Here is a 141,393-nt window from a genome sequence, read left to right on the forward strand (position 1 = left end):
TGGTGCTTGCACACTATCATACTCTGGTGCCGGAACAACCGTATCAATATTGCTGATGCAGATGAGCCAACAGTAGCTACAGCTCAAGCTCCTCCATCACCGCCACCAGCCACAAACATCCAACTTTCTGTTTCAGGCTCACTTGACGACGCGGTCTAAGGTTATTAGCTTTGAACTTATACTAGTACTTTTGAAATTTTATGATTTTTCATATACAATATGTATAAAAGATATAAATGATCAGTTGAACCTATAAGTTATGCATGCACTATATGCATCCATTTAAGGAGAAAATTTGTATTTAGCAAATTCATTTAAGGAGGTAGCTGCAATATTGATTATTGACAGTAAGAAATTTTTCTGCAATATTTGTTCTTGACAGTAAGAAAATTTTCTTGCAATATTAGTTCTTGACAGTCAGAAAATTTTCTAACAATATTGGTTCTTGACAGTAAGAAATTTTCGAGCAATATTGGTTCTTGACAGTAAGAAATTTTCTAGTAATATTGGTTCTTGAGAGTAAGAAATTTTCTTGCAATATTGGTTCTTGAGAATATTGGTTCTTGATAGTGAGAAAATTTTCTAAATATTGGTTCTTGACAGTAAGAAATTTTCTAGCAATATTGGTTCTTGACAGTAAGAAAATTTTCTAGCAATATTGGTTCTTGACAGTAAGAAAATTTTCTAGCAATATTGGTTCTTGAGAGTAAGAAAATTTTCTAGCAATATTAGTTCTGGACAGTAAGAAATTTTCTAGCAATATTGATTCTGGACAGTAAGAAGATTTTCTAGCAATATTGATTTTGGACAGTAAGAAGATTTTCTAGCAATATTGATTTTGGACAGTAAGAAGATTTTGTCGCCATATTGGTTATTGATAATAAGAAATTTTTCTGCTTATGATTCTTGGAAGAAATAGAAAGTGTAGCTTCTCTGTAATAGTAAAAAAGTTGATTCTGTATTGCTCAACAGATCTTTTGATTTTTGGCCGAACACCAAATCTCCTAAAAATAAAATTAAAAAAAGGCGTTTTCGAGAGAAAAAGTACTTTTGTTTCACAAAAAAACTTGGCCAAAGATCAGGTTATTAATCGGCTCGGCGAATATGTGTGGCCTAGAGGAGCTACCTGCAATTTTGTTTATTGACGAGGCTGAAAAAATTGTACTAGAAAGGAATGTAAGAAGAATGAAAAAAATGAAAAAAGGAACAAAATTAGGTGGATGGATGATGCATTATCTGTTTTTCTAGTTAGTAATTATTATTGTTCCATTAATGGTTTTCGTATACATGTTCGATCGGGAAAGCAGATCGGTTACATGCGATATATATTATAAGTCTCAAGTAATTAATTTTTATAGAAGAGTATACTTCTTTCACTTGACATCCATATTATTTGCAATTTTCGGCAATATTAGATTTGTACTTCAATTAATGATATTATTGAATTTTTCTTTTCAAAGTTACCCCTTCTGAATTGAATTATTTTGTGGCACAGGGATAAAGAAGCATCTATGAAGCTGCGTACATCAGCATATTAAGTGAAAGACATGTCGTTTATTCTATTATTGTATCATGTATATGTAGTTTATGTGCCGAGGGTCAAATAAAATAGTCTTTCTGCCTTCCAAGGGAAGAGTAAGGTCTGCGTACAATTTATCCTCTCCAGACCCCACTTTGTGGGATTTCATTGGGTATGTTGTTGCTGCTGCCGCCGTGATATATGAGTTTATGTAATAGACATTTGAATTTTCCAAATAAATAATTCATCTATGTTTCGAGTGTGATAGAACTTTCCAGTGAAATTCATGGTTATGGCACTAGGCATAGTTGACCGCTAAACACCCATACATATCTCTTAATTAGTTACAGTATAAATCTATATTGAGATTTTGTGGATAAGATTCTATAATCAGGATAGGTCTCCAATGCATCAGTTTTCCTCTACCTGGTAACAAGCTCTGATGATGAGGTTATAAAACAAGCATAAGGTGCATGTTCACAAACCATTAACAAGTGCATCTTAATACCTTCTATGGAATATCATTACGGAAGCTAATTAGTATCTACCAGTCAGAATGTCATTGTTTAGTAAGGCCTAAGGGCGCAATGGAAGCAAGATAAGGCTATGCCAAGAACTGTGGATAGAGCACGGCGCTCTCAAAGAATAAATTCCAGATTTGCATACTTGGAATTGCAAGAAGATGCCACAAATGCACAATTTCTTCGTCCGAACCAACTGTTTGTCGTGTGCATGGACTTTAAAGATTGCTATATTTAACTGCATTCCATATCTTTCTGTCTCTCAAAGAATGATTATGAATGCATTACTTATCTTTTTGTCTCTGAAGAGTTTTTCCTTCTGTTTAAGTTTATCATCCTTGACACCCAACTGATTTGGATGTTTACCACTTGAAAATTCATATTGCTATACAGACACTTAATAATTTTAAATCACAAGTTTCAGTTGATAATCCCTCCCAAAAGAACTTTTGCTGGCACTTAGAAGATTTAAAATGCGCATTTGGTTTAGTAAATCTTATCTAAGTGACTACTATAATGCACGGCCTCGTTCCCAGAAGCTGAAATATCTGAATTTAATGCTGTTTATTTTTCATTGTCGAGGTCTTTGCTATCATTGACATTTGTTTGAACCATTCCGAGTTGGGTTGATAGGAAATTTTCATAATTGGTAGTATGCCTTTTTATTCTTATTTTTTATATGATTGGTGGTGTATGTATCAACTTCCGCGAGTCAAGTGGTGAAAATAAAAATGTAGTGACTTGAATTTGAACTTGAAACCTTAAGGTGAATTTAAAACCCCTTAACCAGTGAGTCAACCTCTAATCTTATGTTCAAGGATTTAAAATCTATATATGTATATGAAAATTCAAAAAATTATTTTGTATATATAAGGTAATTTTTTGCCGAGGGGTTTTGGATGAACACCTTCACATCACCCCCTCCTAGATCTACCCCTGCCGATTACATGCTCTCCCACGAGTACGTATAGATGGGTAACTCTGAGGCGGACAGGAAGAACTTACCTAAGGCCTTTCTGTACTTCTTTTCTTTCTGAGTTGCTGAAAATCATTAACATTAGGGCTGCCTACCCCAGCTTTTGAAGGAAAAATCCAGCTGCACATTATAAGAATTTGAGAATCACTCACTTATCAGTCTACCACAATGACCAACTTCAAGAAGAAAACCTATTGCAATATTTCAAAGTGGAGTTTTTCTGGCAGAATAGAGTTTGCTAAATGTTCGTCTAGCTGAGCTTAATAGTAGACGTACACGAAGGTTTATAATCGAGCAAATCAATAATGAGCCATTACAACAACTAAACCTCAATCCCAAAGTCGGGGCCGGTTAAATATGAATCATCCTCACTAACCATATTTCTCCATTTAAACTCATCTCATGCCAAAAGACTTCCAAATAATGAGCTACAATAAGCAAATTAAATTACAATGATGCACAACATCAACAAGGGAACTTAGCATTTGTGCAGTGGTAACAACAATACACAACCCCACTGCCCTCGAAAAGAATAACAAATCATGAAAATGTTGAACTTAAAAAAAGTTGAGCTAAAATAATACTTAGTTTCTTAGTCGAACTGCAACTCTCAAGTATAAGACTACTTCTGTAGGCAATTCAGCTTTGGCAATCCATATCAGGTATCCGGAACTCTCGAGTGAAAGACAAAACTTGGGAATGTAGTCGTTATGTCCCTGTTTATGTGACAACGACATTTAGGTCAATCCATACTAAAAGTATGCCACGGATAGAATCACAATATGCCAAACATGATGCTAAATGAAGTGATGTCATTATTCCAAGTGCCACTTACTTAAGATACTGAAGGGTCATATTCTTCAGAAGTGAAGGATGGTGCCGGACCAAATTTCTCCACTCTTCCTTATCAATCTTCCCGTCATGTTTAGTATCAGCTTCTTCAAAAGTCTGCTCGAAAAAACATTACATTTGTTAAGCAGTAAAAAAGGCAAATCCTGCAATGCTACCATCCAGCTCCTCCATGAGAAAGAATAGATATTGAATGATCAGAAACAGACACAATAGTGGCCGATAAACTAGCAAATCCCCTATATTTCCATAGATACAGTCAGACCACTCTATAACAGCCAACCTCTATAACAACATTTCACTATAACAACCATGTTTCTGCGGAACCAATCTTTCATGTTATGTTATGTTATATGTTCTCTATAACAACATTTCACTGTAGCAACCAAAAATATCTAGGAACAAATGATGTTGTTATAGAGAGTTTTGACTGTACTATACCATTTTGTCGCACAATGCATGGGATACTTGAAAGAAGAGACCCCAAACTCAGAAGTTAAATGGGTTCTCAACTGCTTTGGGTTCTCAACTGCTTTCTTACAGACACAATCGAGGCATCAAACACAGGTGGTATCTAGTACATGGAAGCAGCAAAATATAAATGGCTTGAAAGAAGAGACCCCAAACTCAGAAGTTAAATGGGTTCTCAACTGCTTTCTTACAGACACTATCGAGGCATCAAACACAGGCGATATCTAGTACATGCAACAACAACAACGACGTACCCAGTGAATCCCACAATGTGGGTCTGGGGAGGGTAGAGTGTACGCCGACCTTACCCCTACCTTAGGTAGGGAGGTGTTTCCGGAAGACCCTCAGCTCAAGAAAAAGCATAGGACAAGTTAGATACGGGTAAACAATTCAAAGCAATTATGAAAATGAAAACAACGAAAGTGAATAAGCCATGATAAACCATTCTGTGCAAACAGATACTCGCAGAAATCAAGAGACAAGAAACTAAAGATCAACATAACTACTCGCGAGAAAGGATAAACGCGACTACCTACTAGCCTTCTACCCTGATCTGAGTCCTTCATACCCTCCTATCTAATCACCTCTCTTCAATACTTCTTTGGCCTGGGTGCCAAGCTTCACTTCCACGTCAGCCTCATGCACTATATCGCTGAACTTGCACTGCAAGTACTCTGTCTTGGTCCTATTCAACTTGAACCCTTTAGACTCAAGAGTTTGTCTCCAAACCTCTAGCTTAGCATTAACTCCGCTGCGAGTCTCGTCAATCAGGACTATGCCATCCGCGAATAACATACACCATGGCACCTCACCTTGAATTTGCCGCGTCAATCCATCCATCACCAAGAAAAATAAAAATGGGCTAAGAGCTGATCCCTGGTGCAACCCCATCATAACTGGAAAGTGCTCTGAGTCTCCTCCCATAGTCCTTACCCTGGTCTTGGCCCCATCACACATGTCCTTGATCGCCCTAATGTACGCCACAGGTACACCTCTAGCCTCCAAGGATCTCCATAAAACCTCTCTCGGCAGCAAAATACTAGGTGGTATCTAGTACATAGAAGCAGCAAAATATAAATGGCTCCATTCTTATATGTATATATTCATAACCATGGTGTAGAGGCCAACTTGCACGTACCTCAACTAATTCCACGGGATACCTGCGACCTCTCACCATCAACAGGTACCAGGTAGCTCTGTCCACTAAAGCTAGGACATATGGGAAGAAATCACCTAGTGTTTTTTGTCTCTGCTTGAATTTGAACCTAAAACCTTATGGTTCTCAACCCACTTAATTGACTACTAGGCCACACACTTGGGTACCTTAGTTCCCGGATATATTCTCACTTTAAATCAATGAATTGTGTCATGTTACGGTGACCACCGGGGATCAGATGTTGCTACTTTTCCCCATAGCTCTAAGCAACCGAGATACTGCCCTTGAAGAAGATAGAATCTAGATGGGCCAAAACTTTAATGACATGGACAGCAAGCCAATTAATCAAGGGAAAGTAGTAGGTTCATGTGTCACTTATTAATTAAGTAGTTATAAATAGGAAAACCGCTCCTTCAAATAAAAGAAAGACAAAAAATAGTATTTAGTTGTAGGTTGGTGCAATACCTTGTCGATTATGCTCTCAATAATCTCATCTGAAAGGTTCATACCAGTCTCAGCAAGGGTAGCAACCACCATTTGCTTCACCTGCGTAATAGAAGTCATATCCTTTATGTCATGCTAAAAATAAGATGGATAAGAAAAATTGCAAATAAACGTAACATTTTCCATAAACAGAGAAGCTGAAACTGTGCCATTTAAAAATCGGAGAACAGAGCATGAATAAGTCGAACACATTTAGGGTGTGTTTGGTATGAAGGAAGAATGTTTTCCAATTTTCCCATGTTTTCTCGGTCAGCATTTTTGGGAAAAATATTTTCTCTAGGAAAATAAGTTCCTTAAAAATAAGGAAAATGAATTCCCTAGCGGAAGTAGGGAAATCAAGTTCCACAAGTGACACTTCACGTTAATTGTCTCCTTCCCACCTCCAACACGCCTTACCCCACCCCCACGCACTTATTTTCCAAGAAAACATTTTCCTTCATACCAAACACACCCTAAAAAGACTCGTGTTTACATGCACAATTAACCACTTCATTATTATGAAAGCTTTACCTCTTGCCTCTCGATGAAGCCTTGTTGCTTGAGATCATATAGCTGAAAAGAAACTACAAAAGTAACCTATCATTAGAAGCTGATATGCACAAAATGAAGGTAATTGTAATTATTCATGTAAGCAAGTAACATACATTCAGTCTTATCGTCGATAGGGGCATTTGGATGGAAAACAGAGAGTGCACGCGCAAACTCCTCAAAACCCAAGAGTCCATTGTGCTTTGTGTCAAACAAGTCAAACACCTGCAACAAAACATGTCAGAATAAAAAGAAATGTAGATAATAAAAATTGGGATCATTGCACTTTTGGTCAATGCAAAACTACATAGTGGAACAATTAATAATTCCTGTAAATTTGTGAAATTCACAAGCAAAGGATCAGAAGTGCAAATTTCAACTAATTAAACGTTAAATGTGTTTTGTCAGATATTACAAGGACTAAAAGGGACCAAAAATGCTATTAACCCATTAATATTTGTTGTATCATGCAGTCAACCGCATAAAATAACAAACATGAGTCATACACTCAACCACGATGCAACAAGTAAAATTCGTACTCAGAATATTAAACGAAATCCTTGCAATAGCCGACCCATCTCAAAAAATTTATAGTGTGGCTTCAACTGTGTGGCAATAACAACAATGTCACAGCTGATTTCAGTTATAGGAAACATCATATTTACTGTATCCAATTCCATTAAACCTTGATAATATGAAAAGGTTAATGTATATAGGGAGAACTCACCCTGTCAGCAAACAAGCTCTCTTTTTTGTTTGTCTTGAATAGTGCCAATTGAAACTCTTCCTGTGACATAGTGAGAGTTCAAATTCAAAAGCAAAGCTGATACAAACTTATTAAACATCTATGCTAGAAGAGTAAGTAAAAGAGTTTTGACTATAAACAATCATGTATCCTATGTTGCTCGAACTCACAAAAAATGCTGCCGTACCATGTCGGATCATCCAAAAACACATTACCTTGGGAGGATCCGACACGCCACGTCGGGATTTTTGAAGAGTCCGAACAACATATCCCAAACTTAGACACACCAGCCTCCAAAAGTTATAATCTTATTAGAAATGCAAGATCAGACCTTGTTGATCAGCCCATCATCGATCACAGCGCTGCTAATCTTCTCAAAAAGCTCATAAAGAGCTTCGATCTCACTGACGCTAACTGCAACAAGAAGGAAATTGTACAAGTCCAATTAGAGCATTTATGCAAGCAAGGATGTCATACAACACACAGAAATATGATCAGAATATAATCAAGGAATTTATATTCCAAATCTTTTACGTATTGACTAGTGTCGTTGAAGGTCCATTGAGGTGCACTTAAACTTTGAAGCGAGGTGCTGTATAAGTGGATCGCTTCCCTTGCTTAAGCAGCACTTTAGTGCATGCATCGAGGTGCAGTTCAACAGATACGGACTCAGTTTTGGATAAGGCAGGACTAAACAAGGAATATATTTGGTAAAGTCATATATAAATTATTATAGAAATTATGGATAGGTATATGAAACTAGAATTGTAGGGAAGACTTGTCACTGATCTGAATAACACTGAAAATTATAACTATGCATTTAAAAAGTAAGTTTATTATATAGCTCTACTTCATATACTACATCTAATTCCTGTTCTCTCAATTCCTCTCGGATCATATAATTGTTGTTTTTGCTTAATGTATACTTCCACTACATATTTAATTTTTTTGTTCCTCTATGCCTTTCTTCATTGAAGTGCATGCTTTAACTACACTTTGTGCTTATGTTGGTTTCTCTTCCGCCTTTAACAGCATTGGCATTGACAAACATTGAAGAGAAGAAAACATAATGAATGGGAAAATAGAAAAAGTTATAATTGTAATGATCCTCAAAATGAAAATCATATTTCCCACATGAGGCAATCATTGAATAAGACAAATCTAGAACCAGACAAACATCGCTTTTGGTTCATCCTCCATGATTTCATTGTATGTTCTACAAATAGCGGATAAACATAAAAACAGATGTGGTCAGATAGCATACAAACTGTCTCTCGTGCAAGAATCTCAGGATCTTCAAGGCCCGTTGATTGCCTATCACAACACTTCAACAGGGAAGCACCTAAATGTTTGATCCCCTCTAAGAAATTCGACATGGTATTTCCCCTACTTCAAAGTTCTCCATAGCTGTTCAACCAAAAAGAAAAAAATCAGGTTTGTACGAGGAGGTGAAGAGGCCAATTTAATTGGGTCTTCTATTCATAAGGAAAAAAAAGAAACTATTGAAAGCTATGTTGCTCGGACTCTTCAAAAATTGTCAACGGGTGCGTGTCGGATCCTCCAAAGTAGTGCATTTTTGGACGATCCGACAAGAATGTGCCAGCGTTTTTGGAGAGTCCGAGCAACATAGTGTGAAAGCAGCCAAACATAGAAGAACAAACCTCGCGACCATTATTTGCTATTTTGCCTGTGTGAATGCAAAATTCCAAAAGTTTTTGAAATTTACCAACTTTGGAGCTATGCACCTAACAAGGAGGAACCCATGTTAATACACACTTAAAAAATCATTCAACACCTCCGCTCACTAATAAAAAAAATCAAGAGAAAAAGCCCTATAATTCTGTCACCCGATGCAAAACATATCAAGAAGAGAAGCCATAGACTCTATTCTCTTCTTATGCAATTTATATTCTGCGACATCATCACAAGTAAAAGCTGGAGTTTCATCTGTGTTATAGACACCTTTAGTCTTGTAGCATCAGCCTAAGAAATAGCAAGAAAATTGTACTTCTAGATGTGAGCAACAACAGAAAGCAACAATGGTTCGCTTTTCTTCGAAGTCCTCAAAATGATAACTACAAAATTTCAAAAGGGCATATGTTTCCTTCTATAAGTAACTATTGCTCATAGGAAGAGTTAACACCTCCAAGTATATACCCAGCCCCAATATAAAAACGATTCGAGTACTCCATAGCTTATGCCAACTTGTTGATTAGTTGCAAAATAAGAAGGGGAGAACATTATATCTTACACAATCATCATTAGATAGTTGGTGATAACTGATAACTAGCAAAATAAAATTTGAATGAAGTGATTCCAAATTTTCTTTTCACCCACTGCAGGTTTCATTGGCAATGATATGAATCATGATGATCAAGATCCAAGTTATGCAGCTTAAGTGAATTTTAATTTGAACAATGCCCAATCAACAGAAAACACCTACTAGAAAACCAATTTTGTAGAATTAACATACAACAAAGTCATCGAAAGGTAACAAGTAAACCCAACAACAACAACATACCTAGTAAAATCCCACCAAGTGAGGTCTGGGGAGGGTAGAGTGTACGTAGACCTTACCCCTACCTTTTGACCGGTAGGGAGGCTGTTTCCGATAGACTCCCCGCTCAACTAAATTGATCAGTCAACTATGCTTCAATCCCAAATTATTCGGAATCAATTATATGATCCTCAATATCCATTCCACTCTATTCAGGTCAATTTGGTTCCAAGTACACTAATACAAGAAAATATCTTGAAGAGCTTAGATAAACAGGAAAATCAGAAAAGGGGCACATTCAAAGACACAATCTTTTTACTTTTTTTTTTTTTTTAATATATATATCAGACAATCTTTATACTTGTATTTCAGGTCAATTTGGCTCCAAGTAAACTGATACCAGAAAATATCTCGGAGACCTTAGCTAAACTGGAAATCAGGAAAAGAGCACATCTAAAGACACAATTTTTATAATTTTTGTTAATCAGCCAATCTTTATACTTGTATTTCAGGTCAATTTAGTTCCAGGTAAACTGACCGTGCAAAATATATAACAGGAAAAATCAGAAAAATGACACATTTAAAGATACAATCATTATACTTCTTTTTATCAGGCAATCTTTATACTTGTATTTCAGGTCAATTTGGTTCCGAGTAAACTGATAGTGAAAACATCAGAAAAAGGCACATTTAAAGACACAATCTTTATACTTGTTTTTTTAATCAGACAAACTTTATACTTGTATATCAGGTCAATTTGGTCCCAAGTAAACTGATACTGGAAAATATCTTGGAGAGCTTAGCTAAAGGGGGAAAGTCAGAAAAAGGGCACATTTAAAGAACACAATCTTTATACTTCTTTTTTATCAGACAATCTTTATACTTGTATTTCAGGTCAATTTGGTACTGAGTAAACTGCTACTGGAAAATATCTTGAAGAGTTTAGCTAAACAGGAAAAATCACAAAAAAGGCACAATTAAAGACACAATCTTTATACACTTTATTTTATCAGCAAATTTTTATACTTGAATTTCAGGTCAATTTAGTTCTGAGTAAACTGATACGGGAAAATATCTTGGAGAGCTTAGCTAATCATGATAAACCAGAAAAGGGCACATTTAAAGACACAATCTTCATACTTTTTTTTATCAGACAATCTTTATACTTTTTGTAGGCTATGTTGCTCAGACGCTTCAGATATGTCCACGGGTGCATGTAGGATTCTCCAAAAGTAGTACATTTTTTGAGAATCCGGCAAGGGTATGGTAACATTTTTGGAGAGTCCGAGCAACATAGGTTTCAGGTCAATTTGGTTCCCAGTAAACTGACCTCAGCTAAAAGGGAAAAAACAGTAAAAGGGCATATTTAAAGACACAATCTTTGTACCTTTGGTTTTTATTATTATCAACCTTTATACTTGTATTTCATGTCAATTTGATTCCCAGTAAACTGATAGTGGATAATATCTTGAAAAGCTTAGCTAAACTGGAAAATCAGAAAACTGGAATATCTAAAAAACACACTTTTTTTACAATCTTTATCACACTTTTTTTACAGTCTTTATACTTTTATTTCATTACATAGATTAAATCAAGAATTCAATAGATGATCAAAACCACTAATTCAACATCAATGATTATTGCAAATGGATCTGTTAATAGCATACAGCATAAAGAATCAGAATACTATAAATAAACATAGGATTTGCTGACATGTAAAGTAGAAGAAGAAAAAGAAAAAGTTACCCTTTTTGAATTTAGACAGAAAAATGGATGAAATTCAGATGAATAAGGCTCAACCAACAGATACAAAGAACTAAAGGGGTCTACTTCTTTATCTTTAAACTGTAAAAGTTCTGTTGATTTTGTTCTTTGTTGTCTTTATACTGTAAATTTTCTGGTAGCTCTGTGAATTTTATGTCAATATCATTGGAGTAATAATTTAATACCATGAATTTTTTTGGTGGCCAAGTGCCTAGACATGTGTTTGCCAGTTGTCGAAAGTAGCAACTCCCATTTGTATTCTAGTTTAGAGCATTTGTATTCTAGTTTAGAGCCGGATGGCTTTATTCCTATAAGCTGCTCAGCTTATAAGCTTAAAAAAATAAATTGCGGGTATTTTAACTATTTTTTTTGGCTTATAGGCTGAAAAGTAGTTTAACTTATTTTTTTGACTTATAAGTTATTTTCAGCTTATAAGCTACTTTAGATAAGCTAAGTCAAACGGGCTCAATTATTTTTTTAAGCTTATTGTAAGCATAAAATGACTTTAAGCTGGCCAGCCAAACACTCAAAAAAACTGAAAACAACTTATAAGTCAATCCAAACAGGCTCTTATAAGACATCGTGCCCCTCGTTTTCTCCAGATTAAGAGTTTGTTCCTATAAGCTGTTTTTAGCTTTTTTGAGTGTTTGGCTGACCAATTTAAAGTCATTTTGTGTTTAAAATAAGCTCAAAAAATAACTGGCCCGTTTGACTTAACTTATCTAAAGCACATAAGCAAAAAAAAAAACAAGTTGACCTATCTCTTTTTTTTTTTTTTACTTATAAGCTATTTTTTTAAAGCCCATCCAAACATGCTCTAATACAATGTATTAGTTCACTTGAGCCAACTTTCGTTGGTGCCACAAAGACCAAATAATTCAGGCCCATTCCAAAAGGCCCACAGCCCAACCCGCAAGGGAAAGCATTGGGCTTTTGGCCCATAACTACAAGTTCTGCTTCAACTCTTAGCTGCGGGTTTACTTCTTTTTTCCCTCGTTGATTGATTAGATTTACATTGAGCCTGTTTGGAAAGCCATTTACGTTGAGCTGCTTTAGATAAGCTAAGCTAAACGGGCCCAATTATTTGTTAACCTTATTTAAGTACAAAATAGTTTTAAGCTGACCAGCCAAACATTTAAAAAAACTGAAAATAGCTTATAAGGAACTTATAAGCCAATCCAAACAGGCTCATTATCTTCTTCTTCATCCGAATCTTAATTACCCATTTACATTCTTCTGCCCCTATATTTACATTCTCTTCTTCTTCATCCGAATCTTAAATCTGTGAGTATCGAATCAACGGGGAGGAGAAAAGAGCGTAAACTCGCATCGTAAAATTGGGCTATATTATAAATAGAAGTCCTAAAATTTTCTATCTGGACTTAAATTTTTCTAGGTGCGACAAAGCACAAATTATTCAGGTCCATTCCAAAAGGCCCACATTCCAACCCACAAAGAAATCATTGTGGGCTTTTGGCCCATAATTACATTCTCCTCTTCTTCTTCATCCGAATATATAGGGTTTTTTGCTTGAAAGTGAAAAATTATAAGTATCAATTTTAATCTTCGAATCCTAAATAATTAAACCTTAAATCAGTGGATTATTGATTTAATCAAATATTAATGGGGCGAAGAAAAGAGCGTAAACTTGCAGCTAAAATTGGCGCTGGTCGTAGAGTTAAACTCGATCTCTTCGCGGAACCCTCTGGTAATTCATTTAATTATTGCTTAATTAATTACTGCATAGTTTATTACTTCACTTATCTGTTTAATTTGGGAAAATTATGCTCTATGTCTACTAGGAGAAAATATTTACACGATTTAGCCCATATTTTTGAGTTTGTTATCTGGTTTAGTCCATATCTATTTCTCATGTACATATTGATGCAGATTCAAATTACTGAATATTCGTTAATTTATGCTTCGTTAGGTTTTTGAAGGTCAAAAATTATACTCCCTCCGTTTCAATTTATATGAACCCGTTATAATTGAAAAGGACATTTAAGAAAGAGGGAAGACTTTTGAAACTTGTGGTTCAAAATAAGCTTTGAAAATTTGTGTGGCCGTAAATCATTCATAAAGTGAATTTGTTTCCAAATTAGGAAAGAAGTCATTCATTTTGGCACGGACTAAAAAGGAAATAGGTTCAAACAAATTGAAACAGAGAGAGTATATTTTATTGGCTAATAAATGAGCTATGTGAAGCATAAATAGTGTAATTTCGATGAATAATTAATGGAAACAGAAGATTCTCATCCATTTAGTTTGACGCGTAGTTGATTGATTCTATTTTGGATAGTAAAGAGGATAATATATTAAGAGCCTGTTTGGATTGGCTTGTTTTAGGTGCTTTTAAGCTAAAATAACTTTTAAGCACTTTTGTAGTATTTGGGTATGATATAAAAGCACTTTTTGTTAAGGCCAACAACAATAACAAAAACATACCCAGTGTAATTCCACAAGTGGGGTTTGGAGGGTAGGATGTAGGCAGACCTTACCCCTACCTTTGTGGGGGTATAGAGGCTGTTTCCGATAGACTCTCGGCTCAAAAGAAAAGTAATTGATGCACAGAATGTAAGAAAGAAAAGGAGACAAGAGAATAGCAAATGTACAAAACAAATGTAATAACAGGTATCAATACACACTTGCGCGAAAGAAACTACACGACTACCTAAATCATACGACTAAGAATACGCTAATACTTGATTATCTACTAACCATCTACCTTAATCCTCGACTTCCATACCTTCCTATCCAAGGTCATGTCCTCAGTAGATTGGACCTATGCCATAAGTTAGGAACCTATGGCTTATGCTTATAAGCCATAAGTTATAAGCCCATCCAAACAGCCTCTAAGACATGCGCTTTAAGTTTTGAGTTTTTTCAATTTGTGCTGCAAGTTTGTGTTTAATGATCTGGCAAAACTTTTTTGCTATCCTTTGGATATATTGATGGACAAATTTGTCAGTGTTGAATTAACTACACTCGTAAGTTCTTTGTATTACTCCTACTTATTAAGCGTTTCTCGTGTGAGATTAAGAGTCAGTTCCAATTTCTATTCGCTATTGCAGTTGTCTCTCTGTTACTTAGTTATTTGTATTTGAGCTTAGCTGGATTAACTTAATTAGACTTGATTACTTGTCAGGTCATTATGGGAAGTTAATGTCACCTTTTCAAATTATTGTTCAAAAAAAGGAGTTTCTATATACTGTTTCAACTGTTGTGTACTTGTATCCGCTTTAGCTACTCCTGTAGGATAATTGTTTCACGTGTCAAGTTTAATGTCTACACGGTTTTCCTGAGGATGTGGTTTCTTTTTTTGTACTTTGTGCTACTTACATGATATGGATAAACGTTTGAAGGAAAATTATGCTGCATCTACTGTACTACCGAATGATCACTTTGTGCTTCTTTTTTAATATAGAAAAAGTTTTTTCTTAACAATGGATGTTCAATGTTGACATTTAAGCAATTTGATACACTTTGTAGGAGATTTAGGTGGCTCCTCTGTCCAAGATGAAGTTGGAGGGGAAGAAGAATCCAAGTCCCCTGCGGAGTTACCTAATTCACCATCGTCTTCAGGTGGGTTCCGTCAGTTTTCTTCAAAAGGACTCATCTTTGTAGAGAAGACATGATGTGACCAATAATGTTGGTGGAAATTATTGATTTACTTTGTACAAGACATCTTGTTTGTACCACAAAAGTTTATGTTTTCAGACTGTAGCCTGCTGTGGTATTGGGAACTTTCAATTGGTCATCAGTTACTGTCAGCCCCTGCCACAGTCAATTATTGAATTACGTCTTACCTATCATGCCCTTTTTTGGCGGCATCAAAGGCGTTCCGATTCAAGAAGTGCATTTCCTCTCCTCGGTTCGTATGTTTCTGTCTTTATTTGCTTTTATGACTTTCTGACAGTTGATGATGTGCTTACAGGTGGTGGTGAACTACATGTATCCTAAATTCAGCAGTCTTCTTCTTCTAATGATGTTATAATTGTTTCCCTAAATTGTATACTGGCTTTGTTAAAATATATATTGGGTGTTTTTATCACTTGGCTTGAACTTCTCTGACATTTCCTCTTTGGCCCTCAGGTCAACAACCGGAGAATCCTCTTATGCTGCTTGGGCAATATAGTGACGACGAAGTGGATGATGAATCAGTTGAAGGACTTAAACGTGCTGCTTCAGAGGATTCTTCCCTTGATCATGAAGACAAGGTGAGCTGTAGCTATTTTATTCATTTGCTGTCGGCCACATAATTTGTAGGTTGACAATGATATGAAGGTGAATTATAACCTTAAATCAAAAGAAAGGTTCTCTGTTTGTGTATTCATTATGAACTTCCTCAGTTTGACTCCCACTTATTTACACTGTGCTTCAACTGGTGACTTTTTATCCAGCTCTTAGCTCCTCTTACTACTCTGCAAATACCACTTCCAATACATCTGTGATTATGATCCCTCCTAAAGTTCCAATTACTGACACTATTGAAACGCAAATTATGCTGTTTTTATTAGATGCTTTCTTTGAAAGTTTGTTGTTTTGGTTATGCTAATAATTATATTCTTTTGGGTTACTGATTAAGTTACCATTCTTTGTTAGCCTGACATTGCCTCCACTTCCAGTACATTTTGATTTCTATTCAGCTTCACTTTGTAGATGGGAGAAGTGACTTTCATGCAGTTGATCTAATAGTTTTGTTTTTGTGTCCATTTCTCTCAGGGAAAGCGAGCTGGGGACGAGGAAAATAATGTTAATGGGGAAATTGGTTCTACTGTTATGGAAGTTGAAGAGAAAGCTATTGACAGTAGCTCTGATCTACCAAGTCCTTCAGATAGACCTGCAGAAGATAGTTCTAAAGAAAACAATGCTTCTGACTCAGTTGATTTACATGCACAGTTGAGTGTGTTGGAGCAAATTACTGCTCCTGCAACTTTGGATGCACAGACTCTAGGAGATGCAAGTGCAGAATGGAAGATGGTGTTGCACGAAGAGAGTAATCAGTACTATTATTGGAACACAGTAACAGGAGAGACTTCGTGGGAAGTGCCTCAGATATTGGGTCATGCAGCTGAACCGAGGTTAGAAGAGAAAGTTACTACTGAAACTGAATGCATAGGCAGCGGCACCTCTGAGAACTTAGAATCCTCTGCAAAAATGGATATGGACATTAGACAGACTGGCGTCAACTATAGCGACATCAATGAATACAGACAGCCAATAGATGACAACTTACAAGATAAGAAAGGAGACAATGATGAGGACCAGAGCGGCACAATAAATGACTCTGAACAAATTGATTCACAATGCAATGAAACATCTTCCCCTGGTGGATCTCTTTCTTCAGGACAATCAGATCATGCTTCTGTGGGTCATGTGAATGGGTCAGGTGAAGATCCCACAAAGTATAGGGATGCAGATTATGTTCCAGAAGATGAAAATAGGGATGCAGATTTTGTTCCAGAAGATGAAACTGAGGCAGACTTTTCCTCTGACCTGATAAAACACTGTGAACGCTTGCTAGAGCAATTGGAGACCATGAAAGGGTATGCTGCTGAGGTTTTTATGTACTTCTCCTTGGATCTTTAATCCTAAGTCCTAACTCTCATTTTTCTTATTGCATGTCTGAAAAGTTTCTAAGCGGATCTTTCCACCTCTCCCTTTCTTGTGCTCCTTCCCTTGTTCGTTTTTACTGATCTATTTCCTGTTCAACAGGCCCGAATTTTACGTGCAGCATGATCGAATTTCAAAATATGCATTGGAACTTGAGATTAGGCTGGCTGATATTAGGTCCTTGGCCTGTAATGGGCTGTCATTGCTTCCCTTCTGGGTGCACTCTGAGAGGAAGATAAAACTGCTAGATTCAGAAATTAATCAACTTTGTGGGCTATTCTTGTCTGGACAACAGAATGATGTTGAGGCTTGTCATGAATCCCACAGTGGCAGTGATCATATCCAGGATGCAAATGAAGAGAGGCCAAGTCATCCTTCCACTGGGTATGCTGGATTTAACTTGGTTATTTTAAATGTGAAGTACATGATAATTTCTCTCTTCTTATAATGATAATGATGCTGCTTCTTGTCTAACCTACTTGCACATTCTTTCAGTGATGCAAGTGAGGAAGGTGGGGCCACTGGTGTCACTGTGAAGGAAGATTTAACTCCTCAAACAGTGCTTCATCCGACTGAAGAAGTAGACATGGATGTGGATATGGAAGTTGAAGATACAGAACCTTCAAGCAGCTTAACTGTGGGGGATGCACTGCATGCCCCAAATCATGCCCCTGTGGACGGACCAAGTCTGTCAGTGCAACAGACAAAATTGGAGTCCTCGATCCTGGATCAAACACCTAGCATTCCTCCTCCACCTGATGAAGACTGGATTCCTCCTCCACCTCCTGATAATGAACCTTTTCCGCCACCACCACCTGATGAACCTCTAGATCACACACATGCTCTTCCTTCAGATATGGAATCAGTTCAACCTTTTACTTACAACTTAGCTTATCCTGATTCAACATTCGAATACTATGGGCAAACTAATCCTGAAGTTGCTAGTAGTTTATATGCAACCTCTGACGGTCAGATAGCTGTTACTCATCACCCATTATATTATCAAATCCCAAATGCATTTGGTGCTGCTCCTGTGGCGATCAACCATGTTGACCCCAGTGCATACTATGGCCATCAGGATGGAGTACTGCAGCCTGTCTCTGTAGTCTGTGGTACAGAGTCTTCTGGCCTTCCATCTATACCAGTTCATGAAAATGTTGCCCCTGATGCAATTCCATCCTTAGATGTCAACGGGGGGTCACGATCTGATTTATCAGCGAAATCTAAGGCTGATGTACCTGTTAATTTGGAGAATGAAAAGACGTCTTTTGATGTTCCTGGTACACAATCCTCTTTGCTAGCTACAGGAACCGCATCAGCAATGGAGGGTGTTGGTGCGTCTTCAACATCTGTTATCACTGGCGCTGTTGCCACTGCTTCAACTGCCCCCTCAAAGGTTAAATCGAAAGGTAAGTTGGGCAATCTTAAATTTGTGTGTGCTTGGTTGTAAGTTGCAATTCTTGTATTTTTAGTATGTCATTAATATGCAGAGGCATTTTCTGCTGCATATTAATGTGGAACCCTTCCTCATGCTTACTAAAGGAGTTTCTCCAATAGATACGAAGCTTACCATTCTGATTTTGTGTTCTTTTTCTCTTCAGTTTTGCGTAAAAAGCGGACTGTGGGTGTGGCGTCCACATTAAGGTCTAATAAGAAAGTGTCGAGCTTGGTTGACAAGGTAACTGCCTTCACTTGGTGCTTCCCTTCCCAGGTCCTGGAAGATTGCCATAGTTTTTCTTAAAGGATTCTCATAATGCTTATTCATTTCATTAGTGGAAAGCTGCCAAAGAGGAGCTGCATGCAGAGGAGGAAGAAGAACGTGAAAGTGCTCTTGAGAAGTTGGAGAAGAAACGCCAACGAGAAATAGAGGTCTGCTAATGCTATATGCAGTTTTGTGTTTGATTAGACATAGCCTCTTGTATATCTAACTTTGTGTTGATTGTAGGAATGGCGTGCTCAGCAAATTGCAAGTGGGGAGGCCAAAGCTAATGCTAATTTTCAGCCACTTGGTGGTGATTGGTATCACTTCTGATCATTTAGTTTTCACTGCACTATATCCTCTCTTAAGAAAATATCTATGTCTATTTATGTCCTGTCCGTTCTTGAAATAGTGGACTTGTCTTGATCCTCCCTTCTTTCCCTGGCCTTACTGATCTTTGGGGAGTTGGGTTTTTCTTAAAAAGAACCTCCCCTTGCTGTGTGCATTGTTTCAGCATGTATTTATTGCTTGAATCATATGGATGCACGCTCAAAGAAGTGAGGCTAACTCATGCAATTGTGCAAGCAGTGTCATATTCATTAAAAATAGTAAATTATAGTTCCTCTATATTTGTCTTGACTATATCGATGATATATGCAGGCGAGAGCGTGTGAAACGAAAAAGAGCAGAAAAAATGAAGGAGGTTGAAAAGCAACCATGTGAAGAAAATGGGCAGCCTGATCTGGATTTTCTTTCAAGAGGTCTTCCATCTGGATGGCAGGTATCCTTCTGGTTCAGGTGTTTTCTATCTTTACATGGAAGATGGAATTTTGTTTTAGTGTGTAGATAGCACGGAAACAGCCTCTCTACCCCACAAAGGTAGTGGAAAGATCTACGTACATCCTACCCTCCCTAGATCCCACTCGTGGGACTACTACACTTGATATGTTGTTGTTGTTGTGTATGACAACACGATCCAGATGCCCACATTCTCTTCCTCTCCTGAGACGGTGGGACTAATTACGAGTTTTAGCTGATGAATCACCTCCTTGGTCTTGGTCACTACCCAGTGTAATCCCACAATAGTGGGGTCTGGGGAGGGTAAGATGTACGCAGCCTTACCCCTACCTGGGTAGGGAGGCTGTTTCCGATTGACCCTCGGCAACCCTCCTCCTTTATCCGGGCTTGGGACCGGCAATGTGAGCGAGCTCACACAGGCGGAGACAACCTTTTAAGTTGGAAACTCAAAATTGATAGAAAGTTTAACTTGTGCTTGCAGCTTAAACTTGTTAGGTTGTCTGTCAATCAATTTGTTCCTTAAATTCCAGTTAGCCGTTATCTTGGCAAGTGCAGAAATCAGGGTAGATTGCTGAAAGCATCAATAATGCTCCATTTTCTGGATATGCCACGTTTAATGGAACATACTAGTTAAATTACTTCAGATGTTTGCATCGAATACCTTTAACTATGTTCCTTGACATAAGTTGGAGCTATCATTTGGATTTTGCTTGTTCTTATGAGAATCAATCATCATTTCTAATGAGCACTCACCACTCTTATAATAGTCTAGCAAAATCCGCAGTAACATCTCAACTCTCAAGGGAATGTTGCTAATGGAACATGTAGGAATAATAGGTCCCCGTGGCTCCCATGGTGAAAAACTAGCAATGTAGCAGTGAATATATATATTAGCGATTAAGGACCGGCAGTTTTAACCATGTTCCTCAACATAACTTGAATGGTACTGCATCTCACAAGACTTTTGCACATTTTCTGCCATATCCATGTTACTTAATGGTGCTTTTTTTTCCAGGCTTATTGGGATGACTCCTCGAAGCAGGTCTATTATGGAAATGCTGTGACATCAGAGACGGCCTGGAATAGACCGACTAACTGACAAAGATCAATAGGAGTTCCTACTTTACATATTCATTGTAATGCTAATTTTAATTTTGGTTCCACTATTATCAGTTACTCTCTTGTATATATGTAGGGGAGTAGTGATGCGATCGAGTGGTAACTGTTTGAGCTCGATTCGATTTCTTAATGAGTTCTAAGTTTTGTTCCCGCTCAAGTATATGGTGTTTTAGTGGAGAAATGTGCATTTTGGTCCTCCGGATTTATCGGTTATTAAAGAACGTTGCTTTAGTTGGCTGAGCATGAAGCTCGAGTTACTGTGTGTTGAATTCACCATATTACTTGCTAAGTTGAGCTTAGTAGTTGACAAATGAAACGGAAATGGTCAAGCTTGGGTTGTTTGCCTAACAAATCATTTTCTACTATTGCCCTTGTATACTTGTGCACTCTACCTCTGTAATAATGAATACTAATATAATATCATAAGTCCATCAATGCGAATAAGAAGGGGAAAAAAACTATTTATAAATGCAAGAAGTGAATTATTTAACATATGGTCCTTAAATGCTGTTTCAGCCAAACAAATTTGGTACAGCATGACTCACAAGAGCATAGTTTTAGGACATCAAGAAGGCACTAGTTACTGTTTCCAAATCGATCCTTGCAATAACAAATGATCTGTTGCGACTTTTGAGAAAGTCTCAATCGTTATTATTCATTTTGAGGAGAGGCAAAAAGGTAATTAGTTAAATATTCCTCATGATTTATGCTACTAAATAATTTTTTCAATGGGTATGCTAAAACCTTAAACGACATTTGAAATGGACCGAAGGTAATGTTATACGATTTAATCCAAGATCAATCTGGCCGTTTGGTCAGACTAATTAGCAACTGTTTACTTGACATTGAATAAATGAAATAATATAGCTTCCAGGTTTGGAAAATACCAATCATCATCAGCATGTAAAAATAAGCCAATACAATAAAGTAGAGAACAATCCATGAAATATAGACATGTTTTTTCATTGGAAGGAGGACAAATAATTACCAGCAAAGGTTGTGGTAGAGTGGTATTACTCCATCCTTAACTAGAAATCTCGGGTTCGAGCCCCGAATATGGAGTCGTCTTTGCTACGAAGTGCTTTTCCCATAAAGTGGGACAACCCGATGTGAATCCGGATCAATTGGGACCCAAAGCGGGTACCGAGCATCGGGCGGAAAATCGAAAAAAAAGAAGCACAAATAATCCTATAACTTTAAATATTGAAAGTAACTAATTCATCTCCTACTTCTCCCTCTTATATATCTTTGCCAAGAACGACTTTAGAACTGCTTGCACTGCTTTGCTTGGCTGAGCTTCAATAGAGTTGATCAGCTTTTCATATGTCTTCTTCTCATATTCCAGGTACACATCCTACAAATTTCCCCAAAAGCAAAGGCCAAAGTCAGTGGCTTATCTAACTTATTAGCTACGAGCTCAACCACACAGAGTATTTTCGACACGGAACATGGATATATATGCAAAAAGCCACTAAATTTTAACAGATATAACATTCTGAACCCACAATTTCAAAAGTACAATAAGTCCAGTGCTAAGAATGCTAAAGGTTGATCCATCAAGTTTAAAGGTTGGACCTGCTCCTGGCCAAAGTACCATATTGGAGATGACTTTTTACTAAGAAAGAATAGGAATAGAACTTGATGGTTACTTATCAAAGAGAAAGATAAAGGAAATAAGAGAACCTCAAGTTTGAGATCATTGTAAAGTGCTTTAACTTTAGCAACACAAGCAGGATCATCTTTTCCATAGTTCTCCTGCAAACAAAGTTCTTACATTTAACCTCATACTAGTAGTTGCAGAGAATGTAAACAAGGGACGGCGATTTTTTTAGGCTCACATGTAATAACTTCTTTTGCTCCTCATTGCAGTGTTCTAGGGCTTTCACAACCAACCAAGAGCATTTGAAATCTTGAATATCTGTGCCAATCTGATAGCAAGACATATCGTTATAATATCTCTACTTTTTCAAGTTAAATGAGCTATGTGATTAATCTTCAGGATTTTGAAGTGTTAGCATTCTTATAAAACTTACCTTTCCCAGCACCTCTGGATCAGCAAAGCAGTCCAGGTAATCATCCTATAAATTACCAAGGCTTTCGGTCAGAATTTGTAACATGAAAACATATCTGCAGATGGGATCTTAAGTATTTTGGGAAACAAACAAAACTCGAAGGACATTTCAGATAGGCTATCACGTAACTCGTAAGACACATGGTTGTTGGCCACATCCATAAAAAAAAAATACTGTTTCATTCTTTGACCATATGACACACGAATCTTTAGCGTGTCCGCAAGGCGTCTCAGAACATTCAGACTATCATTGAAGGAGAGTGAAATTCAAACCTCTGAAGCAGCTCTTTTACAAGTATAGGAAGTTTCTTAACATACAAGTACAGGGATATCATGTGCAAAAATTGAGAATAGCAACTTTTAACTCTAAAAACAAATGCTAACAATAAAAGGACAGCCCGGTGCACTAAGCTCCCGCTATGCGCGGGGTCCGGGGAAGGGCCGGACCACAAAGGTCTATTGTACGCAGCCTTACCTTGCATTTCTGCAAGAGGCTGTTTCCACGGCTCGAACCCGTGACCTCCTGGTCACATGGCAGCAACTTTACCAGTTACGCCAAGGCTCCCCTTCTAAAAAAAAAATGCTAACAATAAGAATTATTATTCTACTATATTTCTTTTCGTCAATGTTTATGTGCACACCGTGTACTGATAAATGATCAGTTCGGTTTCGAATGTTTTGTATTTTTAAAATAAAAACCAACTTTGTTTTTCTTTTCTTTTCAGAAAACTAAATCAGGTTTCGCAAAGAAAGTTTTCTACATTTTCAATAACAGAAAACAAACTCAAACTCAGTCTTCCAAACCAGTTACTTTTGGGTTAAAAAAGGAGCAAATGCTTCAATGAATAGATGTTTTAGTACTTCATATTTTTTATCACAAGTCACACACATTTCAACTATTACAATCTATCGGCGTTTCCTCTCAGGCAACCAATTCTAAAGTGGATTATTGAGATATGATAGTTAACCTCTCATTCCTACCTTCAGAAGCGTGAAATCAAGCACTCTTGCAGATCTAATCTAACATTTTTTATTGGAATTCAACCTAATTCAAATACATCCAAAACCCAATCCAACAAAAATGTTTTCCAACCATATTTATGAAACTAATTCTTCCAACAACTAAACCAAAACAGAAACCAAACATCTCTTAAAAGTTTATACATTATGCAAAGAATTGGTTTGTGAGATGCGGAAATGCTATCACATAGAACTCATGGTATCTATTCAGAAGATAGAACCTGAATGGATGCACCAGGGGTTAATCATAACTCTTACCTGAACTTGGAAATATATTCCCATTTCGATAAGTATGTTTTTCACATTAACATGATTGTCAAGATTCTCTCCAGCCATAAGAAGTGCACATGCCACCTGAAAATATTGATTAAGTAATTTTGTATATACCTTAAATCAAATGCACATCAATCTCGAGGTAATTCCTATTAATCTGGACAGAGAGTTCATTAAGAGGAACAAGAAGATCAACCACAAACTAAGCATGCACTTAGAACTATTTAAGTCATGGTTATAATTTAGAATCTAGAGAAATAAAACAACAAAAACATTAAGAAATAAATAAAAGGGAAAAGGGCACGGTTAGCTCAGATGGAAATACAAATAAAAGCTTGGTACTATATTTTTTTTTCCGAAAGCTGCAAATAGCCAATTAACTTCAAGATGATTCAGAAATTTGAGATTGTTTTAGAACATCACCCTCAAGTTATAAAAGGGATGTCTTCCACACAAAGCAAATGTTCAGAAAAAGAAATAGACGTGAAGACATTCTCATAATAGAATAGCGACTAACAAGCTGTTAATTCAATTGAAGAAGGAACATCATACTCACTGGGAGATAAAATGAATAATAAGCAGTTTTATATTGGACAATCCGCCGATGACTGCATGAAACCACATCAAGAATGAGTTAAATAGAGCAAATAATACTGAAAGAAGCAAAATGTAAAAGATTTCCGATGAAGTCTCCTTACATAGACAATGAGTATTTTGATAAATCTTTCTCTCCAACAAGTGTGGTAATTAAATCTATCATTTGTCCAGAAGCAGTTTGGAATTCCACCTATAAAAACATGTCGCCAAAGCCAAAGAGAAAAACAAATGTTCAGCATTATAAAAAACTAAATTCAAAGGCATCCTTGCATATAAAAAGTCCCACCTCATTAAACAATTCAAGAAGATCAACATAATAAGGCTTTCCTCTGAAGTGGTTCTTCAGAATTCTTGGGATGTGGTTGCGAAGAAGTATGCCATCATTAGCAGCAATCATGCCTACCTGCAAGAAATATTAAAACAATAATCACTCGCACAATCAAATCACTGTGTAGATATAATTGCCCGACACTTCAAAGAGCAAAATAGTACTCCCTCGATCCCAATTTATGTGAAGGTGTTTGACCACGAAGTTTAAGAATGAAAAGGAATTTTGAAACTTGTGGTCTAGAACAAGCTATAGATATTGGTGTGACTGTAAATCATTTCAGTAAGGGTATAATTGGAAGTTTATAGTAAAATTGTTACTAACTAATAGGAATATGTAATTCTTTTTGGGACTGACTAAAAAGGAAAAAGTGTCACATAAATTGGGCCGGAGGGAGTAGTCTTTTAGCATAACACACACACCTTGGGTAATCTGAACCAGCATGGTTGACCTCGGCGTGTATGAGAGCCATCCATTATATCATCAAGAACAAGGAAATATGCTTGAAGCTGCAGCATACATTCCCACCAACCATACACTCAGAAGAATTAGAACAATAGCAAATGTTTATTGGGGGCTAGAAATCAGGCTCAGGTGTTATGTTGCATACCCATTCAATGCACCAGCCAAGGGAAGACGCTTGAAAGATTTCATCACTGGTTAGTTCTTTCCCCTCTTTCAACAAACTGTAACTATCTATAACAGAGAGCCCCCGATTCAGCTTTCCTGCACAGAGAGTATACAGTACTTAGAACAAAACCCTCTAGCTACGAAAAACTACGAAAGCAGTAGAAACTTTCAGAATTGCTAGAAGTAGAACTTCATTCAAACCTCCAGGTACATTGTAGTCCAACATCTGAAACAATCACGAAAAAGTATATATTAGATGTGTAAGACGAGGACAAAGTGAGTCATTGGACATTGGCTGTAAAGAAAATTCAATAACTCAGGAAAAAGCAAAAATTAACAGAAGTTGGCCTCTGGCTGTAATGAAGGTAGAAACTTGTCATATCAAAATTACTCGAAATGTAATGAAGTTAGAAATTTGTCATATCAAAAGTAATAAACTGACATTCAAAAAGCAGCTAGTTTATGTTGCATGAAGCATCAGGAGATAAAACACACTTGGGACCCACTTACTCTAAATCAAATCATAGATCCGCCTCTGTCACAAAGATATTAACTAATTCCCTATTTATATCTTTGTAAAAACAAAGAACGGATCTGCAAGCATTCTCCACTTCCTCCCCTTGAAAAGCAAAAACACCCAGTAAAACTGCATACCTTACCCCTACCTTGGGGGTAATCCCACGAGTGGGGTCCGGAGAGGGTAGAGTGTATGCAGACCTTACCCCCGTATAGGGAGGCTGTTTCCAAAAGACCTTCGGCTCAGGAGAAAGCATGACAAAAAGGGGTCAGATAAGAAATGCCGAAAGAAAAGAAGCAATGACAAAATACTATAGCCCAAAAGCTAGCTCATAAAGTGAGGATTGCCCAGGACCAAAGAGCAAGTCATCATCCCACCGCATCAACAACATGAATAAATGATAAAAATCAAACCTTTATGTTAAAGAAGGAAATTCTTACAAAAATTAAAAAGAAGATTCTCCCATAAGAATGAAGCATAAAATAACTCTGATTTCCTTTCTTAATAACCATATCAAAAGCATAACCTCAGTAATATAAGAGAACCACATCAAAATGCACTTAAACAGTTCAATCAATCAAGTTTTGTATCCCAAAACTGTATGAATCTTTTGAATCAATTTCTAATCCACTATATGAATCTTTTACGAACCATTTCATCTACAGGGGTCATTTTAAAAAATACTCATATAACCATATTAAAGCATGATTTCTTTACAAAGAAACCACATCAAAATGCACCTACACAGTTCAATCAATCAGCTACACCTCAACCCCAAAACTATATGAATCTTTGGCCCATTTTTCTATCTGGGACATTTTAAAAACTAAATATCAAAATAGGAAAATAAGAAACAGAAAAAAAACATCAAATGCACCTAAAGAGCTCCCAAAACTATATGAATCTTTTATATCAATTTCTAATCCAATATATGAATCTTTAATATCCATTTTTTCTATCATGGTCATTTTAAAAACTAACTATCAAAATGGGAAAAGCAAAAAAGAAAAAAAAAAAAAAACTGTATGAACCATATTAAAGCATGATTTCAGTATAAAAAAAGAGTGACGGATCCAGGATTTTCACTAAGGGGAGATCGGAAAAAAATAACAAAAGCTAAATATAAAAAATAATGTTGTCCCCGGGAATACCATAATAGAACCTAGAATGAGAGACAATTTTGAACACCATATACCTCTTTAGCTAAACGTTTTCATTTGTTCAGGTATTCAAAAGTTAATATATGTAAATATCTATCCTATATATCTACAATGTAATTTTTTGCCGAGAGTTTTCGTGTGAACACTCTCCCCACCCTCTAAATCCGCCCTGTTAAATGAAACCACATCAATATGCACTTAATCAGCTCAATCAATCAAGTTTTGTATCCCAAAACTGTATGAATCTTGAATATCAATTTCTAATCCACTATATGAGTCTTTAATGACCCATTTTATCTATGGGCCATTTTAAAAACTAAATATCAAAATGGGAAAATCACAAAAAAAAATAAAAAAAAATTACCCGTTCAACCCATTGACGAGCATCATCAGTAAACTCAAAATCAGGATCATTAAGAAGCTCAGATTTTAATACTGCATAAACCTCCAAAAACTTCGACTTCAAATCACTCATTTTTGTTTCACAAATGAATTGTTCCTTAGTTCTTGAGAAAGAGGAAACTTGTTGTGTTCTTGGAATGCAATATTGTTGTTGTTGTTGTTGTTCATATATAGAAGAAAAAGAGTGTTGTATTTGGTTGAAAAGTTGGAGAGTGTACTTGTAATTTGTCAGCAGCCTACTTTTTTGATGTAGTAAGTACATAATAGTATTTGTTGAATCGAATCGAATCAACCAGTCAATTATGTATCGATTTCATTTTTTAAGTTAGCCATCAATTGTGGAGGCATAACATAATGAATGCTACGTAAGACTACCTACTTTAAGGTGTTTTTTTTTTTTTTAATGATGATGATGGCATAAAGATGCGCATATGTTGACATAGCGAGAAAAGGCCATAAATAGGCTCTTATATATGGAGTAGGTCTAAAATGGTCTTTTAACTATATACTTACCGATTTTAGTTTTTTAACTATTCAAAAACTTATCAAATTTGATCTCCATCTATTTTTTTATACAAATAGCGTACAAACTCAGAAACCTTCATGAGATTAATCATTAAATCATTCCTCAGACCTATATTTCTCTCCCTGCTTTTTTTTCCTCAAGTTCCTCTTGATAAAAAAAAAAAAAAAAAAAAAACATTCTGGCACTGGTATCGCTCTCGAGTCTCTAAACTTCGAAAAGACAAACTCAGGCACAAAATTTCTGCAACCATTCTTCTTAAACACTACTAAAAAACTGGTAAAACTCGATAGAAAAAACCGACGGAAAGACCGACGAATTCCGTCTGTTTTTTCAATAATTTTTTTAAATCTTTTTTTTTTAAGAAAACCGACGGACTGCGTCGGTTATTTTTTGCACAAAAATGCGCAAAAAAATATAATTATTTTTATATTATTTTCTAAAATAAATCGATGGAGTCCGTCGGTTTTTTTTCCGTCTCCGTTTTTAGAGAGAAAAAAAGTATAAATTAAATCAATGTAAGTATACGAACAAAAAATATCAGTGGTCTAGTGGTAAAGCCCTTTAATGCCGAGGAACATACCCGGTTTCGATTCCAAGTTCCCACATTTCATTCTTCAATTTTCAAAAAAAAAAAAAAAAAAAACAAACCGACGTGAGACCGACGTTTTTTTTTTTTTTTTAACAAAACCGACGGACTGGGTCGGTTTTCCGCCGGTTTTAATCGACGCAGTCCGTCGGTTACGAAATGCGAGAGAGAACTTGAGGAAAAAAGTTGAGGTTAAAGAATGAACTTGAGGAAAAAGAAGCAGGGAGAGAGAAATATAGGTCTGAGGAATGGTTTAACGATTAATCTCACGAAGGTTTATGAGTTTGTACGTTGTTTGTATAAAAAATATAGACGGAGACCAAATTTGATAAGTTTTTGGATAGTTAAAGGACTAAAACCGGTAAGTGTATGTTAAGGGACCATTTTAGACCTAGTCCCATAGATAAGGGACTATTTATGGCCTTTTCTCTTGAGTCTTGACATAGCTACGCCAGACCCGGCATAGATCGCCTTAAAGCAGACTTTTTAGTTATGAGCTTGTTTGGATGGGCTTATGCCTATAAATTGCAAACAACTTATAAGCTAAAAAAATAAGTTGGAGTAGTCTAACTTTTTTTTTTGGCTTATAAGCTGCTTTAGATTAGCTAAGTCAAATGGGCCTAATTATTTTTTTGAGCTTATTTTAAGCACAAAATAACTTTAAGCTGACCAGTCAAACACTCAAAAAAGCTGAAAATAGCTTATAAGCCAATCCAAACGGGCTCTATGTCTTAAGGCTTAGTTATGACTTATGGCAACTTCTGCCGGAGACAACATAGGTTGTCTTAAAATTATGCATTAAGGCAACCTATGTTGCATAAGACAGACTTTTCTCAAAGTTTTGCCTTGCGAAATTATTTTTATTTTTATGCTTGAGTAGGATTCAAACCCAAAACCTCAATATTTTCGACCATCTTTTCAAGCGGAGGACAACACTTAAAAGACAACTAATTTGAAGGACAAAATTAAAAACCACCCCAAAAGAATGCCCAAAAATGATTCTAGATTTGCAAGCAGCCCAAGCCCGGATCAAAAGCCCAAAAAAGCCAATGGCAAATATGTAAATAATAGACTGCGAACCAAATATCTATAATCCATTGAAAGCGGACTCCATAAATTCTTCTCTCTCAATTTCGGGTCGGGTCTCCAAATCTCCAATTCTCTCTGATTCTACCATCGTTCCTCATCTAACGCTAGGTAATTTGATTTTATTTTGTAATTTTACTTCAATTTCCCTTATGAACTGTTATTATAGGGTTTATTAGTGATTAAATTGCTGCAACAATGTTGTTTTTCTAGGGTTTAGATACATGTTTATGTTTATATGAATTATACTTATTTGCTTCTTTTTACACTAGGTTATTTTCGATTTTACTACCAATATTGAGCTGCCTGGACTATAGAAATAAGATTTTGATTCAGTTTTTTTTTTTTGGTTGAGTTTATTAGTATTGTTGTTGTTATCATGATGATGATCACGACATTAGGTAATTTTGATTTTTTTTTTGTGTTATTACTTCGATTTCCCCTCTAAACTGTTATTATAGGGTTTCATCAGTGTTTAAATTGCTGCAACAATGTTGTTTTTTTCTAGGGTTTAGATACATGTTTATGTTTATATATGAATTAGGCTTATTTGCTTCTTTTTACACTAGGTTAATTTCGATTTTTTCATGCGTTTATTTTTTATTTTACTATCAATATTGAGCTGCCTGGACTATAGAAATAAGATTTTGACTCAGTTTTTTTTTTTTTTTTTTGAGTTTTTTAGTATTGTTGTTGTTTTTGTTGTTATAGTGATGGTGATCATGACATTAGGTAATTTTGATTTAATTTTTTGTGTTTTTACTTCGATTTCCCCTCTAAACTGTTATTATAGGGTTTGTTAGTGTTTAAATTGCTGGAACGATGTTGTTTTTCTAGGGTTTCAGTACATGCTTGTGTGTTTATCTGTATAGTTTCCTTCGTTTCATGTTTATTTTCGATTTTACCACCGATATTGAGCTGCCTGGACTATAGAAATAAGATTTTGATTCAGTTGTTTTTGGTTGAGTTTATTAGTATTGTTGTTTTTGTTTTTATCATAATGATGATCACGACATTAGGTAATTTTGATTTAATTTTTTGTGTTTTTACTTCGATTTCCACTTTGAACTATTATAGTTTCCTTCGTTTCATGTTTATTTTCGATTTTTCCACGAATATTGAGCTGCCTGTACTAAAGAAATAAGATTTTGATTTAGGTTTATGAGTTTGTTTGTACTTCTATTGTTGTTTTTTGTTGTTATGGTGATGGTCATCATCAAATCTACAACTTTATAAGATCAATGACATGAATCCTACTGTTCTATTTAACTTCAATTTTCCATGTGAACTATTATAGGGTTCATCAGTGTTTCCATTGCTGCTACGATCTTGTTTTTCTAGGGTTTCAGTTCATGTTTTTATGATTCTACGTATTGTATTAGCTTAATTCTTAGATTTCTATGGTGGCTTCGTTCGTTTCACGTTTGTTTTCGCTTTTACCACCGATTTTGAGCTGCCTGCACTAAAGAAGATTTCTATTCAGGGTCCCAAGTTTATTATTATTAATAATTAGTAGTGGTGGTGTTGTTGTTGTTGTAGTAGTCCTTGTTATTGTTGTGATGATTATCATCAACTCAATTATATTTTGTTTGTTTGTATTTTCACTTCAATTTCCCCTTTGTGAACTATTATAGGGTTCATCTGTGTTTCCACTGCTGCAACTATGTTGTTTTTTCTAGGGTTTCAGTAGATGTTTTTGTGTGTATATAAGTATGGTATTTTTTATTTTATTTTTTGCTTCTTTTACCCTAGCTTAATCCATACTCATATGGCGGTTTCCTTCGTGTCACGTTTGTTTTCGCTTTTACCACCCGTATTAAGCTGCCTGCACCAAGGAAAGAATAATTCGATTCATCTTTAACGCTTCTCAACCAAAAAAAAAAAAAAAAAAAAGAAGAAGAAGAAGTAGTAGTAGATTTTGATTCAGGTTGCGGAGTTTATTAGTGTTGTTGTTGTTGTTGTTTTTTAAATTATTGTGACGATGATCATCAACTCTACCTCAATCGAAAACAGTTTAGGATCAACGGTTCTAGTTGTACCCACTTCCGTTCCAGTTTGGGTTTTGAGTTTCATCATCATCATCACCAATCCTGAATTAGTTGGGGTTGTCTATATGAATACTCTGTAACAAATCCAGGCTATTTGACCCCATGTAGTTCCAATTTTAGTTGATAAATTTACTTTTACTGTTATTATCAACAATGAGTGAGTTAGTCTCGCATTAGTTGGATCAGTAGTCAGCACTATGAGTCATCTCTACCCGTTTGGTACTATTTGGGCCTATTGATTCCAATTTGGGTTTCTGGTAAAAATTACATTTTTTTGGATAGATTTTGTCTTGGAGAGCTAGAAGATATGACGACGGCAGCTAGACCTACTTGGGCACCTGCTAAAGGTGGCAACGAACAAGGTGGAACTCGGATATTTGGTCCATCTCAAAAATATTCTTCAAGAGACATTGCAGCTCATACAACATTAAAGCCCAGGTTAGTATTCTTGTCCCTGTCCTGTCCTTTTATTTTCAAGTTTGTTCGACTTTTAAGGAGCTTTTGTACCATATATTTTCCAATGGGCATGAAGAGACTTTAATAGTAGGTGATGTCTTACCGAGTATAAGAGATATGGGCTTGTGGAAGTTCATTGAATTAGTAATATAGTTTTCCGAAGTCATTTCATTGGGTATGATTTGGTGCTGTTGGACGATAGAACAAATGAATGTGATAATAAATTGGTTAAAATCATGATAAAATTAAAGTTGTTAAAATCAAATTGATGTTCCTATGATGATGTATCTATAACTGAGATACAGGGATAACTGTGTGATTTCACTTTTTTCACAGTTCTTTATCAAGTGATTTTGTTTAACATGTTCCATAGCCAAAGGATTCTAAAATTATTAGCAGAAATATTTGGGAACTTGTCAGAAATTTGGGCTAAGACTTAACTTTGATCTGTTATTCTGTGTTACATATATCTTATCCACACCCCAACAAAGTAAATTAGTTATGACCACCCGATGAAGTGGGTTGGAGTCTTTTCTCCCTTTGTTATCTATTTATTTATTATTTTGGGCGTTGGGGTAGGGGTCATGGATATGTCCAAAATTCAATTGCAGTCTGTGTGTTTTTTAGAAGTAGAATCTCCTTGAGGCAGTTGCACTGGATATTTTCTACTGACTCCTCTTATTATTCTAGTGGTCAAAAGTCTGTTGGAGATTTAAGCCCAAAGCGCAATTAAACAGTGGCCTTAGCAAAGAAAAGTGGCAATGAAGAAAAAATAAAAAATTGAAATGTAATACAAGAAATGGAACTATAAACACAAAAGATAATTATTTGTACAAAAGAATGGCAAAGCTATAATTTGTTTACGTATGTTGTTGAACCCTTAAAGATAAAACCTATCAGGGAAGGTGCACCCACTTTTAGCACCTTAACACCTACACTAAAGCGCCACTTAAGATAGGCAAAGCTCATTACTGATCTTTAGCGAGTTTCCAGGCTGAAGTGCTCTTTAAATGAGCCTTTAACAACCCCGCTCTTTTTTTTAATAGCTGTGGTATCCGGGCCAGCTTTCACGCACCTTGACTAATTCTATAAGGTACCTGTTACCTTCCACCAATACAAGTACCGGGTAAATTTGTCCACCAAGGCTTGGGCAGATGGAATAACCACCTAGTGTTTTCTCTCCGCTGGGAACTGAACCTGAAACCTCATGTTCTCAATCTTCTTCATAAATCTCTAGGGCACAACCTTGGGTGCGAAACTGCTAATGAACCATCTTTTTTGTTAACCCAAAAAAAAACAAAAAACTAATAAACCTCTAACAACACCGCTTTGAAGTTGAGGTAGTTGCCTATTTGGGGACTGGTAATATTGCTCAACCAACTTTGCCGCAGTTGAAGTTCAGGTGGAAAAGGTTGAGCCCTGCACTATGCGAACTAAGCCTGGTATTTAAGTTGAGAACGGTAGACGAGCTGATCCATTATCACTGAGTTTCGGAGGCTGCAATTGGTCCTAAGGATTTTGCCTCAGACAGATTTCTCGGTCATAAAAAATATTGCTTAACCAACCTCTGAGAGTAAGCCAAGTCAAGATTTGTGCATAGATGACAACATTGTAATGTAAAAACGTTCTTCATGTGCTTCCTGTATCAGAAAAATGTTGAGAGTATTCTTCATTTGAGTCTTTTGAAACGTTATGATTCAGAAGTATGATAAGGACCTATTTGCATCTTAAAATTTCCAAAGAAAGGCATGTGCAATTTAAAATCGTTCCACTTTTATTTGAAAGTAAAAGATGTTTGTGATAAAGATTTAAAAGCTAAAAGATATAACATGATGTGTCTGTTTTGGGACCAGCTTGAATGGTCAATACTTAGATTACTTCTACATTGATTGATGAATTTCCTGGAATGTGAAATTGGAATGCTTATTACAAGTTCTAGAGTTTCTCATTGCCTGAATAACTTTTAATTAGTTGTTCTTGAGATGAACTCTTAATTAGTTGTTTTCTAATCTATAAGCTGATTCCAAGTTGTTAATGTCTTTTACTGTTGTCATGCATGGCACAGAAAGGATGGACAAGACACCCAGGATGAGTTGCAGAAGAGGAACCTACGGGATGAGTTGGAGGACCGTGAGCGGAGGCATTTCTCTAAAGATAAGGGTTATAATGGTAATCAAGTCTCGACATCACTCTCTCCTGTTACCCCCCACAACCAAAAAAAAAAAAAGAAAAGAAGAAGAGGGGGGGAGAGAGAGAAAACATACCTACCCGCAGACTTTTTAATTGTAGGCTGACTTTGCTCAATGCCTGATTTTTGTATTGTTATTTGATTGTAGATGACAGAGATCGAAGGAAAGGTAGTCAACTCTTTTTGGAAGGTGAGTTGCTGTTATTTGTTGGACTAGTCTTGGATTGCAGACAAGTTTCTCATGAGCTTTCTCGATTAATTGACGATATTGTTGTTGCAGGATCTAAACGAGAGATTGAAGATCGTATTGTTCCACGGAGTGCTGATGCTGATGATGCTGATGTGAATGTCAAGAGTGATGATGACAGGTTTGTAACTTCTCCTGTATTTGTACAGATAGATTGTTATCCATTTACAACTTAAGGATTAATATTCCCAGAAAAGGGACATCGTTTAATCATCTTTCTTGTACTATAACTAAACTGGTAGAATGTCACGCGCTAAGTAAATATGTACCATTGCTTTTTCAATGTGATTTCTTCTCTTGTTTGTAGAATATGCTGTTAAACTTTATAATAATTGTGAGTCAGGAACTTATAAGTTGTTAATCTGTTTTCCCTGAGATTAGTGATGACGATGACGACGACGACGACGAAGATGATACAGAAGCTCTCTTGGCAGAACTTGAACAGATAAAGAAAGAAAAGGCAGAGGAGAAACTTCGGAAAGTAAGTATAATTAGATGCTCATACTTTATTTACTTGTAACTTTAGCTATTAATTTTGTCGTTCTATAGACTACAATTATTGAGGTTAAGATCATATGGATGGAGAGCGCTCTCTCTTGGATTCTGTAATTTTGCCTGCTGCCATCCAAATATGGCATTATGTGATGGGATTTTATCTAATCCAAAAGAGGAACTACCAATTTCACATTCATGTAAAAAGTCATGCAATGTAGTCTGACTTGTTATTCGCTTTGTAATTGTGTGATTTTGGCAGGAAAGGCAAGAGCAAGAAGAAGAGCTTAAAGCAAAGGAGGCAGAATTATTGAGAGGAAACCCTCTGTTAAATAGCAACCAGCCAACAACTTTCAGTGTGAAGAGAAGGTTATCCACAAGATCTGGCTTTTACAAGATTTTGTAGCTTCTTTTTTTGTTTTTCCTTTTGTCTAATCGAAAATGCTTCTCCTATTGTCAGGTGGGACGATGATGTGGTTTTTAAGAACCAAGCTCGTGGTGAAATGAAGGCAACCAAGCGCTTTATCAATGATACTATCCGCAATGATTTTCACAGGAAGTTTCTTCACAAGTACATGAAGTGAAACACGTCTCTGAAAAATGCTCCAAATGGCCAATATTGTGTGTCCATTCATGCTTAGCATGCAGTGTACCATCAAACTTAATCGAAGCGAATTGAACTGTTTTGTTGTGTTTTGCTTACTGTAGTGTGTATGTATTATCCTGTTAACAACAAGCATTTATGATCCTTAAGTTCTATGTCACGATAAGTACCGTGACATTGCCATATTGACTAATATGCATTTGCTGTGATTAAACCAAATCGCTATTTTTCATCTTTCTATTAGGATCAAAAGTTCCAAATTTGCCTATGCTTACTTTCTAGGATTTCTGGTTTCATATTTCAAATTGTTCACCTCTTAAATTTCAAGAGTTGATTGCACCTATGGCTGGCACTTGTTGGCATTTTCCTCCTGATTTAAATTGATTTAGGGAGAATTGTGCAAATGCCTGGTTTTTAATAAGTTGTCATAGCACTGGTTACTTAAAAGGTACAACCAGCCCCATGTACAATATTATCGATTGAGTTTAAGTTATACATGTTCTGATGGTGTAAAGTTTATTTGTTGTCAGTGACCATAAGAGATCATTTCCTCGTTTATTATTATTTGCACTATCAGGTGCTTTATTAGGTAATTACAGGTAAATTTCTTGATAAGCATTACTTGGTAATTTAGTAAAGATAGTACGTAATTAACTTGCTATTACGGATTAAAATTCATTAGTAGTATAAAAAGATTTAAGATCAGTGTATATGTAACTTAACTCATCTATTTTATCAGTTTGTTGAATCCGCAGTGAAGTGGACGACATAACAAATGACAAGATCTATCGCCCATAACTCTGTGATAGAAAACACTCATAAGGCGTGACTTAATAGTCAATGAAGTGAGAGAGATTTTGCCAGATCAAGCTTCAATTCCCAATGATAAAATGACTAGATGATTTCTTCATATTTACCTAAGCATTAGTGAGCATACATCGTATTTGTGCTGATCGGAAATAGCGAGTACCTGGTGAATTGTTTAAGTTTCAAAAAGGAAAAAAAAATGAAGAAGCTCTTTGATAGAAAGAATTGGCTGAAATGCTTCAATGCGAAGCTGCTAATAATGTATGATGATTTCTTTTCCAGCTAGAACCAAGAAGATGAGTATATGCATGCCATATCAAGAAAATATTAGTAAGAGGGAAATAAGACATTAGAAGCTTGCAAATTGTAGTAACTAACTCTTCACACAAACCACTATTCAGAAAAATGATATACATACATATACATTAACCAAGGAGCTAGCAACTTACATACACAGATTGACAGATCTTGGAGGCATACATAAGAACTCGAGCCAATTTGCTGAAAAAGATGAACTGACAGATGTTGCAGACATACACAAATATCGAGCCAATTTGCAAAGAAAGACGAATTGACGGATTTTGGAGACATAGTGACATACATAAACATCGAGCCAATTTGCAGAGGACACAGACAGTCAATCACAGGGAGAAACAAAGCCAACCATTGATCCGCGAAAAAGACTCAATGCTATTGTAATACTTCGCGATCAAGCTAAGTTGCAGCATTTCTTCCCATGGCTACGAAATACTTTCAGAGGGTGTTGGAAACACGGTTTTTTTTGTACTCATTCCTTCTGTGCTTCCAGTAGAAAATCAACATACAAATCTTTAATTCCAATCACAACTGTAGTTATTAGCGGCCCCATTATCGCTCCCTGCATAACATAATCACGAACAATTAATATCAAGCAACACCACCTTTAAAACGAAAAAAACAACACATTCTCTTTCTAATGCTTTTAGGAAAATCACATGCATTTCTTCAGCTAGCTCCACAGACCTCCACGATTTTACCAGTACCTGCTACCTCTCATCATACATGTATGAGCTATGAGGTATCAGGTAACTCTTCCCACCAAGGGTTAGGCAGATGGGAAGAAATTAATGACCTATGGTTTTTTTTTTCTACTAGGATTTGAACCTTTGTCCCCAAGGTTTTATTCACTGCTAGGCCACACCCCTGGGTGTTGGCACTACATAAAGATTATTGCTACATTCTCTTTTCTCTTCTTCTACTTCGTCTATTATCTTTCATAAGATCCCATAATTCGGAAATACAGATTCGAAATATTCTATTAAACTGCTGCATAAGTTCTTTAGGTAATGCCATTTCATCTGAAGTTAACTGAGCAGACTCTTCCTCTAACGCCATTTACTCGGATCCTAGTTATGCATGAGCAGGTAATTCCACGACTTCATAGGCATGACTTACACTAAGGTTGAGGGACTAAGAATAAAGTTTAACAGGAAGGCAGTGTGTTTTTTTTTCCCCAAAGGGAACATTTTTCTTTCTTTTTGTGGTTTTTTTCGTTCTGTTGGATAACGATATGAGCCTCTTACACTTTTTCTTCGCATGGTCAAGTAGAGAAAAAAAAGAGAGAAGAAAATACAGTCAGACCTCTCAATAACAATCCTCCTCTATAACAATATTTCACTATAACAGACAAGTGTTTCTTGGAACTGGTTTTACATGTTATGTTACATGTTCTCTACAACAGTATTTCGCTATAGCAGCAAAAAAATAACGCCGTTATATAAAGGTTTGACTGTACTTGAAACATATGCTAACAAAGATGCAACTATGCAAGGAAATCTATGATAGCAACTTAAGGGAGAAAGATGTTTGTTATTTACCTCAACTGCTGAAGAACACAATGTCATTCCACCGATAATGCTGAGACCAGTGAGATAAGCACTATAGCCCGGTATATCATCTTGAATTTCGGAAGTACCATAATCCATAAGCACAAGATGAATAACGGATAAGCTAACGGCCAATATATATCGACCTTCAAACACTAACTGTAATGCTGCTGGAAGAGTCGAAAGCCATGTAGGGAAAATCGGAAACAGAGGACTGATAAATGCAAGGATGGTCGACATGTACAAAAAATGTATCGAGTATAATCTGAACAAGAGCCAAGTCAAGCATCCCTGAAAGAACGCAATCTCAGCAGTCGTTAAAATAACTCCAGAAATCGCTTTATCAAGAACTTCAACACATCGAGTCCTTGCAGAATGCGATATCGGAAGCATGCATATTACTTGTTCCGTTGCTCCTCCGGACCCCGATGTGATGAGATAATAAAGTACCCAAAAGAACACCATCGATTGAGACACGAAATTGAAAATTCCTGCAGCTCCTGAAAGTATAGAACTTCCGATCGAGAACATGACCTGCACCGGTGGCAAAGCCAGAAATTTTGCTGAGGGTGTTCAAATTTAATAAGTACTATATATTTACAAAATATTTTTTGACCTATATAGACAATAGTATTATTTTCTATATACAGAGTATAAATTTGACGAAGGATGTTCAACTCATCACCCTTACTGACCTGCACGCTGCTACCTAAAAGTGACGTGCCAGTAACAAGTACCCCTTGCATAACATTTGTTCCTTGAAGGGCAAAGCCTTTTGCCTTTTCAACCAAGTCCTTTCTAGTGATCAGCAATTCCTTGAAAATCGCACCCGCTTCTGCGTACATTTGTGCCCATTCGCGATCCTTAATCCTCCTTTTAACGCTCATGATTTTCTGAGTAAATCGAGAGCGGGATGACAAAGCCGTAGACCGTTCATTATTCACGGGTGTCCTAATAAAATGTTTGATCCCGGAAACAAATTCAGTCATATTGTATTGCTTCGCGTAGCTATCCATCTGGTCAAATACTGTCTCATATAATTGACTAGTATAATTATCCACCATCCCAGGTACATCATTTTCATCCATCCATTGTTTGATGCCAATTTTCTCAGCATAATTACTCTCTTCTACACGGGATTTCAACGCAATAACCGCGTCTTTTCCTTCCAATCCAATTTCATATGAGAAAAAAACCGTACCTGCCAACGAACCAACACTCAACCCGATAATCAGTCCTACCGCCACTATTGTTTTTAATCGTTTCAATATCCCTCTAGTGAAAAAAGCCGATATCGACAGTCTACGGAAACTTTGACTTCTAAAAGACGTTACGGCATTCATAGTAGACTCCACACTGTTTGCAGGAACCATAAATCCCAATGCAAGAAGTACTAGTGATCCAAAGAGACCAATTTCCTCATATGCCATAACAAACACCCAAAATGAAACTAGCCACCGCAACAACATAAAAAACCCGCTTCGATTGCGCTTCAAAGTACTGCCTTTTTGTCTCCTAAGAACAATTCTGAAAATCATTTCCCTAATATCAACAAGGGTTCCAACAAAAACGTGAAATACAGCAATAGGGACAGCCAAAATAGTCTCTGTGAGGCCTAGTTTCAAAGGTTCAGACCAAAATGCAACAAGGGCTTGCTGAATTCCTCTTAAAGGTATTGAACAAAGCACTGCCCACAAAATAGGCCTCAAATATTCTTCAAGCAATTTGCCAACAGCATAAAGAATGAAAATTGTGAATGCAAGACCAGCATGAGCCATTGCTATATAGAGGGCCAAGCGTACCTGCTGAGACATAATATAATTAAGTTATTAAATGTATGCTCTCTCTAACATCTTAAGCATGTAGAGGTCCTAGATTTAAGTCTTACTACAACAAATTATAAAGAAAAGAATTTCAACGTACGTGCCCCATGAAAAAGGAATCAGGCCCTCACGCGAGGGGCATATTGAGACATAATATAATTAAGTTACCTATTGTATTGTATTACTACTTTAATACAGTGTCTGTTTTAGTTGTTATTTAAATTTTATTAGTATCGTATTGTTAAATCTGTTGTTATGTAACGACGAAAAGTGTCGTTTTATGGAACTACCAATTTGGTGTTACTAATCCTATATTACCTTCTACTTTACCTTTTCTTTTCTACCCCTACTGTACCTTTTTTGTTTGTTTGTTTGTTTGTAATATTGTAATTATTTTTCAAATTGCTGGTGTGTAGCAATATGACACGACAAAAGACAATAAGTCTATCCAATCATTATATTCATCAAAACAATACAGTACAATACGATACATTATGAAACAATATATAACAACCGTCCAAACAATTAAATTAAATGACCACAAATTGAAATAGTACCTGAGATTCATCTGATAAGAAGTTTTGATCTTTGGTTTCTGTGTTTTTTGTTGGGGGAGTTTGTGTTGAGCCATTGTTCTTGAATTGTGCATCAGTTTTCATCATTGAAGCAGATTGGAACATTTCTTGCCATGGTGGACTAGAGTTACTTGATTCATTCATGGGGTCAGAGTAACTTACCAGCTCCATTAACAACACACAATCTTTCTCTCTATTTCTCTCTATGTCAAATAAAATCAAATCTTTGACACTTATATTCCAAGAAAGTTTTGGGAAATCTGACAGGGCAAGAATGTGGGATTTTTTTCAGGAGAATAAAGTAATATGCTGACAAAACAAGTTGCAGAGTAAATGAAAGGAAGGAGGCATTTTGATTCCAAGAATGGGAAAGTGTAGTTAAACTTCAGTCACTGACCAGCGACCACAAATGATGTCAACAGTATCTTTTCTTTTTTTGTTTTGTTTTTAAAAAGACGTTACTTAGTATTTTCTTTTAATTTTCTTTTCAATGACATGATTATTTTTCTCAACTTTTTGGAATCAAATATCTCACTTAAATTAAAATGATGAAAGTAATGTTAGTTGGTTCCAGTGGGACCTGCCTTACTTTGTTTGCTGTCAACTTGTCTCCTCATTTTTTTGTCCATGATTCCTTAGTCTTAGGACCCATTTGGCCATAAGAATTATTCACTTTTTTTCCAGAATTTTTCTTTATTTTTTTTCGGAATTAGTGTTTAGCCATGAAAATTTCAAATACAATTTAAAGTTGTATTTGAAATTTGAAAAACAAGAAAAACTTGTTTTTCAAATTTTTCACAATCAAAATAAGTACATTTCAACAAAAAAAAAAAATACAATTTCAAAAACTATGGCCTAACACAACTACAACTCCAACTCCAAAATTTCAAAAAAAAAAAAAAAAAGTTTTTGATTTCCATGGCCAAACGCCTAATTAAAAAATCAAAAAAGGGTTAGAAATGACTCCAATGTATGGAAAATAATTTATATTGCCCTTTTTTCATGTATTGGATCACACTTGCTCTTAACGTTAAATTTTGGATTGAAAATGTTATAGTCAAACAGGTACAAATATAAAGTTGGGGACACCGAAATTTAACTTCAGACCTATTATCTGAAGTTTGAATTTCACGTGCAAATTTCGAACTTTTGAATTTAAAGTAAGGCTTGACAATCCCCAACTTTAGATCTGCAAGGCTAAAATAAGGCTAAAATGAGCTATGCTTTAAATAATGTCTCCAAATGGTGGGCAGTTGCCCTGAAAATATCCGCCGAAACTACAAATAATCCAATATGAGACTTGTAAAAACACTTTTGGCAATTCACACATTGCAACAAACACAAATTATTCTCTGCTTGTTGTAGTAATAGGGATCGAATCAACATACAGGATTCACCAAAACACTTACATAAAGATGATCCTCCATGCGTCAAAGCACAAAACTTACACATTAAGAACTATTTCGGTTACGTAGTACATATAGAAGATTAAATGATCACTTGTTCATACATTGTAGACTATTTTCTTTACACGGTGTATATAAAGCACTAAAATGATCATTTTTTTCATACATTAAGTATTATTTCGGCTATCTCATATATAAACGACTCAAATAATTATTTTTTCAATATATTAAGTACTATTTCAGCTACGTCGTATATATGAAGGACTAAAATAGTCCAATCCCCTATACATTAAGGACCAAATTGATCATTTTCTCCAAATAATCCAGTAGCGTAGTAGGAGTAAAACACTTCCTAACAATTTACACATTGCAACAAACACAAATTTTGCTCTGCTTTGCTATAACGGGGATGGAATCAACATACGAGATTCATCAAAATACATACATCAAGCTGATCCGAAATCACAATAATTAACAACTTACAATATTTAAAAGGCATATAAAAAAAATTCGATAAAAAAAGATGCCACATAAACTGAGACGGAGGGAGTAATTTTCATATATTATTACTAAAAAAGCTCAAACCTTTTTCATATGTTAAGCTCAAAAAAACATATATATGAAGGATTAAAATAACCATTTTTCAGAACTATTTTCATTACGTGATATATACGCAGGACTAAAATAGTCATTTTTCCATACATTAAATACTATTTCGGCTTACGTCCTATATATAAAGGACTAAGATTGTCCAACTAGGGGCGGAGCCGGTAAGGACCAAGGGATGCATCCAAAAACCCTTTCGGCGAGTGAAAATTATTTTTTATGTATATATACTAGATGTTAAACACTTTGACTTCTTCGTTTATCTATTTTTTCATATTTTTGAACCTTCTTAATTAAACTCTTGATTCCGCAGTTGTGTCCAACCCCCAGACGTTAAGTACCATTTTGGTCATTTTCTCCAAAATGACTGTTTCCGGACTGTTCTACCATGACTTTCTCGATTTTGTTATTCCTTGTTTTCATATTGTTTTCGATATGCTTGATCCTATCTGACCTTTTGCCTTGTATTTTTCTCTCTTGAAGGTCTTTCTGAAACAACCGTCCTACCTTTCAAGGTGGAGGTTAGGTCTGCGTACCATCTACCTGTCTGGACCCCACGTGGTGCATTATACTGGACTTGTTGTTGATGTTGTTGGTGGTGGTCATTTTCTCCAAATAATCCAGTGCCACAATTTACACATTGCAACAAACAAATTTTTCTCAGCTTCAGTTGCAATGGTAATGGAATCAACGTACGAGATTAACCAAAACGCATACATCAAGCTAATCCTTCATGCATCTAAGCACAAAACTAACGCCGTTAACGGCGTTCTCATCGGCCGTATCTCCGGCGACGATAACAACGCCGTCGAAATAACGGAATCCGTTCCGTTATTCCATTCACAAATTGGCCTACTTCCTCCACTCGAAATTGCCCTAATTATGGTCCGTATACTAAACTGAAATTTTTTATTTTTTTTTGTTGAATAAATTATGAGCCTGTTTGGATGGACTTAAAAAAAGCAGCTTATAAGCTGGAAATAGCTTATAAACTAAAAAAAAATAAGTTAGCTAGGCTAACTTATTTTTTTGGGCTTATAAGCTACTTTAGATAAGTTAAGCCAAACAGACTCAATTAATTTTTTTAAGCATAAAATGACTTTAAGCAGGCCAGTCAAACACTCAAAAAAGCTGAAAACAACTTATAAGCCAATCCAAACGGGATCTATGTGTATATATTTACATACACATAATATGTGTAAGTTTGTGCTTATAAAAAATTGTATAAATACTGCATTTAATTGGAACAGTATAGAAATTTTTTGTTTGAGTGTATATATAGACGTACTATGAGCTGAGTTAAAATCTCGGATCTGCTCTCATATAATACGTGTGTGTTTGTGTTTATATGTAAATTTGTATAGACATACTATAGCTGAAAATCATTCAACTAGAACTGTATATAAATGTTTTCTTTGAATATATTACGTGTGGATATACACACACTATGAGCTGACTTAAATCTGGATCTGGCTCTGAGCAGTGGCGGAGCCGGGATTTTCGTCAAGATGGTTCAAAATATAAAAAGATAAACATACGAAGAAGCCTAAGGGAGTTTAACATCTACTATATATACATAAAAAATAATTTTAACTTTGTAAAAACAGTGTTTTTTTTCCCCGAGGGGGTTCGGATGAACACCCTCGGCATAGTGTGGCTCCGCCACTGGCTCTGAGAATGTGTATGTGTTTGAGTTTTATGTGGAAATTTGTAAAAATATTGTCTAAGTGAAACGCGAACCGATTGTCACAAAGGAGTGGTGGATATGGTGATACTGAGCACTTGCTGACTGAAAATCATTGATCTGCCTATATATAAATATTGTTTTGATTATCCTACAACTCGATAATTAGTGAGTAAACTTGAAATTCACTGCATTCAATTGGAACAATATATAATTTCCTTAATATATTATGTGTTTCGGAAACAGCCTCCCCAAACCCCACGTTGTGGGATTTCACTGGGTTGTTGTTGTTGTTGTTGTTGTAATATATTATGTGTATATGCATACTCTGAGCTGACTTAGAATCTTCAATCTGCCTCTGAGAATATGTGTGTTTGTGTTTATATGTAAATATTGTATAAGTGAAACTCGAACCAATTGTCACAAGGAAGTGGTGGATATGGCTGAAAATCATTCAACTGTATATATATTTTTTTGTTTGAATATATTATGTGTGTATATTTACATACTATGAGCTGACTTAAAATCTCGAACCTGCCTCTGAGAATATGTTTGTGTTTGTGTTTATATGTAAATTTGTGTATATAAATGAAACTCGAACAATTGTCACGAAGGAGTAGTGAATATGGCTGAAAATCATTTAAATGGAACTGTATATAAATTTTCTGTTTGAATATATTATGTGTATATATTTACACACTATGATCTGACTTATAAAATCTTGGATCTGCCCCTGATAATGTGTGTGTTCGTGATTTTTATGTTAATGAAACTTGAACCAATTGTCACAAAGGAGTAGTGGATATGGTGATAATTCATACTTCTAACTTGCTGAATGAAAATCCCTGATCTGCTTCCAAGTTCTGCGTTTAATTTAGGATTCTGATCCTGTTTTATTTGGACAGATAGAAGAGTATTATTGTGATAAAGGTTTAAGCATTGTTGGTTACTTTCATGCCAATGAGAGATTTGATGATTCCAAGCTGGGAAATGTTGCCAAGAATATTGCAGATCACATCTATCGATATTTCCCTCAAGCTGCTGTACTCCTGGTAACTTTTTGTTGACTGAACATTGTTTTTTCTATGTTAATAGAAAAGTTTGGATCTTTGAATTGTTGTTAGCAAAATGCTTAAGCTGAGAGTTTTACCGTTTCAGTTGGATAACAAGAAGTTTGAAACTTTATCAAAAGAGGGGAAAGACAGGAGTCCAGTAATGCAGGTCAGTATAGAACTTTATGTAGCCATTGGGTTTTTTAATTGAAGCTTAGCGCATGGCTTTTAGCATTTTTCCTCCATCTAATGATTGCTGACGAAGTGCAGAGTCCTCAATCTATTTGGTTTTTGTGGGAGCATTAGTATTATATATGACGAAATATTTTTTATATGGTTAGTCGCTCCCCACCTCTAACACCTGCCAAGGTCAGCAGCGACCTTGATGCAGGGAATATGTAGCCTCATGATAGAATTAGCTGCCGCTCTGAAGTAGGCATAGTCTCACAGAGTTATGCTTGTTTGTTTCTGTTTGATTGCAGTTGGTAATTACTCATTTCCTTGTGCTAGTATTACTTTTGATCATTGCCTAATCCTTCCCCTTAAATTGTTTTTACGGATGATGGACAAGTAACCATTCTGCCATCTATCATGTGTTTTCTGGTGAATAGTTCTAGTTTGCATCAAGGTTCATTATCAAAAATAGTTCTAGTTTGTATGGAGCTGTCAAGGTCTCCCTAGAATGTTTGTTTTGGCTTGTTCTATGTTCTTGCACATACCTGCCATCCTGATGCATTCTCCTTGCAACTAGTTTACTAATTTGTGTTCTCAATGATTAGTACTGGGACACTCTATGGTTTCAAAATAACATGTTCTCCAACTTATATGATAATGCTCTGTGCCCTTGCCATGTTAATATTATCGTTTTTCTCTACATCTCCAAGTTGACATGAACAACAAGAAAACATAGTCGTCTTAGTTTTTGCTCCACGTTGGTTTTGGTCCCCTTATTTGTTGGCAACATATCTGATTGTTCATAATTTTCACATTGTTCATGATAGTTGTTTTTGTCTTGATCATTCACTTGTGTTTCATAAAAAGAAATTGATCATTCACCCGTCTAGCTAGTATACCATTATCCTCTTCTCCGATGTTGTAATTATGATCTACGAAAGTTGGTCCTGCCTCTAAAGCAGTTCCGTTATTGTATGTTTTGCTTCTTGTTCAGCTTTACACCAAGGATGCATCTAGGAGCTGGAAACTAGTGGGTTCAGATAGAAGCAGTCGCTTGAAAATTAAACAGCCATCAGCAAATGTGGTCCTTCTAGATTACATTTCATCAGGGAAATGGAAGGATATTATAGATTTCGATGACCACCTTGATGACATTAGCAAGTAAGAGTTTTATACTATAGATTGATTGAACACGTCAGTGTCCGCATTCTTTCTAAGAGTCACATGTGTTTTTGCTTTTGCTCATCAAATTGGCAGGGACTGGGTGAACACAGAGCTCTTCAATTGAAGTTTTTATATGGAACGGCAATTGGCCTGTTGTTGCCGTCTCTGAAGGAAAGGATTCATCACTTCAAAGTTTGCAAACACGAGAAAAATTCACCATTTCAGTTACGGCATTGTGATCCTATGGAAGGTTGCCTGGGGTTATATTCTCACCAAAAGCGACACATTTGTCAAAAGTGCGCACAGTAGTACCTGTGCATGAAACTACATATTATTTGACCTTGGTGATGACTGATGATGAGGTTTTACTAATCTTCAGCTTCTTTTATAATCAGAAATGATTATGATTTAGTTGTCGTTTTACTATTTTAGTGTAACGAGGAAAATAGTAAATTCTCAAAGTGTTTAGCAAGTCAAAGTGAGAACAGAGAGGCTTCAGTTTTACTGTCTTTGGAATTCTTCACGTTATGCTCTTCTCATAATTACAGGCTTTGGATTATGCTTGTTAGTGATATTGGGAGATTATTCCAAAACGAGATCTTCTTTTTTACTTATATAAAAAGAGGCAACATCATGACGTGATAAAGTCACATGACCTTCCACAATAGAAGCTTCAATCATGCAGTGACAAAATAGCTTTGATTTTGTTTGAATGCAACTGAAGTTAACTAGATTTAAGTGTTTTTCATTTATAGGATTTGGAGAAGTACTGAAAAGAAAACTAACGCAAGAAAAAAGAATTTTTAGCAGCCTATGACTGATACGTTCTTTTAACCTTAATGGAAAAGTGGGGAAAAGAAAAGATTACGTCTGTACAATTATTATTATTGTTATTATTACTATCATCAGCTTCATGATTCAATTATTCCTATTGGTGATCATAGTAATCCATTCATTAGATTGGAGAGGCAAGAGGTCAAACGATATCATGGCATATTGGCATGTCAGTCCTGTGGATGCCAAGTCCCCTTTTTTTTTTTTTCTTTCGTTCCAATGTGAACTAAATGAGTATAAGCTTTGTTGCTCGAACATGACTGGTGCATATCACTTTAGGTGCTACCGTGGCAGCAGGAGTGGTCAGATGATAATAATATTGAGAGGTTCGGAGATGGTAAAGTATACGCAGACCTCACCTCTACCTTGGAAGGTAGGGAGATTGTTTTCAAAAGACCCTCAGCTCAAAAACATAACGAAAAAGGTCAGATAAGGACATGCGATTTAAAGCAGTATGCAAATGAAACTAACGAAAGTGAAAAAGTCATGATAAAGTAGTCTGGAAAAAAAAGAGCAGTAGCTACCATATATAAATAAAATAATGGAAGTACAAGAAATAATAAATAGTAGCAGGAATCAAAGGATAATAAACTATAGAGCAAAACCGCGACTACTAGTACGAAAGGATAAGCGGAATTACCTATTTGCTTTTCTTTCTAATCTGCGTCTTCCATAATCTCCTATCTAATATCGTATCCTCGGTAAGCTGAAAAATATTTTAAATGGTAATAGAAGACCATACCTTTATTTGGCTCATCATGAAGTATAGTCCATATCCAAACATCTAATTGAAAAATGGGTTAACGCACATGAAGCTCCGGCCAAAAAAGGAAGTCAAAACGTGATGAAAGCTCTAGAAACTTAGCTCTAGTCTTCTCTGTTTCTCTTTTTGACCTTTTTTTTTTGGACTATTCATATTCATGTGAATGAAATAAAGAACAGTTAGACTTTCTGTTTGTACAAATTCTTGTTAGTAAATAGACCTTAATGTTTAGCTTAACCTTCCATCAGTCAACTAGAAGTGACTGGTCAATGTTTGGTTTAATAAGTGACCTAGTGAATACGTCTGCATCTACACAGAAAGTCTGAAAATCATTATAATCATACAAAAATGGATACCCAACTTCAAAAATATTGCACCTAATATTATGGACCATAACCACTAGTTTAGTTTTTTTCTTTCTTTTTGGATTTATATCTTACTGTATAATATTTCATCAAAATCTCTCTCTCTCCTTTCTTTGGGAAAAGATTCAAATTTGTTCAAGGCTATATGGAAAATTCAATTTTGCCTTGAGTTACATTTTTCGTCCAATCATATCATATTGTTAGCAAATAATCTCGTATTTATCCTTGTTTTAGTAGATTCATACATATTCAAATTTTCAAGAGCGTTACATCTTTGGTCTATTTTACCGTTAAGAAATCATTTAGCATTTACCTTTGTTATCGACGGAATTCTAGCGTAAATTTTGTGAACCTCTACGCATCCAAATTCTTAGAGAAAAATATCAAAATATATTCTTTAACTTTTGATTATGATTTGTAATTCCTATCAAGTGAAAGCTCCATTAGGAGTTACCGACAAAAAAGAGACTCTTTTTTCTAACTATGAATGGATAATATTAGTCAAAGTTACTCAATATCTTTGACTCTTCTTACTCCCCTTTAAATCAACAGTCAACAGAATTTCTCAATGTTTGGCAGATCTTTATCACCAAAATATTAGGTTTGAAAATTCTCTTTGGATGAAGTGGATAAGTGGGAGGATGGGAAATTTTTCTAATTTACCTACTAGTACTATTTATTTATTTAATTAATTTAATATAATATAATCTGAAACTGAAAGCATGAGAGACAGGTTGGAGACTCTGGTGGCCCATATGTTGATCCAGACTCGTGTTTGGGACAAAATACCAATGAAATAATTGAATATGAAAAGCTTCAAACATACCAACAAAACTTAGTGCTAAGTGATAAGCACTTCTTCACTCTTGATTTCAGGTCTCAAACTTGAATCCTGAGTATGAATTCACATTTGTCAAGGAGCTTTTACCTTTCAAACTTTCAACGTGAGATTTCCTGTTGCGAATTCAAATTTAGTCATATCCAATACAAATACGGAACATCTGTTCGGGTTGAATTTTTTTTTTTTTTTTTTTTTAAATTAACACCCACCCCCTTTAAATTACCAATGAACATAATTGAACATGAAAAGCTTCAACACACCAACAAAACTTGTGCTCAGTGATAAGCACTTCTTCATCCTTAATACGAGGTCTCAAACTTAAATCCTGAATATGAACTCAACGTTTGTCAAGAAGCGTTTACCTTTCAAACTTTCAACGTTAGATTTCCCGACGCGAATCCAAATTTATTCCTATTCAATACAGATACCGAACATCTGTTCGGGCTAAAAATTTTTTTTTTTTTTTAATTTAAACCCCACCCCCTTTTCTCTTCCCCATCCAAATTACCAATCTTCAAACACACCAACAAAATTTGTTCTCAGTAATAAGTACTTCTTCATTCTTAATTTGAGGTCTCAAATTTGAATTCAGAGTATGAACTTGCATTTGTCAAGTAGTGTTTACCTTCAACGTAATATTTTCCAACGCGAATCCAAATTAAGTCACACACATTGAAAATATACCGGACATCACGTTGAAAATAAAAAAAAAAAAAAAAAAAAAAACCCATCCCACACCTTTTTCTCTTCCCCATACAATTGTTAAATGTATTTTGTTTGGTAAAGTCCCCAAAGCTTCTTTATACACTCTCAAAAAAGCACTTGTCTTCTTTCTTCCCTCTCCACACAGTTTTCTTTGGAGGTCCCCTCACTCTCTTTATCTCTGTCAACTGTAGTGCTGCTAATTCCCTCATTGCTAAAAAGTTTTGATCTTTGTGACACTTCAGGTAACCATTCTTTTAAGCTGCTTTTTTATGCACTTTACAAATGGTCCTGTGTGTTTCTTGATGTGTTTTTTTCACTACTTTGTTTTTTAGCATTTTGGGTATTTCTGGGCAAGTTTTTTGATCCTTTTTGTAGGGTTTTCTTGGAACAAGATCTGTATACTTTTTCATTGACCCTTCTATATTGCTTTTTTCCTTGTTTTTCTATGTGGGGTTGTGCTTATATTATGCTATGTGGTGTTTAATGGCTTTTAGATGCTATTGAATGTATGCATTTTTTGATTTGTTGGTTTTTTTTTTTTTTTTTTTTACACTTCATGCTTCTAAGAAAAAAATTTGGGCTTTTGAGGTAAATCACTGAGATTTTAGTTTCCTTAGTCTGCATTTTTTTGATGTTGTATTCTGTTTCACTTCATGGTTTTAACTAAAGATTTGGTCTTTTGAGGTAAATGACTAAGATTTAGTTTTCATAGACCCTTCTACATTGCTTTTTTTCTTGTTTTTCTATGTGGGGTTGTGCTTATATTATGCAATGTGGTGTTTAATGTGTGCATTTTTTGATTTGGTGTTCTGTTTCACTTCATGGTTTTAGCTAAAGATTTGGTCTTTTGAGGTAAATCACTAAGATTTTAGTTTTCATAGACCCTTCTATATTGCTTTTTTTCTTCTTTTTCTATGTGGGGTTGTTCTTATAGTATTATGCTATGTGGTGTTTAATGTGTGCATTTTTTGATTTGGTGTGCTGTTTCACTTCATGGTTTTAGCTAAAGATTTGGCCTTTTGAGGTAAATCACTGAGATTTTAGTTTCCTTAGGCATTTTCTTGCTCTAGTTCTGATTTGGGTCTGCTAAATGAGTTGCTTATTGAATGTGGATTAGGCATTTTCTTGCACTAATTATGTCCTGTTAATTTATTTATTTATTGTGGATTAGGATATTGTGGAGTGTGGACTTTGTTTTTCTATGTGGGGTTGTTCTGGTATTATGCTATGTGGTGTTTAATGGCTTTTAGATGCTTTTGAATGTATGCATTTTTTGATTTGGTGTTTTTTTTTTTTTTTTCACTTCATGCTTCTAAGAAAAAGATTTGGGCTTTTGAGGTAAATCACTGAGCTTTTAGTTTCCTCAGGCATTTTCTTGCACTACTTATGATTTGAGTCTGCTAAAGGAGTTGCTTATTGAATGTGGATTAGGCATTTTCTTGCACTAGTTATGTCCTGTTACTTAATTTATTTAATGTGGCTTAGCATATTGTGGAGTGTGGACTTTGTTTTTCTATGTGGAGTTGTTCTATGTGGTGTTTAATGCCTATTGGATGCTGTTGAATGAATGCATTTTTTGATTTGGTGTTTTTTTCCACTTCATGCTTCTAAGAAAAAGATTTGGGCTTTTGAGGTGAAACATTGAGATTTTAGTTTCCTTAGGCATTTTCTTGCACTACTTATGATTTGGGTCTGCTAAATGAGTTGCTTATTGAATGTGGATTAGGATATTGGAGATTATGAAGTCATCATGTATATCTCTCAGTCTGCATTTTTTGATGTGGTATTCTGTTTCACTTCATGGTTTTAACTAAAGATTTGGTCTTTTGAGGTAAATCACTGAGATTTTAGTTTTCATTGACCCTTCTATGTTGCTTTTTTTCTTGTTTTTCTATGTGGAGTTGTGCCTATATTATGCTATGTGGTGTTTAATGTCTGCATTTTTTTGATTTGGTGCTTTGTTTCACTTCATGGTTTTAGCTAAAGATTTGGCCTTTTGAGGTAAATCACTGAGATTTTAGCTGTCTTAGGCATTTTCTTGCACTACTTATGATTTGGAGTCTGTGTAAGAAATTGCTTATTAAATGTGGATTAGGATATTGTGGACTTTGAAGTCATCATATATATCCCAGTTTGCTTGTCCTGTTACTTTATTTAGATCTATATTGTTTTCTCTCTTAAGTACCTTTTGTTGTTTATTACTACTATATGTTTTCTGTCATTGTATAACAGTTTTGAAGTTATCTTAATTTATTGTACTTTACTTGATCCTATCGATAACCTGGCCTCCAAGTTCACTTTATGTCTCTTGTGTGTCAGTTTCCTACTTCCAATCTGGGAACTTTTATGCTGTTTATGGAGCTTCTGATCATGATCACTCTTGCTGAGTAATGGCTTCGGTCGAGCTGACTGCATTGAGGAATCCGTGTTCTTTTTAATGGCGTCAACACCACCTATCAAGAGTTCACTTGAAAAGGTGAATAAGTCAGCCAGAATTCAAGCAGTAGAACGTAATTCTCAGAAATCAGCACCTTCCCAAGTTTCAAATAGTAGCAAGTCTGAGAGCACAATTTCCAAAGAGCTACATAGCAATGATTCTGCCGACTTATTGGTCGATAAGTTTAATTCGAGCTTATATTTGGGAAACCTGAAACATGCTCCAAATGTAAGCTCAGCTTCAGCCAAAGTAAGCGATGGGGCCAGTAGCCTTGCAAAAACAAGTGCAAGTGGCAAACTTAGTGATCGAGCTGATTTTGTTGAGAGTGGAAAGAGCAGCATCTGTAGGGGAAGCACAAGCACTGATGTAAGTGATGAAAGTAGTTGCAGCACCTTTAGCAGCAGTATTAATAAACCTCATAAAGCTAATGACTCAGGATGGGAAGCAATTCAAGCTATTCGAGCTAAAGACGGAGCGTTAGACTTGAGACATTTCCGGTTGCTAAAAAAGTTAGGAAGTGGTGATATTGGAAGCGTCTATCTGTCGGAGTTATGTGGAACAAAGTGTTATTTTGCCATGAAAGTTATGGATAAAGCATCATTAGCTGGCCGTAAGAAATTGCTGCGTGCTCAAACAGAGAGAGAGATATTGCAGTCCTTGGACCATCCTTTTCTGCCAAGTTTATATACCCATTTTGAGACGGAAAAGTTTTCGTGTCTAGTAATGGAGTTTTGCCCTGGAGGTGACTTGCACACACTTCGTCAGAGGCAGCCAGGGAAGCATTTTTCTGAACAAGCTGTGAAGTATGATTACTTGACCCAAAACCTCTTTATTGATTAATTTATTTTTTAGATAAGTACTTGATTCATAGTCTTAACATGGTTCGCTTTCTTTTCATGGTAGCATTGTTTGCCTGGTTTTGATGTTTCATGGTTTGAAGTGTTAATTGCTTTCGGGGTCATGTTTGCTGGTTAGGAAGTGAATTTTCATATATTAAAACCAGGATAACTAGTACCTTGTTTGGTAGCATTTTAGTTGTTATGTATAAATTTCAGCACACTAAGTTACCAGTTTACAACCCCGCATAATTAAAACATGTATAAACTGTGAGTCAATTTATGTTCTATTTTATGCAGGGTAGAAGATGGAATAACTAATATACCGACTTCTGCCAAAATACCGAAAGGTCCTTAAAAATTTATGTTACATAACTGGTTTATCTTTTGTCTCTGGACCATTTGCATTGCAACGTTACCTCCTGCAGTTTTCTCTTCCTTTATGGTTAGCTTTATTTACTCAGTGGTCTTGAGTTCCTCCTTATCCTTGCGAGATAAAGAGTTCCTCCATATCTTAGGTTCTTAAACCAATATGTGAAGCGGTGGCCGTTTTAGTTAGTATGTCATTTTTTATGTTTCTTTTCTTGTATCCAATAAATTTTGTTTCCTTAGGACCATTGATGCCAAAGCTTTCATGTTACGGAGTGTTCCTTCCAGTCCATATTCCTGCCAATGCTAATTTTGCCTAAATTGATTTACTAGTTAACGGAAGAAAAGAGCTTGTTTTAGATTCTGTTGGTATTACCTTATCAAAACAAAAGCATTCTGTTTGCATTATTTTATGAAGTGTTAATTTTTATCTCAAAATTTCAGGTTTTATGTAGCAGAGATCCTCCTTGCAATGGAATACCTCCACATGCTTGGCATTGTCTATCGCGACCTCAAGCCAGAAAATGTGCTTGTTAGAGAAGATGGACACATAATGCTATCCGATTTTGATCTCTCGCTTCGCTGTTCCGTGAGTCCGACACTCGTCAAGTTATCGTCTCTTGATGTGGACCCACTCCGGAAGAATAATTCCGGTTACTGTTTGCAGCCAGCATGCATCGAGCCGCCCTCGTGTATCCAGCCAGTGTGTGCGGTTCCTACAACATGTTTCGGGCCCCGCTTCTTTTCTAGTAAGTCAAAGAAAGAAAAAAAACCTAAAAATGATACAGGGAACCAAGTTAGTCCGTTACCGGAACTTATGGCTGAGCCTACTGGAGCACGTTCGATGTCTTTCGTTGGGACCCATGAGTATTTAGCACCCGAAATAATCAAAAATGAAGGGCATGGAAGCGCAGTGGACTGGTGGGCTTTCGGGATATTTTTATACGAGTTATTGTTTGGTAAGACGCCTTTCAAGGGGTCCGGAAATCGAGCTACAATTTTGAATGTTGTGAATCAACCCCTTCGGTTTCCAGAATCTCCGGTGGTAAGTTTTTCAGCTAGAGATCTTATACGAGGGTTGCTTGTGAAAGAGCCACAGAATCGATTAGCATACAAAAGAGGAGCTACAGAAATTAAGCAGCATCGTTTCTTCGAAGGCGTAAACTGGGCTTTGATTCGTTGTGCAAGCCCGCCCGAAATCCCAAGGCCAGTTGAATTCGAGAGAATCTCACCACAGCAGCCATCATCGACTAATGAGAAACCCGTAGCCGTACCTGTCCGACACCAGCAAAATTCTGGTAACTATCTTGAATTTGATTTCTTTTAATCATTTTTTTTTCGTTTCTTCTTTTCGTTAGTCAAAGATACGAAGTTGTACAACATTTTGAAGATGTCAAGTGGTTTTTTTTTTCTTGTTTGGTAGTTTGATGATCATATATATTGTTTGTTCTAACTTATTAAACAGTTACACAGTTTGTTGTATGGCAAATGTTTTTAGTGTTGATGCTACCAATTGATAATGTGAATTTGGCAGTTAATAAGCAGTTCTTGTGTACATGTTTAGGTAATGCTACCATTTCTCTTGTTTGATTTCCCAATTTGTTTTTGATGTAATTCATGAACTATCAAAAGTATACACGTTAATATATTGTGTCTCCTAGACAAATGTGTCGTGTTAGTTGGAGCAAGTTATATGAAGTTAGATGTGTCTTAGACGGCAAGATGATTGCAAGGAAATGACTTATGCCCATTAGAGAGGGAAAGCCATTTTCCACCTTTGATGGAAGAAATTTCTTTAGAGAATATTTTTCTCAGAACCAAACACCAAATCCTTTTCTTGAAAACCGAGAAATACCTCAGGGCTCAACGGTCGAAACTCGGCAATTAATGAACATTACTGTTATAGTGAAATGTCGGTTATAGAGGAGGGTTGTTACAGAAAATTCTGACTGTACTATTTATATTTGCGGCAAGGTTCGAACTCAGTGATGTGTTTCTAACTCAGACATCACAAGCAACGCTTTTATCATTAGGCCAATAGTGTATCCTTTATTTAAAGGTATAAAAGCAAAATAGTATTGTTAGAGGAGAACCATTTGTACCATTTATCTTTCTTACATTATGCTTAATGTTACCCTTTTTATACTCTTATTTTGGCGTAAAATAATTGGTCCTCAGAAAAACAAATACTATTATAACTCTACACTAAGATGTAAATATTTGCAATAGAAGAGAAAGACCGTTGCTTGTGATATGTGAGTTAGACGTGACGAGTTCGAACATTGCTGTAAATAATAAGTATAAAAAAAAAAACTGGTATAACTCTTTATGTAAAGATAATTACATTACACTATACTCAAATGTAATACTATTTGCAACAGAAGATAAAGTATAAAGAGAACAGATAATCCGTTGCACGTGGATTGAACACGTGACCTTCAGATCTTCATCTCCTAACTTAGAGTCTATTTGAATGGGCTTAAAAAAAATAAGTTAAAAATAATTTATAAGTAAAAAAAAAAAAAAAGTTGGCCAATAAGTTGGAGTAGCTCAACTTATTGTTTTTGGCTTATAAGCTGCTTTAGATAAGCTAAGTCAAACGGGCCCAATTATTTTTTTAGGCTTATTTTAAGCACAAAATGGCTTATAAACTGGCCAGCCAAACACTAAAAAAAGCTGAAAGCAACTTATAAGTCAATCCAAACGGGCTCTTAGCATATAAATTTCGTTGTATGCGATTTATGCTTTAGCATGACTAACCTTCATCTTAAAATAAATTTAGCACAAATCTTCGTTTGAGTTTAGAGAGATTTATATTGGAAACAACGCGACCACGCGCTAAATCGATTGTTACATAAAATGGATCTTTTCATCATTACATAACGATAAATTTAACAATACAATACAACAAAACTTGAGTAACAATTAAAAAAAAAATCGAATCTAAAGTAACAATACAATACCATATAGGAGTAATAGGTAACAACCATCGAAACAACATGCATTAATCTAATAATCTCCACACAGAAATCAACATATATTGTACAATATAAATAATACTATCCAAGAAATATTTGCTTTCTGAATGAATCAGTGAGCTGTGAAAAAACAAAACAAAAAACAAAAATGCTCATGCGGTGAACGTGGATCGAACACGTGACCTTCAGATCTTCAGTCTGACGCTCTCCCAACTGAGCTATCCCCGCTTGTTGATACGCTCCATGCTACAAATGTTAATCTTTCTATAACTCTGACTAACCATAGGATGATACAAAATATATGTGGATATATAAACTAAAAAGGGAAGCTCCGTGCATGAACACGTTCACTCAAGGTCCAACATGTACTAGTTTTGTTTAACGTGTTATAGAAAATTATTGTTTGTTCTTGTGCCGAGGGTCTACCTCCCAAGGTAGAGGTAGGGTGTGCGTACACTCTACCCTCCCTAGACCCCAGTTTGTTGGATTTCACTGTGTATGTTCTTGTTGTTGTAGAAAATTATTAGGTTACCATTAATAGAATTTACTAATTACAGTTAAATTTTATACTATGTGAATGTAAATATTTTTATGACATTATCAGATCACCCAAATAACGTCTACCTATAAGCCTTCGTAAAATGTAATTGAAAATCAAACAGCTAAAGGTTGCATTGAACGATGAGCCTCTGGTTAGTTTTGCAATTAGTTATGTGAGTATTGATGAAATAGAAGAAGACAGAATGGCTAAATTTGAAGAGTGTATCTCCCTTTTCAATTTGAAGTTGGGTCATTAATTTTTGTCCCTCATATTTGCTTTCTTTAATTTTTGGGAAAATTTTAGAAATATACAAGTTGGTCACTTCCATTGCAAAAAAAATAGTCCAAAACGTATATTACAAAAAATAGCCCAAAATATACAAGCATATACAAACATATACAGATACTTATACCAACATATATCAACATATACAAACATATACAAAGGCAGAGAGAGAGAGAGCGCGCGAGAGAGAGTGAGAGAGAGAAAAGTTTGGGTCATTTTTTGTAAGAATTAAAAAAATGGGTCAATTTTGGTAGCATTGTTGCCCCAATTAACATACAATATAATTTTCTCTTAATTTTTGCCTCTGTTGCTTATTTAATAAAATTATTCACACATGCTTCGCTCGGCATAAGTTCTGTAACATTTTTATATTCGAAAACTGAACTTTTGTCTGGCTCGGTACAAATTTTGTAGGAATTAAGTTATGCGGCATAAGTAGTGTGTATTTTTCAGATTATGTCGAGTGTTGAAAGTTTTGTCTTATTCAACCTTACTTGTGGGATGTTATGATACATATGCCAAAGTTAAACATAAACTTTGCCAAACAAAATTTAAGTTATGCTGTGCTAAAAACACCGAATGACAAAAATTAAAGATCACAAATTTGAGGACCAAAAATTAAAAATCACCCCGAAATAGGGACATTTGTGCGAATGACCCTCCAATTTTGGAAATGGGGCTTGATGTGTCACAGTTAATTTCTTCTAGCACTGAGTCACTTTTGTACTAGAAATCTGCAAAAATGTAACCAAAAAATAAAAATAGAAAATGTAAAACCACAACTGACATTCTTAGGATGTTTTTGCGAAATTTGTCACTTACATTATATTTGGCGTACAAAAGCTTTTGCATGAGCAGGTCAAGTATTATCAAATTTTTCTTTTTGAACAGGAACAATTTTTACAAAAATAAAATTTTTAGGATGTTTGGCAGAGTATGAAACCTAATGTTTGAAAGAAAAAAAAAAACTGAAACTAATGTAATACAAGTACATATAAAAACACTTTCTAGATTTTTATAGCCACTTATTTCCATTTTATTTTATTTGAAATCCAAATATAGAGAAGATGATTTTTTTTCTTTTCATTTTCTCTAAATATTATAGTAGGGATTTCAATATTCTTACAACTAACTGAGTAATGCAGAGAATATTTGAAGACGTATGGGTTAAAAAGAATGTAGTATCAAAATCGCACAAGGAAATGTGACTGATATTGAGGCAAATGTGGAGGGAGATCTCTTAAACTATCCCGAATACTCTATTGTTAATGTTTGTATAAGATGATGCTATGATCTTCATTTTGTTAATGTCTTAATTAATCAGTGAACTATTGGCTAAATCGGATAATTATTTTTCCCTAATTAACACAGAGCGTAAAAATTCCTATTTTTAATGTCTTTATAAGATGATGCTATGATCTTCATTTTGTTAATGTCTTAATTAATCAACGGACTATCACTACGGAAACATATAATGTGATCAAGCTTGGTGCTTTATTTTCTAAAGTCTACTTGTTTTACAACCTTTTTGTTATTTTCTTTTTTTACTTTTAACTTTTGTTTATAAAAATTGCCTTTCAATAGATGATGCAATTAGAAACATAAATCACTTTCTAAAATGAAAATCTAAAAGATAAAATATCTCCTAAACATATGATTGGAAGAGACATACAAAATGAATAATTCTATTAAGAGAACAAAACAATAAGAAAGAAAATAACAGTTAGTGTGTCATTTGATAATTCTAAATTCTATCAGTTGTGTTAAAATTACAGGACATAAAGTAATTTTAGGTATGTGTAAAAATATTAAGTTTGAAAGAAAAGGGCTATCTAGGACATATGTACAGCTACAGGCCTATTATGTATCTTTTTTTAATTATAAATAAGAAATGCTCAAGGGCTAGTGACTCACAGTTCGAAATTTATAAATAAATTTGTCCCGCTATCCTTTTTAATTTAAATACCAGCCTTTTATTTTCGACGGATTCGAACCCGTGAGGTGCATATGTATCATTTGTGTAGAGGTATAAAAGCAAAATACTACTGTTAGCGGAAAACACTTTGTATCATTTTTCTTTCTTACATTATGCTTAACTTCAGAATTTGTACTATTATTTTGATGTAAAAATACTTGGTTCTCATAAAAAGATTGATATCCTACTCTTTATGTAAAGATAACACATTTGTTAACTCAAATCTAAATATTTGGCTATTTGCAACAACAGGGAAAAAAAAATCAAAAATTATGCCGTAATGTAAATATTTGCTATAGAAGAGAAAATAAGAAAATATAAAAAATATGCGGTGAACGTGGATCGAACACGTGACATTCAGATCTTCAGTCTGATGCTCTCCCAACTGAGATATCTCAGCTATCTCTCAATTATGTATGGGCTCTTTTATTGCTTCTTATAAATTGAATTATAATATACGAAAATTTAAATAATGACGGAATTATATTGTGGATCTATTTTTTTTTTTTTTTTGGTTTGGTTTATCAAACTAATAATGAGATATACCAGTATATATAGTAGAGAACCAAAGGCAAAGAAAGGATTTTGAGCTTATTGGTATAGGATTCTAGTTCTTTTGAGTTAATGGGTTTCTAAATTAATTATTTGTACATGTTTAATAGATTTTAAAGATAAATACAGAATTTGCACCACCAACAACAACATACCCAGTGAAATCCCAGTGGGGTCTGCGGAAGGTAGAATGTACGCAAACCTTACCTCTACCATGATAGAGAGGCTATTTCCGGTAGACCCTCGGCAGAAGAACAAGCAATTCAATATAAGACGAAAAAGGAATAACGAACAAACCATGAAAACAGATTAATACAACAGAATTTGCACCAAAGTTACTGAATTTCGCCGAACGAGTAAATTATCCTCCAACTCTACCCCAGTATAGAACATATGGTTTGTTTTACACCAGATAAACTTTTATTTCCATTTTAATGTTGATTTTCTTAAAAACTCCGGGAGAATAGTTTTGGAGAGGGACAAATGTGCCTTTTCTTTGGTTTATCCCCCGAATTAGTAATTCCCAGAATAATTATCCCATATAGATGTGATATTAAAATAATACTTATCACAATAAATAATCCTGAGATTGCTTGTACCAGAATTAGAAATCTAATCAAATAGATGATAAAATAATCCCATATTGTATTCGAAAATTATTATTACTTTTATCATTTTAATCAAGCGATCCGTAATACTGTATGTTGGGGTGTCAAATGGACGGGTTAGGCTGAAATTGACCCAATAAAAATGGGCTGAGATAATAAATGGGTTGGGCTAACATTGGCCCAAAAGTTATTTGGGTTGAATTGGGTTGGGCTGAAATGGACTAAAAATGGGCTGGGTCATGACCGGCCCAACTTGACCCAGTTTTTTTGAAGAGTCTATTTTCTAGAAAAATATTTTCCTGAAAATTATTTTTAAGGATTTTTCGTGGAAAATATTTTGTAAGAAAACAATTTCCGTGGTAAATATTTTTCGAGAAAAACATTTTTCGTGAAAAATATTGAACACACCACAAACTTATAAGATACATGATACAAGAAAAGTGTATATATTAAACAAATAAACTAAATCTCAAGCAATAAACTCAAATATAAGTAAATCTTAAAAATGGGCTAGAATTGAGCTAGTATTGGGTTAAGTTGGAGATTACTTTAAAATGAGTTATGTTAGGTTGAACTGAAATCAGTCAAATATAAAATTATCTTGAGCCCAAACCATAAAAGTTTGGGCGGGTTGGACGGGTCATCACCTTTTGGGCCAAATTTGACACCCCTAACTGTATGCAAAGTTTCTTGGTGCAAGTAATAAGTGAATTATCATTTCATATCATACCTTTTAAGACAACAACGAATATACGATTTAGTAGAGAGAACTAGTGGATTTTTCTCTTGTTTTTCTTCCTTTTAAAATGTTCTTGTTTTGCACGTTTTCAAAGTAGGATCTCAATATAATTATTCCATTTTAGAAACTTTTTCTCCTTTTCACATTTTAGAACCTACTGTTTTTAGGAAAGCAGAAATTCTAATCAAACTAGGATTACGTTAGAGAATTAATATTACACATTTTAGAAATTAAACCTACTAACTTTTAATTGGAAAGGAAGTCCTAGTTCAACCAGGTTTAGGCTAAGGAAATATGCCCTATAAATAAGTTCTTTGGCAGAGCTTGCCAATACAAATTTCATTACGTTCTACTTGTTAATCAGTTCTTTCTTTCTCTTATTAGTCTTAGTATTGGACAAAAAGAAAATGGCAGTATATCTCGTCCCTTCTACTAATCATTGGCAGAATGCTAAGTTTCCCGTTATTGGGAATGCTACTGATTTTTATAACGTCGGATCAGTACCCCGACAGATTGATGCACCCGTCTATATCAGTTGGTCGTTTCCTCCGTCAGGGTTCATTAAGATAAACACAGACGGGAGTTTCATGCCAAACTCAGGGTTAGCGGGTTTTGGAGGTGTTGCAAGGGACGATAAGGGAAGGTGGTTAGGAGGATTCTTCGGGCGACTTGGTGTGATAGCATCGTCGAGTCTTACTGCAGAACTGTGGGCCATACACGGCGGTTTGACCCTAGCTTATAACTACAGGTTGAAGAAGGTCATCATCGAGACTGATTCGAGTGACGCCTTGATGCTGCTCACTGTGGGAGAGGTCGTCGATAGTCACCCCGATCACGCCGTGATAGAGGAGTGTCGACGTCTCCTGTCCGAGCTTGGGATTTCCGTGATGCATACTCTGAGGCAAGGAAATAACTGTGCGGATCACATGTCGAAAATGGGAAGAATGCAGCAAGAAGACCTAGTAGTACTACATCATCCGCCACATTCCATGCACCAACTACTTCTCGCGGACATGGCTCACGTAGCATACCCTAGGTACCCCAAACATGTACGGTAGTCTAGTAAATATAGCACAAAAATATGAAGTTTTAATCATTTGTACGTAATATTGAAGAGAATACAATGATGATTGAAATCCCTTTTAAATGTCCGTATAAGATGAGGTTATGATGTTCATTTAGGTAATGTCTTAATCAGTGGACTATCACTGTTGAAAATATAATGTGATCGTTTTGTTATTCTTCTTCGTAACTTTTTTTTCGTTGCCTTTCAATAACTCACTTAGAAAGATTAACAGCTTCTTAAGCATACAACAAACAAGAAAATAGCAAAATAGTATCCATTTATGCGAAGACAGTGCATATATGCGGCACAAGCAAAATTGCCCAACATTAAGTTATATTTAACATGTTATAGAAAATTATTTAATTTACTTTTTAGGTTACATAATTAAAGTTAAGTATTTGCTTATACTATCAGATTACCCAAAAAGATATCTACATATAAACTTTCTTAAAATATAGTAGGATTTAAATTTTTTAAGATAAACAACTACATTACAATAGACAATACTGATCTGATGGTGTACAATTCTTAAGCCATTGTTATATACTTAAACTCATTCAATATTACCTAAATTTGATGGTAAATTAAAATTATATACTAATATTGCACAGAAGTTTAATTCACAACATAATATATAACCAATTCAAACTATACTACAATAATGTCAATAAAATTCCAATTAAATAGAGAAATTACAACTAAAGCAAACTATAAAAAACATGAACATATATCTAAAACATGAAAAAGTATAAATACTTCTACATGAGCAAATAGAGAAAGACCATAACACCCCCAAGAGCAGTAACAAAATACGAAAAAACAGAAAGTGCCATTGTAGAATTAATCGACGGTGGGCCCAAGAAGTCAGAAGCCCACCTATCTCCGCCATCATCACCACCACCAACGGTCGGTGCCGGTGAAATATCCGGTGCAGCTACTGGTGAAGAAATTTCAGAAGGGTGCATTACACGAATAATGAGTCTCTGGCCAGATTTGCAATTACTTTTGTGGCCACTAATGAAATAGAAGAAGCCAGGATGGCTAAATTTGAAAACTGTGTCTCCGGTTTCATATTTGGAAATTGGGCTTGATGTGTTGCAGTTGAGGTAATCAGCTGGTGTTACTTCTAGTACTGAGTCACTTTTGTACTTAAAATCTGCAAAAATAGAAAGAAAAAAAAAATGTAAAACCACAAATGAAATTTTTACGATTTTTTTGGGTATAGTTTGAAACCTACATTATATGCTATAGCGTAGGCAAGATATTGTACGACCAAATTAATATTTACTTTGTAGTAGTTGTAACTTTAAGCAGTCTTAGCAGTGGCGGAGCCACAGCTACTCAAGGGTGTTCATATGAACACCCTTCGTCGGAAAAAATTGTCGGATGCCTATGTTAAATATAGAACTTTGTGGATATATACTAGTAATGAATAACCTTGATATAGAAACAAAGGATAGTCCAGCGGCTAAGGGTGTGCAAACTCTTGCTCAGGACGCGAGTTCGAATCCCAGCTGTGGCACAATTTTTTTATTTTTGCATTAGAGACATTGTGTTTTTCATGTGTTGTTTGTTTTTTCCCCTCACACATCCCCTGTCCTAAAATATAAACACTCTTGCTGAAAATCCTGGCTCCGCCCCTGAGTCTTAGACGACTGTATATTTACAAATTTATTTAATTTTAGAGAAATATCATTAGTTATATATATGCATATGGAGTATAAAGAAACTTTTTGCCACGAGGATATTTAATAAAGGGTTTCTCCGCCACTGATTACAATTTACATATATTTGTTTATTAGTACGTATCTAATATGCAGGATATGCACCGTGAAGGAGAAACACCTTTAATTTTACTATGGGGTATCACCTATCACAAAAAAGAATCTCATTTTATAAGTGTAAATAATATATATATCTCAAAATATTATGTACACCACACTACTCCAAAATCATTTTGAAATGATAAAGAATATATATATTAATTTGAAAGAAAGGGAAGTCTTAAAATCAACATATTTTCATATCCAAATCACTTCAAAGTCAAATATTGTAGTAATAATCTTGTGCAAAATTTTTTGTACGCAACTGAATATGCATGGACAATTTTACGGTTTTAGTACATTCATCTAACACAGTCATGTTAATGAAAGTAATGAATCCATGGAATATTGTAGCGTCAAACTAATCCTTGTAAACAAATTTTATAAACGGCCAAAAAACAAGAATATTAATGCATGATAATTATGAAACAAATTAAAGATAAATAAATAAATCTTACAAAGGGTATCTCCAATATGAAACCTATTTCTTGCAGCCCATTCATTATAAGTCTCAGACTCGTTACCAATTGGTTTAGTCCAACCAATTTCACCTCCAACTCGAAACTGAAAAGATGACACGAAGATGGTTGCAACAAACATGAACGTAACAACAAATGTATTAAATCGATAGAGAGTACTTCTCGAAAAAACCTCAAAAGAAGCCATAGCTAGAGAGAATAATTGAGCTTAATGGATACTTAAGAGGATGAAATTAATTACTACAAATTGCTAATAGGTTTCTGCTCGAGTGTTTTATGTGTAAATATATAGTGAAATCAATTAGATGGATGATGGCAGTTAATTAGTGAATGGGAGAAGTGGGAATTAGTGGGTTTTGTGGTCAGTTTATGAAGGTTTAACAGTTAACACTACGTGACTTATTGGCGCTTAAGACTAAGTCAAATCTCATAACTAAGGTCTAAAACTGATCAGATGGATAATTAATATTTGGTATGTCATATAAAAAAAATTAATATCGGCAAAACTAATTCATAGTTTGGTGACAACTGACAAGTGAGGGTGTTTAGTTGGTAAAGTACCTTCACCCACGACACGCAGGAAGGGAAGTGTGGAAACATTATTGATCCAAAAAAATGGGGGGAATAAAAAAAAAAATCACAGTTTGATTATTGGTAATTACATCATTACATGTATTAAGTTGTATATATGAAAATTTAGATATTAATTTATACTTGAATATAGACATGAATAATACAAAAAGCATTCTGAAAATTAGTAATCTCTGCTCATTGTTAGTCGCATAGTGATTCCTTTACGGCTTGTTTGGATGATTGTTACCTATTGGATTGGATTGGATCGTTAGTTTAAATATAATATTTGTTTTGATTGTTATTTAAATTTTATTGTATCGTATCGTTAAATTTATCATATCGACTTAATGAGATCGCGTTGTCGCTTTTTTTTTTCCCTTCTCATTTTGCTTTGCTTATTATCTAATAATCCTATTTTATCCTTACCGTACCTTTTCATAATAGCTTCTACCCCGTACCCTACTGTTCTGATAGATTTATCCTTCAAATTGACAATTTGTAATACTGTATAGCGACGGAAAATGATATAATTTATTAAAATATTATTTTAATATTATTGCAGATTGATACTGAACTAATGTGTGTGAACAGAACTAAATTAAGTAGGGGTTTGGCCATAGAAACCCAAAAAAAAACACTTTTTTTGGAATTTATGAAGTTAGAGTTGTGTTTGGCCATAGTTTTTACAAATAATTTTTTGTCGTTGAAATGTACTTTTCCAAAAAAACATGAAATGTGATTTATACACCTCAATTTCTAAAAACTAGCAAAACCATCCAAAGCAACTAATAAACATAATCAGTGTGAGAAATATAGCAATTATACTTGAAATCAGGTTATGGAGTGCTCAAAAATGATGGTTTCTTTCCATCAAAAGGTTGCAACTGGGAGGCTTAATGGTATACACAAAAAAAGATATCATTTCTAAATATGGTTTTGTTGCAAAATTCCCAACTGCTTTTTTTCTTTTAGAGACGTTTTAGCACATGATGTTCAATGTTACTGGAGTGGGGAGAAACTAAGCAACATAAGTTGCCTTTGACCAATGAAAAAAAAATGTATGAACTTTTAGGGTAAAAGTTGAGCAACATAAAAACTGTTGGGATAAAAAATTGAAAATAAAAAAAATAAAATAAAGGTCTAAAACAAAAAATGAAAAAAGTGAAAAACAAGATTTTTGTTGTTTTTCAAAAAATTGTATTTGGAATTTTTATGGCTAAGGCCCTGTTTGACCATAAATACCAAAAAAAATTCACTTTTTTTGGAATTTTTCAAGTTGGAGTTGTGTTTGACCATAGTTTTTGAAATTGTAGTTTTGGTGAAATATAGTGTAAAAAAATGAAAATAGTTAAAAAAAATTTGAAAAACAAGTTTTTTTCGTTTTTGGTATTCCAAAAAAAAAAGTGAATATTTTTTATGGCCAAAAGTGAAAAAAAAAATTGAAAAAAAATGAATAATTTTTATGGCGAAACGCCCACTAAATATCATAAAGTGAAAAAGTGAAAACATATTTCCAAAAAAAAGTAAATAATTCTCATGTCCAAACGGGTCCTAAGAATGTTTTAGTGTGACGCATGGGATGACCTATGGGAAAAATAAGGCGTAGCTGTCCCACTCTGAAGTGACAAAGAACCTGTGAAGTACGTTATATATGTGTGTTAAAAAGTAGTATTAGACAGGTACAACTGTACAAGTAACATGTTCGAAATCTAGAAAATCTTTTGAATGATTGCGTTGACAAAAATCAGAATTCATTAAGTTAAATTTTTTAATTTATCTCAGATAAAACTAATGTCATCCGGCCAGTGATTAACCCGGGCCTAAATTAACATTAAAATTCAATTTATAGATTTTTTTTAAAAAAAATTATGCTCTTGGTTCTCTATTTTTCTGACATCAGATTGACGTTTTCGAAAGACTTTTAAAATATTAAAATACAGAAATGTATCTGAAAGTTAATTAAAAATATTTTCTTAATTTATATATTATATTTTAAATAAAACAATTGAAAGATCTTCTAATTTCTATTTTACTGGAAAAAAAATTAAGATTAAAGTCTTGATGATCCAAATGAATCTTTTTATATGTTAACTTAATCTCATTTGTTTCTTCGACTTGACCCATATTGGCAAACTTATTTTTTACCAAAAGATATTACAGTACTCAATTAATATCAAAAATATTTAATGTTAAAATATTATCTTATGATGATATCAATAAAGTTAACTTATAAATAAATATAAATAATTAAAAAACTTGATACTGCAAGTACTTTTGTAGATGTTCTTTTCAAATTAAACGACACAAAAAATATTGAAAATTCAATAAAATTAAGTTTTTTATATTTTAAGCTCACTTTTTACTTCCAAAAGATGCATGTTAAAAATAACATTTTTTTTCTCTTTCTTATTTTTAATTAACTATTTTTGGAAATAGTCGAACTTAAATATTTTGTCCTAAATTATATAAAATATTTATTATCTGATATTTTGCAAAATAATTTAAAAAAAATATACTTTTTGCAATTGTCTAGTATTATTATTTTGGAGATCTAATCGTATTTTCTTTAATTCCATAAATTCTTCAAACTTTTTCATAATATATATATATATATATAAATTACTTTTTTATATTTCCTCTGTTAATATAGTTATTTATTAGATAAGTTTTATGTTAAAAGTGTGAGCATGAAAAATTTCACTAATGAACTATCGTACTGCGGAATTCATTTTTCGATTGAACGGAAGGACTATAATTTGTATGTTTGATACATTTTAAAAGTATTTAATAATGATATAAGTTATTTGTGTTTATTGTTTTAATTTAAAACTTAATGCAACTTGAAATGAAATCTTTGCTAATTACTTATGTTTGCTTGCATGTACGACACAAAATTACAGGAAATAAAAAAAAGCATACGTTTAATCAGACGAATGGAAATTTAAAATAGTAAAAGATAAATGGTAAATAACATCAATAAATAATATATAATATTATAAGAATAATATTTAATTCAATAATTAAGCCTATATTAAGATATAATTTGAATGAAATGATAATGCTTTACATGTTTATAATAATTTTTTTAAGGAAAAACATTATTTAAAATAAATTAATAATATTTCCACAAAAAAGATCCAAATATGTATGAGTGTGGGGACCACTATAATCTTATCCATGGCATCATCATTTTAGTGGCAGGAAAAAAGCCCTTAAAGTTCTTAAAAATTACAAAAAATGTGTGAGCATTTACAAAGTCATTAAAACTTCAATTAGGGGTAAAACAAGACAAAAAAAAAAATTAGTGAGGACTACAAAAAATGGGGATTCTCCCTTATATATAGTATAGTAATATAGTACTACATGATTGAAGTTGTGAAGAGCATCTCCTTATCACGAAAAATAGTGGCGGATATAATAAGTATCTCGCCATTCTTAATCATAAGTCTCTGAAGGAAAATATTTTATTGATAGACTATATGAATCTCTATAATATCTCTTGTTCTCTCTTGATCTCTTGTGTTCTGAAATAGCTAGCAGCATCCCTATTTATAATAGTATAAAACTTACTTTAACTCAAAACAGAAAAACTTATTCTATATTAATTTGACTATAAATCCTAATTAGACATGAATTAAAATACCAAATCCTAATCAATTTTGGTTTCCTACAAATTTGAATTATTATTTCCAACATTCTCTCGTAATTCAAAATTGTATATCTAATTTTTGATCCACTTGTCACAATCTTCAAATTGCCGAGGAACTTGTTTCCAACCCCCAATCGTTGAAGCACTTTCTCTTCAATCGTCACTCACCATCTTCCAATTAGTTGAAGCACTTTCTCTTCAACCGTCATTCACCATCTTCCAATTAGTTGAAGCACTTTCCTTTTAACCGTTACAATAGCACTTTCTCTCTAATCTTCACAACCGTTGGAGCACTTTCTCTCCAACATTCCATTGTTGAAGCATTTTTTCTTCAACTTTCAATCGTTGGAGCACTTTCTCTACAACATTTCAATTTGTTGATGCACTTTCTCACCAGCCTTCAATTGTTGAAGCACTTTCTCTTCAACCTTCATAATCGTTGGAACACTTTCTCTCCAACATTCCAATTTGTTGATGCACGTTGTCTCCAACATTCCAATTTGTTGATGCACGTTGTCTCCAACATTCCAATTTGTTAATGCACTTTCTCACTAACCTTCAATTGTTGAAGCACTTTCTCTTCAACCTTCACGATCGTTGGAGCACTTTTTTCTCTTCAACCTTCACAATCGTTGGAGCACTTTCTCTCCAACATTCCAATTTTGTTGATGTACTTTGTCACCAACCTTCAATTGTTGAAGCACTTTCTCTTCAACCTTCACAATAGTTGGAGCACTTTCTGTCCAACATTCAAATTTTGTTGATGCACTTTCTCATCAACCTTTAATTGTTGAAGCACTTTCTCTTCAACTTTCACAATCGTTGGAGCACTTTCTCTCCAACATTCCAATTTTGTTGATGCACTTTCTCACCAGCTTTCAATTGTTGAAGCACTTTCTCTTCAACCTTCACAATCGTTGGAGCACTTTCTCTTCAACATTTCAACTTGTTGATGCACTTTCTCATCAACACCGAATTTTTTTTAACGCACTTCTCCGACTTCTAGAGAAGACAGTTTGTTCCTCTTGTGCATATTTTCTTGCACCTCTTTAAACTTGCAATAGTTTGCTAGTCCTTCTCAGCATGATTATTTTTCATGCATATCATTAGCCTGACGTTTGCCAACATCATCATCATTGGCCAGACGGGCGGCATATATGGTCATAGCTGCCCGCCGGCAGCAGAAGCACTTTGTTTTCTACTAGGATCGTAGAAGCTTTGATACCAATTTGAAGGAAAATATTTTATTGATAGACTATATGAATCTCTACAATATCTCTTGTTCTCTCTTGATCTCTCTTGTTCTGAAATAGCTAGCAGCATCCCTATTTATAATAGTATAAAACCTACTTTAACTCAAAACAGGAAAATCTGTTATTATATTAATTTGACTATAAATCCTAATTAGACATGAATTAAAATATCAAATCCTAACCAATTTTAGTTTCCTACAATTTTGAATTATTATTTCCAACCGTATCGAGTTCAAATTTTGAAAATGAATTTGCTTTTGGTAAAACGAAAAAATTTAAATGAGACTTTCCAGCACAAATTTAAAAATAGAACGGCACAGTACAAAGATGAAAGAGGATTAAAAAAATAAAAAAAAAATAAACATCATCTCATTCGAACCATCTTTTACAGCCCACTATATCAGTCTAGTGTCATACTTTGAATTCAAACAAAATCTGTCCTTGACTTTGAATTTAAACAAGTATCGTTGACAGGCTTATTTGCCTAATAGCAACTTTGACTAGGAAACTGATGAAATGGACTGGTTTGTTTATCCTTAATTAATATTTTTCGGGGGGAATTGAGAAATTTTTAGTAAAAAAAATTACTAACTTTTTTGGTGAATTTTTTCTCCAATGCACAAAACTTCAATTTTATATTTCTAGTGAATTGCATTTCTAAATATAATAAACAATTTTCAAATATCATTTTTCAACGACAAATACCTGCGCGCGTAGGTATTTACACCAAACCATATAAATTTACTATAATTGAGTGACAAAAGGAGGTGAATGAAAATGCATACTAGATAACCATGATTAGCCTTAAAGTCTATGTGTAAACACATATCGTACATCTAATGTTTGTTTAGCTGGATCGGTGCTCAGGATCTTTGGCCTTTATCCGGACCAGATGAAAAAAATTGAAACAATTCTTATGGACTCTATGAGAATGATTCTAATCCAGTTCATGATCTATTAGAAATGGAAGGTGCTCCGGTAGAATCTTCATGGACAGAAAAAGATAGCAGTCAGTCTTATAACAATTCAGTGAAATTGCTTCTTCAGCTTAGATCGAGGAATCCCTAAGTTATGATGCAAAAGACATGTAAACTTTTATCATTCTTATACTTCAACATTTAATTTATTAAAATTTCAATCAAATCTATATCCCAACGCCTACTAATTAATCAGGTCAATAAATCTCCCACATAAATGATAGTGAATATTATATATATATATATGTTAGTAACCTGTATTCGAAAATATACTTAAACAGAAATAGAAGCAAATTTCAGAAACGAAAATCAGAAGAACAATATCTGAAAATATGTGTAGGAATTAAGTTGAGCTCACTGAATGCACTGTGTGTCCTTAAGGAAATTATTCCCCTCAATGTACCCGAGGTTGTGGAATATATCCTCCCAGGATAGAATGATTTACTCACCGTAGTAGCGGTACTACAAACTTTGGTGACAACGAACCACTCGAATGCTGTAAAATCACACAAAATTTTTATGAAGTGCAGAAGAAGAAGATAGAAGAATTCAGAATTTTTCATCAGGAAAATCTGAATGGATGACTAGATATTTATAACCAACAACAGGTGTCTGTTAAGGAAATAGCTGTGTCTTTTTTGAAAAGGCATATGCCTTTTCGACAAAAAAATATTTTTTCAAAAAAGACAAATGAAATAAAACTTTCATTTCCCATTCACACCAAATATCTAACAATATACATATATAGAAATTCAAAGTCCTTCCAATATCCACTTTGGGAATACCGTACAACTAATCAGTTGAGTGGGAACCCCGCGACTTGCTTGGAGCTTAATGCTCGCTAGTGCCAAGGTGTCAATGTCAATGTGTGATGGCTTAAGGCCGTTACCTTATTTGTCAATCAACAATAATTATGACTCCCATTTAGATTCCATTTAAAGTTGGTAAAATTGAATATAGATTTGGTTTAAAATATCCATTGAGTTTGGTGTCACAAATTTAAAATAATATTTGGAGATTATTTTAATATTATTTTAGATAAGCGTTTGTTTATTATGCATGTCTACTAGGCCTATGCACGAATCTGCTTAGTTCGGTTTGGTTTCCACCGTCATCGGTTTGAAATTTCGAATTTCGATTATCTAAAGTTCTCATCCAAACTTGATCCATTCAGGTCCAATTCAATTCGTTTTTTCATTATTTAGGTTCGATTACACGAATCGATTTGTTCGATTTCAAAAATTAAACAAGCAACTATATTTATTTCAGTTTTAGAGGAAGCATAACCAAAAGTAATGAAATCCGAAATTTGCAGCCCTATAACCAAGACATTAACCAGCAAAAAAATCATAAACTTGCAAGCATAATAGCATATAAATAGCAAAACAAGAGCTTGACAACTTGTGCAAGCATACAACCCCTGCGGTCAGCAGTCAACAACACATGAAAGTCACCGGAGACAATTGGAATCTCTGGACTCTTGAGATCGAGGTAGATTGTCTATTGAAGGGGAGTGAGAGAGTTAGGCTGAGAAACACAAGTTTAAGTCTAGAAATTAGGAAATATCGAAGGAGATGTATTGGGATTTAGACATGGGCAATTAAGTATATTAGTCATATAGTATATACACAAATTCGATTTGTCAGTCTGTTCGGTTTGTAAATATGCCCAATCGTATCCGAACCAGAAAATCATAATATTTTATAATTTAATTCATAAACCAAATTCAAATTGTTCTATCCAAATTGTATCTGAATCGCTTCGAATCGGCTCGGTAATTCGGGTTGAACCGATTTATGCACAGGCCTAATGTCTACTATTCAACTTCAAACTTGAAATATGAAATTCGAAATTTGTAAAACAAAGTTTTAAATATACTTCAAATTTACTCTCACAGAACTTCTATTGTATTTTCATGTCCAAAACAACTTCAACTTTTAAGTATAATTTTTTCGCCTTAAGTCCAAATGCTCTCTTCCTGAAAATATCAACAAATTCATATTCAAACGAAGGGCGGATGTAGCAAGCCTTTCGGCTACGGATTTATCTGAATTTATAACATGCGCTATAAAATATAGATGCATATGTCTAAAATCTACTAAAATATCAATAAATATTTGTATTGAAAACCATAATATTAACATTAAAATAAATTCAATGCTACAAATCTTAAAGTTGAACCTATTAAATTTAAAATGCTGAAATCGCCTCTAATCCAAACACCTACTTAATATAAATACCTTGTATTTTAAATTTATAATTTGACTAATTAAATCTGCATCGATCCACTTAAAAGAATTTTATCCATCTCATCACCCCCACAAATAAGTTAGAGCTTTGTAATATTGGTGAAATTACTATAGCTTCCCCACCACGAAAGCCACCATAAGAATGTAGTGTAGTGGATGTAACTACTCCTTTCTTAACCAGAGATCTCAGATTCAAATTTTATATATGAAAAAATTCATAATAGGGAACGCATCCCCCAAATAGACCCTATGCGACGCAAATTCAAATTTAACAAGATTCCAAACCGAATACCGATTAGGAGAAAAAAAGCAAAAAAAAAAAAAAAAAAAAAAACACCGACGAGGCGGCTATTGTAATGGGGACCCAAAATGATACAACCAACTGGTTGTTTTATTCTTTGGGAACGTGTCAGTGGGAGGTCCCTCATTACGCATACAATACAGAGTCGTCTTTTTCGTCGGTTCAATTCTGCCCATTCATCCTTGCTACGAGCCTATGTCATTATAATCGGAAGCGAATTCAAAATTTTAAGATGGCGAGTACATTATCTTAATATAAATGTTAATAAAATTTTTAATGATGATTGAGGGATAATACTGTATTAAACCGATTATTAATAGCGTAGCAGTGACAAAAATATAAGTATTAAATTAAATATGTGTAATAAATATGGGATTTCACGTGAAAATATATATATGTAACTGTAGAAGTAGAATAATTTAAATGATAAGATCATATAGGTGGGAACAATCAAAACTAAAAAATGTTTCTGTATCCACCACTCAGCTAACCCCAGCCCTGCCGATTTATTTCCTTTCTCATTCAATGTATCGCTTGCAGAACCAAAACTTCACATTATTATCATCTTAGACATTTGGTGCATTGACAAATAATTCATTATTTTCAACTAAGCAATTCAAAAAAGCTGAGCTCCATTTTCAAGGCAATTATATACTTTCTCAACCTTATCAGTGAGTATTAATGGTTACTCTACTGAATTTACAATATTCTGAACTAAACTGTGCCTTATAGCCTGTTTGATTAAGTTTTTTTTTTCTTTTTCCTAAAAGTACTTATTTTTTGTAGTAAGAGCTTATTTTTAAAAAGTGAGGTATTTGGCTAAATTTTTTGGAGAAAATAAGTATTTTTGGGAGTAGCAGAAACAGTTCTTCTGAAGTTAAAAAAAAAATAACTTTTGCGTAAAAACACTTTTTGAAAAGTACATTTGAAAAAAATACATTAAAAAATACTTTTCAAAAGTTTGGCTAAATACTAATTACTGCTCAAAAATATTTTTTTAAAATAATTAGCCAAACACAAGCTGCATTTAGTCAAAAGTACTTTTTTAAAAAATAATTTTTTTAAAATAAGTTGATTTTAGAAGCTTGGCCAAACAGACTATTAATCTCAAATTAGTTGTACTGAACTCTGTAAATTAGTACTCCCTCGGTTAATTTTTACTTCCTTCGTCCCATATTACTTGTTTAGTTTTCCCTTCATCCGCCCTTTAAGAAGTGATAAATAAATGTATACTTTTATAACATGACTCCTATACCTTTCCAATAAATTGCGCTTTGAAGTATAATTTGATTATCTTTGCTTCATTTTTTTTTAACATGTACACTTTGTTTTTCTCGCTTTTACCTTTGGAAAACTCGTTGTTTAGTTTGTTATGAAGATGAATTTTCTGTGTTGGATAAAGTCATTTTTCTTACATAAGTAATTTGGTGAATAATTTTATCAAACAGTTAGTTCGCGTGATTCTGTTTTTTTTTTTGTTTTGTTTTTTTGTTTTGCCTTTCTGAAAGCTTTATTCTGCTTTGAAAATTATCATACCCGAATTTTTTTTGTACAATAGTAATTTATTGTTATTGTTGTACTCCCTCCGAATAAAAAAGAGTATACACTTAGTCTTTATTTTTAGATTCAAAAAGTGTGTCCACTTATCAAATCAAGAAAGAATTTAACCTTATTTTTTCAAATTTGCCCTTATTAACTGTTAAGTAACCAAATCCCAATACCTATTTAATTAGAGATAATTTAGTCAAATTACCTATTTTTGCTAGAAGTTAATATTTTCTTAAGAGTGTGCAAATGACTAAGTGAATACTCTTTTTTATCCGAAAGAGTAGTATATAGCTAGACAAATTTCTCTAGCTTGTGTTAGATTACAAATTTATGGTTTCCGACATCAATTGGGCATGGAGTTATTTCCTTTTTATTTTTTATTTTTTATAGTATACAGTTTTAGATAAATCTCAACTTATGTATGATGATTCTCAACTTATGTACTAGTTTTTGAAAGAGTTATTAAGCCCAATGCCCATTTTCTTAACATAATATGAATCAGTAGCATTCCAATTCTTTGTTTACCCAAATTAATATCGTCCACATTTCAAATGTTTAATTTTGGGAGTGCAAAGGTGTTGATTTCCTGCATCAATAGAGTACCTTCTTGCTTTTGAGGTTGAGTTATAAGCTCAAAGTACATTTTCTTTATATAAATTCAAAATCTTTTTTTTTTATTGTTCCCCGTATAAATTGAAGGAGAAAGTACTGTGTCCTAATTTATGTGGATTGTTAGACAAGGCACAAGTTTTTTTTTAAATGAAGATTTTGAAATTTGTGGTCTAAAACAAATTTTCATAGTTGTGTGGCTATAAATTATTTCATTTAGATAAAGAGTAACTTTAAATTTAAGTTATCTCTAATTATAAAAAAGGGGATATTTTTTTAGGGACAAATTGAAAAGAAAAGTGTGTTATATTAATTGAGACGGACGTAGTAAAAATTAATGAATATTATTACTTATTTATTTTTACTTGTTCGATTTTGCACGCTCCTTAAGAATTAATAAATGATCATATTAATTGGTATATAATTTCAATAGACTTGAAAAATGAGTTGGAATGAGTAATTAACGTTAATGGTAAAATAAGAAAAAAAAATTATCTATTTATTTTTAATATAGTAAACAAATAAAACTGAAGGGAAGGAGTAAATTTCAAATATATACGTAACTCTAGAAGTACAATAATTTAAATGGTAAGATTATATAGGTGGGAACAATCAAAACTAAAAAAGTTCCGTATCCAACCACTCAGCTAACTCCAGCCCTTCTATTTATTTCCTTTCTCATTCAATGCATCGCTTGCAGCAGCAAAACTTCACATTATCACCTATATATATATATATATATATATATATATATATATATATATATATATATATATATATATATATATATATATATATCAAAATTTGGCTTAAAATAATATTATTGTCAGTTACCCAAATTTAAAGCGCATGTTATATTTTGTCCATGTTTCAAATATTCAGTCATGTGGGTGCAGATGTGTTTGTTTGCAACTTTGCATCTTTGGGTGCCTTCTTGCTTTTGAGGTTGAGTTATTAGCTAGAAGTTCATTTCCTTAACAAAAATTCAAAATCATTCTCTTTTAAAACCTTTTTTTTGGTGCCTCATGTAATTAGGAAGGAGAAAGTGCTAGATTTTAATAAATACTCCCTTCAGTTCGTTTTGTTTGTCATGTTTATTTTTTTCACGTCCCTTAAAATATATATTAACTAAAAGAGTAATTTGATTAAGTTACTTTTATTTATTCTTTGACCTCAATTTAATACTACTCTTTTTTCCACCGTATTAATCTCTCTCCACGTTTGTTGAGTAAGGGTAAACGTTGAAACTATTAGTTAATTATATTTTGATTTTCTAAAATGATAACTATTTTAGACTATCTATTTTTAATAAGGACGACAAGTAAATTTAACCAGAGGGAGTATTAAGTTCCAAATACAACTCTCTCTGGTTCAAAAAGAATGTTTATTTAGCCGTTTAATTTGCACACCCTTAAGAAAATACTAACTCCTAGGTAAAAATAAATAATTTGACTAAAATGCCCCTAGTTAAATAGATATTGAAATTTGGTCACTTAACACTTAATAAGAGCAAAAAATAAGGTTAATTATTTCTTGATTTGATAAGTGAAAACTCTTTTCAAATAAAAAAATGAAAACTAAGTGGACACTCTTTTTGAATCGGAGGGAGTATATAATTCTAAAAGTAGAATAGAATAATTTACTCACTCCGTCTACTTTTACTTGTACATTATTCCTAAAATAGATTTTCATTTTTACTTGTCATTTTTCACATATCAAGATAAGATAAATTCTTTTTTTCTGTTTTACCCTTAACATTAATTACTCATTCCAAATCATTTTTTCAAAACCAATACCGTTATATATCAATTAATATGAGTATCATGATAAAAAACATACACTTTATTTATTATTTCTTAAACAACGTAAAAAATAAAAAATGAATAAATAAAAATGAACGGAGGGAGTAAATGGTAAGATTATATAGGTGGGAACAATCATAACTTAAAAAGTTTCTGTATCAACCACTCAGCTAACTCCAGCCCCGCCTATTTATTGCCTTCTCATTCAATGCATCGCTTGCAGCACCACAACTTCACATTATTAGCACCTTACAAATTTGGCACATTGAGAAAATATCTCTGCCTAATTTACTCCACTATTTTCACCTGAGCAATTCAAAAAAAGCTGAAACGCCACGCAATTATATACTTTCTCAGCCTTATTATTAGTGAGTATTAATGGTTACTCTACTGAATTTACAAGTCTCGCGTTTTGTCTTTACTCAACTAAACTGCGTGTTAGAGCCTGTTTGGATGGACTTATTTTAGGTGTTTTTAAGTACTTTTATGGTATTTAGGGGCCCGTTTGGCTTAGCTGTCAAAAATCAGTTGAAAACAGCTTATAAGCTTAAAAAAATAAGTTGAGCTATCAATTTAGTTTTTTGAGCTTATTTTAAGCACAAAATGATTTATAAGTTATTTTCAGCAACTTATAAATTAAGTCAAACGGGCTCTAGATAAAATAAAAAAGTTCTTTTAGAGCCCGTTTGGATTGGCTTATAAATTGCTTATAAGCCGTTTTCAGTTGCTTATAAGCCGTTTTCAGTTTTTTTGAGTGTTTAACTGGCCAGCTTAAAGTTATTTTGTGCTTAAAATAAACTCAAAAAAATAATTGGTCCCATTTGACTTAGCTTATCTAAAGCAGCTTATAAACTGAAAACAACTTATATGTCAAAAAAAAAAGTTAGACTAACCAATTTATTTATTGTAGCTTATAAGATGTTTGCAGCTTATAAGTATACGCCCATCCAAACAGGCTCTTAAGCTCTTATTTTTAAGTCAACGTAGCAAAAATAAGCTAAAAGCCATGAGGTAGAATTTCCAATAATTTTTAAATTATAAGTCAAAAGTCATAAGCCCATTTAAATAAGCTCTTAATCTCAAATTAGTTGAAGTGAATTATGTAAATTAATACTTCCTCTGTCCTAATTTACGTGATACATTTTGAATTTCGAGAGTCAAACGAGTTTATCTTTGACCTCAATTTTTTCATGTCTTTTAAGTAATTTGAGTTGTTAATTGTTGTGATTTATGATACTTTTTACTCAGTTTTCAAATATATAAATTTTATTTTTAAAAACTTAAAGTTTCTACGTTTGAATTTACTGTCAAAATTAAGAAGTTTTAACTTTCGAAATTCTAACTGTGCCGAATAAATTGGGACATAACGAGTATCTGTTTCGATTTTGCTTCATTTTCTTACATAAGCACCTTGTTTTTCTCGCTTTTACCTTGGAAAACTAGTCGTTTAGTTTGTTATGAAGAGGTATTTATGTGATGGATGAAATTGTTTTTTAAGTGATTTGGTGAGCAATTTTATCAAACAGTTAATTCGCGCGAGATTTTTTTTTTTTCACCTTTCTGAATTCCTTATTCTGCTTTTAGAATTATTTAACGACAATGAGCCCGTTTGGATTGACTTATAAGTTGCTTATAAGCTGTTTTCAGCTTTTTTGAGTGTTTGGCTGGCCAGCTTAAGTCATTTTGTGCTTAAAATAAGCTCAAAAAAATAATTGGGCCCATTTGACTTAGCTTATCTAAAGCAGCTTATAAGCAAAAAAAAAAAAAAAAAAGTTAGACTACCCAAGCAGCTTATAGGCATAAGCCCATCCAAACAGGCTCAATAGTTTCCATATGTATAATCATAGTTTTAGCCAATCCAAACTAATTTTGAGGTGAGACATTGTTGATGATATGATCTCCATATTTGTTAGATTAGAGGTGACATCAGGGGCGGAGCTATAATATTAGATACGGGTTCGGATGAGCCTGAGCCCTATAGCTTTTGCTCATATCTTGCAATTGCAGAGGTAGAGCTGGAATTTTGAGTTTATGAGTTTTCGATTCTATAAAAGTCAGCTCACTGGGTTCTTGATAAATTAGTTATAGATAGTTGTGGATTTTTAAACACTAATACAAAGTTTGAACCAAAGCTACTGGGTTCTACCGAACCCGTAAGACGAACTATAGCTCCGCCCTTGTGTATTTGTATTAGGAAATTTATTAAATTTGTATAAATATTTAATTGTGAATACAACAATTAAAAGGAGCTATGGATTAGTTACGAAGTTCAGAACTCATAAACTGTAAATCCTGACGTGTCTATGTTATCCAGGGATTGTGTTTTTCAGGTGTGCAAATAGAAATTTCTACTGCACAAATTTGGACTAAGTTGAGATCCTATGGCGAAACTCGTGTTTCAAAATGGTTTCAAGAAGGATGAATTGCTTCCTGCGGTAAATGATGATCATATGGAAAAATTCGTGTTTCAAAATGGTTTCAAGAAGGATCAATTGCTTTCTGCTGTAAATGATGATCATGGAGGAGTTATAGTAGACTTGAAGGAGCCTATGGACCCCAATACCTTTCAAAACATGCTTACAGCTTCATTATCCAAGTGGAAGTTGCAGGTATGATGCTTTTTTTCTTCTTATTTTTGAGTAAAGATGAGCATTATTTTGATGTTGTCTGTCCTCCTGTTTGTAGCTTCCCACTGAATTATGACTGAACAATAGAACCACTGGACACCACAATTATCCAAAATTTCTTTATCCATTATTTATTCCTGTATGTTTCCCCTTCTTACGGGCATTTCGTATTGTTAGGATGAAAAGTAGAGTATGGAGAATAAGTGAATCTTCTTTTAAACCAGGAAGTTCTCTCACCATTATGGTTGTAGTTGATGTAGTATGAGAAGTTTCTGTTGACCGAAATAGCGATGCAAACTTAATAGACCGTCTAGCGACTTCTGGTTGGGGTCCACCTCTGGGGTTAGGTTAGGTTGCTTGAGTTTTTTTTTCTAGTATCGAAGGCAGTCAACGGTATAAGCCATTCTTCCCCCATTAGACTTGTTAATTCTTTTCTCTTTTTCTGTATCCTTTCCCTGATTCTGACGTCCCGGCAATTCTCGTGACTTGGTGGCAAAGAAAACATGACCTTGCAGAGTCAAAGCGACCTGATAAAGGGAAAACTAAAAACAGGAGGAAAAAACGGATATTTTACACAACAATCATTTGTTTGTCTTTCTAAGGATTAATTTTATTTGTCGTAGTTCATATTCATAATCAAGTTTTAAAAGTTCTTCTTATTGTGGAAATGGAGGGAAGGCAAGAGTCCGTAGGAGCTATTATTAAAAAAAAAAAAAAAAAAAAAGGGTCGGTAGGAGGCCAACTATCAGTATTAACTGACTATAGTTCCTGTTTGGCTGACAAGACTGTAGCAGTTTCATAAAAACTATGGTTCCTGTCTTCGTTTGTTCGACAATCTTCAACTTGCCTGATGTTTTGACCTCTTGCTTGGCCAAAACAGCTCAGTAATACAGTGTTTATGGTAGTGGGCTAATTTTGTCTCTCAATTCTTTTCTGAGGGTTTGACATTATGTATTTTGCAGGGGAAGAAGGGTGTGTGGATTAAAGTGCCGATTGAACTTGTAAATTTGGTTGAAACTGCAGTTAAGGTAATTTCTCTATACTTTTTGTGGAACTTGAATTAATAGGATAGTGGTTACGTTGACATAAGGAGGCTCATGGCAGGGGAGGAGCTAAGGGAGATGAACCCTCTTTGTCGGAAAATTACATTGTATATGCAAGGGTCAAAATTATTTTTTATGTATATATAGTAGATGTTAAATCCCCTTGGCTTTTTCATGCATTTACTTCTTTATATTTTGAAACCTCCTAAGTGAAAATCTTGGCTCCGCCTCTGGCCCACGAAATTTCATTTGTACACTTCAATGTGTTGGAGACTTGCTACTCATGCTAGAGGCTTAAAATCTGTACCATGTGCAATATTTTTTCACACAATCGGACTTGCTAATAAACCAAAGCCATGGAACAATGGGCATTGTCATATTTCATGCTGTTACGACTTACGATCGATGTTGCTGGAAGTTGAAATTAGAGAATCGCCCCTGAATCTGTACATAAGTTTTCATTTAAATTACTTCGAGAAACTAAAAAACAACATTGTTGAACAAACTCAAGTTCTTAGTTGTCTGATATATCATACTTTAGGTTGAGAAGAAAATATCACTAGTTTTGCGATGAAATTGACCCTAATATATGAAATTGACTACAGGAAGGGTTTTGGTATCACCATGCAGAACCTCATTACCTGATGCTTGTGTATTGGATTCCTGAAACTGAGAATACCATCCCTGCAAATGCCTCACACCGAGTGGGTATTGGCGCTATAGTCTTAAATGAGAAAAGAGAGGTAACTCAGAGCTGCTTTCATTATATGAAACTATTGGCTCCCGTTCTGGTTTTGTATCCTGTAAAAGATATGGTAATATTTTTGTCTGTGATTATTTTACTTTCCTAAGTTTCTTGTTCCCTGATCGCATGATTACACTTCTGTAACTTTAAAGTGGTATATATAGCATGCACTTAGTGCTTCAAATGTCTTTCTAGATGATTAATGGTTGCTTTCGACCAATCAGCTAGCTTTTGTCTGTCATGATAGAGGGCGAAGCTTATTTTCATTTCATGCCTATGAAAAAAGGTTTTGCACACTTCAATTCTTTAATAAAATGTGGATTCTCAGCTAACAACTGGCCCTGCCGATGCAGTTTCACTTTTAAGTGTGTTAAAAATAAGAGCTCTATCACTTGTAACATGCTACCTATTGGTGGATTTACTGATCTATCAGAGATCACCTTGCCTAAATAGTTCGATTGCACAATAAGTTTGAAACGAACGAATATTTTTTATCATTAGAAATATTTCTTGTTCTCTCAGATCACTATGCTTGAGCATCTTGGTGCTGATTATTTACAGGGTTCACAATTTTTTTGTCTAAGTTTGGGAAATGTTTTGCTTTTAGTTGCTTGTAGTCCAAGAAAATAGCGGCAGATTAAAGGGAACTGCCGTATGGAAGATCCCTACTGGCGTTGTTGAGGAGGTATGCACATGCTCCGTTGAGCTAAAGTCAGCAGCAAAATTAGTCACACGCCCTCTAAACTGTATGTTGATAGCTTTTATTCTGCAGGGCGAGGATATATTTGAAGGCGCGATAAGGGAAGTAAAAGAAGAGACAGGAGTAAGTTTATTAAATACTGAATGCTACATAATCAAAATAAACCAATACGTGTCTTTTTCCTGCTGTACATGACTGTTATTGCTTCTCTAATATTTGTCGGGTCCCATTTATTGCAGATTGATGCTGAATTTCTGGAAGTTCTTGCATTCAGGTAGGAAACCCATGCCATTTTTATTTTTGTGAGGTTTAAGTATATAATAAGCTACGAGTCTGCATCTTCTGCTCGAAAGTGATCCAGAAGATGCAGACTCGTGCCATTTTTTGTTGGGGGAAAATTGCATATTCTGCTCTATAGTGATCCAGTAGTCTCCTTTTGCTCCTTACATTCCCTTGCTGGGAAATGAAGAAAAGCTAAAATTCTCCACTGTAATCACTCAGTGAGATCATCTCTAGTTTACAGAGAGTGGATTATGGAAGTGGCCGAGGGTAGACATCAGTTTGGCCTAGTTTCTACGACATAGGTGCTTGCAAAAGAAAGGTTCTAATTCGAAATGAGAACTGCTCTTACTCTATGCATAAATGTATACTTAGGCTGTTTGCCCCACCATGTTGTGGCTCTAATTACTGTGATACTAAAGAAAAGGAAAACCAGGAAAAATGCAAACAAATTACGAAAAGACATCAGATCTTCCAAAATTGAGCATTTTCCGTGAATGAGTTCAACTTAACTTATGGAGAATAAATTTGTATGTTCCGAACCTTAGAAAGCATAATGACATGCAACCTTAAAATGTCAAAAAGCTTTATGATCAAAGATATTGAAATTTGATTATCACAATGTGAAGGAGGACATTCAATTTGAAATGAAGTAGACATTTTACCTCTGTTTGAGAAAAGATTAGTGTCACGCGATATGTCTTTTGGATAGTTTTGCTGAAGACAAGGAGGAAAAGTTATTCAAAAAGGAAGTACGTCGTAGCATTTTGAATGACTAGAGGATTGTAGTTTAGAGCTTTCTTGTCTGTCATGCCTAGAAATGTGCCCGTGTCTGGATTTCGGCAGCAATAACATTTCTTATCTACAGGCAAACACACAAGGCATTGTTTGGCAAGTCAGACTTATTCTTTATTTGCATGATGCGCCCTTTATCATTTGACATTCAAAAACAAGATTTAGAAATTGAGGCAGCTCAGGTATGTCTCTGTTCAATTTTATAGGTTTGTAACAGTATCCTCGAGTCCAGTGGCGAAGCTAAGAATTCTAACAAGACGTCTCAGAAAAGTGCAAAAATGACACTTGAGATCTGCCCCCAGGGGTTATCTCAATTAGCAAAGGTTGACGGACTTGTGACTAAGGTCACAAGTTCGAGCCCTGCACCAAGTGAACTAAGTCCAGTAATTAAGTAGAGAAAGGTAGAGGGTGGGTCCATCATCCCCGAGTTTTCAAAGGCTGCGATCGGCCAAAGAGTTGGCTTTAGATTATTTTTTTGGTCATAAAAATAATGACACTTGCGATCTTCCGTCATATTAAGGGGCGATTCAACAAATTTTATGTATTCAAAGACCTTACTTTTATCCCATTTGCAAAACACGACATTACGATGAGGGGATTCAATTGAACCTTGTCAATACACTTAGCTACGCCACTGCTCGAGTCCTATAACAAAATTTTAACGTAGTGTTACCGCATTCTCAGTGGATGCCCGTTGAAGAGTATGCAGCTCAACCTTTCGTTCAGAAACATGTCCTTTTCAAGTACATTAATGATTTATGCCTCACAAAGTCTGAAAGGAGTTACCCGGGATTTACTCCTGTGCCGATAACATCATTTTTCGATGCTACTACGAGTTTCCTGTATCTGAATAAGGATGGTCTGGACCAGGAAAGATCTGCAATTCATCTCTGAAGGAGGTTTGGAGCTTGAAACTTGTATAACTATTTTGATCTAATTCATAAATTAATATTTTTATAGTAATTGTTTCAATCCTATATGATGAAATAATGTGTAATTCCAATTTTCCTTTGTCATATAATCTATGCGTTGATGGTTGCACGTCATATTGTTTTCTTTTTTGTATTAACCATCCCGTTTAGGACTCACTGGCCCTATTAATCGGGAATATAGGACTCTAACTTGATACTTCTGGTTAAGGATACAAGAACCTTTAGCATTTCAACAAAAAAAAAAAAACTTGTGGTCAGTGGTAGAGCTATGTTGGAGGCAAGATGGATTCACCTGCACAACCCCTGTACATTATCTCTTCAAATGGTAATATATATATATATATATATGCGTGCGCACTCAAGCTCAAAGAGTCATATGATGAAAGCGTTATTGGGTGCACCTCTATAAGTTAGGTCAGGGGTTCAAATCTCACGTTTATCTTGTTGTTTTTTCCTTTCTTTTGTTAGAATTGAGCCCACCAATGGGAGATGGGTATGCCTGGTGTCCTTTTACATGTTTTAACGATCCCAACATTTTCGACACGAAATATAAAAATATATGTAAAATTTACTAGAATTTCAAAAAATAAAATAATTTGTAACCTATATTATGGGGGTCCAGATAAAATATTTTATCGAGATTTTAGTATATGAGTTCAAATGAATCCATAGCCAAAAAGGCTACATCCGGTGTTGTTACTTGGTACTTGGGTTAGTGGAAGGTAGCAGAGATACTGATAGAGTAGTTGAAAGTGTGCGCAAGTTGTCTTTGATCAGGGGCGGAGTTAACATGTTATAGGGTTCACGTGAACCAACAGCTTTCGCCCAAATCCAATAAATGATTGTGAAGCAATAATTATTATATATTAACTCGAGATCGCTTTAGGAACCATAAATTCAAATTTTGGATTCACCTCAACACAATCTTCAATTAAAAAAAAAGAGAGATTTCTTATAAACTGCACAATGACTTTGCCTGTTTGCGAAGGTATACATAAATAGGTTCCGCGTAGTCGATAATGTTCTCACGTTTCATAGCTCGTGTAGTAGGGAGCTAAATAGGGGGAAAGAATCAAAGGATGAAACTTTTGCACTTGTTGTCGAATATATAATGCTACACAAAGACCAAAAGCAACTTAGTACTATTTTTTATAATCAAGAAATCTGTCTGGAACCGATTCTATAGATCATCCACAGTTTTTGGAACTCGAGATGATGGTCCATATTTCTATCCTTCTTCACTTAAATACTAAAAGCTAGTTCGCTTGGTGCAGCTCTTGAACCTGAAGCAACTTAGTACTGTTTTCCTCCACTATTTTGGCTTTTGGGGGTTATAATTCAAGTTATTGAGAACCAAATGATTAGTTTAAGACTTTAAGCCTAGACAATTGAAGCTAGGCCGATGAATATGTAACCAAAAATTAATGAAGCCAGCAGTCTTTCCGGTGCTTCATAAATATTAAATAGACCAAGCAAACCTGTCTGTTGTTAGAGTTTAGCCAGAATATTTCCTGTCCTTAAATTCAATTAATTATATGCATACATGGCTAAACACTTTAAAAAAAACATATAAATGATTAAATTCGTCCTGAATTCACCGATTAATACAATAATAGCAAGTGCAATAGTATTATGCATTTATTAGCTTCAAATTTAGATCGGATTAGATCGGATGAAAGAGCCCTCCCAATTGCCGAAGACTATCTCATGTGCACGCCTACGCCCAAGATACGCCTTCCTCCTAGTAACAGTTTTGCTATATACTTTTAGGACGGCTGTAATACAATTTTTAATAGGGAACCTGAAAAAGTTAAAATATCAGCATATAACAACGAGGAACATTATATTAACACCAAAAATAAAATAAACTTAGGCGAAGGGGATACCTTGGGTTTTTTCCAATGTCAGCAACTAATACACGCATAATCAAATTAGTATCTAGATTGCAATGATCATCTGGGAGGTCACCCATATCACGAGTGTACTTTGTGTAGAACTTTGAAATAGTCCACATCTTTTCAGCAGTTTCCTTACCACGGAGCACCCATTCGCAGCCTTGATATTTTCGCTTGCAGACCAATCGCTAAAATTTTCGTGTGGAATCGTCAACTTTAAACTCCCTCATACCCTGGATGCAATAAATCTTAACAACCCTTTGCAATGATTTTTTCGAGTTGAAAATCATGCCTTTTTCAATATGAGCCTTTTCTTTTAAAAGATCCGCTGGCTCTTTCCACAAACTTCGCCGAATATGATCATCATCCCTAGTAAAGACAAAGGCATCTGGGCGATCTTGAAGATGATCAAGATAGGGGATCTCATCGGAATGCCACTGAATCGGGGTCGACTCTTGCTGTTGAAATTGGCTTTGCGGCTGAACCGGAGTCAACTCTTGCTGTTCAAATGGTTGCTGTGAATTCAGTTCCTCCTGGTGTGCCGGACTGTTCATCATGTCTTGCAACAGTTCTCCTTGATGTTGAGGATTAGTTTCAACCTCAATCTCATCGTCACTTTGCTCATCGTCACTTTCCTCCGCATTAGGTATTTCCTCACTATCGCTAGATGATGTCACTATATAATTCGGATAATCGGACCATCCATAGCAGGCCTTTGCCTATAATTTGGTGCAACCACCACATTTTCCCTACATAAGAAATTAGGGTATTTTAACTAATACACATCAAATAACACTATTGATGTTAAAAAAAATAGACGTACCGATAGTAATCAACTGCACCGAAACTTGAGGAAGGACCATCGCTTTGAGTTGTTGGATAGGCTGAGGATGTTCCAACCTGATTCATCCATCCCGATTGAGGAGACCGTCCGATATGATCCATATCAGGTGTATAACCCCTAAATAATATAATCGACATCATTAGTAGCATTCAAGTGCCACTACACATAATAATAATAATAATAATAATAATAATAATAATAATAATAATAATAATATTGTAAAAAATGAATATTTACCATTCCTCGTCAAATTGCTGACTTAAACTATCCAGAGGCATTTGGCTAGTCAAAATGCTTTCATAAGTATTTATGTCAGGGTAATTGTGTTGATAAGTAGGTTCCGCTTGAGTGACTTCGCCTGAATTATAGACGGGGCTTCCCGACGAGGTCTATTTCGAGTTTCCCGAGGAGCCCTAGCCATGAATTCAAGTCGATTAATGGGGACCTTCTCTATATACATTTCAAGGACGTTTAAAGTTATGCATTGCCTATAATCATAAGGCGCCTTCAAATAATCAGTCAAAGAACCATCGTCTTGAATGTACCACTGTCCATAACTAGTTACACCTTGCGGCGTAAATGACATTGGATATTTTCCAATTATATTTAGATCAAAATCACTTCTACTAACTTGTAGTCTGTTATACAAGGCTTGGAGTAGTTTTGAGAATTTTAAATCAACTGGAAACCTAACATGGTATTTTGGGGGAGAATCATAGCGCAAATTATTTTCCTCGAATATAATTTGTCCGTCCCAGAATAAAGAAACTCTAATTCTTAGAACATCTGCCATATTTTGAATAATTTAGGAGGAATACAAAATGCTAAAACTGGATGAAACTTAGAATTTTTTGCCTTATACGAACTCGGTATTAATAAGATTTGAAGTTTGAATATAGAACCAAGGCATGCATGCAATTAGTGTGTCTTGCTGTGTTACGTCAAATCAAATTAAGTACGGAGTGTTGCATAACGCATGAAATAACTGTGTTATGTCAGGTCCCGACAGAATAGCGCGGTAAATTACTGCGTTGTTCTGTCACAACGCAGTAAAATACTGCGTTATGACAGTATAACGCAGTAATTTTACTGCGTTATACTGTCATAACGCAGTATTTTACTGCGCTTTACCGCTGCAGTATATTGTCACCTCAACTGTCAAACAGAAAAATGTCATGATTCAAATCAAACTTTAAGTGTTGTTATATAACGTAATTTGACGAATAATTGTTACCAACCACACAAAATTGAGTTACTATGTCATTTTTTTACCAATTTAGAGATATTAGTCGTGTTATATCGTTCACTCCAGCAAACATATTTGAAGCAATGGGTAGGACCTAAGAATTAGATGATGATGATTTTTATTACTCAAATAACCCTAACGACATATTCAATCGAGAATACAATAATAAAATGAGAGAGGAGTGAGATTGGCGTGTTAGGGAGGCTGCAGCACTGGAGCGCAAGTTAGCGTCAGTAGGGCTTAAATGCCCAAAAAAAGGTGCTATGTCAATGCTACGCGAAACTCCACAGAGTTTAATTTTGCTCTTAATCGTTTTCGCGAAGAGAACAATCAGATGCAAATACGTTACCATAGGGTAGAATATGGTATACATGGTAGCGCAAGATTTAGATCCAAGTGGGATTCGGACTGTGAAGTGTCCGATGAAGATTAATATTTTTCCTATAATAAGGTAAGTAGGTAGTGTCATAAAGACCCTCCCCCCCTCCCCCCCGAGGGTACTTGGGGGTTTGCAACTATATAAGTAGCCCTTTCTTTTGTTATTAGACTACACTATATTCAATGTTCGAGTAGTAGAAACTCAGCTTGGTCTTTACTCTTTCCAAAAGAACCAAATAGCAGTGATGATGAGAATTCAAATCATAGCAGTTTTTCGAGCGATACCAGTGATCTCAAACTAGATGAGCTAAATCCCCACCTTCTTATAGAGCGTAATGATGATTTCTGCAGTGTGAAATATTCAGACCCGCGGGAATATTATTGCGATTTACGCCGAGAATGGTCACATCGGCTTGCCGAATCAGAACGTCTTGTTCGTGAGTTGAAAAATCTCAACGCTCCAATCCCAACAAGGTACTCCTTAACCATGCCTCAAGTAGGTCCAGAAACTTGCGAGCTTGCCGTGCAAAGGATTAGAAAAGAAAATAACAGAATGCTGGCAAGACGATGTAGATTTTACATGCTAAAGTTGGCCGAAGAACAAGCATCATCAACCGGGTAGAGAACTAACTGCTACTGAAAAAAGATGTGTCTTAAGAAACTGCCAATATTTTTCTGAGGACGATATTGAGGACTTGTACTCTGATGATAATTAAGAATGTTGTGATTTTAGTTTTAAGTTTAATTTATGATGATGCTGTTATTTTGAAGAATATTAGTATGTTAAGTATTTTCATTTACTCAAGGTTATGAATGATGCAATTTAATTAAGTTTTTTAGTTTTGTATGAATGCTGCCATTTTGACTAACTTTTGATTAATTATTAATGAACAAGTTTAAGTATTCGAAAAGAACTTCAAGCTAATGACACCGAGCCTTCAAACGAAAATGGCGTTCGAGCACTTTTCAATCACTAAAACGGCCATCCGAACTTTTGTGTATCCTTGATGTATTGATCCTACCTTATTAATCGCACAAAAATAAGTAGGGTTCTATATAAAATATTGAAGTTTCGGGGTCCCGAGGCATGATTATCTATGGTCAAAGTACGTTAAAAAGTGTAATGGAAGAAGGGTTAACCAAAAGGGCTGGAAAAAAAAAAACGCACACTATAGCGCAGTAAATTACTGCGCTAAAGGTAGTTTGGTAACATTTTTTTTTTGGGTATTTTGGTTCAAAATGTTTTTTTTCGGGCATTTTGGTTCCGGACCCAAGGAAGGGCGGGGTGGGGGGTGGGAGGCTATTTGGTGAAGAAAGAGACCAAATTTATTTATTTATAGTAATTTTTATTTTTTTAATTAAAATCCACGTGTCTCCATTTTACTGGTTGTTTTGGCGTGTGAATGCACGCACTTTTAATGTTTGGTTGTATATTAATTTTGTGTTCAAGTGGCACATTAACAGTTGTCTTGAAGTGTTCACATGGTACGACTCTCAGTTGGGGGGTCTAAATGAAAAATCGGGACAAGTTCAGGGGTCCATCTATGACTTTGGCCAAAAATATACTATTAGATATAATAGCTCGACAAATTCGTGAAGCTTATTAGAGCAACACAGACAATATATCAATCCCTCCGCTTCAAAATAAGTGTTTCACTTAGCCTCTAGCACACCTCTTAAGAAAATATGAAGTCCTAGAAAAAATAAGTAAATTGACTAAACTACTCTTACTACCTAATTAATATAGTTTTTTTATTACATAAAAACATACTTATCTAAATAGGGATTAATTTAGAAGAAAATAATTAATTTATTTTTGATTATGTGAAGCGGAGTAAGTATCAGGTTGGATCCTACCAATTAATATGCCGCGACACTAGGGATAGAGACTAGTGAGTATACAACAATTTTGGAGGCGAACATAAAAACCAAACACCCGTTGTCTCATACAAAGGAGAGTAAACAATGACCACAATTTTCAAAAGTGGACCACTGAAAACGTTGTCATTTGTCACATACTTACTGGCGTCCCAACGGTGCCTAAATCATCAACCAATCCAATGGTCCACTACTGGACCCCAAAATGTAAACACAAAGTTTTAAACTTCTTGGATTTTATGGAACATGGTTGACTGGTAAGGGACTAGTTGGAATAGCTGAAGTCCCTCCTCCTAAACTAAGAGCTCGTTTGGATTAGTTGAAAAAAGTGATTTTTAAACATAAATACTTAAAGTAATTTTAAGTGTTGAAAGTTATTTTATAAATAAGTTGTTAAATATTTGGATAAAAGTGTTTAAAGGGTTTGTAAAAGTAAGGGTAGTATTGGAATTAACAGAAAATATAAGGGATAAAACGGTAAAGTTGTTGGTCAAACCATAATGATTTTTAAGCTAAAAAAATAAGTTGGGGCTGAGCAACTTCTTGATTTTGACTTATTTTAAGCACTTTTTAACTCTGTTTTCTATTTTTGTCAAGCACCCAAATAAGTTAAAAATGACTTATAAGTTGGTTTGACCAACTTATAAGTCAATCCAAACGGGCTCTAAATTTCCCTAGTTCTAGCTTACCACATAAAGAGCCCATTTAGCACAAAATTATTCCTCTTTTCTTTTTATTTTTCATTCGATACTCAATACTTATTTTGAGGCTCAATAAATTGAAATTGCACTTGGAAAGTCCCCCTGATTAGGATAAAGCACACAAGTGAATTTAATATTTGAAGTTTATGAATATTTACAACAATTTCAAGTTAATAAGTAATAATAATAATAATAATAATTGTGTTCACAGTCATAAATTGATTGATACTCCCTCTATCTCAATTTATGTGACACTTTTCGCTTTTCGAGATTCAAACTGCGTGAACTTTGATCAATATTTTAAGATTTTTTTTCACCAAATTTGATATGAGAAAAGTTGCAACTTATAGTACTTTTCATTTAGTTTTCAAAAACATAAATTTTAATCTTAAAATGTTAAGTTAATCTAATCCAATTTAACTTCAAACTTTAGTCAAATTAACTCTCGAAAAGCGAAAAATACTCCCTCTGTTTCAATTTGTTTAAATCTATTTTTTTTTTAATCCGTGCCAAAATGAATGATATCTTTTCTAATTTGGAAACAAATTCACTTTACGAATGATTTACAGTCACACAAATTTTCAAGGCTTATTTTGAACCACAAGCTTCAAAAGTCTTCCCTCTTTTTTAAATGTCGTGTCCAGTCAAATGGGTTCATATAAATTGAAACAGAGGGAGTAGTAATTTTACAAATACAGTTTCGAGAAAAAACTAATGACGGCACGTGAATACATAAACGACACTCTAAATTCTCCCCTGAAGCACTTTATGCCTAAAATGATTCCATGCCTCAAGCTCAAACATGGGACGTTTGATTAGAAAATGAAAAAATACTTATCCTCTACCATATATTACGGAGATATGCGAATCCAAACTAATGGAGTTAGTACAATTTAAATAATCATTAGGAAAAAACAAAAGGAAAATGAAAATGGATGACAAGCTGGCTATTGAAAGTTTGAAACATGTAACCAGTCTGACATTTATGGATTACAACTCACAGCTCGATATCCGACAATTCAACTCATAAATTAATAAACAAATACTCCTATAGTCCAAGAAACAACAAAGAACAAAATATAAGTACTATCTCCGGTTCAAAATAATTGGAATTTAAATTTGGACATACAGGTTAAGAAATTCACGTGCTTTTAAAAATTAAGAAACGTATTGATTAAAATATCCTTAATTAAGGGATTTTAAAACTATAATAAGTATTAAATTTGTTCATTAAATTAAAAATGTGTCGAGGCTAAATTTAAAAAAAAAGAATAAAATATTTTTTTGATAGATTAAAACCTCAATTATTTTGAATCAATTTTTAAAGGTTAAATCCTTAATTATTTTGGAGGAAGGAGTAAAAAAGTTCTAAAACCAAAAAGAAACAAAAGAAGACACGCACAAAACTCCTAGCTATTCTAATACAAGTACAAATTACAATTTGATAACATAATAGACAATAAATTATATCACAAACAAAAGAAAAATAGCTTAAAGCAATAAATTGTCCAAGAAATTCATTCATAAAACAAATATTATAATCAAACAAACACCAACGAACAAAATAAACCAAAAAATGTTTTACTAAAAAGAAAAAGACCAACACAATTCCTAGCTATTCTGATACAAATACAAATTACAATTCTGATAAACATGACAGACAATAAATTATATCACACTTTTAATCTTAAAGCAATAAATTGAAAAAACACATGCTCAAAACTCCAACAGCCACATTTCCACCACTATAACTTGACGCGCCGTTATCTTCATCCGCCGGAGATTCCACAGGAGTATCCGCCGGCGCCGGCGACTTATGTTTCCTCTTCTTCATCGATTTTGGTGACTCAGCACCAATTTCTATGATTTGTTTTAAACTACAAATTTCAATAATATTTTTTTATTTCTTAAACTTTATACCCAGTCAGATAATCATATAAATGGGACGGACTGAATAGTAAAAGTACTGAAAATAAATAAATAAATAAAAAGGTAAAACAAAAATAGTGACAATGATGCATGGATTAACATCTCACAGTTCAATATCCAAAAAATTCACTCTAACAAATAGAATCCAACAACCAAACAAAACAAACAAAATAAGCCAGAAGAGGTGTTAAAAAGAAAAGAAAAAAACCCACAAAACCTACTAGCTACTCTAATACAAGTACAAATTACAATTTGATAACACAATAGACAACAATTATATCACAATAAAATAAAAACCCCTTATATTTTTTTTTTGTTTAAATAACTTAAAGCAATAAATTGAAAAACCACATACACAAAACACCAACAACCACATTTCCACCACTATAACTTAACGCGCCGTTATCATCAGCCGCCGTTGAATCTGCATTATCATCAGTGGGTCCATCCGCCGGTGAATCCGCCGGAGAATCTGCCGGCGCCGGCGACTTATGTTTCTTCTTCTTAGGTTTAGGTGATTCCGGTGCCGGTGCCGGCGCCGGGGTATCTGCAACTACACCCTTAAATAGTTCCTTAGGCATTAAAACCTTATTAATAGTGTAAATAGCTACCGGTTGTTCGTCGATTAGGGTTCCGGTGATCTTCGCCGTTACAACCTTCGTCTTCAATGTTACCTGTTTGGAAATAATAATTCAAAATTACAGGAAATCAAAATTTAACACACGTTTGGCCATGAAATTATTCACTTTTTTTTTCCGGAAATTCTTATACGTTATTGAAAAATATTAGCGTTTGGCCATGAAAATTTTTCACTTTTTTTTTTTCCGGAAATTCTTCAGTTTATTTGAAAATCAGTAATTGGCGATGAAAAAAATATTTGGTTTTTTGAATGCATTGAAAGTGAAAACAATGTTTTAGGTATTTTCTAAATTCTTATATTTGGAATTTAGAAGACACCTAAACCATTATTTTCGCTTTTTTCACTTTCAATGCATTCAAACAACCAATTTTTGTTTTGTTTTTGCAAAAACTATAACCAAACACAACTCCATCTTCAATTCTAGCTTCAAAATTTGAAATAAAGTGAATTATTTTTTGTTTTCATGGCCAAACGCTCACTTAAAATGTATTTTGAATTTGAAAAACACCTAAAATCATGTTTTCAATTTCAGTATATTTAAACAACCAAATATGTTTTGCAAAAGTATAACCAAACACATCTCCAACTTGAAAATTTTCGAATAAAGTGAAAACTATTTGATTCAGTCAAATCAATGCATTTGATTTGAATCAGTGGATTAACAGCACATTAGGTGTTGTGAACATACTAATTACTCAAGTCAAAATTTAGTTAAAAGTAGGTTTCGTTCATTTACCACATCGCCATCATTTTGCACAACGAAATCATACTTCTTAGCTCCATCAGTAGCTAAAGTGTTCATCACGCCATTGTTCGCTTTCAAGCTCGCCATTGATTGATACACCGGAACTCCATGATATTCGAGCAACGATTGCTTCCCCTCGACGGTTAAATTCTTAAATTTCGGCATGAAATTCTTCATCGCATCATCTCCGGGACAAAACACAGTTAATCCACCATCAGCATTTTCCTCAAAAGTCTTCTCAGCAGCAGATTTCAACAAAGTTTCAGCAAATACCTGTTGGGAGTCGAAATAACAGGTGTCAGACGAAAACTAACCATTGCAAACCTTAAGACGATAAATCAGAAGAAAATAAAACTATACTAAAAGAAGCATAATATTTTGATAGTATTTGATCAATTAACCTATTTATGAATAAACTGATATAAAAGACTGATTATGTACCATTCGACAGAACTTATTTACCAATATGACCGAAATATACAAAACATATACACTGATTATGTATATTACATGTATAAGTATGTAGATTATATGTATAAATATGCAAAACCTATACATTTGGTCATATTTTCTGAACTAATCTTCCAAAGGCATTGGGCTGTAATTTACACATTAATCTCTCCTAAACAAGACTCTTTAGATATTACATTATGCATGATTATTGTTTTTTGCTGTGTGAGGAAAAAGGATCTTCAATTTATTGAAGAATATGAAAGACATCTTTTCCATTAAGAACACATTAAAATCCAAGTAAGGTATGAAATTTATGGCAAATCCTAAGTACCCCTTTGCCCATGGATATATTTTACTTGTTTTTCGAAATAATACTGTTTGGAAATAAAATCGTTACAATTTTCCAACGAATCGAAAAAACTCCAAAAAGCTGTTTTCACAATTTTCACTCCACATCACTCGCAAACAGTCAAAACAACTCTAATTTGCATCAAGTCCAAACACTACTCCAATTTTCAAATACTCCTATTATTTTCAACTTAAACACCAAAACATTTTTTTTTTTTCAAATTTCACATTATGTAACAATACCTTACAACCATGAGCAGACATTAGTGAAGTAAGATTCATTTGACTAGGTTCCGGTGTTGGAGCTTCAGCTACAGCAGAAGGCAACATCGTACTAATCTGAATAACAGATATATTATACGGTATCTCTTCAACTGCTTTAACAAACGTTGCCGGAAGGTTACCTGAAAAGGAAAATATATTTTGTTCATAAATCTCTAAATACTCTCTACAATCTCCGGTTATGAAAATTAGAGCAGCATCCCTATTTATAAATAGTATGAAACATATTTTGATTATAAAAACTAGAAAATTATCCCTATATAAATTTGAGTGGCCATAAGAATTTTTCACTTTTTTCCAAAAAAAATAAAATTACTTTCTTTGAAAATCAGTGTTTGGACATGAAAATTCTAAATACATCTAAAACCCTGTTTGAAAATTGAAAAACACCTAAAACACTTTTTTCACATAGCTTGTTTGGATGAGCTTAAAAAAAGCAGCTTATAAGCTGAAAAACTATGAGCCTGTTTGGATGGGCTTAAAAACAGCAGCTTATAAGCTGAAAGCTAAGCCAAACGGACCAACTTATTTTTTTGGGCTTATTTTAAGTACAAAATGGCTTATAAGCTGGCCAGCCAAACACTCAAAAAAGCTGAAAATAGTTTATAAGCTAAGCCAAACGGGCTGTATATATTAAAACAACCAAATATTCTTTACAAAAACTATAACCAAACACAACTCCATCTTCAACTTTAATTTTAAAAATTTCAAATAAAGTGAAAAATATTTGATTTTATGGCCAAACACCGGCTTAAAAACCATGTTTTTACTTTCAATATATTCAAACAACCAAATATTTTTTTCATAAACTATAACCAAACACAACTCCATCTTCGACCCAACTTCAAAATTCCCAAATAAAGTGAAAAGTATTTGGTTTTCATGGCCAAACACCTACTTAATTTGAAGTTGTATCTGATATCTAAAAAACACTTAAAACCCTATTTTTATTTTTTTTCACTTCTTTCACATTCAGCACATTCAAACAACCAAATATTCTTTGCAAAATCTATAACCAAACACAACTCCATCTTCAACTTCAATTTTACAAATTCCAAATAAAGTAAAAAATATTTTATGTCTATGTCCATACACCTACTTAAGATCATGTTTTCACTTTTTTTCCACTTTCAATACGTTTAAATAACCAAATATTTCTTGCAAAAAAATATAATCAAACACAATTCTATCTTAACTTCAAAATGTCAAATAAAGCAAAAAAATATTTAATTTTCATGGCCAAACACCTACTTTAACCTGTTTTCACATTTTTTTTCCACTTTCAATACATTAAAAAAAAACAAATATTCTTTGCAAAATCTATAACCAAACCCAACTCCATTTTCAACTCCACTCCAACTTCAAAATTCCAAATAAAATAAAAAATATTTAATTTTCATGGCCAAACACCTACTTAATTTGAAGTTGTATTTCAAATTTAGAAAACACTTAAAACCATATTTCCACTTTTTCTTTCACTTCCATTACATTTAAATAACCAAATATTCTTTTACAAAATCTATAACAAAATACAACTCCATCTTCAAAAATTAAAGTGAAAAATACTTGGTTTCTATGGCCAAACACCTACTTAACCTGTTTTTTCACTTCTTTCGCTTCCAGTACATTTAAACAACCAAAAAAATTCCCAGTACATTTAAATAACCAAATATTTTTTGCAAAAACCACAACCAAACACATTATAATTTCATACTAAACTTTGAATTAATTTTTCCAAACATTACCGTGATTTTCAGCTGGTCCAAACCCAACTTTTCCACCTTTCAAATCTGTAATATTAACAAACCCGGTCGAACCGGGTGCTGAACCAGTAGCTTGAAACATAGTTGCAGCTAAAGCAGTTCCATTAGTTATTTGATGTAACTTTTTAGCACCAAAATAATCTAATAATACATGGAGAGAAATAACATTTTTGATAGTATGAATTGAGAGATGTTTTGAGAGTAAATCAGACATGCCAGAGTTATCAACAGCACAAACGGTAATTGTTTCACGGCTGTTAATTTCGGATGCAAGATGTGTTTCTGTTAAGTAATGGTTGAATGTGGAAAATTGTGGGTATTTTGCGAGAATACGTGTAATATTGTGGGCTGAAGTTGTATTTGGTGAAAGTATAAGGGCTAAAATAACCACCGTGGCCACAGTGGCCACTGACCGGAGTTGCATTATTGTTAGAGAGAGATCAAATTTTAGAGAGAGAATGATGTGTTTGTGTGTGTATAGAGAGGAGTGGTAAGTATATAGAAGTAAAATAAAGTAGATCTGAAGTGTGAAGTGAGTAAATATTTATTCGTATGTAGTGTATATATATTAAACTAACTTAGGTGCCGTTTGACCATAAATATCAAAAACTTTTTCATTTTTTTTGGAATTTTTGAAGTTGGAGATGTGTTTGATCATAGTTTTTGAAATTATAGTTTTTGGTGAAATGTAGTGTAAAAAGGTGAAAAAAGTTTGAAAAACAAACTTTTCTTGTTTTTTGTATTCCGAAATACAATTTTGGAAAAAAGTGAATAATTTTTATGGCCAAACGTCCACTTAATTTATTACAGTATATATAGCTAACTAATTTAGGGATCGTTTTGATAGTTAGTTAGTGTTATGCAGATATTAGGCTTGTATTTTATTTTATAAAAGATTTTATGTGTTATTTTATACGGGGATTAGTTATGGAGGATTTTAGTCATTGATGTGTTTCTTGTTTCATTTTCTATCATGTTAAAATAATATATAGGTTCATTCACAATTTATACATGTATGAGTTACGTGGTTTTTATATATAACAAAAGTATGCTACTAGAATGATTGTAATAGTTATGCAGAATTTAATACATGAATAACTTAGCTCCTAACTAGCTATCAATTGTTCCCTAAATACTTATTTGTAATGAGTGGTTGTACTAAACCAAACTAAATTTTTTTTTAGTTAAGTAATTCAGTGTTAGCTATAATATGTATTAGAATAATTACTAATATCAAATGAGAGAACCACCGTAGCCATGGTGCCCACAGACCTGAGCTGCACTATTTGTAATTTACAGAAGAAAGAGAGTATAAGAGAGAACACTGCGTGTGTGTGTTTGAAATAAAGAAGGATGGGTTTGGGGATAAAGTAGATCTCAAGTGTAAGGGGTCGTTTGGTAGAAGGTATAAGCTGGGATATCCAGCACTAATTTTTATATTTGATATAAGGTATAAATTTATCTCAATTTATTTTGGGATAAATTTATACCTTGTACCAAATATGGTATAAAAATTAGTGTTGGAATATCCCAGCTTATACCTTCTTATCCCACTTATATTGAGATTATTTTATATCAATCCCAATAAATGAGATAAATTAATCTCAAAATTATAATTTCGGGATAATTTCAACTATCTACCAAACGACCTTACAAAGTTGAAAATAACGAAGAAGTTTTATTGATTAACAGAGTGGCCGTGGGGTATTGTTGTCTTGAGTTTTCCTTATTACTTTGATCTTAGTCAACTTAAGTTTTGTTTTTTCCTGATAATCGAAATCTGTTTATTTTTACGAGGACACAAGGTAATTGTGTCCACTAAGTGGTCGTTGGTAGGTAATTAAAATTATTCCGAAATTATAATTTTGGGATTAATTTATTTCATCTCTTGAGATTATTTTATATCATTTAAAAGATTGTATAAAATAATTTCGATATAAGTGGGATAAGAAGGGATATTCCACCCTTGGAATTATGCTTCATTTTGTACCGTGTTTGGTAGGAGGTATAAATCTGAGATAAATTTATATCTCCTACCAAATACGGTATAAAAAATTAGTGCTGGGATATCCCAGCCTATACCATACACCAAACGACCCCTAAGAGTTTGCTATGGATTAGCTCTGCTTGATATCTTTCACCAACACATTTTGGTAATTTTTCAGCAAAATATGAATAGACAGGAAGAAATCACTTAGGGACCCGTTTGTTAGTTGGTTAGAATTATGTAAGTATTAGTAATAATATAAATATTAGTTATGAGAGACTATGTATTATATTATGTGAGAATTAGTTATACTAGATTTAGTTATTGATGTCTTAGTTATTTCATCTTCTATTCTACGAAAAATAATACATAAATTTCCTCATAACTTATACATATATTAGTTATATGAATTTCTAAATTGTGAATCAAACACCGCATTAGGTGTGCTGAATTTTATATATGTCAAAAAAAAAAAATCAAACACGCTATGACTTTTACAGGATTTAATACATTAATAACTAGCTCCTAATCAGTTACCAAACGACCCCTTAAAATTTTTGTTTCCATCAAATTTGAACATTTTATGATTCTCAACTCAGTTCATTGATCTAACACCACACCCTTAGATGCAAGTTAATCGAATGTAATTTACTCTTTTTTTAAAAGAACTGTAAATTTGAAAACCTGATTAATTTTAATTCTGCCGAAAAAAAAAACCATTAAATGAGAAATGCTTCTTTCTAGGATTTTCCAATTCTCATGAACCAATTAACGCAAGCTTTCTCAGTAAGGTCGCAACAGTTTACTTGATGTGAAAACTACTTTTGTCGTGGAGGAGAAGTAATTAGGGGACGTTTGGTATGATGGATAGGGGAGAATAATTTTAGGATAAAAATTTAATATCACTATATTTCTTGTTTAGTTACTAATCTTGGAATAAGTTATTTCAGGATTAAAAATAGTGCTGGGATAAGTTATTCCTGGCAGAGGGTGGAATAACAGTCCCAGAATAACTTATCCCGGGATAAAACGATGAAAATGACAAGAATAAACCTGAAGTCTCTCAAACTCTCTTTCTACTACATAAGGTGGGGGGTATTTTTGTAATTTCTTAAAAATTATGCAATGCATGTCACTTTTAAAACAACAAACCAAACAATTAATAAGAAATAATACTAGGATAACTTATACCAACATAACTAATCCCGATATAATTAATCCCAACATAACTTATCTCATCATAACTTCTCTTCAAACCAAACGACCCCTTAGTGTTTTGTACCAGCATCAATTAGTGCAAACTAACATTAATACAGTAACATAGGAAAAGCACTCACACGTAGCAAGTTCCAACAACATGTGCACTTCAATGAAAATGGAATCTAGTCTCTTAGGAATATGTGTGTTTACCCCGAATTCAGATAATCAATTGAATTTGTTAGCAGGTATAGGATATGTGCTTTGGGTCTTGATGTATAGTAGGTAGAGAAAATATATATATGAGAGTTCTTTAATAAAACGGCTACTGATGACAATTTGCTATGAATGTAAACGTTTAAGAACAATGTGAAACACTTGATGGAAGAAACACAATAACAATGGAAACAGACGGTCTTGGCCGAATCAAATATTGAGTGAGAGATTGTATTTATGAATTCTTCTGTTATAAGTGTTCTTGGAAAGTAAAAGGAACCAACCCCTTCAAAGGAGGGGAATGTGCTCTATTTATAGTGTGACTCTCATGGGTCTCATACAATGTGAACTAATAAAATAATAATAACAAGGACAGCTCTGCACGGATTTGGTGGGATTAGACTGACGGCGCCGTCTGACACACGCATGGTAGGTAGTTTACCACGACTGGACGTTATTGGCGCGTGGCCCGCCTACAACGACCATACGGACCAACGGCTACTCGGACAGATAGCTACACGGACCAACGGCCACGAATGCTCAAGTCATCGGGCTTGCCCGTTTCAACGATGCAGAAGGCAGATCAGTCAGTGCCCTCACTCAGCTCCGGCCCAGGCATTACTCCGGTCAAGGGCGAATAGTATCATGCACATTCTCATTCCTTCCTCCGGTTACTCGTTCCACCGGCTTGATTTATATCCGGTTTTTACCGTATACAATGTGTATTTTCAATTAGTTAATGCTAAACTAATTACAGTTAGTATATTATCATTTATGAGTTTAATTTCTACTCTCTTTGTTTCATTTTACTTAGCCCTTTACGGTGAAAATAGATTTTTTTAAATATAATTTTACTTGTTCGTTTTAGCAAATCAAGAAAAATTATTTTCTTATAAAATCATATTAATAAGGTTAATTTAATAAAATAAACTCCTATTAAATACTTTCTTAAATGAAGTGCTAAGTCAAACGAAATAGAGGGAGTACATATTAACGATTTTAAAAGATTACACGATCAATTAAAAATATTTTAAAAAAATTCTGCACCAAAAGTGAGATTTGTAATTTTAAGAATAACATTAATTACACGATGAATATATATAATAACAAGTCGAATAGATGCCATAAGTAGTATTCACCGGTTTCACTTTAGTAACCACTATTTTCTTATTAATGGATAAAACAAATAGTTACACATTTTTATATTTTCTATTAAAAATCTTTATAGTCATATAAATATTATGACATATTTAAAAATTATAAATTCTAAAAATCTTATAATCACACGAATATTTTAGTACAAAGACCTTTGTTATTCGTTAAAAGTATTCTGAGACAACTATACTAAACAAATCGAAATAGAGGGAGTACATAAAAAGTTATTTATGACTATGGGCCTCCAACAACAATAATTTTACATTGATAGTTTTTCTTAATATGGGCAGGAGCCGTAATATTAATTGTCGGTTCAAAGTTCAAACAAATTCAATTACTTTTATTTAGACTCTATATTTATATTCAAAAATATATTAAATATGAACTATAAATTTAATGACAAAGTTCAAACTTAATGGCTTTGGTCACATGAAATCCAAGCATGGAATGACTTGCCTCATTGGTAAATGCGGGCCCCAATAAATCGAGCTGGCACATGAACATGCCACGTGTATAAGACAGTGAAGCCACTGATGCATCCACCGACGGACTACGTAGGCTTCTCTACAAGGTTGTCTTCTGTTCTTTCTTTTGATTCTAATTCGGCGTCCGATATTTGCGTTGTAATCCGATTAAATTTGAATCGAGTGCAGAGTTCATTCTTGGGATGGCATTCCCAACAAATTTTTTCTATTTTCAAAGGCTCAAACTCGAGACTTCTGATTAATATGTAGGAACTCCAATCATCCCACCGCAATTCATATTATGTCCTTTTTTTTTTCTTCTCTTTTCTTGCAGAGTGCTTTAGAGCCCATTTGACTTAGCTTATCTAAAACAGCTTATAAGCCAAAAAAAAAGTTAGACTACCCAACTTATTTTTTTTAGGCATAAGCCCATCCAAACAAGCTCTTAGTCTTTTACATAATGAACTTATTCGATATAAATTCAAATTATTTCAAATAACAAGTTTTGAAAATTAACGATTAAACAACAAATGGTTAATACATTCACCTTTTGAATTCTATTATGAATTTTGAAGAAGAGAGAAAATTTTATGTATTTCAAAACTTGTTGATAACATTTTTTTTAATACTCGAATTTTTGGTCGCTTCTTCATATGTATTGCCTAATTTGACGCGAACGTGATGGATTTTGTCTTGAGAAATCGCCTTATAAGGTAAAGTGGAGAGAAAGCTTATAAGTAACTAATTCGAAAAATTTATAATTTAATGGTGCTGATGAAAATCTCCTACATTAATAGGTAGCGATTCATTTCCCATTATTCCCTCCATTTTTTTCCTTTTTGATCCTCTAATGTAATCGAAAATTTATAAGAAAAATATATTTTTAAGAAAGAATATGTCAAATTATTTAAATTGGAGATTGTTATATGCTCTGTCGTGACATAAGATGACAAACACCTAAAAAGGAATGTCCCTATTTGAGTCTATATGATTGAAGACTTTTTGGTGTTTTGCAATTGAACAACGCATAATTAGCTGTGAGCTTAATGTCACACTTTGAAATCGTAATGAAATGTCGTCATTATGAATTACTTGTACGACTCTTACTAATTAGCAAATTCAAACATGTATCAAATGTATATGTAGACACATTCGGTGTCCGTCCATATTAGTCCCGACTATTTGAATTTACACCGTGTAATATCTATTTAAGAGGTAAGTGCTCCCGAACTTGAATGTTTTTTATATCCAAGATTGAATATGAAATTCTATCACGATTCTCGATCGGTTTTGATGAATTAACTTATATGCACATCATCATTGAAAGAAAATTTAGATTATCAATTTTATCCTTTTAACTTTTAAATACTTTTTTAACTTTAACTTTGCAGATATTAGTTTTTAAACTCAAATTTAAGTACGTTTCGATCAACTTCAATAAAATATTGTCCAAATGCCTACAAATATGTTGCTAAAATTTGAAGATGGTGATCCCAAGTTCGATAAAGGGGCAAAAGTAGTGGCTCAAAACTCAAAAGTCCATAAAGCAAGTTCTATAGACTTTGATCATTACAATCTACTGACTCCGTTCATTTTTACTTGTCACTATGAACTTTGCACTTTCCTTAAGAAATAATAAATGAAGTCCATATTTTATCATGATACTTATATTAATTGGTGTATAATTATATTGAATTTGGAAAATGATTTGAAATGAGTAATTAATGCTAAGGGTAAAATAGGAAAAACAAATTATATTTCTCTTAATATGCGAAAGTGGACAAGTAAAAGTGAAAATCTGTTTTTGAAATAATGGACGAGTAAAAGTGAACGGAGGAAGTAAAAGAGTTTTGAGGCCCAATTTTAGAATCAATAACAAAGATCCAGAACTTTGTCAAGCAAGTGAATCCAAACCAAAGAAATTTTTGTATCAATACACCAGCCTAAGATATTAAAAGTTCAACTTACCATACAAGCAGGACGGAACTAGATGTTGGCAAGGAGGTTCAATTGAATTTTTTAATAAGAACGAATAGGACTTTGTGGTAATATATAATTCACTTAATCCCTTTGATATAAAAGAAGATTTTTAGTGTATTAACAAAGGGAATTCAGAAATTATGAGGTCACATGTTCAATTCAAGGTGCTAAATTCGTGTTAGCTTGTAAAAGTGAATGCAAGTAACAAATGTAACTTTTCTTCCGAAGCGTTAGTTTGTAGCTACCAAAGTGTAGCATTGATTGCAGATTAACATGCTAGCTAGGTGGAGCTTTCTCTCTCGGAACTACTTCTTTTCTCTCCTGTCTATACATTTAACTATGAGTCTGTTTGGATGGGCTTATGCCTATAAGCAATAAGTTGGGGTAGTCTAACTTATTTTTTTGGGCTTATAAACTGTTTTCAGCTTATAAGCTGCTTTAGATAAGCTAAGTCAAATGGGTCCAATTATTTTTTTTGAGCTTATTTTAAACACAAAATGACTTTAAGCTGGCCAGTCAAACACTCAAAAAAACTGAAAACAGCTTATAAGAAACTTAAAAGCAAATCCAAACGGGCTCTATATCCTATTCAAAGGCAAGAAACATAGAAACATTAAGTTCATTACCAGACAGAAGGATTGTCAACTGAAATAGAATATTATTATCGAAATTACATTGTACATCCAGAATAGCCTATTAGTTCCGCCACTGCATGCATATGTAAGAGGGAACATTCTATATTTTATAAAAAAAAAAAATACAACGACAAAGTGAACTCTTTTAGCAGTTCTTTTTAACAAAAATACAAAGTTGAATATTTCCAAAAACCACCAAAAATGAAACTAATTACATATACATAAAACCTGGGCCTGTACACAATTATTCAAATAACCATAGCAGCCCAAATAGCAAGCCCACTTAGAAAAATTGGCGCCTCAATTTTTGAAGTAGCCGCAAAAATATCAGCCACAATGCTCCTTGATCTCTCCGGCGATACACTTTCCGGTGCCGGAATCGGCGAACTACTGCTTGAATTCAACATCTCCGGTGCCTCTGATGGTGTAATTGAACTTGAAGGAACACTTGATGATGGTGATGGAGTCACTGAACTTGCCGGAATTTCTGTTGTTACTGGTGAAGCTGCCGGAGATGATGCCTGAAAGTGGCGGATCCAGAATTTATCAAGGGGTTTCAAAATATAAAAAGAATAAACACACAGTCAAAAAAACAAATAAGGGATTCTAACATATAGTATACTCCTTTCCCAATTTATGTAATACAGATTTCGAGAGTCAAATTTCTTTGTTTTAACCTCGATTTCGCACATAAAATTATCAATTTCTTTTAAAAATAATTTAAATATTTAGAAATTATATATAAAGTATTATAGTAACAATAATTAACAAGTTAAAGTGCATACGAATAAATTGCGATAGAAAAATTTTCCGTCTGACTCTCGAAATTCAAACTATATCATATAAATTGGGAGAGTTTATTGGAAATTGCCTCTCTACCTCCCCCCCAAAGATAAAGGTACATCCTATCCTCACCAGACCCACTTGTGAGATTATACTAGGTATATTGTTGTTGTATCATATGAATTGAGACAAAGAGTGTATTATTCACCAGACCCCACTTGTGAGATTATACTAGATATGTTGTTGTTGTATCATATAAATTGAGACAAAGAGTGTATTATTCAGACTAAAAATCTTATTCAAACATGAATTAGAATACCCAATTCTAATCAATTTTGATTTTACTACTTTCAATTATTTTTTCCCACATGCAAGAGCACTTACTGGATTTTCAACCACAGGTGGCACTAGTGCCGGCGAAATGGCTACCGTCGCCGGAGTTTCCGCCGGAGAGTAGCCTGGCGAAGCGCGTGATCGCCTTTTAGGAGACTCTGGCACTGGTGATAATGTAGGAATGTTCACCGGAGTTTCAATTGCCGGAATAGGAGTAATTACATATGGCACCGGAGCAGCCACAGTGGATGACGGAGAATTTATCTGTTGGAAAAAATAATTCAAAGTTATAGAAAATTAAAACTGTTTTAATAGTTCGTTTTATATTTAACGAAAAAGACAAACTTGAATATTTCTGAAAATGAAACTAATTACATATAATAAAAATTGCGCCTTTACAAATATTCAAATTATCACAGCAACATTAAGTTGTAGAAAAATCAAAATTTGTTAGGATTTACATTTTAATTTTTGTCTAGATAAAGTTTACAGTCAAATTTATATATGAATATGTGTTTCAATTTAGTCATAGGTTTCGTACTGTTTATAAATAGGAGGTATTGCTAGCTATTTTTATATAATAGAGAAGTAGAGGATAATGGAGATTACAGAGAGCATTCAAGAAATTCAAGAGTTAATAAATAAAATATTTTTCATTATAAGTGTGAAGTTGGTACAAAGTTGAAAATAATGAGAAGTTTTAGCGCATTTGGACATAAAAATGTGATACTAACTTATTAGAATATCATAATTGTGTTTTCGACATGTATTTAACTAAAAAAAGTATTACTAGAATTTTGTGAGTGAGACAGATTATTCACTTGAAAAACTGATCAAAATTACGCACCGGTGCTTCAGGAGTAGTCTTAGATGGTACCGGAACACCGTCATACGGTGTTCTCGCCGGAGAAACGGCAGGTTTCTTCGGAGTTTTCGCCGGAGATTGCTCCGGCGAAACAAATGGACTACTTTTAGGAGACATTTTAATCGCCGGAGACTTGTCAGGCGATATATGAGGAGGAATTGCAGGAGCAAAGACCGGAGAAAACACTGGGGAATGAGATTTTGCTGCCAGTGATGTGCCATTGGAGTTTATTACATGAAGTAGCAAAAAGGTAAATGCAAATACTCTGTACATTTTTGTAAGTTCAACAAAGTGATATCATGAGAATGAATAATTGCATGTGTTAGTTAATTTGATTTTCGATGAATAATGTAGTAGTGATGTGAAACTTAAACGTTGCAATTTGTAGAAAAACAATGCTAAACGTTGCAATGTTTAGTTTTTAAAAAATAGGAGTTACTATATTTTCAAAAAAACAATAAAACGGTTATAGAACAGCTTTTGGGGTGAAAACAACTTAAGAAAATAATTTTTCAAAATAAATAATTACCTTTTAGGAAACTTAAGAACGATTCTTGCTGATATATCTTTTGTATTTGTAGTTATATAATTAAAGAGTCTGGAGCCTAAAGGGTATAAAAATACACGGTCTTTACCAAAAGGGTATGACAAAAAATTAATATACCAAAAGGGGTATATCGTGGATCAGCCCACGATCAGACTTCTAATCAACGAAAAACAAAAAAAAAAAATTATTGTATAACGTGGACTGATCCACGTTATACAATTAATATTTTTTTCCCAGCGTTTGACAAATACTTAGTAAGACGTTGCCTAAATTTAAATCATATTCGGTTATGTTTTTAATAAAAAAAATTATTGATTTTTTTAATTTTTAAAGCATGATTAACTCAAATAAATATTTTAACACATGCAATAATTAAATGTGTTATATATACGAACAAAAATAAAAAATAAAATATAAGTTAAATAAACATCACACATTAACTGAGTAGTAAATGTTAAATTACATACTAACTATTAAACGGTACAAGACATGTTATATATTCTTGGAAGATTACATAAGGAAACAACGATCGTACAACTTAAGAAAAAACATAAAAACCAACAAGCAACAACAACTACTGATTTCTGTCGGGGCAACGATTCTTTTTATGACCTGTTTGCTTGCACGTACTACACTTCATTCCTCCTTCTAGTTGTAGTCCGCGCTCCTGAACCCGAAGTAAGTTTTGTTTGAAAAAACTTAGTGTTTGCCTCTAAGGTTATTTTAGTCAACTTTATATGTCGAAAAAATTAGTCAGCTTTATTTTCAAAAATTGAAACCACAGAAGTGAAATTGACATTCACAACTACATTACCCTGGGATTTTTACGTTGAAATCTATTGCGTATCATCATCTTATAAGTACATAAAACTGAAAATTTCAGGCCAATTTGGGGGAAAATTGAAATTGAATGGGATAAAAGGTGTTTTTTCAAAAATCGGCTCGGCCAAACCGCATTTGTCTGCGTAGATCTCGAAAAAATACGCAAGTTAAAAAGAAAACGCGTAAAACGGACGTCCGAGCGCAAAGTTATGACCATCTAAAGTTTGACCACTTTACAACTAGTTTTCACACAAAACTTATTTCGGGCACCTTTTCAACCCCTAAAATGACGATCCGAACGTCTACGTATCCTTGATGTATTGAGCCTACATTATTGTACGTAGAAAAAAATATCAGGTTCTATATAAAATATTGACGTTTCGGAGTCTTGACACACGACTAATCGTTGGTCAAAGTATGGAAAAATCACTAAGTTTTTTCAAACAAAACTTACTTCGGGCACCTTTTCAACCCCTAAAATGACTATCCGAACGTCTACGTATCCTTGATGTATTGGGCCTACATTATTGTACGCAGAAAAAAATATCAGGTTCTAGATAAAATATTGACATTTCGGAGTCTTGACACACGACTAATCGTTGGTCAAAGTATGGAAAAAACACTTTAGGCATTTTGGTTCCGGACTCCTATTTTGTAAAACGCTGGGAAAAAAATATTAATTGTATAACGTGGATCAGTCCACGTTATACAATAATTTTTTTTTCGTTGATTAGAAGTCTGACACCGAAATTTTTTTTTGGGGTATATCGTGGGCTGATCCACGATATACCCCTTTTGGTATATTAATTTTTTGTCATACCCTTTTAGTAAAGACCGTGTATTTTTATACCCTTTAGGCTCCGGACTCTATAATTAAAGCACCACTTATAACCATGCTAAGTACTTACAAGTTCCTACCAAATAAATACTCATAAATAAGTCATGCAGCGATAAAATAACGGCAACAAAACTATTGAGGGCGTGGAGGAATAGTTGGAGTCTTCACTTTTAAGCAGATATCTCACTTAAAAATAAAAAATATTTTGCTAGAATGGAAATATAGCGGAATAATATTGACAGTGGTGGAAGGACGGTTTTATTTCTTGGTGATTCGCATTGGTATTTAAGTGGAGAAGGGTAAAGTGATGGATCCACTAGCAACAATCATCATGTGTCTTTAATTTCAGGGATTTCTCAATTATCAAAAAGTATCCCACGTCTTTGTCACAATATAGCTTTCTTTGTTGTGTATAGGCTTTTATATGAACTTAATTCTTTTTAGAGATCATTAAATTTCAAGCTTATATAACATGTACTAATAGACTTGTATATGTAATCACAAGAACAAAATAAGATGTACGATGTCCATACATTTCAATTTCCAACCTTGAATATGATTTACTCCCTTTAATGCCTTTTGATTTCCCCATTATTCAATTGTTAGACAATCACATACTTGCCATTCTAGTTTTTTGTTCTTTGGATGACCATACCATCCGTCTGGAACCAACCCTTGGGACCAACATAACTTTTGGAACTCGAGAGTAGTGGCACCCTTCTCCAATTAGATACTCAGCTTAGTTCACATGGCATAGGGCTCAAATCTCTGACTTAGGTCACAAGCTGGCCATACTTGCCATTCCTGTAACTAGACAAGATATATTATGATCATAACAGTTATGACATTCTAGAACAGATTAATCAAGATATACGTTGAATAGCATGTTGGAGTTCTGCTCACAGGCAGTGAGACCTGTCTAAAACCAAAATTATGCAGCACATCAGCCAATAGATGGAAAGTCTATCTATAAAACATTGGACCTAAGATGTTCTCAACGTGTGTTAATTACAACACTAGCATTCATAGTAATACATGAAATGATCAGTGCTTTCCAGGGAAAAAAAACTACAAAGGTTGTTTACACAGTAGGCTGCAATCCTGCACTAAAACCTGACATTTCGAGTTCTATGACTTACTAGCCAGTGAGCAGTGGCGGATCCAAGATTTTCAATCAGGGTGTTCGGAAAAAAAACTGAACCAATTTTTGCATTTGTTTAGGGTGTTCAAAAGTCAATATATGTACATGAACATAGAAAATCTACCCTAAATATACACTGTAATTTTTCGCCTAGGGTGTTCGGGTTAACACCCTGAGCCTTTACTACATCAGCCCCTGCCAGTGAATTAACCGCAAAGTGGAACATTAACAATAAACTAGACCCGGTCCAACTCATTATGGAACACAATTCAGGCATCAATGGAGGGAAAAAGGGTCAGACCTCGAGATAGACAATATAGGCTACCTTCTACACTTTGGAGAGAAGGCTGCTACGTTATGACTATATAAGCTCCAAATTTCAACTTCACACCACATGTTCTATTGTCATTATGAGCTCAAAATTGAAACTAACAAAAGCTGCCACTCAATTTTGATATCGGACCTGCCTTCTGTTCTATTCAAGCAGAGAACAATCAAGGGTCAGTATTTTTGAATAGGAATTCTCCCTGCATAAATAAAATGAAAATCTCGCTGAGGAGCACATCCAAGTTAAATTGCATCAATTTATCCACGTACAAGTGACATAATTCTTCTGCCTCATAAGCAAATAAAATGCAACATTATGGTAGCAAGGAGTATATCCTAAAATCAATGTATGGTCTTCTTATTAGATTCTTGGCCTGAATTTGAAAGAAAATGGGCCAGCTTGTTTCTCAAGTTCCCTACCAAGGTCAATGGTTCCTCCACTATAAAGGAAACTACAAATAGAGGTCAACTCTTAGAGCAGGGAGTTCATTTTTAAATTAAATCCATTAATTTTTCTCTAAGGAGCAAATGTCCTAATCTAAGAAGGGAATATGTCTTGACAGCCTCTGAGGATATTAGAATGCATTTCTAGTTTCTCTCTTTTTGTTTTCCTTTTGACCAGTACAAGCCCTCAATCATCAGTCCATGCATCGACTGTTGACAGATGAGTATCCTAGTTCTCTGGTGTGCGTCAGATAAACTTAAAGGCAACTCCTTTGCATGCATTCATCATTGTTTGTAAATTAACCGGCCTTGAAGCAACCTCTGAATGCCTCCACAGAACAAAACAGATTAGTCTCATAAATTTTGAAGGCCAATCATAACAAATCTACAAAACAGTCATGAAACGGCTGAACAGCAAGTGCTGATAAGAAAACCTAATTAAGGACTAAAAATTTATATCATTAGATAGTTTATTGAGCATAGTACTCCTGTATAAAGAAAATCACAAACAATTACAATACAAAATCTATGTAAAATTTTTGAAGGACTGCTATCTGAGCTAGAAAGATTGTCTCACTCCCTCATTTCTAAGTGATTCTGCCAGATGCCAATGTGGGATGATAAAAACTTACAAGTTAAAAATTGTCTCTAAAGGAGCAGATAAAATGCCACTAGGGAGGAGGGGGGGGGGGGGGGGGGGGGGGGGAATGTATCAGCTCATGACAGCAGAATGAGAGATCCAGAGCAGACATATCCGTTAAGCCTATGGAGTTGTTTCATACATAAGATTCAAGAACTTAAGACATTTATCGGCGCTTTAACCCAGATCGATTATGCAGGTCCAACAGCTGCTCAAGAGACACTAAAGTCCACCTGTCCTCAACTTGTGCAAATACCTTCTGATTGAGAGAATCTATAATAATACTAATGTTACCAAAACCATATATCTGATGACCATCTTGCATCCTGCCGGGCTTAGGCTTGAACAGCAAACCATTCTCTTGAGCATGAACTTCAATAATTTCTTTCATGCTCATGTCAACCCCACCACCCGTACCATCCGAAGGACGGGATTGAGCTTGTGCTGCTGCTTTTTTCTGAGTCTCAAACTGCCTTTGTTCAAGAACCCTAAGGTAACTTATGTTCTCCCTCAAACCAGGCTGAACCACCTCTAAGCCTTCAACAGCCTTGTTCATCATGTCTAGAGCAAGATTAAGTCGATAGCGAACGTGTTCATTTGCCAGAAGTTCGGGTGGAATAAGTTCCTTCCAACCCAAATACCATTTTGTCACTTCTTCAAAGTTCGGGTTTGAACATAACCAGTGGTACAAAACTTCTTGCCACTTGTTGAAGAATATATCCAGTATTGGAAGCATGTGATGGATGGGAATAGCAGTAGCCCAAGTACGAACCCAATAGAACTGATCAAGGTTCTGATTTGCTGGATTTATTTGGAATTCATGCATCACTGCCAACAACTTTGGAACAATAAATCGAACCATCAGTTTTTCCCAGTTAATTGCATCAAACACAGTCTTCCAAGGAGACAATATATAGTATGCAGACATATCACTCGGGTGCCAAGCATGCAGTACACTTTCCAATCTGTTACGTATAGTGTGGTAGCAACTTTCCAATCGTTGACCCAATAAGGGCAACCATGGATGAACCCATGAATGGATCGGAATCGTTTCTCGACGTGGATCCCACGAGTCCACAGCGGCTGATAACTTGGGCAAAACAATGTTTTCCAGTATTGTCTGAAGGACTGCAGAAGGCAACAGCTTCTCCCAAGAGTCCAAAAAACGAAGCATTGGTTCAGGATCCCTTGCCTGCCAAGTATTAGTGCCAGATATTCTAATAGCAGGGAATACAACTTCCATAAATAGTTGAGTATAAGGAGATGCAGCATCAGAGATAATAAAAATGTCATCATTACCCCCTTCCAAAAGATTCTTCCACAGGGAAACCACCTCCAATCCATGTGTTGGAGTTTGAAATGGATTCCATCCCTGAAAAACTCGAATAAATAAAGGCAGAGCGTATTCACACGCTATGCTCGACAAGTTGCAGAGTTTGTATTCCTCATCATATTGCTCCTGCAAGTCAGAAAATGCTTTCGCAAGGGAGTCTAGGGTTAGGATACCCGACGTGCTGTCTTCCCCTATCCGGTCCAATATGCCAACAATCTCTTCCATATTATCAAACTGCCTTTTTTGGCGAGCTGCCTCAGCTTTTAGCTTCTCTTTCTCCTTCTGCAAAGCAACAACTGTCTCCCTCTCATTTCTCAAATCACTATCAATTTTTTGTATGTCGAGTTCTGCTAAATCAACAATCAACCTGATATTATGCTGAAGTTCAGGCATTGGAACATCATTTTCCCTTGCTTTTTCTTCAGCATTCAAGTTCTCCAAATTCGTCAAGACTCGAACCTGTGGACCCCTCATATCAAACACCTTCTGATGAACAACTTCTTCCAAACCCTGCTCTTGCTTTTTGGCTAACAACTCTTCAGCTGTAATGTAAACATTCTTCACTTTTTTAGCTTGCTTTGACCATAGCTTCCGGCTTTCCATGGGTTGAGCAGGACGAGCAACAGTCTTTTTTTCATCCAATTCTTTAAGAGCTGGGGCACTAGTAGTCTCCTTATAATCATTGAACCCCATTCCCATATTTTTCGGCCTTAGCTTTGCCTCAATCGGAGCCGTAATTCCTTGCTGATTTTTACCCAATCCACCTCCCTTATAACCCATTTTCTCAAGCAACTTCATCCCAATTCCCTTAGTATACTTCTCAAATCCACCAACATTATCACCACCAGGTTCCCTTCGGCCTAATTCAGAAGATTTCTTAGACTTCTCCTTTTCCTTTTCCTTTTCCCTTTCCTTCTCGCGTTTTAGTGCACCTTCTTTTATCTTCCTGCCAAAAGCACTAGGCAAAAAGCTTTCAATTTCATCAGCATTACTATCAATAGAACTACTATTAGTACCAAACCCTAATCCCGAACCTTTATTGCTCTCTTCTTCGATTAGCTTTTCGTCGTTTTCCTCTTTGGAATTCAGATCAATTTCTTCGTTAGGCATAACAGTTCCAGTTGAGACGAAACTAACAGGTTTGGTTAGGTCAGCCTTCGAGGAAAGGCCGCCTTTTTTCCGCTTTTTGGACGATGATCCTTCATAGTCGGAATCACTATCACCAGAAGCAAAAACACCATAAAGTACATCATCCTTTGTTTGAACTTTGTTTTTTTCTTTGCGCTTTCCATAGTAAAATTCACCATTGATCCACTGTCCATCTTCATAATCGTTCTCCATCCCAAACCTTTCCATTTCCTGATAATCATCCATGTTGTTGATTGAACTTGATAAAAGGAGACAATGAGAATCAACAGTCGCCGGTTGCTGCTGCCTGTTTGTTAAAGAAGAGAAAGAAGAGAGGATGAGAATCGCCAACCGCCGGTAGCCAAAATAACTACTATGTGCTGGTAACCATTTTGAATAATTACTAATGGTGAATGTGTTCCATAGTTCAAATTACTAAATATTCAAGGTTCTTCTCTCATCAAATTTTCACCAATTTTAAGTAAACAAATGCAGATTGTCACCCAACTTTATTAAAGCAAGCTAACTTCAAAAAGAAAAACCTTTTTAGTACCCCCCTTATAATGGCTATCTTGAACAGTTCTCTAGATCTCAAGAATGATGAAACTGAATACTTTCTTATCAATAACCACCACACTAAATCTACCTTTTTCACTTTATTTGAAAATCAGCGTTTGGCGATGAAAATTCCAAATACAACCCGAAGTTGTATTTGGAATTTGGAAAACACCTAACCCTGTTTTCACTTTTCACTTTTTTCACTTTCAGTACATTCAAATAAGCAAATATTCTTTGCAAATCCAACTTCAGAAATTCCAAATAAAGTGAAAAATATTTGATTTCTATGGCCAAAGGCCTACAAAATCTACCTAACTTTTCACTTTTTTCCCGACTTCTTTTTTCACTTTATTTGAGAATCAGCGTTTCGCCATGAAAATTCCAAAAACAATCAAGTCGTATTTGGAATTTGGAAAACACCTAAAACCCTGTTTTCACTTTCAGTACATTCAAACACAACCAAATATTCTTTGCAAAAACTATAACCAAACACAGTAAACTCTGTCTTCAACTCCAACTCCAAAATTCCAAAAAAGTGAAAAATATTTGGTTTTCATGGCCAAACACCTAAGTAAACAAATGCAGATTATCACCCAACTTCAATAAAGCAAAGCTAAATTCAAAAAAAAAAAAAAAAAAAAAACCTTTTTAGTTCCCTTCTTATAATGGCTATCTCAAATATGATGAAACTGAATTCTTTCTTATCAATAACCAACACACTAAAATCTACCTAATGCTTTCTAAATTAGTACTAAATGTTATTCAAGAGCAATTAATTAAGAAAACAAAAATTAGCAATATGATATGGAGAATAAATTAAAGTATTATTACCTTTTATGACCGATTCTTTATGAGATAATCGCTTCTCTTTAGAATTGAGAAATTGAAATTAGGGCTATGCTTATGGACTTTAGTTCCCGGTTTTAAAACATGGATCGAGCAAAACGGGTCGGGTTGTGATCGATTTGCCGCCTAAGTGAATGGAGAAATTGATAATTTATGGAGCCCGTTTGGATTGGCTTACAGCTTAAAGCTGTTTGCAGCTTCAAACAGCTTATAAGCTGAAAAAAATAAGTTGGGTAGTCCCAACTTATTTTTTTTGGCTTATAAGCTGTTTTCAGCTTATAAGCTGCTTTAGATAAACTAAGTCAAATGGGTCCAATTATTTTTTTGAGCTTATTTTAAGCATAAAATGACTTTAAGCTGGCCAGCCAAACACTCAAAAATGCTGAAAACAGCTTATAAGCCAACTTATAAGCCAATCCAAACGGGCTCATGGGCAATTCGCAAGAATGTCCTTATTTTGGGTGGTCTTTAATTTTTGTCCCTCAAATTGGTGGTTTTTAATTTTTGACCTTCGCCTAATTACTATGAGGTTTAAGGTTCAAATTCCGGTTCAGTAAAAAAAAATCGCAAGGCGGAGTTTTGTAATAGACTTAGGCCTAGTCGGGCCAAAGTTAGGCCTACATGCAGAGTTTTGAAGGCAGAATTAAGCGAAATGCGACAAAAGAAAAGGAAGGAAAATCCATGACCGACCCCATTATCTACACCCCGTAGGAACTACGAGATCACCCCAAAGACGCCTTCGGCATATAGGGGTCATGGACAGACCATAGAACCCTGTTCAATAAGTGGAGAATTCAAGTTCTACCTGGCGATTTTTTTTTTTCAAATTTTTGACTGAGTGGAGGTTCGAACCCGGAACCTAGGAGTTTTGGGAGAATGACAAAAATTAAGGACCAACAATTTGAGGGACAAAAAATAAAGACCAGTGCATTTGAAGGGCACTCCGCACAAAAAAATGATAATTTATGAGTTTAGTTACCCTTAATAAGATGAATTATTATTTTTTGGGTAAATAATAAGACCTCATGTTATAGAAAATAACACTCTATGTTTATTTGGAGAAAATATTTACCCAAAATGGCTATATTTCTAATATTACCTGGAATGGCCCCTTTATACATTTTTATACAGGTTTATACATTGTCTACAATAAGTGTATAAAACAATATATCGTGTGTATAAACCCCATCCAAAAAATAATTGGCTATACGGATGTAAATAAAAAATATGGCTACATGAATATAATATTTTATGCTGGATTGTATATGATTGAAATTATCCCAAATTATACAAATATGTGACTTATTTTTTTTATAAAAAATAAAATTGAAGGAAAATATTTTATTTATGAACTCATAAATCATTGAATAATCACTATAATTCTCGTTTACTCTAGATTACTTCTCTGCTGCATGAAAATGGGTATCATTATTCAAATTTATAGCAGGGCAAAATCTAGTTTAGCTAGGAACTAGAAAATCTATTCTTATAATATTAAGACCAAAAATTCTATTTAGACATGAATTAAATACATATCAAATTCTAAACGAATTTGGTTTTTCTACTCCAGCTTTAAATTATTCTTCCAACATCTTTCTTCCTTAAATTTTGTGTCCAATCAAATATTGTTACATTGAATTAAGATGGAAGTAATAGTTTCGGACATGTAAACCTTTCTATGCTCCTACTTGGTACATTGACAACACTCTTTTTTTTTTTTTTTCAGTTTGTTTCACACAAAATACACTAGCAACTTTATATATTTAAAAATTATTTTAATTTTAATTTCTCATTTTATTATTAGTGACTTACTTTTATAGTCATATCACACAACCACATATAACAACAACTACAACAACTACGCCTTAGTCCAAACAAGTTGAGATTGGCTATATAAATCCCCATTTTTTTATTTAAGAATAAGATCAACATATAATTTCAAAAATCTAATCCAGAGACGAGCAGTTACATATATTCCTTTCTGCAGATGAAGGAATGCTCATATCTCAAACTGGTAAAACTACATCACTTGTATATTGAAAAGAATCAAATGACTCATTGGCTTACAAATTCCACCGGAGGATTCATATAGTCGATTCCGACTTATTTGGGATTAAGGAGCAATAGTTGTTCACAGGCAGTGAAATCTAACACCGACAAAAATGGACCTAAGATAGTCTCAAATAAGTGTTAATTACAACACTTGCATTTCTAGTACATGAAAAGATCAGTGCCTCCAAGAAAGAAAGAAAAAAAAAAAAACTACAAATGACTGTTTACACAGTAAGCTGCAATCCTGCACTAAAACCTGACATTTCTAGTTCTATGTCTTCCTAGCCAGTGCGTTAACCACAAAGTCGAACACTATCAATAAATTACACCCGGCCAAACTCGTTATGGAACACAATTCAGATGTCAACCTATGACGAAAGTGTCGGATCTCGAGGTAGACAATATAGGCTACCTTTCAAGCCTCTACACCTCGGACAGAAGGCTGTTTTCCATCCTCTTCAGCGTTTTCTTCCTCGTCGTCTTCATCAGCCTCGTCGACTAACCTAGTGAGCTCATCCTGGATCATATTCTTCACAGATGACTTTCTAGGTGTAAGATCTGTATCATACCGCTTGGCTGAAAAAGACAAAAGTTGGATTCCGAAATTGTATTACTATGGCCTCGTACTGGATGTGTTATCAACTTTCCACTAATCAACAAGATCACCATTTTTTATCGGACTATGAAGGTTGTATAACCAAAGAATAGAAAAACCTTTTTTACAGGACACTTACCAAGTATCTTCACAATGTCAGAAAAGGTGGCCTGCAGCATAAACAAAACCGAAGTCAGCCATATGAGAGTAAATTTCAAAATATCAATTTCCATTATGGAACTATGATCATCAAAATGCGCAGACGCAAGAGCAAAATCTGGAAATGGTCTAAAAAAGATAATTCCTTTTCCTTTTCCGCTTTTTTTCTTCTTTTGCTCTGGATAATGGTGGTGCTCTAGCCAACTTGCGTGCAGATGGGAAAAACAACTCCTTTTTAACTTAGAATGGAACATCTAACAGGGAAGTTGACAATCGAGATCTCCTAAAAAGAAGGGAAACAGAGAGGCGATAATATTATAGACCTTAGGGACTCCATAACTTAATAAAAGTTTATTCCTCACCGTGTTAAAGTCAACTTCTTTTAGGACTTCACAAATTGCACTTCTCAGTTCATCATCACTCGGCCTCAGTTTATCTGCTTTCTTATGGCCCTTTCCATTCAGAACTTTTTTCCCTGCACAATCAGATAAGCTAATAATGAAAGGATTTTAAGCAAGAAAATAAATACATAAACAAAGAAAGCAATTTCAGATGGATACACAACACAGATGACGGAGAAATTTATGAAGATACCCATACAAAAATCTTTGATCATCTTGACAAGAATTTTTTGGAGTACACACAAATGGGGGTAAACAATGCTTCTCACCAGTATTGTCTCTTGAACTAGGCTTCTTTGAGGTAGATGACTTTCCCTTAACAACTTCAGTAGTTTTCTTCTCTGAATACACTTCTGTATTTGCATCATTATCATCATTATGCTTTGAGCCTTTTGATGATTTTGAAGGTGTTTTTTTGGGTGGAGAACCTGGTCTCTTAGAAACTGGAGTTTTCTTGGTTTTATCTTTTCCAGCAGGTTCCTTATTTGAACTTTGCTTATACTTCTTCTTGTCCTTCTTGGATTCTTCTTCAGATTCACCGCCTTTTTCCTCACTTCCAGCTTGATTCGACAACTCATCGTTTGATCTCTCATGAACACCATTAGTCTTTATCATTTCAGGTCCCTCCTCCTGATCAGCTTTCTCTAATTCATCTTTTGGTTCATGTGTTTTCTTCTCAGCATTTTTAGATGCACTCTCGGTCTTGCTACTCTGCAGAACATACCAGACAGAGAGATCATGATACAAGAAGTCCTCATAAGCACAAACACATGGTTGGACGAGAATCCCCTTTTCTTCTAGATTTTCTCTGGTTTCTGTTTAAAATTTGAAAGGAAGAACCAACCTCAAATGCAAAAGTTATAATACACCATTTAAGGGTTCACAAATAGCATGCCAGACACGTATAGCATGTATCCTGGCATGAAAAACTTTAGCCTTTTGTTTGATAACCCTTTCTCTTACCAGAAAGCTAAAAGATTTTGCACTCTCGTCCCCTGATCAGAGCTCAGTAGAGCTTCCGAGAGAAAGCCACTTCAATCAGCAGAATTACGTTCACAAACTGACAACTTCAATACCAGTACGCCAGATAACGTGATTTAATGTCTCAAATATCAAGGGTGTAAACCTAAGTACACCTAATGGAAGGTGATAGCAAGTGAGACTAGAAGCAGATTGTGTCACAAAATTTAGTAAGGCCAAACAGGTTACAACAATTTCACTAGTCGAAGGCTATAATCATTCACTCACTGATGCCATGCAATTAAGTCAAGCTCAAATGTTAATGATAAAGGGTGATACCTTAGTTGAACCTTCCAAACTACCAATTATTGACGCGAGACTCTTTTTGTCACGCTTCTTTCCTTTACTTGACTGTTCCATGCACCAGGGATGAATAAGCGTGCTATGCAACAATTGGAAGAAGTCACAGATACTTCATTGCAACAAAAAATTTGTGCAACCAACCTGATCTTTTTCAGCAAGCAACTCGGAAGTCGTAGAATAAGGAGCCTCCAAAAAATCCATCAACTGTGGTACTAAGTCTTCCTGATAAAAACACAGAATTAGCTAAGAATCTTGAAGGAAGATTGCAGACATGCTTAGCAGCAGCTTCTTTTAAGAGCTGTTTTATATGGACTTAAGTGACAAGTTTAGGACTATGTCAAATTTAAAAAGGAAAAATACTGACTAAACAATGTTCCGAGCCAAAATTCTCGAGAAGAAGAAATATTTAACCTGCCATTGGTATACCCTCATAAGAAAAGTTACAAACACACAGAAGTAAGAAGAAATAACTAACGACATACAAAGCTTAACATGCAGTGGTAATATGTGAACGCACCTGTCTTGATGTAGCCTGGGCAACAGGTACATCTAGTATATCACATAATTCCAACAGCTTCTCTTTTATGCACTTGTCAAGCTTTTCTTTTACTTTCATCTTTTGCTTTTCCTGCAAAAATGATGAGTAGTCTAAGACACTGACCTGAAGCATATTTCCGGAACATTAGAACGAAAATTACTCAAATCAAATTAAGAGCCCAACAAGGAGACAATGAACAAGATATATAAACAGCCTCGCATGGGCAAGTAATGAGAGACTTTATATTCAAATCTTCCCTATCCCAAACAGCTATACGCACTCCTGGCACAAACAAAAAAAGAAATAGTGATCTCTCTTAATAACTTTCTATAACACCAGACTCATTGATTACCTCATTTTCATGCCACACAAAGCCAGAAAACCGTGAAATATTACACTTGAATTCAGCTGCCTGCAAAGGACAAGAACTATAAACACAAAGTATCAACAGAAAGAGAGTGAAGAGCTATAAATCAAAATGTCACCTTTCCCCGTCGTCCAAAAAGAATTGTGTGTAGCAATTTGAGTGTATCATCAGTCTTCCTTTTGGATAATTTGTATGCCACTGATACATAATTTTTTGCATCAACACATCATCGGAAAAACAATAGAAACACGCAAAAGAAAATGGAAACTGGCAAAATAGCAAAATCAACGCTAGATAAACCAAAGAACTTAGGTAGCAAAGTCTCGGAGACTAGGACCCTCCAATTACCACATTCTCATACACAAGCAAACAAATGAAACTGATGCAAACGAAAAGATAACCGAGTGAGAGGAGTAATGAAGCCGAGATTAGATCAAATACCTATAGCTGAACAACATAGACATGCAGAAAGAAGGTATTATAATAAAAGTCACGAGTCAGATCAGGATTCATTTAGATCCGAGTTGGTTATAGATGAACATCCATACAACTTAAACGAGAACAAGATAAAAGCAATATAGGTAGTAGTCTATCTTTTGTCACATTTTAACAGATCGAACTACTATTTGACTCATCTTCCCTTTTTCCTCCTCTATTTGATGGGAAATGAAAGCTTTACCCCCAACAGAAGCAAACATCTCACAGAGCCAAACTTACAACACATAGCGCGAGTAAGATACTTGCTATACCAATTGTATTTAGTCATAATTATAGTCATAGCAAACGATAAATGGTATTCCTCATTTTTCACTGCAATTCGTTTTTTATGATGCAAGTGAGCTCCATCCCATAAAATAATAGAAACTGGGTGAAGCAGCTCATATGGGTTATATGCTTCTCGTTTCAAATAACACATGCTATAATCAGTGAGCTAGTAAGTAATATACCATTTGGAATATCTTTCAGTGCAGTTCCACGACCCTGCAAACAAGATGGATCATAAATTTAATTTCATAAACAATCATAAATTTGCAGTCCGGACCCAACTCATAAAAGGGGATAAGAACAACAAAGTTAGTACTGCTATCACATACCTTTTCAATATGGATTTCCTTGGTGAGTTCTCCTTCAATAGATGCAACCAGCCTTTGAACAGATTTGCGTTGGCGTACAGGGCGATCAATTGTTGAAGCCAGAGGTGTTTTAGGCTCCAGTTCCTTCTTGTCTTCCACTTGCCTTTTCCTCTTCCTGTCTTTCTTCTGATCACCACTCTCGGATTTATCACTCTCCTTTGATCCTTTCTCAATTTCACCTTCAGGGCCTTGTTTTTCCTCTTTAACTGGTTTTTCAGATGTTTCCTCTTCCGTTGCCTCAATCTTCGTATCTTGCTTCTCTTTCACTCCTTTGACCTCTTCACTCTTATCTTCCGCTGCCACATTTTTGTTGGCAGATACCTCAGCCAATTCAGTGACTGTGTCCCCCTCTCCCATAATTAAAGTTCAACTCTAATAGGTCAAAACAAAACCCTTGAACACGTAGCAGAAGATAATCTGCATATGAAGATGTCAAGCCGTTAGCTTGAAGAACTCGGAGCATGGATGACTAAAACAGAAAAGCTTCATAGCAACTGGGAAGAATCAATGAAGCTAAACGAGAAAAACCAGAAATCAATATGTCTCTAAATTTACATGCAAATGTTCTAGCCAACATCTTATCAGATACCTCAAAACTTGAAGCATAAATGAACCCTAAAAACAATTATATATACAATGCACCTCAATCCCGAACAAGTTAAGGTCAGCTAGATGAATAATTCTACATTATTCACTATTTCAAAATGGCCGTCAACCTAGACTAGCTATGTGCATTAAAGGATTTAACCCCAAAAAAGCCAATTGAGAAACGAAATTGATAATTATTACCTGAAAGTTTCAAAAAACCCTAAGCTGCAAAAAAAAGATCCAATCTGTCTATCAAAATCCAAAAAACAACGCCAAGAGTGATCAACAAAGGAAAGAAAACTTCAATCTAAATTTGCCTGCAAATGATGCATCCAGCATCTTATCAGATACGTCAAACCGTGAAACATAAAATGGACCCTAAAAACAATCCTTCCCATCTATATACACCAAGCCTCAATCCCGAACAAGTTAAGGTCTGCTAGATGAATCCTCTCTACATTATTTACTATTTTAAACTGGCTGTCAACCTAGACCAGCTATTTGCACAAGGAGTTAACCCCCAGAAATTTGAAAAAAAAAAATGACAAACGATATAATTATTACCTGAAAATGTCAAAAAGCGCTGAGCTGCAAAAAAATTCAATCTTTTTTATCGAAATCCAACATAACAACACCAAGAATGATTAACAAAGGAATGAAATCTTTAAGCTAAATTTGCATGCAAATGCTGCATCCAACATCCTATCAGATACTTCAAACCTTGAAGTATAAAATGAACCCTAAAAACAATACACACACACACACACACACACATATAACAAGTTAAGGTCATCTAGATGAATAATCTCTACATTATTCACTATTTTAAAATGGCCATCAATCTAGAACAGCTATATGCATTAAAGAAGCAAACCCCAAAAACAGAAAACTACTGACAAACGAAATGCACAATTATTACCTGAAAATTCAATAACCTAAGCTGTAAAAATGCAATCTTTATACGGTAATTCAACACACCAACATCAAGAATGTAAAACTTTAAGCTAAATTTGCATGCAAATGCTGCATCCAACATCTTATCAGATAATTCAAACCTTGAAGGATAAAATGAACCCTAAAAATAATACACACACACACATATATATATACATACATATATACATACATACATACATATATGTATGTACACATGTATATATATATATATATATATATATATATATATACATGTGTACATACATATATGTATGTATGTATGTATATACATATATATATATATGTGTGTGTGTGTGTGTGAACAAGTTAAGGTGAGCTAGATGAATAATCTCTACATTATTCACTATTTTAAAATGGCCATCAACCTAAACTAGCTCTATGTATTAAAGAAGTAAACCCCAAAACAGAAAATTACTGACAAATGAAATGCACAATTATTACCTGAAAATTCAATAACCTAAGTTGTAAAAATGCAATCTTTGTACAGAAACTCAATACACCAACACCAACATCAAGAATGTAAAATTTTTAAGCTACATTTTGCATGTAATTAATATGAATTTAAGGTACTTACTGGAAACTTTGAGAGCTAAATTTATGAGTTGTATTACTCTTGTCAATGAACTGAAGTGAATCTTTTCTTTCGTTTGTTTTCTCTCAAACAGCGATAGCGGTGGCAACTTCTATGTAGCACAAGTATTTTTCTAAATAGTGTCATATTATTTATAATTTAAAATAAATTAAATTTTTATTTTTTTATTTTATAGTAGTACTTAATAAAATATTTTTAAAATCACACAATTGTATATTTTCCGATAAAATAATATACCACATCGGTGATGAATAAAAATTACGAGCTCCTTAGGCAATCCTCCTCCCTTTGGGCTAGCTTCTATGGTTGGATTAGGCCCAAAATACATTTCCGGACCGATGGGGTAAGAAAACGGGCAATTCGCCCTTCTTTTGGGGTGGTCTTTAAACTTGTGAAGGAATTACCAAAGTTATGCCGGACCCGGCATACTTATGTCAAGTCTGCCCATAAGGCATAAGTATGCCGAGTCCGGCGTAAATTTGGTAATTCCTTAACAAGAGTATGTCGGGTCCGGCATACACGCGACCCAAACCTTGCCTTGCAATTTTTTCTTTTTAATTTATGCTTGAGCGGGGGTTCGAACTCAGAAGCTCATGATTTTTGCGTGAACGCTTAGAGTTGCAATGCGAAGGGCAAAAATTAAAGACCAGCAATATGAGGGGCATAATTTAAAGACCACAAATATGAGGGGCAAAATTTAAAGACCACCCCAAAAGAAGGGCAATCCGCGCAAAAAAATGTAAAAAATCATTGTTTTGAGCGGATTGTCCTTCAAAAGCACTATTCTTTAATTTTTGTCCCTCAAATTGTTGGTCTTTAATTTTTGTCCTTCGCTTAAAAAAGTGATCGAAAATACCCCGAGGTTTCGAGTTAGAACACCCACTCAGTCAAAAATTTTAAAAAAATCGCAAGACAGAGTTTGGATTCATAAGTCAGAATTTGCCTGCAAACTCTACCTTGCGAATTCTTTTTAAATTTTGACTGAGCGGGGTGTTCGAACACAGAATCCGGGAGTTTTTAGGTGAAGGCCAAAAATTAAAGACCACCCCTGAATAAGGGCAATCGTGCAAATTGCCCACATGCCCCCGGTCCATGAATGTGCACGCTCCAGACCGGACAGTACCGTCACATAAATGAACATTCTAGTTAATTGATCCGATGGGTCCAACAAACAACTAATTCTAACAAATATCTAAATTCTCAAAAAAAAAAAAAATCAACTAAGATCCTAAGATAATAAAAAAATTTAAAAAAAAAAAAGCGTTCGGTTTGAGTGTTCGGTTTCGTTCTTGCATCCTTGTGCCCAAAAGGATGGGCCAGTTTGGTTTGAGTATTCATTGATCGGGTGAATCTAGATGCTTCGGGGTGGTGAGACTAGGTGTAGCGCAAGTCTGGTCAGTGCATCTGTTTTGAGTAAAGCGGACACTCACTGGGTATGTTGTGCATTTTCGGACAACCTTCCCATGCTCATTCTAAAAAGGTTGACAACCTCCTTTTTCTTCATCAGTTTCACAATTACTGTAATTTTAAATTTCTCATTTTATCACGAGTGACATACTTTTATGGTTATAGAAATACTCCATCCTTTCCATTTTCCTCTTCAATCCAAAGATGTTTTTACAAAAATTACTAACCAATGGCCATTTAACTTTTTTCATCCCAATATCTTTCACCCCAAATTTGCAATGCTTGAAATATTTATCCCACCAACACAAACTGTATCAGTTGCTCATCACACTTCACATGGCACGAGACGTTCTAAGAGATAGATCCAGAATGTAAACTTGATAGATTCGATCTTTAACTACAAATTTTGATTGATCTTCACATATATATTTATACTCCGCATAAGAAGTACTGGGTTCACAGCCGAGGAGCTGCATCCGCCATTTATCATGTCGCACCAATCAATAGTCATATCACAAAACCACCAATATATTTTAGGAATCTAATCCAGAGTAGTTCATATATGTTCCTTTCTGCAGATGAAGGAATGCTACTACATATCTCAAATTGGTACCTCTATATCACTTGTATATTGAAACATCAAAAGGCTCAGTTGATTACAAGTTCCACCAGAAAACGGCGCTTCACGGTTTCTGTAAGCAAATTTTCAGGAGAAACACAATTCAGAGTACAATTTTGAGTTGAGTAACCTACAACTCCACCAACAAAGCCACAATAACTTTACTTTTTTACTTAATACTGTATGTACACAGCGGCGGAGCCACATAGAGTCGAGGGTGTTCATCCGAACCCTCTCGGAGGAAAAAAACACTATTTTTACAAGGTTAAAATTACTTTTTATGTATATATAGTAGATGTTGAACCACCTTAGGCTTCTTCATATGTTTACATTTTTATATTTTGAACCCTCTCGGCGAAAATCCTGACTCCGCCACTGCATGTACATGACGCATTCTATGAAGTGGATAGAGTGAAAATCGCTCGGGTGCTTAATTAGGACGGAAATGGCTGCAATACTTGCACAAAAACACTCAAAGACACGAGGAAATAGCGTTCCATACTCAAATCCGACTCTGCAAGTGTAGTAATTTTGGATAGTACAGCATTTCAGTTCAAGATGATTGGGCAAGTGTCAAATCTGTGGTTGACAAAGTTCCAGATTGGTCACATCAAGACGTTCAAACTTGTCTAACAAAAGTGATATGTCCTCTTGGTTGATCTTCCCCATCTCCTTAAGTTTATAAACCACAAATTCAGCAGTCCTTTGCATATGAAAAGAAAAGTGGAGAGAAATTAGAATAACTCGAACTAGAAATACAACTGAGGAGAAATGTTACTATTTTTTATATTTAGAAACAATTTAACTTAATGAGATGATTTATACCCAGACATTTATTTAAGGCTTGTTTTGAATCACAAAATTTCAAAAAGTCTTCTTTCTTTCTTAAACTTCTTGCCTAATCAAATGGTGCCACATAAATTGGTACAGAGGGAATAACAATTTAACTTTAAATTTACCATTTTACCTTTAATGAGATGATTTCTAACCACACATATTCCGATGGTTTGTTTGAGACCATAATTTTTGAAAGTCTTCCTTTATTTCTTAAACTTCGTGTTTAGTCAAACACCCTCGTATAAAATGATCATCGTATAAGTGAGACAGGGGGGGGGGGGGGGGGGTTGGTGGGGTTATATATTTTTCTTTTGCTTAATCCAAAGATTTGACTTATGTGCTCCAATCTATTATAAGCACTTCACTCTCTTCCATTTTCCTCTTCACTCCAAAGATGTTTTAGAAAAATTACTAATCAATGGCCATTAACTTATTTCATCCCAATATCTTTCATACTCCACAAATGCAATGCTTGAAGTATTTATCAACCACCAATACAAACTGTATTAGTGGCCCATCACACTGCATGTGACGTTCTAAGAGACAGATCCAGAATTTAAAATTGATAGATCCGACCTTTAAGTACAAATTTTGATTGATCTTCATATACATATTTATAATCCGCATAAAAAATAATGGGCTCATCTAAAGAGCTGCATCCACCATCGCACCAGTCATAACTCATATCACAAAGCCACACATATATTTCAGAAATCTGATCCAGAGTAGTTCATATAATATGTTCCTTTCTACAGATGAGGGAATATGCTACAACATATCTCAAATTGGTAAATCAACATCACTTGTATATTGAACATCAAATGGCTCAGTGGTTTACAAGTTCCACCAAAAAAAGGCGCTCGCAGTTTCTGTAACAAAATTTCAAGAGAAACCCTAGTCCACCACTCCACCAGCAAAACCACAATAACTATACTTTTTACTTTTATTACCACTGCATGTGCATGCTGCATTTTATGAAGTGGACAGAGTGAAAATGACTCGTGTGCTAAATTAGGCAGAAATGACTGCAATAGCGATCACACTCAATGACACAAGGAAATAGCGTTCCGGACTCAAATGCAGACTCTTCAAGTGTAGTAAAGAACATGCTGGCCCCAGAAAAACTCACAGAAGCTCATGGAATATAAGGTAGTATCGCGATCACCTTCCCCTTCAAGATGATTGGGCAAGTATCAAATCTGTGTTTGACAAAGTACCAGACTGATCGACATCAAGACTTTCAAACTCGTCTAACAAAAGTGATACGTCTTCTTGGTTGATCTTCCCCATCTCCTTAAGTTTATAAACCACAAATTCAGCAGCCCTTTGCATATGAAAAGTGAAGAAAAATTAGAATAACTCGAACTAGAAATACAACTGAGGAGAAATAAGTACTCTCTCCATCCCAATTTATGTGAAGGTGTTTGACTAGGCACGGAGTTTAAGAGAAAAAGGAATACTTTTAAAACTTATGGTCTCAAATAAGTCATAGAAATTGATGTGGCTATAAATCATTTCATTAAGGACAAAATGGGAAGTTTGAAGTTAAATAGTTACTAAATAAGTAAATATGGACAGATGTCAATTCTTTTTGGGACTGACAAAAATGGAAAAAGTATCACATAAATTGGGACAGAGGGAGTACTTGTTTGACAGATTCGACGAGTTAATTATTGGTAATGGGCTTTGAATTTTGTAGTATAACTTACCCTACAACCCCATCATTATCAAGATCAGCTTCTTCCAAGTCCACATTTGTCATCCTTCTTGTAAGAACCCATTTCACCAGCTCCCTCTGTCTCCTTTCCGAGTAAAATTCAGCAACATAAAGGAAGAACTGAGCCACACATACGGTGCTGGTCAAGATCCAGAATATAGCAAAAATACGCCCCGCTTCAGTTGAGAAGCTTTTGTCTCCATATCCTAGCGTTGTGATGGTAGAACAGACACAATAAAACGCATCAATGGTACTTAACTTTTCTACCTTCGCAAGAAACACCGTTCCAACAACCATTAGCACCACAAGAGAGGCCGTTATAACAATGCACTTGTACCTTACTTTGTTGGTTTCGAATTCCTCTAGAATTTCACTCGGACCGGCTTTATCACGCATATGCATTGCTTTGATTAATAATGTTTCCTGTTTCTCCACTAAATAGTCTGCTCCTTTGCTTAGAACCATTCCAACAAATGCCATCCCAGAGAAAACAAAGAAAGAAGCAAGCAGTTTAGTAGTTGCGCTGTCAGGCACGAGGTCTCCGTATCCAACAGTGGTCATTGTCACAACACAGAAGTAAATAGAATCGAGTACCCCATTTACTTTCTTTCCCCCGATTTGGTCCTGAACAAAGTAAAAGCACAAGGTACCAACAGTCACATATATAACCAAGTAAAGAATGACTTTCCTAAAACTAGGATGGAGTTTATCCAATATTGTCTCATAACGTGGGAGGGATTGGTCGTCCTTTGTGTCATTCATTTCTCCAGGAACATATTCGGCCATAGGAGCACTTTTATGTCGGCGAAGTCTTCTTCTCCTTGGATCAACATTTTGAAGGGTTTTAGGCAGCCGATCTAATAAGGGCTGCTTTATGTTGCTGCCTGCCATTTCAAGCAGAATCAAGTGCCTCTACAAACCCTGAGAAAATCAAGGATAAGAATGTTAAAGCCCTCTAAGTTCACTAATCCCAACTAATACACTAACGGAGTTGGTTTTTTGGCAGAGGCTCAAATTTCCAGCCAAAAGAAAACTAACAAGATTGTAAAATAATAATTATAAGATAATCTTCTCACATTCTTCATACACTATAATTGCACCTTCTTAGCTAATTAAAGACAATTTAGTTTTTAGAAGTGTGAAGAAACTAGACTACTAGATGGACCTGATATACATGCATAAAACTGTTATGAATTTGTAGGCATACTACTTCAGCAAAACTTACGGTTTCAGTACATGATACCACACAACTATAATGTAACTTATGTTAGTATCATGAAGCCTATGATAATATTTTGTACGAGATCATCATCGATGCTCCGAATAGCAAATAGTTTCCGGCATAATTTAGCAGTTCGGATCTTCCTACATATTACATCCTTATCAACTAATTCTAGGATATAGAGGTAGAGTCCGGTCAACTCGATGTCAATATTGATCATAATCTTAAATCTGAAAAGTCAACAGCTAGTTATGCAGTCACATGCTTCTTCTTGCTAAAAGTCTAACTAATACTCAAAGAACTCCAGATTTTCCCTAGCTAGTTCCAGGTTAGACTATCATCAAAAGCGGATCCAGGATTTGAAGCTTATAGGTTCTAAATTCTAGTCCTTTGAAGTTATTAGGTTCTAAACTAATAATTTGCACAAATAAGAATGATTTTTTCTAAGAATGAGCCAAAGCTAGTGCGTTCTGCCGAACCCTTATGGTAAACGGTAAATCCGCCCCCGGCTTTCATGATGAGTAATCGAAAGAAACAAATAAATATAGAACTAAACCCCTAAATTGAATTCAAATAGGAAAAAGTAACAAGTAAGAACCAAATTACCTCCTATTTAGAATTAAAGAAGAGCCATTACTATATTGGACACCCTTGAATGGAAATTGAATCCACCAAGCAACTGAGCAAGCTACCTTCAAAATTTTACAATCTACGAGTACTACTAAATAGATTTAGAGTGGCTAGAATTATATATTTTACACACACCCTTTAAACAAAATCAATTATTTTCTTTGATAAAAATGGGGTTTGGCCAAACTTATGCGCACATCGACTATTCCACCGGGTACTTGCTAACTCATACCAGCATAGGTACTGGGTAACTCTGTCATAGTCGGATTCTGAATTTAAGCTTTATGGATTCGAGTTCAAAATTCTACCACAGCCCATTTGATTTACTAGGTTCGCAATCTATTACATGTACTTATTTACTGAATGTTTTACCACATATACAAGTTCTGAGCTAATTTCTATCCTACGTCCGCCCTTGATTTACTCTGCTTACCAAGTCTTAGGCAGATTGGAAGAAATTAAATACTACTCCCTCCGTTTCAATTTATAAGAACCCATTTGACTGGGCACGACATTTAAGATAGAGGAAAGACTTTTGAAACTTGTGGTTCAAAATAAGCCTTGAAAATTTGTGTGACTGTAAATCATCCATAAAGTGAATTTATTTCCAAATTAGGAAAGAGGTCATTCATTTTGGCACGGACTAAAAAGGAAATAGGTTCAAACAAATTGAAACAGAGGGAGTATATAGATGGTTTAATCCATAAGCATTTCTCATCTATATTGCTTGGACTCTTCAAAAATATTGTGGACAGGGCTGGATCTAAGGGGGCAAGAGGGTATTCACCCGAATCCCCTCGACAAAAAATTACACTGTACATATAAGGTATTCCCTCCATTCCATCCATTTCATAATAAGTGATATTTTAGGCTTATGCAAACTCTTAAGAAAGTGCTCACTCCTAGAAAATTAGGAATGTTTTTACTAACTTACCCCTAATTAAATGTCTAGAAAAAAAAAGTTTAATGATTCTTGATTATGTAAATAAAGGTCATTTTGGAAGAAGAAGATCAATTTCTTCTTGAAATCCTAAAGCACCAATTATTTTTAAACAAAATTAAAAATCTAAAAAGTCACTTATTATGGAATGAATGAAGGGAATTTTCTATTACTTTTTTATGTACACAATACTAGAGGTTGGCTCAGTGGTTTAGGAATTCAAACTTCACCTTGAGTTTCCAAGTTCAAATTCCAGACACTACATTTTTATTTTTCGAACCCTCTAAGTGAAAATCCTGGATAACTGTCATCCTCCAAAAGGTATGCAATTTTTTCAGGATCCACCCACTTTCACAAATCTAAAACAAGTAACTCAGCAAAAAAATCACAAAAAAAAAAAAGGAAAAACAATAAAAGAAAAAGAAAAAAAGAGTAATGTAAAGTCAACACTCAAAATAACATATGCTCCAGATTATAGATCAAAACAAAAAAAAGTGAATAATATGAATTACCTGCAGAAAAAAGTTACTAATTGAAAGAATAAACTTGAATCTTCTTCAATAAGTTACTGTATATTTGATTCCATGCGTATCTGTTCTTCAACTTTTTGTTGTAAGAATATTACACAGTCATTTGCTGTTGCTTTCAGCTTTGTTGACAAAGAAAAATTAATATATTTTTTTATTTGATAATAAATTAATTTTAAACTTTACCTTTTAGCTTAACAAAATGATCCGTAACAATATAAATATTTTAGTTTATTTTAAATTATAAAATTTAAAAAAATTTCTTTATTTCTTAAATTCCGTACTTAATTAAACTATATCATATAAATTGAACGGTTGGAGTGCTATTTTGTTCAGTGCAGAATATATCCTCCAAATTTACAGGTAAAAAACATTTCAAATAAATACTTTCTCCGTCCCTATTTACTTGGTCACTTTTTATTTTATACTTTTATTAAGAAATTATAAATAAGAAGAGTATTTTTACTACATTATTCTTATCTCTCTTCAATTAATAACATTCTAACCAATATTGTTTACTTAAAAAAATAATTAATGTTAAGGATAAAATGAGAAAAATTTAATTAATTCTGTTTTGATTTTGTAAATTAATAAATAATTTGAGATATATATTTTTAATAATAATGTGTCCAAATAATATGGGAGGGAGGGAGTAAATAAACTTATCAAAGAGGTAATGGAAATTTTCTATAGAGAAACAAGTCGGCAAGTGGCCACGTTTTAATTGGAATATGGTTCCTTATATTGGGGTGGGATAGGTTTGAAATAATTGCTTAAATATAGTACTATTTAAATACTTTGATACTTTATATTGACTTCCCCCAACCCCAAATATGTAATTTGAATTATTAATGAAATGTGTTTGGCATGTGTTCTAAGTTATTAACTGTAGGGGTGAATGCAGCTTTAAGTTACAGGTCATGTAAATTCAATATTTTTTTATGTGAAACATAAATTTACGTGTAAAAATTTATTAAAATTATAATAACTAGGAATAATAAATATAAACTCATAACTTTTAAAAATATAATATAGTTCAATGTTAAGAACCTTAGGAATCAATATGAATAAAATGTTGAATTTGTCTCTAGTTAAAAGAGGTAACGATAGTTTGAAAGATGAATTTAGCTTAAATAGCACTTCTGAAATGCTAGCTTATAAACCACATTTTTGAAATGCAACTTATGCCCCATAATCTTCTAGACTTAGAGCTCGTTTGGATTGACTTATAAGTTGCTTATAAGCTGTTTTTAGTTTTTTTTTAGTGTTTGGCTGGCCAGCTTAAAATCATTTTGTGCTTAAAATAAGCTCAAAAAAATAATTGAGCCCATTTGACTTAGCTTATCTAAAGCAGCTTATAAGCTGAAAACAGCTTATATAGCCAAAAAAAAAATAAGTTAGACTACCAAACTTATTTTTTTTAGCTTATAAGTTGTTTGCATGTTATAGGCATAAGCCCAAACAGGCTCTTAGCCAAAAGAACTCCTACTCCTTCCGTACTATTTATGCTAACATATTTCTTTTTAAGTTTGTTCCAAAACAATGTCGTACTTTTTATTTAAAAATAAGTTATTTTAATTCTTTTATTTTATATTTAATAAAATATTTAAAATCACACAAATGTTTATTTTCTTGATTTAGAATACAAGTTTCGTTTATTTGTAAACTTTGTGTTCGGTCAAATTTAGTCACATAGACTAATACCGAGGGTGTAGTTTCAGACACGTAAACATTCCATTCTCATTCAAAATAAGTTGACGACCTCCTTTTTACACTGTTACACAATTAACTTTAAATTTCTCTTTTTATCATTAGTGCCATACTTTTAAGGTTATAGCAATACACCATCCTTTCATTTTTATTTATCACAATCTTGCACCCCTCCTCAGAAAGAATTAATTTCGACTAATATATATTTTGCACTTCACTTTCTTCCATTTTCCTCATCAATCCGAAGATGTTTTAGAAAAATTAACCAATGGTCATTTAGCTTATTTCATCCCAATATCTTTCACTCCAAATTTGCAATGCATGAAGTATTTATCCTTGTGTCAAACCACCAATACCAATTGTATCAGTTGCTCATCACACTGCATGTGACGTTCTAAGAGACAAATCTAGAATTTAAACTTGAGACACACACATATATATACACTCTGCATAAAAAATACTGTGTTTGGTTGCATCCGGCATTTATCACGTCGCACCTGTCATATCACAAAACCACATATATTTCAGAAATCTAATCCAGAGTAGTTCATGTATATAAGTTCCTCTCTGCAGATGAAGGAATGCTATTGCACACCTCAAATCCGTAAATCTACATCACTCGTATATTGAAACATCAAATGGCTCAGCGGCTTACAAGTTCCACCAAAAAAAGGCACTTCACGGTTTTTGTAAACATTTAGGAGAAGCTCAAATCAGATTACAATTACCAAGTTAAGTAGCCCACCAGCAAAGCCACAATAACTGTACTTTTACGCTGCATGTATATAGTGCATTCTATGAACTGGATAGTGTGATAATCGCTCGGGTGCTAAATTAGGATGGAAATGACTAATTACTTGTACAAAAACACTCAAGATACGAGGAAATAGCGTTCCAGACTCAATGCGGCTCTGCAGGTGTGGTAAAGAACATACTGGTCCAAGAAAGACTCACAAAAGCTCGTGGAAACAGGGTAACACCGTAGCTGAACATGGAATTTTAGGCAGTACTGAAATCGTATTCCAATTCAAGATGATTGGGCAAGTGTCAAATCTGCGGTTGACAAAGTTCCAGATTGATCGATATCAAGACTTTCAAACTCATCCAACAAAAGTGATATGTCGTCTTGGTTGATCTTCCCCATCTCCTTAAGTTTATAAACCACAAATTCAGCAGCCCTTTGCATATGAAAAGTGAAGAGAAATTAGAATAACTTGAACTAGAAATACTACCGGAGTTGAATAAAAGAGAAATAAGTACTGTTTGCCAGATTCCACAAGCTAATTATTGGTAATGCGCTTTGAAGTTTTATACTCCCTCTCTCCCAATTTATGTGAAGATGTTTGATTGAGCATAGAGTTTAAGAGGAAAAAAAAAAGACTTTTAAAACTCGTGGTCTCAAATAAGTCATAGACATTTATGTGGCTATAAATCATTTCATTAAAAGCAACATGGGAAGTTTGAAGTTAAATTGTCAGTAAATATGGAAAGATGTCATTCTTTTTTAACTTACTAAAAAGGAATAAGTGTCACATAAATTGGGACAGAGGGAGTACATGTTTAACAGATTCGGCGAGTTAATTGTTGGTAACAGGCTTCGAATTTTTGTAGTATAACTTACCCTACAACCCCATCATTATCAAGATCAGCTTCTTCCAAGTCCACATTTGTCATCCTTCTTGTAAGAACCCATTTCACCAGATCCTTCTGTCTCCTTTCTGTGTTAAATTCAGCAGCATAAAGAAAGAACAGAGCCACACATATGGTTCCAGTCAAAATCCAGAATATAGCAAAAACACGCCCCACTTTAGTTGAGAAGCTTTTGTCTCCATATCCTAGCGTTGTGATGGTAGAACAGACACAATAAAATGCCTCAATAGTACTTAACTTTTCTACCTTGGCAAGGAACACCGTTCCAACAACTATTAGCACCATGAGAGAGGCCGTTATGAGGATGCACTTGTCCCTTACTTTGTTTGTTTTGATTTCCTCCACAATTTCACTCGGACCAGCTTTATCACGCATATGCATTGCTTTAATTAATAGTTTTTCCTGTTTCTCCACTAAATAGTCTGCTCCTTTGTTAAGAACCATTCCGCCAAATGCCATTCCGGAGAAAACAAAGAAAGAAGCAAGCAGTTTAGCAGTTGCACTGTCAGGCACGAGGTCTCCGTATCCGACAGTGGTCATTGTCACAACACAAAAGTAAACAGAATCAAGTACCCCATTTACTTTCTTTCCCTTGATCTGGTTCTGAACAAAGTAAAAGCACGTGGTACCAATAGTCACATATATAACCAAGTAAAGAATGACTCTCCTAAAACTCGGATGGAGTTTATCCAATATTGATTCGTAACGTGGGAGTGATTGGTTGTCCTTTGTGTCATTCATTTCTCCAGGAACAAATTCCGCCATAGGAGCACTCTTATGTCGGCGAAGTCTTCTTCTCCTTGGATCAACATTTTTAAGGGTTTTAGGCAGCACGGGCTGCATTCTGTTGCCACCCGCCATTCCAAACAGAATCAAGTGCCTCTACAGACCCTGAGAGAAATCAAGGATAAGAATGTCGAAGACCTCTAAGTTCACTTATCCGAACGAATACACTAATGCATCTGTTTTTGTTTTTGTTTTTGTTTTTTTTCTTTTCTGTGGAAGAGAAGCTCAAATTTTAAGCCAAAAGAAAACTAACAAGATTGTAAAATAATGCCCTCTCCGTTCATTTTTACTTGTCCACAATGGACTTTACACCCCTTTTAAGAAATAATAAATGAAATGCATACTTTACCATAATATCCATCATTAATCGCTGTATAGTCTCAATGGACTTGGGAAAAGATTTGGGAATGAGTAGTTAATGTTAAGGGTAAAACAGGGGGAAAAAAAGATTGTTTTTCTCTTGATATGCTAAAGTGGACAAGTAAAAGTGAACGGACGGAGTAATAATAAGACAATCTTCTCACATTCTTCAAACACTAAAATTGCACCTTCATCGCCAATTTTAAGACAAATTAGTTTTTAAAATGTGAAGGGACTGGAATACTGAATGGATTTGAAATATATGCATAAAACTGTAAGGGGCTTGAGGCATACTATTTCTGGAAAGGCTACGGTTTTCAGTACATAATACCACACAACTATAATGCAATCTATGTTGGCATCATGAAGCCTATGATAATATTATGTACGAGATCATCATCCATGCTCTGGGCTAGCAAATAGTTTCCAGCATCATCTTCCTATGCATTACATTAAAAACTAGGCAGGTTGCATTCCTCCTTATCTTCTAATTCTAGGATATAGAGGTATAATACGGTCCAGTCGATGCCAATATTGATCATAATCTCCAATCTAAAGAGTTAACTGCTTGCTAGGCAGTCACGTGCTTCTTCTTGTTAGAGACTAGTGAGTCAACAAAGTCTCTAACTAATACTAAAAGAACTTCGGATTTTCCTCATCTAGCTAGTTTCAGATCAGGCTTTCATGATAGCGGAAATGGTATGGAGACAACAACAGTAAAGTTAAGAACAACATAAAATTGAAGTACGACCCTTCCAACAGGAAACAGTAAGGTGTATAAGAACCAAATTACTTCAGTGTAAGAACATAGGTGAATCAAGGATTTTAACTTGATGAGTTTGACCTTTAAAGTTCTTAGTGTACTTCTAAAGTTATGGGTTCTGATTTAATATTTGTTAGAAATTTTAGTGAGTTTTTTCACATATATGTTTATATTACCCATAACAAAAACTAGGTTTAGATAAACCTGCAGTCGAAGTGCTGCATCCGCCACTGAAGTAGAAATCAAATCCACAAGAAAGCTACAGTTGAGTATAATGTCAATAAAAGGCATACAACCTTCAATTTCATAATCTAGATTAATAGGTTCAGAGTGATTAGAATTATCTATTATACACACATCATTCTTGAAAAAAAAAAAAAGATTCAAATATTATATAGATGGTTCGATTCAAAAGCAGGGACGAATTTATACGGGAGATTATGGTGCACGTGAATCCATAATCTCTCTACAAAACTAGATATTTTATGTACATACTTTCTAAAATTGATATAATATTAACTGATATCACACATGCTCCAAGAAGAAGAATTTGGTTGACGATTGAGTTATTTATCAATTCCCACTTAATACATTTTTAGTGCAACCATGGACTAGAAATTCTAGATTGCAACCACGGACAAGAAATCCTAGATTCGCTTCTGTTCAAAAGCATCTCTCGTAATGTAGATCTAGATCCACCCTAGTTCACAAATCAAGAACAAGTTAAGGTCAGCTCCTGTCATAGTCTCTACATTATTTACTATTAATGTCAACTTAGAATAGCTATGTGCATTAAAGGAGTTAACCCCAAATAGCTAGAATGTAAGTTTTTTAAGCTAAATTTGCATGTAATTAATAAGAATTTAAGGTACTTACAGGAACTTTGAGAGCTAAGTTTCTGAGAGTGCAAGTGAAGTGAATCTCTTATTTCGTTTGTTTTCTCTTAGACAGCGACAGTAGTGTGTCAATTTTTATTTCCAGTTCCGGATTTTATTACTCCTTCCGTGCTTATTTATGTACTCCCTCTGTCCAAAATCTATATACAATTCCCTTTTTAGTCCGTTTAAAAAAGAGCGACACATTTCTATATTTAATATTTTCTTTGTCTCAATTTATGTGCACACATTTTTTTAGTCTGTTCCGAAAAGAATGTCACATTTTTACATTTATAAACAATTTATGACACTCTTTTCTTTTCAGTCAGACAAAAAAGAATGATATTTTTTCTATATTTAGTACTCCCTCTGTCTCAATTTATGTGGTACGTTTTTTTTTCTAGTCTAGTTCAAAAAGAATGCTCAATTTCTATATTTAGAAATAATTTAACATGATTTAGAGTCATGCAAATATCTAGGACTTGTTTTGGACCACAAATACTTATTTTGGACAACAAATTTCAAAAGCTTTCGTTTCTTTTTTAAATTTCGTGCCTAATCAAACGGTGTCACGTAAATTGAGACGGAGGGAGTAACAATTGAAATACAAATTTGTCTTTCTACCCTTAATCAAATGATTTCTGACCACACATCTTTATATGGTTTGTTTTAAACCATAAGTTTCAAAAGTCTTCCTTTATTTTTTAAGCATCGTATCCAGTCAAATTCGCTCGTATAAAATGGGACATATGAAGTAGTTTTTTTTTTGTTTGTTTAAAAAATAATGTCATTTTTTTATTTAAAAATATATTTTACTTAATAAAATATTTAAAATTACATAAATATCTTTTCCTCATTTTAGAACACAAGTTCAAAGGTCTTTTGTTCATTCCAGACTTCGTGTCATAAAATACTACAGAGGGTGTAGTTGCGGGCACGTAAACCTACCATGCTCATTCTAAATATTAGTATACGTACCTGCGCGATGCGCGGTAATATTTTTTGAGCACATTAAATGAATTGTATTTTTGCCTTCTATTCAATATATAACAAATAAACTTATGAAATTAAAGATGGTAAAACTTGCACATCCGGGTGTTTACATCAAACTAATAGATATGCTAGTAACACTTGATTAATTTCACCCAACAATGTCAACAACTAAAAGAGAAATCCGGATATAGAATGGGATCGACCATGTTACTAAGCAAATATAAACACCTTGATTATTGTTGAAGACAAACAATAATTTATGGTACCTGATATTAATTCTTTTTGCTTTGTCTACATTTTGATCAATAAGTGAAGAATTTCCTTGACCAAGCCCATCAACAATAAGATGGACACTGAGTGCATAAACTTAATGCAATCTTCCAATTTCATCCCACAAAATAAATGGTCATACCTCCAATTCTCCTTTCAACATCCAGTTTTATGTAGTCAGCCATCCATTAGGCCAAATCTATTTCATGTCTTCAGTATCCCACTTCCCCATTTTTGCTTCCTGTATGCATATTAGATAATTACATGTCCATTGAATGAGAAAACTAATTTCAAGGGTCTTCTCATGCTTCAATTTAAAGCTCAGCCTACACGTTAATAAATTAAACCTTTAAAATTGGAAGAGAAACTTCTTTAATTACATTTTTTCCTAGATCCCCGCTTTTAGTATGTTCCATAATCCCCAGGAAAATCAAATAATCCTGGAGTACAATATTAACAATCCAAACTGAATGTTGCTTGATTCATTATGTATTCTACATTGCTCCTCTGCCGAGGAGGGAAATCATGATGTTATGAATAGAGTAATTATAAGAATGCTAAGTATCTATCACATGTTTAACATTGTTACTTACTACTATTGGCTTTTCTAGACTTCT

General features: G+C 34.4%; 15 protein-coding genes and 1 non-coding gene across 29 annotated transcripts; 5 read left to right on the forward strand and 11 right to left on the reverse strand.

Annotated features, from left to right (window-relative positions):
- Positions 1-3,367: 3,367 nt before the first annotated feature.
- On the reverse strand, positions 3,368-11,693 carry LOC132627796 (calcineurin B-like protein 3). The gene is made up of 10 exons (XM_060343376.1): positions 11,513-11,693; positions 8,931-9,014; positions 8,534-8,676; positions 7,601-7,683; positions 7,252-7,311; positions 6,641-6,749; positions 6,507-6,559; positions 5,958-6,038; positions 3,852-3,964; positions 3,368-3,732 (listed from the first exon to the last, which is right to left on the reverse strand). Exons 3-10 carry the CDS (start codon positions 8,643-8,645, stop codon positions 3,675-3,677), a joined length of 669 nt encoding a protein of 222 aa, XP_060199359.1. The 5' UTR covers positions 8,646-8,676; positions 8,931-9,014; positions 11,513-11,693; the 3' UTR covers positions 3,368-3,674.
- Positions 11,694-13,068: 1,375 nt separating this feature from the next.
- Positions 13,069-21,002, forward strand: LOC132627807 (uncharacterized). Of its 2 annotated transcripts, none has more exons than XM_060343388.1 (11): positions 13,069-13,238; positions 15,020-15,112; positions 15,623-15,747; positions 16,253-17,076; positions 17,246-17,527; positions 17,639-18,552; positions 18,745-18,821; positions 18,917-19,012; positions 19,089-19,162; positions 19,503-19,623; positions 20,656-21,002. In XM_060343388.1, the coding sequence occupies exons 1-11, from the start codon at positions 13,154-13,156 to the stop codon at positions 20,737-20,739; spliced, it is 2,775 nt and encodes a 924-aa protein (XP_060199371.1). In that variant the 5' UTR covers positions 13,069-13,153; the 3' UTR covers positions 20,740-21,002. The 2 variants fall into 2 exon arrangements, with proteins under 2 accessions (XP_060199371.1, XP_060199381.1); XM_060343398.1 differs by having other exon boundaries at positions 13,183-13,238; positions 15,020-15,401.
- Positions 21,003-21,634: 632 nt separating this feature from the next.
- On the reverse strand, positions 21,635-28,103 carry LOC132627819 (farnesyl pyrophosphate synthase). The gene is made up of 12 exons (XM_060343409.1): positions 27,720-28,103; positions 25,880-25,904; positions 25,659-25,774; positions 25,471-25,557; positions 25,007-25,123; positions 24,822-24,910; positions 24,680-24,731; positions 24,109-24,204; positions 22,793-22,837; positions 22,598-22,687; positions 22,443-22,514; positions 21,635-22,113 (listed from the first exon to the last, which is right to left on the reverse strand). The coding sequence occupies exons 1-12, from the start codon at positions 28,017-28,019 to the stop codon at positions 21,985-21,987; spliced, it is 1,218 nt and encodes a 405-aa protein (XP_060199392.1). The 5' UTR covers positions 28,020-28,103; the 3' UTR covers positions 21,635-21,984.
- A 1,807-nt stretch (positions 28,104-29,910) lies between these two features.
- Positions 29,911-36,228, forward strand: LOC132627829 (uncharacterized). The gene is made up of 8 exons (XM_060343419.1): positions 29,911-30,066; positions 32,286-32,441; positions 34,525-34,628; positions 34,796-34,837; positions 34,928-35,015; positions 35,276-35,375; positions 35,649-35,755; positions 35,847-36,228. Exons 2-8 carry the CDS (start codon positions 32,311-32,313, stop codon positions 35,968-35,970), a joined length of 696 nt encoding a protein of 231 aa, XP_060199402.1. The 5' UTR covers positions 29,911-30,066; positions 32,286-32,310; the 3' UTR covers positions 35,971-36,228.
- A 918-nt stretch (positions 36,229-37,146) lies between these two features.
- Positions 37,147-41,493, reverse strand: LOC132627840 (uncharacterized). Of its 2 annotated transcripts, none has more exons than XM_060343440.1 (4): positions 41,043-41,493; positions 39,358-40,464; positions 38,654-39,196; positions 37,147-37,674 (listed from the first exon to the last, which is right to left on the reverse strand). In XM_060343440.1, the coding sequence occupies exons 1-4, from the start codon at positions 41,229-41,231 to the stop codon at positions 37,585-37,587; spliced, it is 1,929 nt and encodes a 642-aa protein (XP_060199423.1). In that variant the 5' UTR covers positions 41,232-41,493; the 3' UTR covers positions 37,147-37,584. The 2 variants fall into 2 exon arrangements, with proteins under 2 accessions (XP_060199423.1, XP_060199415.1); XM_060343432.1 differs by having other exon boundaries at positions 39,358-40,467.
- Positions 41,494-43,659: 2,166 nt separating this feature from the next.
- On the forward strand, positions 43,660-47,705 carry LOC132627854 (ER membrane protein complex subunit 8/9 homolog). The gene is made up of 5 exons (XM_060343452.1): positions 43,660-43,957; positions 45,662-45,808; positions 45,915-45,977; positions 46,977-47,143; positions 47,240-47,705. The coding sequence occupies exons 1-5, from the start codon at positions 43,748-43,750 to the stop codon at positions 47,268-47,270; spliced, it is 618 nt and encodes a 205-aa protein (XP_060199435.1). The 5' UTR covers positions 43,660-43,747; the 3' UTR covers positions 47,271-47,705.
- A 3,012-nt stretch (positions 47,706-50,717) lies between these two features.
- Positions 50,718-55,809, forward strand: LOC132627861 (serine/threonine-protein kinase D6PKL2-like). Of its 3 annotated transcripts, none has more exons than XM_060343465.1 (3): positions 50,718-50,896; positions 52,974-53,894; positions 54,741-55,809. In XM_060343465.1, exons 2-3 carry the CDS (start codon positions 53,092-53,094, stop codon positions 55,621-55,623), a joined length of 1,686 nt encoding a protein of 561 aa, XP_060199448.1. In that variant the 5' UTR covers positions 50,718-50,896; positions 52,974-53,091; the 3' UTR covers positions 55,624-55,809. The 3 variants fall into 3 exon arrangements, with proteins under 3 accessions (XP_060199448.1, XP_060199465.1, XP_060199456.1); XM_060343482.1 differs by lacking the exon at positions 50,718-50,896 and adding an exon at positions 51,220-51,242; XM_060343473.1 differs by lacking the exon at positions 50,718-50,896 and adding an exon at positions 51,290-52,485.
- A 1,620-nt stretch (positions 55,810-57,429) lies between these two features.
- TRNAF-GAA (transfer RNA phenylalanine (anticodon GAA)) lies at positions 57,430-57,502 on the reverse strand. Its single transcript has one exon. It is a non-coding gene; the product is annotated as a tRNA-Phe (tRNA).
- Positions 57,503-63,708: 6,206 nt separating this feature from the next.
- On the reverse strand, positions 63,709-65,660 carry LOC132613868 (early nodulin-like protein 6). Its single transcript, XM_060331064.1, has 2 exons — positions 65,322-65,660; positions 63,709-64,196 (listed from the first exon to the last, which is right to left on the reverse strand). Exons 1-2 carry the CDS (start codon positions 65,527-65,529, stop codon positions 63,799-63,801), a joined length of 606 nt encoding a protein of 201 aa, XP_060187047.1. The 5' UTR covers positions 65,530-65,660; the 3' UTR covers positions 63,709-63,798.
- Positions 65,661-78,486: 12,826 nt separating this feature from the next.
- LOC132627877 (nudix hydrolase 2-like) lies at positions 78,487-85,538 on the forward strand. 3 transcript variants are annotated; one of them, XM_060343493.1, is made up of 9 exons: positions 78,487-78,671; positions 80,618-80,912; positions 81,893-81,958; positions 82,579-82,716; positions 83,326-83,403; positions 83,491-83,541; positions 83,658-83,692; positions 84,566-84,674; positions 85,177-85,538. In XM_060343493.1, exons 2-9 carry the CDS (start codon positions 80,685-80,687, stop codon positions 85,384-85,386), a joined length of 915 nt encoding a protein of 304 aa, XP_060199476.1. In that variant the 5' UTR covers positions 78,487-78,671; positions 80,618-80,684; the 3' UTR covers positions 85,387-85,538. The 3 variants fall into 3 exon arrangements, with proteins under 3 accessions (XP_060199476.1, XP_060199484.1, XP_060199488.1); XM_060343501.1 differs by lacking the exon at positions 78,487-78,671 and adding an exon at positions 79,880-80,177; XM_060343505.1 differs by lacking the exon at positions 78,487-78,671 and adding an exon at positions 80,204-80,312.
- Positions 85,539-94,370: 8,832 nt separating this feature from the next.
- LOC132627902 (fasciclin-like arabinogalactan protein 1) lies at positions 94,371-99,063 on the reverse strand. The gene is made up of 4 exons (XM_060343515.1): positions 98,509-99,063; positions 96,725-96,885; positions 95,672-95,953; positions 94,371-94,969 (listed from the first exon to the last, which is right to left on the reverse strand). Exons 1-4 carry the CDS (start codon positions 98,948-98,950, stop codon positions 94,622-94,624), a joined length of 1,233 nt encoding a protein of 410 aa, XP_060199498.1. The 5' UTR covers positions 98,951-99,063; the 3' UTR covers positions 94,371-94,621.
- A 7,345-nt stretch (positions 99,064-106,408) lies between these two features.
- Positions 106,409-108,414, reverse strand: LOC132626898 (vegetative cell wall protein gp1-like). Its single transcript, XM_060341929.1, has 3 exons — positions 108,124-108,414; positions 107,328-107,540; positions 106,409-106,681 (listed from the first exon to the last, which is right to left on the reverse strand). Exons 1-3 carry the CDS (start codon positions 108,412-108,414, stop codon positions 106,409-106,411), a joined length of 777 nt encoding a protein of 258 aa, XP_060197912.1.
- Positions 108,415-112,698: 4,284 nt separating this feature from the next.
- LOC132627909 (septin and tuftelin-interacting protein 1 homolog 1-like) lies at positions 112,699-116,933 on the reverse strand. Its single transcript, XM_060343527.1, has 2 exons — positions 116,751-116,933; positions 112,699-115,668 (listed from the first exon to the last, which is right to left on the reverse strand). Exon 2 carries the CDS (start codon positions 115,605-115,607, stop codon positions 113,067-113,069), a length of 2,541 nt encoding a protein of 846 aa, XP_060199510.1. The 5' UTR covers positions 115,608-115,668; positions 116,751-116,933; the 3' UTR covers positions 112,699-113,066.
- A 1,995-nt stretch (positions 116,934-118,928) lies between these two features.
- LOC132627917 (DEK domain-containing chromatin-associated protein 4-like) lies at positions 118,929-125,598 on the reverse strand. Of its 7 annotated transcripts, XM_060343537.1 has the most exons (14): positions 125,453-125,557; positions 124,486-124,509; positions 124,123-124,238; positions 123,295-123,750; positions 123,148-123,181; positions 122,319-122,398; positions 122,186-122,245; positions 121,813-121,923; positions 121,437-121,517; positions 121,272-121,343; positions 120,242-120,683; positions 119,934-120,046; positions 119,552-119,582; positions 118,929-119,393 (listed from the first exon to the last, which is right to left on the reverse strand). In XM_060343537.1, the coding sequence occupies exons 4-14, from the start codon at positions 123,688-123,690 to the stop codon at positions 119,233-119,235; spliced, it is 1,581 nt and encodes a 526-aa protein (XP_060199520.1). In that variant the 5' UTR covers positions 123,691-123,750; positions 124,123-124,238; positions 124,486-124,509; positions 125,453-125,557; the 3' UTR covers positions 118,929-119,232. The 7 variants fall into 7 exon arrangements, with proteins under 7 accessions (XP_060199520.1, XP_060199527.1, XP_060199550.1 ...); XM_060343544.1 differs by lacking the exon at positions 124,486-124,509 and having other exon boundaries at positions 125,453-125,565; XM_060343567.1 differs by lacking the exon at positions 124,486-124,509 and having other exon boundaries at positions 124,123-124,146; positions 125,453-125,550.
- Positions 125,599-129,010: 3,412 nt separating this feature from the next.
- On the reverse strand, positions 129,011-133,513 carry LOC132627950 (two-pore potassium channel 1-like). Its single transcript, XM_060343586.1, has 3 exons — positions 133,355-133,513; positions 130,043-130,971; positions 129,011-129,657 (listed from the first exon to the last, which is right to left on the reverse strand). The coding sequence occupies exons 2-3, from the start codon at positions 130,939-130,941 to the stop codon at positions 129,507-129,509; spliced, it is 1,050 nt and encodes a 349-aa protein (XP_060199569.1). The 5' UTR covers positions 130,942-130,971; positions 133,355-133,513; the 3' UTR covers positions 129,011-129,506.
- A 2,167-nt stretch (positions 133,514-135,680) lies between these two features.
- LOC132621962 (two-pore potassium channel 1-like) lies at positions 135,681-139,652 on the reverse strand. 2 transcript variants are annotated; one of them, XM_060340943.1, is made up of 3 exons: positions 139,515-139,652; positions 136,701-137,620; positions 135,681-136,257 (listed from the first exon to the last, which is right to left on the reverse strand). In XM_060340943.1, exons 2-3 carry the CDS (start codon positions 137,588-137,590, stop codon positions 136,107-136,109), a joined length of 1,041 nt encoding a protein of 346 aa, XP_060196926.1. In that variant the 5' UTR covers positions 137,591-137,620; positions 139,515-139,652; the 3' UTR covers positions 135,681-136,106. The 2 variants fall into 2 exon arrangements, with proteins under 2 accessions (XP_060196926.1, XP_060195339.1); XM_060339356.1 differs by lacking the exon at positions 139,515-139,652 and adding an exon at positions 138,843-139,073.
- Positions 139,653-141,393: the final 1,741 nt, after the last annotated feature.

The sequence above is a fragment of the Lycium barbarum genome, chromosome 1 (assembly GCF_019175385.1).
Source record: "Lycium barbarum isolate Lr01 chromosome 1, ASM1917538v2, whole genome shotgun sequence".
NCBI lineage: Eukaryota > Viridiplantae > Streptophyta > Magnoliopsida > Solanales > Solanaceae > Lycium > Lycium barbarum.

Bases quoted from the DNA above. Each gene is read 5' to 3' on its own strand.
- LOC132627861 (XM_060343465.1), top strand. From the start codon at position 53,092: ATGGCGTCAACACCACCTATCAAGAGTTCACTTGAAAAGGTGAATAAG. The intron at 53,895-54,740 runs GTATGATTACTT...TCAAAATTTCAG, and splicing joins TTTTCTGAACAAGCTGTGAA to GTTTTATGTAGCAGAGATCC.
- LOC132627829 (XM_060343419.1), top strand. From the start codon at position 32,311: ATGACGACGGCAGCTAGACCTACTTGGGCACCTGCTAAAGGTGGCAAC. The intron at 32,442-34,524 runs GTTAGTATTCTT...TGCATGGCACAG, and splicing joins CATACAACATTAAAGCCCAG to AAAGGATGGACAAGACACCC. The intron at 35,756-35,846 runs GTTATCCACAAG...TCCTATTGTCAG, and splicing joins ACTTTCAGTGTGAAGAGAAG to GTGGGACGATGATGTGGTTT.
- LOC132626898 (XM_060341929.1), bottom strand. From the start codon at position 108,414: ATGTACAGAGTATTTGCATTTACCTTTTTGCTACTTCATGTAATAAAC. The intron at 107,541-108,123 runs GTGCGTAATTTT...TTTTTCCAACAG, and splicing joins AGACTACTCCTGAAGCACCG to ATAAATTCTCCGTCATCCAC. The intron at 106,682-107,327 runs GTAAGTGCTCTT...CGCCACTTTCAG, and splicing joins CACCTGTGGTTGAAAATCCA to GCATCATCTCCGGCAGCTTC.
- LOC132627902 (XM_060343515.1), bottom strand. From the start codon at position 98,950: ATGCAACTCCGGTCAGTGGCCACTGTGGCCACGGTGGTTATTTTAGCC. The intron at 96,886-98,508 runs GTAATGTTTGGA...TTTCCTTTTCAG, and splicing joins TGGACCAGCTGAAAATCACG to GTAACCTTCCGGCAACGTTT. The intron at 95,954-96,724 runs GTATTGTTACAT...GACTCCCAACAG, and splicing joins TGTCTGCTCATGGTTGTAAG to GTATTTGCTGAAACTTTGTT.
- LOC132627854 (XM_060343452.1), top strand. From the start codon at position 43,748: ATGGTAATGGAATCAACGTACGAGATTAACCAAAACGCATACATCAAG. The intron at 45,809-45,914 runs GTAACTTTTTGT...TTACCGTTTCAG, and splicing joins CTCAAGCTGCTGTACTCCTG to TTGGATAACAAGAAGTTTGA. The intron at 47,144-47,239 runs GTAAGAGTTTTA...TCAAATTGGCAG, and splicing joins CACCTTGATGACATTAGCAA to GGACTGGGTGAACACAGAGC.
- LOC132627917 (XM_060343552.1), bottom strand. From the start codon at position 123,690: ATGGGAGAGGGGGACACAGTCACTGAATTGGCTGAGGTATCTGCCAAC. The intron at 123,182-123,294 runs GTATGTGATAGC...TCTTGTTTGCAG, and splicing joins AGGAAATCCATATTGAAAAG to GGTCGTGGAACTGCACTGAA. The intron at 121,518-121,812 runs GTGCGTTCACAT...TGTTTTTATCAG, and splicing joins CCCAGGCTACATCAAGACAG to GAAGACTTAGTACCACAGTT.
- LOC132627909 (XM_060343527.1), bottom strand. From the start codon at position 115,607: ATGGATGATTATCAGGAAATGGAAAGGTTTGGGATGGAGAACGATTAT.
- LOC132627840 (XM_060343432.1), bottom strand. From the start codon at position 41,231: ATGGAGCTGGTAAGTTACTCTGACCCCATGAATGAATCAAGTAACTCT. The intron at 40,468-41,042 runs GTACTATTTCAA...ATTATGTCTCAG, and splicing joins TCTTATCAGATGAATCTCAG to CAGGTACGCTTGGCCCTCTA. The intron at 39,197-39,357 runs GTCAGTAAGGGT...CCACCGGTGCAG, and splicing joins TTTTAGGTAGCAGCGTGCAG to GTCATGTTCTCGATCGGAAG.
- LOC132627877 (XM_060343493.1), top strand. From the start codon at position 80,685: ATGGCGAAACTCGTGTTTCAAAATGGTTTCAAGAAGGATGAATTGCTT. The intron at 82,717-83,325 runs GTAACTCAGAGC...TTTTGCTTTTAG, and splicing joins TCTTAAATGAGAAAAGAGAG to TTGCTTGTAGTCCAAGAAAA. The intron at 83,404-83,490 runs GTATGCACATGC...TTTATTCTGCAG, and splicing joins CTACTGGCGTTGTTGAGGAG to GGCGAGGATATATTTGAAGG.
- LOC132613868 (XM_060331064.1), bottom strand. From the start codon at position 65,529: ATGGCTTCTTTTGAGGTTTTTTCGAGAAGTACTCTCTATCGATTTAAT. The intron at 64,197-65,321 runs GTAAGATTTATT...CTATTTTTGCAG, and splicing joins TCATATTGGAGATACCCTTT to ATTTTAAGTACAAAAGTGAC.
- LOC132627807 (XM_060343388.1), top strand. From the start codon at position 13,154: ATGGGGCGAAGAAAAGAGCGTAAACTTGCAGCTAAAATTGGCGCTGGT. The intron at 18,822-18,916 runs GTAACTGCCTTC...TCATTTCATTAG, and splicing joins TGTCGAGCTTGGTTGACAAG to TGGAAAGCTGCCAAAGAGGA. The intron at 19,163-19,502 runs GTATCACTTCTG...TGATATATGCAG, and splicing joins CAGCCACTTGGTGGTGATTG to GCGAGAGCGTGTGAAACGAA.
- LOC132627950 (XM_060343586.1), bottom strand. From the start codon at position 130,941: ATGGCAGGCAGCAACATAAAGCAGCCCTTATTAGATCGGCTGCCTAAA. The intron at 129,658-130,042 runs GTAAGTTATACT...TCATATGCAAAG, and splicing joins GATAATGATGGGGTTGTAGG to GGCTGCTGAATTTGTGGTTT.
- LOC132627819 (XM_060343409.1), bottom strand. From the start codon at position 28,019: ATGTACTTACTACATCAAAAAAGTAGGCTGCTGACAAATTACAAGTAC. The intron at 24,205-24,679 runs GTGAGTATGATG...CAATATTTTCAG, and splicing joins ATTATTCATTTTATCTCCCA to GTGGCATGTGCACTTCTTAT. The intron at 22,515-22,597 runs GTGAGCCTAAAA...CTTTGTTTGCAG, and splicing joins AGCAAAAGAAGTTATTACAT to GAGAACTATGGAAAAGATGA.
- LOC132621962 (XM_060340943.1), bottom strand. From the start codon at position 137,590: ATGGCGGGTGGCAACAGAATGCAGCCCGTGCTGCCTAAAACCCTTAAA. The intron at 136,258-136,700 runs GTAAGTTATACT...TCATATGCAAAG, and splicing joins GATAATGATGGGGTTGTAGG to GGCTGCTGAATTTGTGGTTT.
- LOC132627796 (XM_060343376.1), bottom strand. From the start codon at position 8,645: ATGTCGAATTTCTTAGAGGGGATCAAACATTTAGGTGCTTCCCTGTTG. The intron at 6,039-6,506 runs GTAAAGCTTTCA...TCTATTACGCAG, and splicing joins GCTTCATCGAGAGGCAAGAG to GTGAAGCAAATGGTGGTTGC. The intron at 3,965-5,957 runs GTATTGCACCAA...TTTTTCGAGCAG, and splicing joins TTGAGAGCATAATCGACAAG to ACTTTTGAAGAAGCTGATAC.